This window comes from Strongylocentrotus purpuratus, unplaced genomic scaffold (assembly GCF_000002235.5).
Source record: "Strongylocentrotus purpuratus isolate Spur 01 unplaced genomic scaffold, Spur_5.0 spur5_scaffold_15, whole genome shotgun sequence".
NCBI lineage: Eukaryota > Metazoa > Echinodermata > Echinoidea > Camarodonta > Strongylocentrotidae > Strongylocentrotus > Strongylocentrotus purpuratus.
The window spans coordinates 22,436,880-22,581,058 of NW_022145600.1; the positions used below are offsets into that span (position 1 = coordinate 22,436,880).

The 144,179-nt window shown below is 38.0% G+C and overlaps 4 protein-coding genes and 1 non-coding gene across 7 annotated transcripts; 3 read left to right on the forward strand and 2 right to left on the reverse strand.

The window, feature by feature from the left end:
• The first annotated feature begins 7,842 nt into the window (after nucleotides 1-7,842).
• LOC594422 (eukaryotic translation initiation factor 3 subunit A) lies at nucleotides 7,843-32,103 on the forward strand. Its single transcript, XM_030985835.1, has 20 exons — nucleotides 7,843-8,016; nucleotides 9,148-9,338; nucleotides 9,807-9,949; nucleotides 10,337-10,500; nucleotides 11,199-11,257; nucleotides 11,787-11,927; nucleotides 12,952-13,160; nucleotides 13,502-13,673; nucleotides 14,865-15,062; nucleotides 16,152-16,268; nucleotides 17,392-17,580; nucleotides 18,369-18,506; nucleotides 19,467-19,676; nucleotides 20,687-20,791; nucleotides 21,650-21,763; nucleotides 23,862-23,984; nucleotides 25,330-25,483; nucleotides 27,720-27,807; nucleotides 28,906-28,980; nucleotides 29,813-32,103. Exons 1-20 carry the CDS (start codon nucleotides 7,968-7,970, stop codon nucleotides 31,014-31,016), a joined length of 3,843 nt encoding a protein of 1,280 aa, XP_030841695.1. The 5' UTR covers nucleotides 7,843-7,967; the 3' UTR covers nucleotides 31,017-32,103.
• A 2,215-nt stretch (nucleotides 32,104-34,318) lies between these two features.
• LOC594418 (grpE protein homolog 1, mitochondrial) lies at nucleotides 34,319-44,999 on the reverse strand. Its single transcript, XM_030985836.1, has 4 exons — nucleotides 44,889-44,999; nucleotides 38,010-38,145; nucleotides 36,786-37,025; nucleotides 34,319-36,202 (listed from the first exon to the last, which is right to left on the reverse strand). The coding sequence occupies exons 1-4, from the start codon at nucleotides 44,978-44,980 to the stop codon at nucleotides 36,005-36,007; spliced, it is 666 nt and encodes a 221-aa protein (XP_030841696.1). The 5' UTR covers nucleotides 44,981-44,999; the 3' UTR covers nucleotides 34,319-36,004.
• Nucleotides 45,000-47,659: 2,660 nt separating this feature from the next.
• LOC592945 (cilia- and flagella-associated protein 58) lies at nucleotides 47,660-68,612 on the forward strand. Its single transcript, XM_030985837.1, is given in 18 exon segments — nucleotides 47,660-47,848; nucleotides 48,824-49,006; nucleotides 49,008-49,127; nucleotides 49,844-49,992; nucleotides 50,594-50,750; nucleotides 51,558-51,752; nucleotides 52,518-52,655; nucleotides 53,524-53,683; nucleotides 54,517-54,611; nucleotides 55,022-55,201; nucleotides 55,825-55,986; nucleotides 56,559-56,677; nucleotides 57,345-57,513; nucleotides 58,549-58,772; nucleotides 59,673-59,889; nucleotides 61,482-61,601; nucleotides 66,926-67,059; nucleotides 67,774-68,612. Coding segments are annotated over 18 exon segments (2,655 nt in total). The 5' UTR covers nucleotides 47,660-47,839; the 3' UTR covers nucleotides 67,898-68,612.
• On the reverse strand, nucleotides 68,374-77,420 carry LOC100889715. 3 transcript variants are annotated; one of them, XM_030985839.1, is made up of 8 exons: nucleotides 77,229-77,420; nucleotides 76,434-76,584; nucleotides 76,143-76,276; nucleotides 73,275-73,462; nucleotides 72,571-72,639; nucleotides 71,418-71,536; nucleotides 70,592-70,809; nucleotides 68,374-69,483 (listed from the first exon to the last, which is right to left on the reverse strand). In XM_030985839.1, the coding sequence occupies exons 1-8, from the start codon at nucleotides 77,383-77,385 to the stop codon at nucleotides 69,350-69,352; spliced, it is 1,170 nt and encodes a 389-aa protein (XP_030841699.1). In that variant the 5' UTR covers nucleotides 77,386-77,420; the 3' UTR covers nucleotides 68,374-69,349. The 3 variants fall into 3 exon arrangements, with proteins under 3 accessions (XP_030841699.1, XP_030841698.1, XP_030841700.1); XM_030985838.1 differs by having other exon boundaries at nucleotides 71,418-71,542; XM_030985840.1 differs by having other exon boundaries at nucleotides 71,418-71,542; nucleotides 76,434-76,573; nucleotides 77,229-77,373.
• A 15,762-nt stretch (nucleotides 77,421-93,182) lies between these two features.
• TRNAM-CAU lies at nucleotides 93,183-93,255 on the forward strand. Its single transcript has one exon. It is a non-coding gene; the product is annotated as a tRNA-Met (tRNA).
• The last annotated feature ends 50,924 nt before the right edge of the window (nucleotides 93,256-144,179 follow it).

A 144,179-nucleotide genomic window follows, 5' to 3' on the forward strand; every position in this document is an offset into this window, starting at 1 on the left:
CTCGGGAGCAATGGTGGTCGACATTTCCTTACGCATTTAACATGTTCATTGGCATATCAAGCATTGGGTAAATTAAAGCCAGCATACATCACCTAAATCCATGAACACAAAGTATACACACCCACACGCACGCATTTACGTACACGCACAACACATGAACGCGCACACATTTTGAAGACCCAGAAAAAAGAAAGGAGAGTAACGCAACTAATAAAAGCAGGTCCACCGAGATACATTCCGCCCACGTCTATATTGAGGGGTTCGACCCCCTCCTTATCATTTACTTGACAATTGATATGCCATTATGATATGATGTTGAGAGTATTATCAAGCAACTTCTACATTCACTGCTGATAATTTGATCATACACCCGTACACGCGCATGCATGTCAGAAACAAAAATGAATGGTAGACCCAAATATTTTGCAACATCTCGACTCTATTTTCAACTCTTAATTGGAAATAAAAAGAGGAAACATGCTTCTTCTGTCTTTTTATTTGATATGAATTGCCAATAAGTCGATAATCATTTAGGATGGCTGCATTATCCAGAATTGAACACTGATATTTTGCAACAAAAAAGTTAAAATGCGGCTGATGACAGGATCATTGTACGATCATGTACGGGGCTATAGTGCTTTAGTCCACGTGGTTCAGTCTGCTTTTGATTATTCGCAGACATTTTTTTTCCAATAGTTATTTCTATTGATTCCAAACAATACAAATCAATCTTAGAAATAAAATACAGTTGTTTTTCCTTGACATGAATTCAAAACATTTTCATTACATAAATTTGTACGATTTATGAAAACAAAAATGAAATCAGTTGTAACATAAAACAAATAACCCCATCCAACCAAACACACTATACTACCCCCAGACATACATGTAATTACGATAAATACATTTACACATTCTTACATTGTGTGTTCCATAATAATTGTTTGTTTTCATAATTGTGTTCGAGTTTTTGTTGTTCATGTTTTAAAATGATCAGAGATACATAACATAAACTGGGCAGCAGATCCTGCATGGCCAGCTGTCAACAATTATCTTTCGATACATGAAGTGGCTATTGTTCACAATTGCATAATATGATTAACCAATATTTATATATATATATATATATATATATGAATACATGTCAATATATATACAAAACATATTTTTTCTCTTTGTAAAGGTTTTTTATCTATTAAATTTTGCTCCTATATAAATTATATATCTACTCATATTTAATGTGATATACTTGGTAGATAAAGAGTTATGGACAGAAATTCGAGTGAGGGGGCCTTAATAGAAACAAGGACAACTCCTCTACATTCACGCGCAAATAGGAGCAAAAGGAAAAAAAAAAAAAACTTTCGAGAAAAAAATGAGCACATTTTTTTTTTTTTTGATCCTCAAAAAAAAATTACTTTAAATTTGCACCCCCCCCCTTGAGCGCCAGGGGGGGGGGGGCCCAAACCCCCCAAAAGGTAAAAATCACGTGATTTTACATGATTTTTTTCTCTAGGGGGCCCCCTCCCCCCTGGATCCGCCACTGCCAGGTTAAACAACTTGCTGTTTCCCTTTTTTTTTGTATTCAGTGGGGGCGGGTCGATGGTTGGAAATGTTCAGCACCTTTTAATAAACAATGTGTTTCATAATTTATCGACTATGAAAACAGATTTACGTCTCTTCCATTTGTATTATTTTGTACTATTTGGTACTGTACTTAGACCCCTGAGCCCCCCCCCCCTCCGTCTCCATTTTATAATGTATTTTGTTAGTTGGGTTATAGTATTTTTCACTTTATACATGCAAGTATTTATATATGCTATTCATGCAGCAAATGGACAATCATAAGAAATATGAAAATGAAACCTATCATGTAAATATGAGAAGGAGCATGATCATGCCCCCATCAGATGGGTACAAGTTTGCAATTCATGACATTATCCGTTTTTATGGACGAGCATTTCACTTCATGAAGGTATGCCATGGTTGGGGTTTCAGTTTGTCTCGCAAATAAAAGTGCATTATCATGCACGTGATCTCCCCCTTCTCTCTCTTTGTTCTCTCTCTCTCTCTCACTTTCTCTTTCTCTAATCATGATAATCCTGTCTTCCTCTTTTTTTCCTTTCGTTCTCTCCCTCCGATTCTCTTTCTCTTTATTTTATCTATCTCCCTTCTCTCTACCTCTCTCCACTCTCTTAAACTTCCATGATTGCAAGACCCTCTTTAAAGGTCTACTGAGAAATACACACGATTCGGATATTGTTCATGAAATGTCATTTCGATCAGGTTTCACATTCCATGACACTTTTCCCATTTGCCATGCTAGGACTTCGTTTAACTGTGTGTGTGTGTGTGTGTGTGTGTGTAGAGAGAGAGAGAGAGAGAGAGAGAGAGGGGGGGGGGGGAGAGGTGGGAAAAGGAGGAGGTTAATTATTTGGAAAGTAACAGAGAAAAGAGATTGAACAAGATTGAAAGGAGAAGATTGAAAAAGATAAAAAGGTAAAAAGCAAAATACGAAGAACAAAAAGAAGAAGGTGAAGAAGAAAAATTCAGAAAGAGGAAAGAGAAGAAGAAGGAGAAATAAAGAAAAAGAAGACGAACATGAAGAAGACGAAGATGGAGAAGGAGAAGAAGGAAAAGAATAAAGAAGAAGAAGAAGGCAGAAAGGAGAAGTAGGAGGAGCGGTAGACGATAATTATAATTAAGGATAGCGAAAGAAAAGAGGAATCTAATTTTTAAAGAGAAAAAACGGGAATGAGTTATTCAGAGAAATCGACGAGTGAATTTTAAATTTAAATTAAAATTTAGAGGGGAAGAAATAAAATAGATGCCTAGGAGTAAAAAGAAAAAAAAAATTAGATAATATGAATGGAGTGGAGGTCATAGCGATGATGAAATTGTGAGTACACTTTGTTAAGATATAGAATAGGGGTGAATCCTTTTATACCAGTAATTTCACCGTATTTCGATTTGTTTTCTTATATCCCTGTTCAAATGATCAAAACAAGCCTCATCTTGTCTTCGAATTTTGATGAAAATTTCTTACCGTTGATACGTCCTATCATCAAATCAAGTACATTCATTTCCATTGAATCGAATATATCATATCAAAGCCAGAGGCATAGCTCTACGAGGGGGCACAGAGACACGTGAACCCCTCCCCCCCCCCCCCGCTGAATGGTGACAAAATAGAGAAGTAGAGGGAAGGGAAGAGAGATTGGGAAAGAGCAGGGAGAGGAGGAGGAGGAGGAGGAGGAGGAGGAAGGGAAGGGGATGTGAACAGATGATGATTGGACCACCTCTCATCCCGTAGCTTGCGTTCATATTAATTTTACTGTGCAGTGCCCCCCCCCCCCCGCCCCTTAATTGCTATACGATATTGTCATGGGCTAATAAAGAACACTGGTCACTAAGCAACTGGTGTCGTGATGTTTAATAAAGAAATAGATGGGCATGAGTGTATGTATGCAGGAAATATGAATAAAGGGAATATGTCTTTACTGTGCCAACATTAATTCAACGAATGCAATGTACCGCCATTGGTATACCTTCGCAGGTTCGCAGGTTGAGTTTCGGATTACATATTACAAATATTGACACTTATACAGAGTCAGTTACAAAATCGAGAAAGATATCATAATAATGCCAGTATGACATTTGATATATGTACAAATAAAAAAAACGTATTGTTGATATAGCGAGAGGAATCGATCATGCCTGTAATTGTGATACAATGTACTGTTTATAGAAAGGACATTCGAAGGTAAGATCTGTATATCAAAATAGCGCATAATATAAGCATGATAAAGGGAATGGTACTATTTAGTTGAAGTGTATTACCAAATTGGTTAACATGCTTATATAACTAGGGAAAGTTTTGTCCAAGAGGATTTCTACTTTTGTATTCTTAACAAATGAGGCCCATTTTTTTGAGGGGGGGGTCCAAGGATGCAAGTACAAGTTAGATTAAGAAAACAAAATGTGCATAATGGTGAGTCAGTTCTTTCCATCATTAACGAGAATGACTTCAAAGCAAAACAAATCATGGAATATCTTGAGTAAAGAAATGCCAGACGGACCTTACACAAAAACAGTTTTGTTTTAAGAAAAATGCTACGTTTATTAGAATTCATCAGTATTGAAAAAGTTGCACTGCGGTCAAGAACTCAAATAATTTGAAGACAAGCTAAATATATCATGCCCTACTTCTGTCAGACAAAACTAGATTCTCATGTTGAAATTGTATTTCGAATTCGTGAATTTTACCTTCATTGGTAAGCTCAACCGAATGCGACGAAATCCTATCCAGCTGAAACAAAAACAACCTGATAACAAAATGAATACCGCGGCTTAAAATTATGTGCATGCAGGGATGTACACGTTTTCTTTTGCCTTCTTTTGCATTCTCCTGCCGTCCTGCTACAAAATGCTCTGGGTTAATTTCCCACACTAACCGAATACATAACTGCAACCGAGGGGGTGTTTCACAAAGACTAAGATTGACTTTAAGCTGGACTTAACTAGGGCAGGCTATTCGTGCCACTGGTTGCTGTCAACAATGGTCTCTCAATTATGATCTTTAGATAATATTTTTTCCTTCATTAATTAATTATCAAAAAATGTAAATTCTGTAATAGATTTGTGACCATGATTTGTACGTCTCTTAAGAGACCAATGCCAGTAAATGATGAGAGAAAATGGTGGCATGAACGGCTGCCATAGTTAAGTCCAACTTAAAGTCGATCTTAGTCTTTGTAAAACACTCCTGCTGCCCCTGGACCAAACACTATATACCTACATATACCTGAACCTAAGCCTAAACCTAACCTAAACGTTCATTATTTTCAAACGCGAACCCTAACCCTGTACTTTTGACGAAATAAAGACTGGAGTAAATTCCCAAGTAAATTTCGGAGGAGCAAATGCGGATCACCGGTTGTTATGCCCCATGCATGACATGTATTCCATCACTCTCTTGCACATTGATCTATCTGCGAACGTGCAATCTCAAAGTAATGGTTGATTACAAGGAATTAAGCTGTCTGCCTCCTTGTAAGTACTTCCCCTGGTAAACAGAGTGGTTACAGATAGCTTGCTTTTAACGTCATACATTATTCTACTTGTCGCTTTTGTCCATCCATGTCTAAGTTCTATACAGAAGTTTGGGAGAGGGCTCTTTAGGGACTTAATTTGGTGTACGAGGCGAGCAGGCAGGGAGGGGGGGGGGGGGTGCGGCAGCCCACAGGGGAAAGTAATTTGGGCCAACTTTACCTCCTGTTTTAGCTGCTAGCTGTCCGAATAACCTAAACTTTTGCAGCGAGGTGCCCGAATGTGTAATAATTCAAATATCTGTTTATATAATTTTTGTTTTAGTGTTATTGGCCTTTTTGCGATGACGAAGGAATATGTTTATAATAAAATGTCAAAACGTTCATAATTATGAATAGACACAACGATGAAGAACTTTCAAAGATTTCTCAAGTTCATCGAATATCTTGATCAACCAAGAAACTAATATGTGCATTCTTCTTTCTCTTCGAGAACTTGACCCTGAGGCCGGTATCACACACATTAATCAACCAACCACCTTTTAAAACTGGATGGGCTGAATGTAATCTAAACGCAATTTATAAAGTAGGATTAAAGATTAATGTGATTGCCTCGTGCAGAGGATATTTTTAGGCGCGAAATTAGATTTAAATGCTCAATGAGCCTCCAAAGAGAGCAAATTTCTCTGAATTAGCTCACAATTAAACGCATTTTGGGGGTGCCAAAGCGTCAAAGAAGAGAGAGAGAGAGAGAGAAAGAGAAGAGAGAGAAGAGAGAGAGAGAGAGAGAGAGAGAGAGAGAGAGAGAGAGAGAGAGAGAGAGAGAGAGAGAGAGAGAGAGAGAGAGAGAGAGAGAGAGAGACGGATTGTGGGGGAGGGGGGGAGGGAGGGGGGGGGGGGAGGTCCAAACAAGAAATAGAGAGCGAGTGGAGAGATGATAAAAAATAACAAAGAAACTAATACACGAACACACGTTTCCACATACTACTAATACTACTACTACTACTACTACTACTACTACTACTACTACTACTACTATTACTACTACTACTACTACTACTACTATTAATGATAGCAATAATAATAATGACAATAACAAAAATAAGAAAATGATAATAATGCCCTATATAGTTTTATTTATCCAGGTTAGCCTCATCTGTTTGATCAAATTAGGTTTGAAATCCTAGCTGTTTATTTCTACGTTCCCTCTAGGGGAGAGGGGGAGGGATCTTTAACTCATATTTCACCAACCATTACCCCTCTTCCCCTCCCCGATTATACTGATTTAGCGGCAAATAAGAATGTTAAATCTTTTGAATGGTCAGATTTTATTTGCACTAAAAAATTGTCAAAAGCAGAATATTATTTTTGTCAATGGTGATTACTCGCCTAATACGGTATACGGTATCAGTGGCGGATCCAGGAGGGCACAGTAGGCACGTGCCAAAAAAAATTAGTGCGCACTCCCCCCCCCCCCCCCCACCCACCCAACTGAGTGAATTTGCGGAGAATTTTCGCAAAAAAAAAAAAAAAAAAAAAAAAAAAAAAAAGTGCTCTTACCCCCCGTGTGCTCCCCGTGTGCCCCCCTCCCCCCGGGAAGAAATTCCTGGATCCGCACCTGGGTATACGGGTATATGATGCTCTAAATGGGTTACTATTTTGCAAAAAATCCCCATACATGGGATATGATATTGTGCTGCAAAATCCATAAAAGTGCCCCCACATTTCAGATCTTGGCCTCAGACATGGGTCACTATTTTTTCAGGATAATATCTTCCCAAAAATCTCGCTAAAGTGAAAATTCCAGATGCGAAATCCTCCAAAAATTATTGACATCATTTCGCTTTTTCATCGAAAGTTCTTTAATGGGCGATCCAACTTCACAGGTTTTCGCAACCTTCATGGAAAGCCCCGCATATAACTTTTGTAAACATAGTTAAAATTTACTGTTACTTTGTATATTTTGATTTTTATATTGCGAAATAAAATTGAATTGAATTGAATTGAATTGAAAGTTATCGCCGATGGTCGGCTAGACTAATTTATAAACGGGTAATCCCGACAAAAAAAAACAAAAAAAAAACGTGGAACGTTTAAAAGAAATTGAAGGAAAAACAAACAGCTTAAACATGATCGAAAGCTGTTTAATTAGTTAAGGGGATTAAGGTATGTGAAAGTGCAAATCATTCATGCAAATGGAATACGCCAAAACCTTAAACATGGGTTGCGTTTTGAATGGAAGTCCCTAATAATGGGTACCATTTTCTGCCAAAATGGCCCTTAAAATGGGTATGGGTTGAGACGCTTCAGCCGCACACCCTCGTCCAAATCGAGTCTGAGAACCCCCCCCCCCTCCCATCGGATTAGACGTTGACTAGTGTAAAACCGTGCATTTCGAGTTTGCCGCAAAAACGCTTTTAAAATTATACCCCCCCCCCCCCAAAAAAAAAAAAAAAAAAATTATCTATCTATCTCAGTATCTCTCTTCCTCCCCTCCCTCTCTTCTACTCCCTCTCTCTTTGTCTATCTATCTAATCTATCTATTTTTCATACCGTACTTACCTTGGTTACCTATGCCTACTTATACTTACCTAGTATACCTACCTATCTATCTATCTATCTATCTATCTATCTATCTATTTATCTATCTGTCTATCTGTCTATCTGTCTAGCTATCTATCTATTTATCTCTCTATCTATTTATCTATCTATCTGTCTATATATTTATCTTTATATACCAACTTGTCATCATTTTCTCGTCTAGTCTCGATTCCAGAGCTCATCGTGACGTCATCACCCACATGGGTCGCAGAGCCGCCATATTGTAAAATTCGGGAGTGTGAATCTCGATCTGGCCATAAATATTTCCGCCTAGCCACCGGATAATTTCGATTCCGTCGAACAACGTAGGCTCACAAGATGCCTACTTATTTTCAGAGACCTGAGAATGCTCTGAAAAGAGCAAATGGTAAGTATTTGTGGTCTAAAATGAATTTAAGCGTGTGTTTCATTCATTCATTTGTGTACTAAAAATTATGATGTGGTGAATGCAGTGTATTATATGTACAGGCGGACATGCATAAGGCCATGCACAGTGTACGTGGTGTCCGCTTCGCGCGCCTGACTGTGTCTATGCATGTGAGCTTGAGCTTTGAGGTCATGCCGGTTGTGTAGTTCTGCCATATGTTGAAAATGCATCATATTTTTCCTTTGCAGGTTCCAAGTTTTTACCCTTTAACTTGCACAAACTATTTGAAAATCAATGCTAACCTGAAGTAAATTTAACTTCAATTTCTTTCCTGGCATTTAATTAAACAAAAGAAAGATTTTTGTTACTTGTTAGGAACCTCCCATTTTTTAATTTTAGTTTTATTTTAATTTCTAATTTTAGAACTCCCCTCTCCCATTTTTCTATTTTTTTCTTTCACCGAGATATCAAATAGCTAAGTTGTTGTCTGTTTAGATTATAGAGTTGTACATTGCTGCTGGAGTACAGAATCTTCATATGAAATATTTAAAGAACGAGTCAATATGATGATGATCAAATGAAATTAATGAAAAAGTTGAAAAACAAGAATGAAGAAACACCACCATGACTATTGACCAATTAATACTAAATAGGCCAGGTAAAACAAATTTCTAGTTTCTTGTCCCAGTCTACCTAGTGTCTGGCTGCCTCCTTTGTCATAACATTTGGGAAATCTGAAGAAAATGTTGGCAATAATTTATAGAAAATTCTCTTCCCGATTGTCAAAAATAAATGGGACTGAAAAATTGGTGGATTATGTCTGGCTTCGCGGAATGTCTTGGAGCTGGAGGATTGTGTCAGAAGTCAAAGAATTTTTTTTTGTTAACCTTCTTGATTTTTATAGACAAAAAATGTCTTGTCGGTGTTGCAATCTTGCACTAGGCTTGTTGTTGAACTGGTTCTTTTGTTCGTTTATAATGGAAAGAAACATTGAAACCACACAATCTGTAACAATCACTGATCGAGCTAGTGTTAGATCAAGCCCATGAAGTAATATCCAAAAATAAAAAAAGATAAGATATGATTTTCTTGCTTTATTGAAAAAGACACTTATTTTCTTGTCCATTTCAGAGTTCATCGATGTCGGCAAGAAGCAGCCGGCCTTGGACGCCCTCTACGATGTCATCAAGAGCAAGCGACATCGAACCTGGCAGAAAATCCATGAGCCCATCATGGAGAAGTACCTGGAGCTCTGCGTCGACCTCCGCAAGAGCCACATTGCCAAGGAGGGCCTCTACCAGTACAAGATCATCTGTCAACAGGTACATCCACAAGTGCACACATTTGGAAGGGCTTGACACTTTAAGGGGTGTGGCACTCAGGGACATTATGGACCCCTAAACTATTCCCCTCAAAAAAATATTTAGTGTTGAGCTTTGCATTCAGAATGGTTTTTGTAAATTTATTTCGGAGCTGAAGCCGGTTCAACAAAAATGTATGAGTTTGTTTGCATTATAGAAATAGAAATTTAAACCCCCAAAACACAGAATAGTTGTATGCATAGACAGCAAAGTACCATAGGTTATCAGTTAATAAATGAAATTATTAAAAAATTAAGTCCTCAAATGCAGAAAGCACAACTTTTTGTATTTTGTTAAGGTCTGCACACATCATGTGGAAAAATGTTTAAATGGCATCAAAGTATTATGGATCAAGTGAATGTTCTAGAGGGGATGCTGCTTATTTGAAGTTTGATATTAATGAATCATTTTATCTTGTTTTTTATCAAGGTGAATGTGAAGTCCTTGGAAGATGTGGTGAGGAAATACTTGAAGCTCGCTGGAGACCAGACAGAGGACGCTAGGAAGGCCTCCGAGGCAGTGGTTGGTCATGTCGATGTCGATGATCTCGATAATCTCACCACCCCAGAAAGGTAAAAAAAAAAAAAAAGGCAATTTTTTTTCTTCTCATTTCGCTGTTCCCTTTTGTCTATTATTTCTTTGTTTCTTTCTAACCATCTTTCAGTGTTGGCTCTTAGTCTAACTTTTGAAGTTGTGAACTTGACCAATCTAAGAAATTTTTCATGGAGCAAATGTGGCCATAGTATGCATGCATACAGTCTGTCCTTCAGAAGGTAATTCAGGGATGCCAGTTTTCAGGCAGTAGCATGAATTCAGGCCGTGGCAAGTTGTTTTCAGACCATAGTTAGGGTCTTTTCTGTACAAAATAGCTCATTCTAGGTAATTTTCAGGCCCTCTGATCAATTCTAACCGACATCCCTGGTTATTCTATTCTTAACTTTCTTCCGTTTTTCCTACAGCCTTCTCCTGAGTGCGGTCAGTGGAGAGGACGCTCAGGCCAGGAGTGACCGCGTGGTCCTGATACCATGGGTCAAGTTCCTCTGGGAGTCCTACAGACAGTGTCTGGACCTGCTCAGGAACAACAACAGACTGGAGAAGCTCTACCAGGATGTGGCCCAGGATGGTAGGTCCAGGGGGCGTTTCACAAAACTTGTCATCAGTGACAGATGACAGTTTTTGTTACAAGCTACTGAAATCCTTGCTTCTGATTGGTTATCAGCAGATTTGTAACTGATTTCTGTTTATTTGTCATTGAAAAAAGGCTTTGTGAAGTGGGTCCCAGGGATGGGGTCAGAGATGGAGTGGTGGCAATAATTAGGAGGAGGAGGAGGAAGGTTGTTATTCTAACAATCTTGGTCATTTGCAGGGAAATTGCCATAAGTCAAAGTCCAATCACATTCCTGCAAAAACATGCAAATGGCAGAGATGTTAATAAAATTCTTTATCGTTTCTTACCAAGGGCATCAGTATATTAGAGAGATAGTGGTAAGAATGACTATTATAATTACGTTGTTACACTGATGCGGGGCTTCCACTCAGTGCAGAATGTACAACCAAACTAGAAAATGATGACAGGCAGGAATCTGCAGAGTAGATGACTCGATCAAAGTGTTTGATGTTAAGTAAAGAAAACAAAAAGTAATGGTCATAGATTAAAAAAAAAATATGAAAAGAATAGAAGGGGAGAAAAATAAATAGAATTCATTCTTAACACACTAAACCATTGCACAAAGTATGACTTGAGTGTTTAGGTCAGAGATTGTTTATATATAAGATGTGGCATGCTGACCGAAGGAGCTCTTTCTCATGTTATATCCACAGCTTTCAGATTTTGCCAGAAGTACCAGAGGAAGACTGAGTTCCGGAAGTTATGTGATAATGTAAGTATGAATAGTTGAATACAAAATTCACCGAAATAGTAGTAAAGCATTTGAAAGAAGTCACAAAATTCACATGTTAATTCAGGAGCTCTAGACTGCTATTGAAAATTAAAATGAATGGTTCAAAAATTGATTTTCATACGTAGTTCATGAAAAGGAGAGACTTTGCCAATGGACATTTTGAGATTTACTTTTGCAAAGAAATGTCAACATCTATAAATTTCTTAGCAGGTTCTAAATCAGAAAATATTCATAATGCATTTTTGTTTAAAGCCCCACTGTACTACTTGTATCTACTTGCTCCTGCTATATAGAAAACAATGCCAAATCGGTGCCTGTTTGCCCCCCATGATCCTCTTTTTCTTATGTTGATTGAGATCTGAGTTGATGAGATAGCCACCTGTCAGTGACCACCCTGGGTAGTCTAATCCTTCCTAGCCAAACTAGTACAGACGACCTTTAAAAAGTAAAGTGTGAAGTTTGCGGGCCTGCCATCATACTTAACAGTGTACATCTGTCTCTTTTGCAGTTGCGTAACCATCTGAACCTGATCGAGAAGCACCAGAACCAGTCGACATCCATCAACCTGAACAATGCCGAGAGTCAGCAGCTTCATCTGGATACCCGTCTCTTCCAGCTTGATACAGCCATCAGTATGGAGCTGTGGCAGGTCAGTCCCATCTTAATACTACCGTCGATTAGGCTCGCCTCCTTTTTGACTGCGGCCTCCTTTTCATTACTAACTACTATTCAGAAGAAATAAAAAGATCCCTCCCCCAAAACAAAGCCTGTGATATACATTTTGTTTAAATAGCTTCTAAAGTTATACAAATCATTTGTTTTGTCATACATTGCATCAGTATACTCACATAGCACAATATCTGTGAATAAATAGGATTGGCCAGCTATAATTAGCATGGCAGCCGTCTTGGGAAAAAATAGCAAAACATAGTAAATGGTAATGCCCTGCCTCCTTTAAAAAAAAAGTGCGGACGAGAAACACATTTTTGTTATTTGGCCTTACTAGTATAATCTATGGTTAATTTGTTGTGGAAGGGTTAAAGTATAGCTTCATGTTGACAATTGACACCCGTCTGTTCCATCTTGATGCACCTACGGCAGGTTATTCCCGCTTCCTACCCTTGCTTGAAATATTTGATATTTGTGAAATCAGTGGTTATCTGAGACTTTTAAAGGGTAACTAATGTTGGCTATGATTACTGGTATCTGGGACTATATTCAACTGACTTCTATCAGTTTATACTTGACTGTTATAATTGTAATTTGATTCCCTTTCTAATTGACTTGGTCTACAAGGGCGAAATTTACTTCCATTTATGATTGGAAATGCCCAATCTCTCTTATTTCTATTAAAATGATTCAAAATCTAATAGGATTTGTTAAAATTCTAGCACCATTGGCACTGATTACAGATTCCAGTTCCTGATTTTAGGCCATGTAGTTTTCTGGCTTAAAAATTGTTTATAGACTTGAGACCAGGGACCCGTTTCACAAAGCCCTTTTTCAATGACAAATGACAAGTCTGCTGACAACCTATCTGAAGCTAGGATTTCAGTAGCTTATAACAACAACTGTCATTTTTCACTGATGACAAGTTTTGTGAAACGCCCCCCTTGAGCCTACTAGCCACCCACTTCCTAACCAATGCAAATCAATATGCTTATTCTCCACAGGAAGCCTACAAAGCAGTGGAGGACATCCACAACCTGATGGGACGTTCCAAGAAGTCTCCCAAGCCCCAGATGATGGCCAACTACTACCACAAGCTTGGTCTGGTCTTCTGGAAGTCTGGTAACGGTCTGTTCCATGCCTGCGCCCTGCACCGTCTGCTCCAGCTCTCCAGGGAGCACAGGAAGAACCTCACCACTGAGGAAGTCCAGAAGTAAGTAGTCCTCACACCTCCATCTCGAGGGGTCAGTGACACAAAGACGTAACTTCTTTTTGGCCATGTTTTGAGAAAAAGTGGTTTATGCACTAAGCACTTAGGCCTTAACCCTTACTGTACTGGGCTATTTTGAGCACCTCACTGACTGGGGGGGGGGGGGGGGGGGGGGGCTGTGATCTCGGCCGTCGAACGTCCGATGAACACATTGTTAAACGATGCCTTTAATGCATATTTTAGTTGTAATGCTTGTCATTCTCTTTTAAAAGAATCGGTATCCCACTCCATTTATTCAAGTGATATATTCCAATGTTTCTTTCAATTTTTTTTTCTTTCCACAGGATGGCTTCCCGCGTGCTGCTTGCCACCCTCGCCGTCCCTATCTCGCCTCCCCGCAATGACATCGGGGACATGCTGGATATGGGTAACACTGCTGCAGAGAATCAGCGCAAGCTTGCCAACCTTCTGGGCCTGCAGTCCTCCCCAAACCGTCGCCAGCTCATCAAAGAACTGGTAGGAACTTCTATTAAAGCCACACTATACTACTTGTAGCTACTTGCTCCTTCTATATAGAAAACTTCACCAATCAGTGCCTGTTTGTCCCCCATGATCCTCTTTTTCTTATGTTAATTTAGAGCTGAGTTAATGATATAGCCACCTGTCAGTGACCTCGCTGGGTGGTCTAATCCCTTCTGGCTAAACTAGTACACATGGCCTTTAAAAATTGCATATTGGATATTGCAAAAAGAAGTGAGTGTTATATATACATATCTGCAGGAAGAAATTAAGTCAATTCTAGTGCAAATGTAGGTAAGGGCAGCTTGAATCTCTTGGTTTGAGAAAATCTGTGAGTGTATATGATGTTAACCAAAGTAGTGGAACCTTCTGAGTACTTCATGAGGAAAACACTTGCCCTCTCTGACACACTCCAGATTTTTGCCTTTTCCCTGATGTTTATATTTATTTTTGCAAAACCCACTAGAGCTTGGATAAGATAAAATATCTGGTAAAATGATCCTCTCGGTGTCAAAGTGACTAAATAGCTCTGAATTGCCCTTTTTCTTATGTTAATTGAGAGCTGAGTTAATGATATAGCCACCTGTCAGTGACCTTGCTGTGTGGTCTAATCCCTTCTGGCTAAACTAGTACAGCTGGCCTTTAAAATTGTTTTCATGTAGTTTCATTTTGTACCAATTTTGGGCTTGAGCTTTGAAATCATCTTAATCTCCAAACAAAGATAACTTGTTATTTTTGTTTGTTTTAGGGGTCCATTTCAGACGTGAAGTACCTTCTATTATAGGAGATTGGTCAGAGACAACCAAACTTTAGATATTGAACATGTCGGCACTTACATGATGTTTGAATTTCTGGACAACATTTTTTACTTGCTTCTGTTTAGGAAAACCTGATATTGGATTACAAATTACAAATTTTACACCAGTAGACAGTTCAGTTGCAAAATTTGTGAATCACGATTATGGATGAATTGCGAAGATGGTTCTTATGTCTCAAAAGTGAAGTATGTAGCATAAGGATGAGGCCTCACTTCTGAATAATGATAATAATATTCAGTTATTGTATAGCACATTTCACATTAAACAACATCTCTATGCGTTTCCAAAGAGCTATTTAAATAATTACCAGTATCTGCTGTACATTAGGGTTTCCTGCTTAATTTTCTCACTCCTTCTATCCACCACACAGATCAAGTACAACGTGGTTCCCCACGTGATCCCTCAGCTCCATGACCTCTTCAAGTGGCTGGAGGTGGAGTTTCATCCCCTGCACCTGTCTGATAGGGTCTCTGGTATCCTGGACTTCCTCAGGGATAGCAAGGAGACCGAGATGGCTCAGTATGTACCTGCTCTCCAGGACAATGCCATCATGAGACTCCTCAAGCAGGTGGGTCAAAGCACACATAGCTGCATTACTATCCTGGCTGTGTATTAATACCTATTTTATTGATTCTCAACATTTTAAAGACCACTGTACAAAATTCAACTGATTTCACTGAAAATCGGTACTTTAATAACAATTGATGACGCCTAAATAGCAGTAAAATTCACCTAAAACACCTAAAATAGCTGTCAAACTTGCTTACCGTCGCATCGGCATGATTGTTTGCATTTGTGTATTATGTGTGTATTGACTATTCATGTGTCCAAATGCTGCCTGTTACATGTAGTACAGTGCTAGAAGTCTATGCCTTGCTGCAGTGGGTGAAGGAGATTGTCTTGGGCGAATAAGGGACAGTTCTGACATTGTCACTATTAATAGTATGACCATCAGAATATCAACATCAAACATTGTAGCTAACCAATATACCATCACTTCAGTATTGAATTGTTCAATGTTTTTTAATCCCCAAAAGTTGCGACTATATCTTTGCTGGTTCGTCATATGATCTAGCAAATGTTGATCCATGTGTACTATTTGTGTGTGCATTGTGGTATAGTAGTTGATTGGCTTTGAACATTGAGGTCCCAAGCCAAGGTTGAATATCCCAGACAACGAATCTTAATGGAATTGTGCCAAGGTGTATTTAAAAGTAGTGCATGGTTGTCTTCTAAGATTTAATTTCCTAAACAATTGTTGATAAGTAATAATAGCAATAATTCTAGTCCACATGTGGATAAAGGCAAATTAAATCTTTTTTTTGGAGAAAATCTGTGAGTGTATATGATGTTAACCAAAGTAGTGGAACCTTCTGAGTACTTCATGAGGAAAACACTTGCCCTCTCTGATACACTCCAGATTTTTGTCTTTTTCCTGATGATCGTATTATTTTTGCAAATCCCACTAGAGCTTCGATGTGATAAATATCAGGTAAAATGATCCTCTAGGTTTCAAAGTGACTAAGTAGCTTGGTTTTTTCCCCTGCCCTCCATAGGAAGTAATAGTAATAATTTCCAATAATCTCCAATATGTGAATCTTAAAATATAAATATCTAAAAAAAAATCCCTAAAAACATCTATCATTTTTCTCAATAGGTGTCTGAAGTGTATGAGACGATCGAGATGTCTCGCATCTATTCCCTGGTGGAGTTCTCCTCCCACTTTCACCTGGAGAGGATGGTTGTTGATGCTGCAAGGAACGGAGTTGTCCAGGTAAAGGAAAATTCTGTAAACCCATTCTGTAAATCCAGCAACAGTCCTTGGGATGTTGATTCTGTAACATTTGAAATTGTCCTTCTTGTAAGGTTCATGCAGCTAAATAATTGAACCACAACATGCAATTTTTGCAAATTGGTGATTTTTTTTATTTTGCTCAAATTTTGTGTTGCACTGGTCTCACTGTATCCAGAGATGTGCACATTGGTATTCATGGTTGATTTTACAAGTGATGGGAAGTGATGAAGTTGCATATATTAGTTGTTGCTAGGTAGGAGAAACAAAATGGCTTGCCCTACCTAACATCATGTAATATATGCAATTTGCATACTGAAAATTGAAGTACTATTGAAAGACTATTGAAATACAATTATTTGTATTTCAGTATGGATTTCGCAATATTGTGTTATATCAAAATATCTGCAAGAAGAAATTAAGTGAATTCTAGTTCAAATGTAGGTAAGGGCAGTTTGAATCTCTTGGTTTGAGAAAATCTGTGAGTGTATATGATGTTAACCAAAGTAGTGGAACCTTCTGAGTACTTCATGAGGAAAACACTTGCCCTCTCTGATACACTCAAGATTTTAGCCTTTTCCCTGATGATCGTATTATTTTGCAAATCCCACTAGAGCTTGGGTGAGATAAAATGTCGGGTAAAAGGATCCTCTAGCTGTCAAAGTGACGAAGTAGCTTGGAATTGCCCAAAGCCAATAACGGTTTTTTGCCTTTTACCTCCAGTTTAATGAAATGATTTGCATTTACACTCTTTGTTCAAATATAGATGTGGAAATGCCTCTATATGTCATTAGGTACATAGGGAACACTTTCATCAAAGGCCAGTTTTACTAATTAGCTATCAAATTGTTTATAACCCACTTATGTCAGCAAGTGAAAATGAGGACACAAAGTACACAGTGCCCTGGGTTGATATCGGTGGGCATTTTGGCTATCCATCACTTGTAAGTCTCTGTCCTGTCTCAACTCATTTACCAGCAAGTATCAAATGGCATTATATACCTTTAATAAAAAAATTTAAAAAAATCCAAACTAAAAAAATTCAAACAAAGAAATCCAAATCCATATAAATAAAAAATCAATTGTGCAATATCTCTCTGTTCAGGTTCGTGTGGACCATGCCAAGCAGTGCCTGGTCTTTGGTTCGGACCTGTCCTCGTCCCAGTACGAGCTCCAGGAGCCTGAGGGCCCTCACATCCAGGACATGCCCTCGCAGCAGATCCGTCACCAGCTCACCCAGATGTCCAGCGCCCTGGTCAAGGCCATGCGTCTCATCGACCATGAGAAGATTGAGGTAGGCCACCGAGTTCTAACTGGTTTTTATCTGGTTTTAAGTGGTTTTGACTGCTTTCCACTGTTTCTTGGGAAATTCATGTGTTGTACTGATCTGTAATTAGATTTATAAAATAATGTAAAAATTAGAATTTTGCTACTTAATTTTTATCATGCTCTTTCTGTTCTTTCGGTCTCTCTCTGTCCTATCTCTCTCTGCTTCATCATTTTTTTCTTCTCAACATTTTATTTTAAAGATGTCAATTCATATCTGCAGGAAGAAATTAAGTCAATTCTAGTGCACATGTAGGTAAGGGCAGTTTGAATCTCTTGGTTTGAGAAAATCTGTGAGTGTATATGATGTTAACCAAAGTAGTGGAACCTTCTGAGTACTTCATGAGGAAAACACTTGCCCTCTCTGATACACTCCAGATTTTTGCCTTTTCACTAATGATCATATTATTTTTGCAAATCCCGCTAAAGCTTGGAAAAGATAAAATATCTGGTGAAATGGTCCTCTAGGTGTTAAAGTGACTAAGAAACTTGGAATTGCCCAATGCCATATGTTTATCAGATCAGATAATCAGTAATGAGATTTGTAGAATAATGTAAAAATTAGAATAACAAAATTAGGTCACATATTTTGTTAAAAAATAGAAAAATGTATTTGTTCACTTATGTTTTCTTGGTAAATTTGGCATAGGACTCTCTTTTAGTATGCCTCCTGTCATTTTGAATTTTGAAAAACCACATTATGTTGGATGTTTTACCTTCTAAATGTTGCATTCTTAATGTCTCGCATGTCCACAGGAGGATCAGGTGACCCGTAAGCACCAGGTCATCCAGAACTACCAGCGTACCGCCCGCAAGGACCATGAAGCCATCCTGATCAGGAGGCAGATCATTGAGGATAGAAAGGAGAGATTAGAGAACCTTACTGTCCAGAGGGTGAGTTCTACAAGGTCTTTGTTTGTTTGTTTGTTTTATTTATTCACCTTGTAAAATAATTATTAACAGATAATAAAATTCAGTGGGTTACATTGAGATGTAATACATAGTAGGAACAGTGCATACACAAAAAATGTTTGAAGCGCAACGTCCCTAAGATAACGTGTCTGAGAATTGTGAGGTTGAGATAGAACATGGCTTAAAATAAGACATTCTGACGTTAAAAAAAATAGTAACAAAATACAAAATAAATGTTTAAATCAAAATCATGCTTTGCGAAGTCTGTGAGTGTATATGATGTTAACCAAAGTAGTGGAACCTCTGAGTACTTCATGAGGAAAACACTTGCCCTCTCTGATACACTTCAGATTTTTGCCTCTTCCCTCCACAGTTTAAAATTTTAGAGGGATTAGCACATATCCAGTGTTTTTGTCTGGGTGTTGTATTTCACAAATTGATCTGCAATGGCCTTTATATGCTCACTACTATGAACTGGCTTTTTGCTTTGATCTTGTCAAGCATGTTATTACATCCATTGGAAAATGCAAACCACTAACCAGTATCCACTCCTCTGTGATTGATTTGCAATGTTTAGTAACAAATATATTCCATATTTTTTATTATAAAAAAAGGGTCAACCTTTATATAAGGATTATGTTTCCTTTCATGTTGCAATCTATTCAGTTAATTTTATGTCCTTGTCAAATACCAAAAGGGTATGAAACAATGAAACGGATGGCTCAAGACCGAGGAACTTGGAGAGACATTTGATATAGAATTTTGATTGGGTCACTGAACCTGTCATAAACTGACAGATCACTATCGATGGTGTCAAATATGTTCTTAATGTGTATTTTATGTTATATAGCTGATTGTTATATGAAATGTTGTCTTTTTAAATGAATGAAATAAAATTGAATTGAATTGAATTGAATTGAATCGATTTGATTTGACTTACAGGAGCGTGCCGAGCAGGACATCATCGAGGAGCAGCAGCGAGCCCAGCGCAACGCCGAGCAGCAGCGTCTGGAGCGGGAGGCGACCGAGCGGGCTCGTCGTAAGCAGCAGGAGGACATGGAGGAGATGAAAAGGAAGCATGCCAAGGAACGCATCAATGCCATCAAGTCCTCCAGCATCGCATCTAGGGTCTTCTCCATGTACGAGATGGAGGTGAGTGGAAATTGGATATTTAAGATTGTGTGGTGATGGATGGATGAGGACAGTATAAAAGATAAAGACCAGTTATGGTCATGCAATTGCATTGTGAAAGAAATGTTGTGGAATCAATCAGATAATGTTGATCATCTAGCATATAAGTATTGGTTTTGACTGCAAGGTTCTGGAATCATCAAAATGATAAGAAATTTGGCCCAGTCTTGGTAAATTTACAAGCACTGTACACAGAAAGATGTATATGGGACTACGCACATGTGCGTTAGATCTATCAGGTCCAAATAGATATAATCATTTACCAAATATATCAATTAGTAGGCGGTTTCTCGGCAAAATTTATATCATCATGTATTAGTCAAAACATTCTTTCACATGATTGGTAATAAGAGCTTCCATTGCATTTTTTGAGAGGGGGCTTTTCCAAAACTGGTCTTTACCTTTAATATAATGATTATGATGATGATTATGATAAGATTGATGATGAGGACGAGGGTAATTGCAACGTATTGTGACAGTGATAAAAAGGACATTGATGATTGGTGATGATTATGATCAGGGTGATCAAGTAGTGGTGGTGATGGTGGTGGTGATCTGTGAGTGTATATGATGTTAACCAAACTAGTGGAACCTCTGAGTACTTCATGAGGAAAACACTTGCCCTCTCTGATACACTCCAGATCTTTGCCTTTTCCCTGGTGATTGTATCATATATGATGACAATGATAGGGAGGTGATGGTGTGGATGGTGATGATCTTTGGTGATGTTGTTGGTGAATATGACCATGTGGGAATAATGGTGATGGTGATGAGGGGTAATGTACTTAAAGATGATGGTGGTGGTGGTGGTGTTGTTGTTCTTGAAATTGGTGATGGTAAAAATGATGAAGATGGTGATGTCTTTTATCTTATACTGTCCCAAAGCTTGTGGCAGTGCAGTGGTATGCTGATGATCCTGTAGGTCTGGACTCTGGAGTTAATGTTTTATTTCCTCTTCTATCCCATTTTAGGAATTGGAGAAGCTTGATGCTGATCAGATCATGCAGAGGCATGTAGAGCAGCTCGAAGCTGAAAAGAAGGAACTGCAGACCAAGCTCAAGTCTCAGGAGAAGAAGGTAAATATTCCCAACCCCTACATTTCTCTCTCTTTCACTTCTCTGCCAATAGTATTTCTATCTGCCTTCCTATATCCATATACCTCCTTTTATTTTCTATCCTTTGTACATGTTCTCAGACTTATTTCTTTGCATTTGACGATTTCTCATTTTATCATGCTTTTTCTGTTGTTCTTGTGGTTTCTTTCTCTCCTTCTCTCTCTTTCTCTATCTCCTCCTCTCTCTCTGCCTCATCCCTTTTTTTCTTGTAAACTTGTTATTTTATAGATGTCAATTCGCTCTTGTTATTGGAGGATGCATCTTTCTGTCACAATCTGTCGTCACCATTTTTCCTCGTATTTCCTTGACTTATCCCAGTCCATTTTTGGCCTTTTTCAGCATTTGTATATCATATTAAGTGGATCACAACCTTATGACCTTTTGCATATATGGTCTGCAATACTGCTCAACAACTATTTTACCTTTGATACATCCCTGCAAAATGGATTTTAGTATGCATAAAGCAAAAAAGAAATGAGTGTTATATTATATATAAATATCTGAAGAAGAAATTATGTCAATTCTAGTGCTCATGTAGGTAAGGGCAGATTGAATCTCTTGGTTTGAGAAAATCTGTGAGTGTATATGATGTTAACCAAAACTAGTGGAACCTTCTGAGTACTTCATGAGGAAAACACTTGCCCTCTCTGATACACTCCAGATTTTTGCCTTTTCCTGATGTTCTTGTTATTTTTGCAAATGGCACTAGAGCTTGGATAAGATAAAATATCGGGTAAAATGATCCTCTAGGTGTCATAGTGACTAAGTAGCTTGGAATTGCCCATTTTCATATGTTCGTCTTATTACTTTTTGTCACAGGTTGATTACCTTGCCCGAGCCAAGCGTATTGAAGAGATCCCACTTCTTGAGGAGGTCGCTTCGGATCTGACCGTGAAAGATCGTGAGCTGTGGGACCAACTTGAAGAGGAAAGGGTAAGTGAGCTTGTCTACCGTGACTGGTAGTATACCTGCCAACCCTTCCAAATAATCTGGAATATTCTGTTTTTCTGGATTTTAAGGACCCCAAAATCTGAAGTAATCCGGATTTTCACAATTTCGATTTTGTGTGTGTGTGTGTGTGTGTGTGTGTTGCTTAAGCCAAATTAAGCTTGTTTTATCATATGCCGCAATGTGAGAGTTCATGTATTGCGTGCGTTGAAGGGCTGCATGATTGAGCAGCGAATTTGTATTCGCTTTTTTGCACAGATTCACTGCGTATTGCCAGTTACACTGCCGCTGCGTGTGCGAACGCCTGTTAAGAGTACAGATTTCTTATTTTCGAAGACATACCGTGCTAAAAATTCTTAATTCTTATTTTCAAATGTTGGCAGGTATGTGGTAGTGTTTATCCCTTGTCCAATAGTCCATTTTCATAACTAACCAAATTCAACGGACATGTCTCTGAGAAGTTCCTTGATGCAAATGATTTCATGCACCTGTTGCGAATAATTGTATTTCAAACTTCAGAATGCAAATTGCATACATGGAAGAAATTAAGTCAATTATAGTGCACATGTAGGTAAGGGCAGTTTCAATCTCTTGGTTTGAGAAAATCTGTGAGTAAATATGATGTTAACCAAAACTAGTGGAACCTTCTGAGTACTTCATGAGGAAAACACTTGCCCTCTCTGATACACTCCAGATTTTTGCTCTTTCCCTGATGATTGTATAATTTTTTTGCAAATCCCACTAAAGCTTAGATGAGATAAATGTTGGGTAAAATGATCCTCTAGCTGTCAAAGTGATGAAGTAGCTTGGAATTGCCCAAAGCCAATAAAGGGTTTTGCCTTTCCTCTTCAGTTAAAGGTAAAGACCAGTTATGGTCATGGGATTGCATTGTGAAAGAAACGTTGTGGAATCGATCAGAAAAGGTTGATCATCTAGCATCTAGCATCTGCAAGGTTCTGGAATCATCAAAATGATAAGAAATTTGGCCCATTCTTCGTAAAGTTACAAGCACTATACACAGAAAGATGTATATGGGACTACCCTATATCTCTCACAGACCATGAGAGAAACAAATTTACCAAATATATGAATTTGTAGGCGGTTTCCCGGCCAATTTTTTATCATCATGTATTAGTCAAGACATATTCTTTCACATGATTATAGTGAGAGCTTCCATTTCATTTTTTGAAATTGGGGCGTTTCCAATACTGGTCTTTACCTTTAAATGAAATAATTTGTATCAAGGCACTTTACAAGGACGTATGCATTAGATTTGGTTAGATTACATCACAAAAATTGCCTATATGTTCCATGACATTCTTTGTGGCTATTGCTTGTGGTCAATTTCTTTATCAAACGTATTCCAAATTTTTAAAATCATTGACCTGACAATACATCCAATGCCAATGCAACCCTAAAATCCTATTGCAGTCCTAACCCAAACCCTTTATCTTTGACAAAATGAAACTGGATCAGATGTTGCTAGGCAAAATGTTAGGTCAACTTCTCAGGCATCTGTTTCATTATATTCTCCATCTTACTCACCATAAACAAGTATTGTGAAGTAAATCCGCGATGAGACCGTTAATAAGGAGTGTTTGAACAGCGTCAGGATGCAGATTATTAACGCATTCTCCTTTGAAACAGTTTTCACAGATGCATTGTGTTAGGATTGAAGGTATAGACCAGTTCTGGTCATGCGATTGCATTGTGAAAGAAACGTGGAATCGATCAGAAAAGGTTGATTGTATCTAGCATATAAGTATTGGTGTGTACTGCAAGGTTCTGGAATCGATCAAAATGATAATAAATTTGGCCCAATCTTGGTAAAGTTAGAAGCACTGCACACAGAAAGATGTATATGGGGCTACACGATATCTATCCAGTCCGGATAGATATAATTATTTACCAAATATATCAATTAGTAGGCAGTTTCCCAGAAAATTTTGTATTGTCACATGAGGGTCTAAACATATTCTTGCACATGATTGGTAATAAGAGCTTCCATTTCATTTTTTGAGGGGGGCGTGTCCAAAACCGGTCTATACCTTTAATCCAAATCCCTCCCTATGTGTCGTGACAGGTCAAGCAGCTGCAGAAGGAGCGTGAGCAGGCCTTGGTCACCAAGCATCGTTTACTACGCGTCAATGACGAACGAGAGAGCTTCCTTGACATGCTCAGGCAGACTCGACTCAACCTTTATCAGGTAAGCCCTTTGTGACTTGGGGGGTGTTTCACAAAGATCCTAAGTTGAACTTATCTCTAAGTTGGACTTAAAATTCATGGAAAGCCATTAGCATCTATGAAAATATTTTGTAAATGTTATTTCAAAAGGCATAGAATGTTGATTCAAATCTTTCATATTTTCTATTATCATGGGAGATTTCATGTTCTTGATGTGGAATTTATGAAAAATCTAAAATACTTGAATTTTCGCTTTTGAATATATTTAATTTTAAGGCTACAAATGGCTCTCCATAATTTTTAAGTCCAACTTTGAGTTAAGTTAAACTTAGGATCTTTGTGAAACACCCCCAAAGGCATCTAGCCGTGATCAGTACCTTGACAGATATATGGACAGATGGATTATATCACCAAAGCCAATTAAGTTCCCCATATCCAAACAGGATCAGGCGGATAGGCACCGATGAGAAAGATCATTGGCTTTTGAGATAGTTTTGGTGGAGAATGCTGAGAATATTGTCGGATGGAACACGTAATAAGGCATTTGTTCAAAATCAAAAAGGAGAATAGGCTATCTTGTTTCAAAAGGGAGATCAAAACAAATTTAAGTGTTTTCACCACATTAATAGATTGGACATATTCTGAAGATTATCAGCTGGCCTCCTTATGGGTAGCAAACTATATATTCTTTACATCTGAGATATGAGTTCTGATAGTTCATGAACCCAGAAATTAAGTCAATTCTAGTGCACATGTAGGTAAAGGTGGTTTGAATCTCTTGGTTTGAGAAAATCTGTGAGTGTATATGATGTTAACCAAAGTAGTGGAACCTTCTGAGTACTTCATGAGGAAAACACTTGCCCTCTCTGATACACTCCAGATTTTTTGCCTCTCCCCTCCACAGTTTAAACTTTTCGAGGGATTTCTAAGGAACGGTTATCTTACATGCTCACTTGCGCAACTGGGTGACAAAAATACAAGGTAGTGGTGAGAAATAAAGATCTGCTCAACTCCAAAAGGGCTCTGGAAAATGGCTTTTAAGCTATGGTTTTGGAGGAGAATGCTGATAATATTGTTGGATGGAATGTAATAACACTAAGAAACTTGTTCAAAATCAAATCGTAGAATAGGCTACCCTGTTTCAAAAGGTAGATCAAAACAAATTTTGAGTGCTTTCTCCACATTTATAGATTGAACATTTTCAAAAGATTATCATCTGCAAGTAAAAAGGCTGTATTGAGCTATAATTTTCAATGGCTAAACCGGCCTTCTTGCAGGTAGTATTCTTTACATCTGTGAAATGAGTTCTGATAGTCCATGAACCCAGAGATCACGACTCTTTGTTTGTTTCTTGTGGACGCCTGCAGGAGAAGCTGGCTGCCTTCCAGGAGAAAGTGAAGGAGGAGCGAGCCAAACGCCTGCTGGAGCGCAAGGTCAAACGGAAGGAGGACCGTCGAACCAAGTGGTTGAAGGAGAAGGCCGAGGAGGAGCAGCAACGCAAGGATGAGGAAGCAAAGAGAGGTGGGTTTTTTCCCGATTTTTTTTTTTTTTCTTCCCGATTTCCCCCCTATTTTCCCTATTTTCCCCTTTTTTCCCTTTTTTCCCCTGATTTTTCCCGCTTTCTGTACTTAAAAGGGGGGAATGTTGTTAGATTTTTTTTCATTTTTGTCTCGCCTGCGTAGCAAAAAGCGAGACATAGGCGCCGCTTTTCCGGTGACGGCGGCGGCGACGGCGACGGCGACGGCGACGGCGTCAACATCAAAAACTTAACCTAAGGTTAAGTTTTTGAATTTTTGGTATAATTTTTAAAGTATAAGTTCTTAGTCAATTAAACTTTGACTATAGGGTAATCAAGTATCCCCAATCATGTGAGTAGAATTTCAGATCACAAAGTTATAATTTTGAAAGTATAAGTTCTTAGTCAATGAAACTTGGACTATAGGGTTATCAAGTCTCCCTAATCATGTGAGTAGAATTTCAGGTCACTAAGTTAAGGTCAAAGGCCATTTAAGGTCAACAAACTTAGACTTTGTTGTGGCATCAACATTAAGATTTTCAAAATGCTTCTTCTTCGTTATTTTTCAACCGATTTTGATTCTGATTGTTTCATATGATAGGGCTAGGAGGGAATTTAAAATTTCTACACAGAATCGTGAAATTCATTATCTATGCTAATTTATGCAAATTTATTCGAAATCACAAAAAAGGCTTCTTCTCCTTCATTTCTCGACCGATTTTGATTTGGTTTGCTTTATATCGTAGAGCTAACTTTGGTACACTAAACTTCTACACAGAATTTCGAAATTGTTCTCCATTAATTAATTATGGTAATTTATGCAAATTTATTCCAAAAATAACAAAAATTGCTTCTTTTCCCTCATTTCTTGACCGATTTTGCCTTATCTGGTAGAGCTAAATTTGGAACAATAAACTTCTACACAGAATTGTGAGATTTTGCTCCATTGATTATTTATGGTACTTTATGCAAATGAAATGAAATTATGTCCCTTCCAGGGCATCAAATTTCTATTTTTTGACCAGTTCAAAAGTGTACCACATAAAATTTACGATATTTGTTGTTGTGAGATGCGGATGAGCGCTACGTCATTGACGTTCTGGTTTATCATATTGAATTGCGTTATGCAGGCGAGACCGCCGAGAGCGTTTCCCTTGTTCATTTTTTACTTTCACCCCTTGGTGGGTGTCATGAGCTGGTACAGTGAAATCTGTCCCTAAACAAGATTCCAAGCTATTCTCAAAATTAGGCAAAACTTGGAAGGCGGGTTTCCTCTTTATCCAGTCTGAGAAGTCGTGGACATTTATATTTCTGTAACTTGCAGCGTATCTCTCAAATAGGCATAGGATTAGGAATCAATGTTTAGATTAGGGTTAACATGAACTTTTTGATATTTCAAATAATGTAACAAACCTCAGTGGAGGTTAAGCAAGTAGCAACGAACAACAAGAATGTGCAAGTTTTTATTGCGCAACAAGAATGTGCAACAGGCCAAAATGCTCAACATTGCCTGTAAAGTGTATTCAGTGTACAGTGCATGCACTGTTTGTATAAAGACCAATTCTGCATGTATGCCCTGCACTACTGCTCTAGACCTATTTTTCCTTTGGATATATCCCTGCAAAATGGATTTCAGTATGGATATTGCAAAAAGAAGTGAGTGTTATTTCAAAATATTTACTTGGAGAATTAAGTCAATTCTAGTACAAATGGCAGTTTGAATATCTTGGTTTTAGTAAGCAAAATCTTTGAGTGTATATGATGTTAACCAAAGTAGTGGAACCTTCTGAGTACTTCCTGAAGAAAACACTTGCCCTCTCTGATACACTCAAGATTTATTGCCTCTTCCCTCCACAGTTTAAAATTTTAGAGGGATTTCTAAGGAACGTTATCTTACTTGCCCACTTGTGCAATGCTAGTGGCCAACCAGGTGAAAAAATACATGGTAGTGGGAGAAATAAAGCTCTGTTAAGCTCTAAAAGCACTCTGAATAACTGGGGGACTAAAAGAGCTTGGCATAAAAAACAATAGTAACACATCATAATTGTCATGCGGAATTCTCACATAAACTGGCGCAAATCCAAAAAGAGGTAAATTGAACAATAAAATATTTTTACAACCAGAACAGTAATAGTATTACATCCTAAATGATTAACTTGTTGTTTACGTGGTTATAGTTCTCTCCAATTATTCATGAATTTAATTTGTTTATTTTTTTTTCCTTGTTGTTTTTGTTGACAGTTCGTGAGCTGGAACAGCAGCAGGCTGAAGCTGAATACCAGGAGCACCTTAAGAAACTCCAGGAGCAGGAGGAAATGAAAATAGCAAGGTTGGTTCTACGATCAATTTAAAATATATCTTCAAAGCCATACTGTACTAGAAGCACTACCTCAGGTCAGCTGTAGGAGTACTAAAAAGTAACTCGCTAACTGCTGGTTCTCGCATCGAGTCCTCTTGAAGTGGAAAATAGGTATCGAGTTACACATTGTAGGCAAGTTGACCATGAGATGGCGCTGTGCAATAAATGGTACGCTAGGGCAGAAAGTTCATCAGTTCAGCATCGCTTTAACATATTTCATGATAATTGTGATAATCTGACTGTTTGAAAGGGAAGGATGTGCAATCATATCTATCCTCACATTTGCCAAATGGAGCAGATGTAAATGTTGGTTATCGAATGTAAGAAACCCCTGTAGATATATACTTCCCTTAGAATTTTGTTTTTTAATGTTAGGGAAAATTTATTCACAATTTTCAAGGAAGTGTCTACCATTTAGAGTATTGAAACCTGTGAGTGTATATGATGTTAACCCAAACTAGTGGAACCTTCTGAGTACTTCATGAGGAAAACACTTGCCCTCTCTGATACACTCCAGATTTTTACTTCTTCCCTCCACAGTTTAAACTTTCAGAGGATCTTTTTTCTCCTTCTATTATCAGGCCTAATAATTACTTGATTTAAATTGGTTTCCCAATTATTTTTTCTTCTTCTTTTTCTTCCTTATTTTATCCAGATTTTGCCCTTCTTTTCCCTATTTCGCCCTATTTTCCCCTATTTCCCCCCAATTTTCTAACTCAAAGCAGGGGGGGGGGGGGGATGTTAGATGCCATTTCTTCCCCCCGAATCCTCTTCTTTCTTTTTTTTTTCACTTAAGGGGGGCGTGAGGGAAAGAAAAAAATATGTATCATGTTTTAGAGATTAGAGGTACATTAGGCAATTGGCATATGAAGTGAGAGGGGTTAGCGGGTATGTATGTGATAGACCCCTGTTAACATGGAGGAAAACTTTAGATCTATATTAACAGGACCACTTTTACAGTTGAGCCCTGAATTACATACATGTATATACAACACAGTCCATTAAGTAGCTGAATAATCAACTAGCATGAGGTATTGTTATAACTGATTATCCTCATCTTTTCCACAGATTAAGGGAAATTGAAGAGAAGCGCATGAAAGATACCAGACCTTCAGAGCCTGAAAGGACTTGGCGTGATGATAAGTAAGTGAACTGCATTGTAAGAGGGTCATGGTGAATAATTAAAGGGTTTTAGTAAGCAAAATCTGTGAGTGTATATGATGTTAACCCAAACTAGTGGAACCTTCTGAGTACTTCATGAGGAAAACACTTGCCCTCTCTGATACATTCAAGTATTTTGCCTCTTAACCCTGTAAATTCAATTTCAGCCTTTAGTTTACATGGGATTGGTGTTAATCAAATTAGTATACATGTTACATTCAAGGGCAAGTACGTTTGATTTAAAGATAAACTTGAGTTCTGGTAAAAAAAGAAAATGAATTCTCACAGAATCTAACGAAACTTACACTGAATGTTCAAGATTACAAATAAATGTCATGTGCCAAACAATTTTGGAAGAAAATGTATACTGGCTGAGTAATGAGCATAGAAAGATAAGGAAATCAGGGTAGTACTAGCCCGACACCATTTGTGTTGTCCCTTATACATCTTTCTGTGTAAGTGATTGTTACTTTAACAAGACTCTGCCAAATTTATGATGATTTTGATGACTCCAGAACCTTGCATTACACACTATTACTTACATGCTATATGATCAACTTTTCTGATCCTTTCAACACCTTTTCTTTCACAATGCAATCGCATTACCAGAACTCAAGTTTATCTTTAATCCCATTTTAAGAGTAAGCTATCCCTGGGGATGTGCCTATTTTACTCCCACATAGGTATTATAATAGCAGCTATGTTGACTCCCAACTTGACTAAGAGTATTGTCTTTATCTGCCTGTCTGTATGAAAGCCTACAATGGTTGAAGGCCATTATTGTTCTTACACCTTGTTCTTTGTCTTTGCTCAGGCCGAAAGAGATATGGCGACCGGTCACTAAGGAAGGAGGCTGGAGGGAACGCGAGAGACAGCGTGAAGAAAGTCGCAGGGAGAGATCTAATCAGGAACCACAAGAGGAAGAGAGGGAAGCTCCTCCCACCCAGGAGCAGCCTGATTCTGAAGAGCGAGTTCAACAACAAGAAGCAGCACCACCAGCACCTGCTCCAGAGAGGGAGGAGAGGAGAATTAAGAGTCGCTTCGTGAGCCGGGACATCCGCTACGAGGAAGGCGGAGAGTTTCACCCAGCGACGAAAGAGCGAGAGGAGAGGCGTGCCAGGGAGGCAGCAGAGGAAGCTACACGTGCTCAACCCTCGAGGGATGAGGGGGAGACTTCAAGGCCTGCCGCCCGAGACACCCGCGTCGATGCACCTGACATCGTCCGTGACAGTGAAAGAAGAGATGACTCCAGTAGGAGCGATAATCGCAGTGCTTGGAGAAAGTCGGAAGGACCACCCAGAGAGATTGAAGGTCGCCCACCTCGCGATTTGGGTCGCCGTGACGAGGGTCCAAGGTCGTTCGGTCGTGATGAGCGGCCACGGGGAGGTTACGGCGGCGGCAGACGGGATGATGGTCCACAACCAAGAGATCTTGGTCCAAGAGATAGCGGTCGTAGGGAGGAGCGCTATGGTGGACAAGATGGCGACGACCGGAGTTGGAGAGGTGGTGGTGGCCAACAAAGAGGTGATGACTCCCAGCAGAGTGCCAGACGCTTAGAGAGGCCTCGCAGGGATGACGATGGAGGAGGAGGAGGAGGAGGAGGATGGAGAAGTGGCCGTGGTGGCGATCGTGGTGGAGATCGTGGCGGGTACGGCGGTGACCGAGGTGGAGATCGTGGTGGAGATCGTGGAGGCTATGGTGGTGATCGTGGCGGTGACCGCTATAGCGACCGTGGGGGCGACCGGTTCGGTGGCGACCGCCGTGGCGATCGCGGTGGTGACCGCGGTGGCGGTGCATGGCGCAACGATGACCGTGGCTCAAGGCCTGAGCCCCGAGGGGAACCCAGAGGACCAAGGGAAATGCAACGTCCGGTGAGGAATGAGGGTGGATCATCAAGGGTAGAAGAGCCAACCTGGCGGGGTCAGGGTGGAGAGAAGGGTGGGGAAAGAGGCGGTAATCAACAACGAGATGAACCCAAGAGAGAAGATGATGGATGGACCACTGTCAGCAAGCGTTAGATAGTTAAATTTATGAAAACCCCAAGTTCTAACTTGTTATTTGGTAGTTATTTGGTAATAAAGGCCTGCATTTCTTGTTCACCATCATTTGGATCAAATTGATGCTTTTCTTTTCCTTGCATGCATGACAGTATTGTCATCACAATGGCAGTAGCTCTAACAAATTTGACCATTTTTCTTTTGAAAGACAAGTTGGTGTGAAGCACACGTCATTCCTCTAATACATACGTTTGCATGAGACTTGCAAATATTGGTTAAAATAAGGTTTTGTGTTTAATTCTTTTAGTTTATTAAGACTAACTATACCATTTATTTGAGAGGAGATAACTAAAAAGAGAAGATTTTATTTTAACTTACTATTGTACCACACGAATGGCCACCTAGGGTGCTTGATATGGAAAAGTGGAAATTTACTCCTACTTATTTAAACTTCTTACATGAAACTTTTAACTATATCATGTAATATTATTATAGAGTATGGTAACATTCAAATGAAATGCAACTATTGAAGCATCGTCTTGATAGAATTTCCTGTGAGAGTTCCCAAATACTTTACATTCTGTGTTTAGCATGTCTGTTTCCTTTAGAGGCATTATTGCCATTAGTATTATGTATGTTTGAATTTGGAATAGTAAACATAAGATACACTTTGTTGTACAGCAAAGTACATGTACAAATTTGTGTTGAAAAATCAATGAAGATAATGAGATGTCTCCCTCTAGGGGCGTTTTTGTTTGATCCTCCCCTTTATTTGGGTGGGGATGGGTAAGAGCTTTGATTGCATCGTTAGAAATCCTCATCTTTTTCTCATGGGAATTGAAAATCATGGGATTAAAAAGAATCGTTACTCATTTGAATGAAAATGATCAATTGTTGAAAACATAGAATAGTAGAACTGAGAAGCTGTGTCTAACACTATTATTCATATCCATATTCTATTCCCCAATTAATGTTCTTGCATTCTTATTTCAGAGAATTATTTTATCTAAAATTTGTGAATTAACATTTCTGCATACTATCCACCTTAGTTTCTTTGGAATGAAAAAAAAAAAGAAGATGAAATAAATAAAGGATTGTAATCAAATGATTATATCGAATGGAAGTTTCATTTTGTTTGTGTACATGTATATTGAATGTATTTTAAAATGAGAATCGTTCATTAGTTGTTCATGACGGCCATTTATGTAGCCTATCTGATATGCGTCGGGCTTTACAAGTATACCAATCACGTTATGGAGTCTGACATCGGCGAGGGTGCCTGCGCCGATGTCAGACTCCAAAACGTGATTAGTTTATTTGCCATAAAGCCTGACGCATATCAGATAGGCTACCGTTTATGTGGCAAGAAACCTTCCAGTTCGTAGAGAGCACGATAGCACATGTACTGTCCTCCAAATATCCACACATGTTTTAAATATGGAGAAGTCCCACTTTGTGCATTTAAGAATGATCACTGCCAAAGTGATAGAGGTGCTTCATGAATACCTATGTTTGCCCTCATATAAAGAATACTTCCAGCTGTGTATCATAGAATATATCACCTGTAGTGTACATTAATGCTTACATATCTTTCACGATCACTTATCAATTATTCTTCACAGGTTGTACAGTTTTGTACAGGTGACCTGTCATTTGCCCAGATTTGTGCAGATTTTCGAACTGGCTTATTGCAAAATTTCAACGTTTGGAATTCAATTATTTAGGGGGCATGAAGTTTTGCAAATCTCAAGTACATGTGCTTTCAAAATTTGATTTAACACGCAAAGTTTCTCATTTTAAAATTACATGAACTTCATGAAGACATATGACCTGTCTGCTCAAAACCATCATAGAGATGCTGAAATTATGTGTTTTGTCTGTAACTGGAGATCCCAAGATTTTCACTCCGAAGAAAACACTCGTTAAGTTGTACTTTACTCCATTCTAAACCCACTTCAGTATCGTGAAATGAGAGCAATCAATCTGATGGGACGTTGCAAGAAAGTTGCAATCAATTGCAAATCCCAGAATCAAGCGTAAGTCTTGTGATCGCAACTCAACTTTCTTGCAACGCTCCATGAGAGAGAGAGAGAGAGAGAGAGAGAGGGGGGGGGGGGGGGGGGATATAAGCTAGATCTGAGTTAATTTAATTGATAAAACTTTAAAGGCCCACTGCACTACTTGTAGCTACTTGCACCCTCTATATAACAAACAATGCCTGATCAGTGACCTTTGGTACCCCATGATCCTCTTTTTCTTATGTTAACTGAGAGCTGAGTTGATTTGATGAGATAACCACCTGTCCAGTGACCTTGCAGGGCGCTCTAATCCCTCCTGTAAACTATGGCAGATAAGCTTTAATCCTAACAAAATCTTAGGAAAAAGAGGAAAGACGAAGAGAGAGAAAGAGAGAGAGACAAGGGATGGGACGAAATAGTGCGCAACTGCTGATGAGGTAAGAAGGCATCACCATGATGACGTACGCAGTATACGTGAGCTTGCACCAATGTTATGTTAAACAATGTAAAGATATAGAGCGAGAGAGCGAGAGAGCGAGAGAGAGAGATAGATAGAGAGGGGGAGAGAGAGATAGAGAGGGGGGAGAGAGAGATATAAGCTAGATCTTAATTTATGATAAAACTTTAATCCTAACAAAATCTTAGGAAATTTAGGAGACTAGTGGGGCATGGCAAGAGAGTTGAGTTGCAATCAATCGCAACCTTCTTGCAATGCCCCAATAGTCTCTTTAGATTGGATAGGTACCCTTTTCCCAACCCTATGGTTTTGAGCTGTCGGGTAATATTTTCAGAATATTTTGTCACATAATCATCACAGCTAGATATATATATGAGGATTTAACAGCAAACCTCAAATTAGAAGTAAAAACAAATTAGAACACACATTTTGTCAAGTCTTTGACCAACATCAGCATTACCTTCAGAGCCTAACCATACGTTTTATTATAGGATGGATTCAAAATTAACAACACCCCCACCCACAAGCCGTGACAGACCAATTTTTCAGACCTGGTTCTCGGACCTAAATAATCATTTCTGATTGATACACGCCCCCCAAAAGCCAATTACACACACACACACACACACACACCCTCTGACAAAAAAGAAAAAAAAGTTATTGTGGAGGATTGCTCAACTCTATATCCAACCCAGGAACCCAAACATCCATCATTTTAATGACATCTTTCAAGAAATAATTTTGGAGCAAAAGTTGCCAGAGAGTACATGTATGGCAAATCACCTCTCTCATCATATACACATCATAGAACATTTGTAGCATCCACATAAGACACAAAGACAAGCAGGTGACAGGTATACATGAATAATAGTTTTTATTTTTCCATATTGATGAATTACATATTTTTGATGCCACTTGGGTCTCAATCCCACAGCCACACTGCGAAAACTGACTCTAGACCGACGAATAACTGACAATATCATACCAGTCTCTGTTAGTGTAACTAGGTAATGAGCGATAGAGTACCGAAGTGTGACATCATACTGGCCAAGCTGTCAAGGTTGCTGGTTCGAAACGATTTTGTGCTAAACAATTGCAGGGTGATCACACCAGCCCCAAACACTGTATTTGCCCTGCTCCAGGCTCGCTGCTTGAATGATTTCACGCTAAACTGCATTTGCAGGCTCTGTTGTTTGAAACCAGTAGCCCGGACGACGAGCGAATATGACGAGAGCATTTGGGTACTCTATACCACCATGTATTGTAGATTTATATTGATATAAAATCTATATGAATATACCGGTAAAGATGCATTACGATATACATGTACTTCCGGTTTTATTACGTGCATGTCCATACCAATTGGCTCAAAAAATATTGAGATAAATGAAAAGGAAGAATTCCTGCTTTTCAAACTAACCTTCCTTTTACACTTATTACCATTTCATTTGCTGAGTCACTAAATGTCTTTCATCAGTTGGATGTTAAATATAATGGGATAAGACGTAAGAGGGTCTCTTTTTGTCCAAAAAATGGCAGTAAACTGCTATTTGTACCATAATCGTGGCCCACATGGCACCTCTGTGACATTTGCTTTAAAAAGAAAGTGGGCTAAAACATATATAAGAATATATTAATTTGATAGAAATTTAATTTCGGGCTCACGATCAATTGGGCAAAAAGAATTTCCGTTTCGGTTTAATAAAATTAGGAGTGGACTATTAGGCAATTATTATTATTATTATTATTATTATTATTATTATCAATTTTCACAAGACACATAACTAGATAACTCCAGGCCTCGATGATCACTTTTGCAGTTTCATTACAAGAAGTTCAATAACTTGAAATTTTAGAATGTAGATGTCATAAATGGAAAGCACTATTATTCCTATGGAAATGCCCTGAGGCCATAAGCCTGATTTTGGGACCTGGCATAAGAAGTACACATACAAAACAGAAACAAAATTTAGTAATTAACCTGTATTTGTTTTCTACAAAAACATACAGTATAAAGATTTATGTTTAAAAGACTTCTATTTTATAAATCACGCCTGACCATATAGGTGATCTATTATGAGGCTTAGCTTCATGAAAGTTTTCCTTCTTACAGAGTTGACCACATTCATAAATTTGGACAATGAGTGTTTGTTGTATTAAAATTTAACTGTTAAGATGATTTGACCTTGGCATTTAGAAATTAAAAAGTCAACTCTACATAAATTAGACAAATCAATGTCGACTATAAGAAGAGGCAACAGTATTCTTAAATCTATATAGACATGATATCCGCATAGCCATAGAGGTGTACCAAGACCAATCTTCAGAGCTCATGGTCCAACATGATGCAAGACCGATTTAGTCCAGGGCTCCAGGCCTAAGTCCAGTTCTCCTTTTCTGCTGCCGAAGAGGTTTCCGATAGTCTAGTTTACTTTCTTGATATCTCCTCAAGTCTAGAAGCCAAGTTCATTGATCACATTGCATTGTTCCTTTCTTTCTTTCTCTCAGCATCACAACAGGTTAAAGGGCATGTATTAAATTGCTTTGGTGACCCCTACTAAGGCTGGTCTAAGAGTCCTTTCATGTAATTTATATCCTAATTTCTCTACAACGGCGACTGTCCCTGGCTCCTTGTCTGGAACAGGAAGCTCAAAGAGAGCCTCGTGAATGTGGGGGTCAAACTTCTCATTGTTAACAGGGTTTATCACTTCTAGCTTGTTCTTGGCAAATACCTAGGATGGACGGAAAAGAAGGAGAAAAAAAAAATGGTTGTTCGAATTAACACATTTTCAATTTCAATTCAGCCCCTATTCTTTCTTCTTTAAAAGCACTCAAAGTAATTTCCTGATTATCTGTTGTCATGTATGAAGTAACTGGACACAGCACAGGGGCGGTTCCAAGATTTTCCAAAAAGGGGGGGGGGGGGGGGGGGGGGGGGAAGGCATATGTACAAAATTGCGAGAAGCCTTTATGGTGTGGGGTCCGGGGTCAGCTTAAGGGCCCCGGAAACGGTTGCACCTTATTAAAGATGTACTATGGTACATTCTGAGACTTTTCTGAATGCCTAAACTGAACATTTATGTGAATATTTCTTAGCTTTTTTCCTATTTTTTCTTGAAAGGATAACAGTTCTTAACTTCAACCCTGGACCAACACTTTACCTTACCCTAACCCTAAATATATCATATTACCCAATTGCAAATAACACCCAGAGCAATTGTTGCATGAGGGAATTTGGGGTCACGGGTTTCTAAATTGAGCATGAAGGAAGGAAATGAAAAGGAAATGAAAACAGAAGTTTTACAGGTCCCATACCTTCTGTAGTTGTGTCTCTGTCATGACAAGGCCCTCATAGAGGTTCTTGAGGTGAATGTTTGCATCAGCACCACTCACAGCATCCTTTGGAACACTGGTCGTCGCCTTCCCCAGGATATCGGCCACCTCCAGGAGGTCTTTACAGAACCCTGAGATGGAATAGATCTTGGAATCGTTTAGCTGCTTGGTAAACCTCATCCGCACGTTCTCCGTCTCGGCAAGGGCTCGTTTATATTTATCCTGAAAAAGAGAGAGAGAGAGAGAGAGAGGGGGGGGGGGGGGGAAGGGTAGACATAGGGAGAAACCAAAAGTGATAGTATTTAATAAAAAATGAATGAATAAAATCTTTACCAAAAGCTTTACAATGGAACCCTAAGCAAATAAAACTCCAGTCCATGGCCCGTATTCTACTAACATCTCAACCTGAAGCTGGGTTTAAACTTTTTTCCAAATAATAATGTTAATAATTAAAAAACCGTGCTTATAAAGTTCTTACCACCGAGTTTCTAAGTTCTCCTTTGGTAACATGATCTTAGACCCTGGGTCAGTTTTAACTGAATTAGCAGAATGAGACATAACCTGTAAAATATTAACATATATTATATTAACATATTACTGGGAAAAAAAAAGTAGAATACAAATAGATCGGTCTGGTAAATTACAGTTGTTGTCATAAATAAGAGTAAAAAGGGGAGGGAATATATTTGATCTTCTCCCGAAGTCATCTATCATCAACCATAATAGACAAATAATGAGAGTGAAATCCTGTTAGTTCATACATTTTCCTGGTTATAAATGTACTCAAGTTCCTTTGATATAAATCCAAGGGTATGGATTATCTTGCTCTTGCCTCCCCCCCCGCAAAATTATCGATTTGATAAATACCGTAATCTCCATTGTAACTCTCCTAACAATTTCTGGAACAACTTTAGAATACCCCACCACTAAAATCGACAAAACGTTTGTAAGGTACCAAAAACTTCCCCAATGAAGCTAACTCTCTAGACTTAAGCTTTTTAAGTAACACTAAACCTAATCCTAACTCTAACCCTAATCCTAACTCTAACCCTAACCCTAAACCTAATTCTAACCCTAACCCTAGGTCTTTGACATTTATGTACATTTACCCTATAATTGGGGTATTCTAAAGTTAAGCCCCATTTCCCTAAACACAGATACAGTGAGAAAGAATTTACTATGACAAATTAACAACATTCTCCTTACTGTATACTCTGCTACTTGAGCTGTTAGTTTCGCCTTCTCTTCCGTTAGCTTCTGCTCGAGGTCCGTCATCTTCGTCTCCTCCTCAGATTTACTTCCATTTTCCTTGTCAGCTTCTTTGGTTTCTGCGAACAGCGTTCTATAAAAAAAAAAAAAAAAAATGATATTAGAAGGAAGGGGCTTCATCTGGTTTTTTAAAATGTCCCCTTGAAGTCCTGAGCAAATGAACAGTGCATTAATCTTCATTTCATGAAGCCTGCACTTTTTAGGAAGAAGAAGAACTGGTGCCACACATATAACTTTAGCTTACATCTAGATCTAGCGCATGCAAATTACGTTCATCTGGTCTCAGCCTCATTTTCCTAAATTGGCACCTACAGGAGCTCTTCTGACATGTCTGAGTGGCTATCACTGGCTGTTATTTGCTTAACATTATAAGATATTAGTGTGAATAGAAAGCTTGCAATTTTCTGTTTGATCTGATACCAAAATCATGATATAATGAAGGGGACTCCGGATCACGATAAAGTCCATTCTGCCACGACCAAATCCCGCTTCAGATGTAGATCTATAGTCAAGCCTTTTATTAGCCGGGTGCCGGGGAAAATGAATACCGGGCGCCGGTCATTTTTTATTTCTGGCGCCCGGTCTGGGAGAATGAACATTTTCTGTTTCATAAACTTCCACATGTCTAGCACTAAATGTTCACAAATGTGACAAAAACTTACTTGATATGAGTTAAACGTGGACTGAATGAACCCTAACAAATTATTTTATAATGAGAATCCTAATTAAAATCGCCCAGAAACAATTGCAGCACGAATACGAGCGGCGGCTATCTCCTACTCCTAGCGCCACCGCTATGGGGGCTAGCCGCGGCGTGCAGACCGCTAGTGGAGATCGAGAGTGCACGAACACTCTCACTCCGTCTAAAAGTTTGACTGTGCGAACGTGGTTAGCGGCTGGCTGTGAGAACGAGCATACATGTAAATATGCATAGTTTCGCTATTGCTTTGTGTTGGCGATTCCTGCAGCATGCACTCATGTACATTGCACACAATACAGGGGATGTACACCACTCAAAGACGAGCGCATTTCCCCAGGCCATGCATACACACACAAATGGCATATATCAGTGCACTGCACTACACACACAGTGTCACTGTCAGTACAAGAAAGTCCCGATGTAACTTCCAAAAATCCATCCCAAAACCCAAATTTTGCTGTCAAAAGTGCGGAATCGGAGCCATATTTCCAAAGCTCACAGAGGTTTAGCCCAGTTTTAAGAAACAGCTTCACCAAAAAAGCACTAAAAATCAAGAAATCAGCGATTTTGTTACCAGTGTTTTTACATATCGCATGCCCTACGAATGTGATGGTATTTTCAAAAAGCCAAATGAAAAACAAATATCGGACCTGCTGCTGATGCATATGTACAAAGTTGATTGGAACTCCAGACTTGCCTTGATTCGACCGCAATTAAGCACCAATGGGTGCTGCAACTTCGACATAGAACATCATCGTGTGTTGCACCGCAATTCAGCGCCCCTCGTACTCATTGACTAAAGTTAAGTGATGTTTTAAATAATGGATTTTTCTGATAAAATAGGTAAATATATTTAACAAATCATTTTTTAAAATTTTTTCTAGATCTAATTATTAATTTTTTTTTAAGTGACAGGTCGGCCGCTCTCAATGATTGAATGCGTTTTTATTCAAAGAAACATGAATGCAATAGCATTTATAGGGAAAATCACAAAAAAACGTGAAACAGGCAAAATCTGTTTTTTCACCTAAAATTTGCTTTTTTTAAGCTGAATTATATGTTTTTTGAAAGTGACAGGTTGGCAGCTCTGGATTGTTATTATAGATGGTTTTTCTTAAATATATTTTTTTATGAAAAAAATTTAATTCCCCCCTTCCTAATTTTTTCAATTTTTGACATTTAACGGCATGAAAATAGTATTAAACATGAACTAGACTAGACTACAACAACTACAAATGACAGATTTATCCAAGGTATGAGTGATTTAACATTAGAGTGCTCAAAATTTAAACTAGAAATTAAACTATCGTAGACTCTAGATCTACGTATGAATAAAAGGTAAAAGGTTAACAAATAATTTAAAAGAATACATATTTTCATCAATTTTGAAAACGGCTCCTGGTCCTGGAAAACGGCTCCCGGTTCTCTAAAAAATTTAAGGATCGGGAGCCGCTTTTTCAGATATTTGACTTATTTGACTTAACTCCGTTTCGTTGACAATCAGCCGTAGACGAGAGTCTTCATGCATGGCTGATTGTCAACGAAAGGTAGTTAAGTCTTTTGTCAAATCTGCTTTTTGCTCTGGCAGGCACCCAGTGAAAACAAATTCGTTTGTTAAAATTATGAAAATGTAAGGGCTACTTTAAACAAGCAGAACTTTGTTATTCCTCGCTCATTTTTCCTGATTGAGGTGTCATATGAAAGGGCAGAAACTCAACTTTCTAGTGGTCTTCCATGGGGCCCTGAATGAACATATTTACATCGTTTATAACATTTATACAGAACAGTTACAAAAATAATACTCGTTTGCAAAATAAATATAATCATCAACCTAGTAAACAGTAATGTCAATAGGAAAATATTAATTAAGTCGCAATTATGTGAATAATTCATGTAAATATTACAGAACATGCACGTAGTGTATGTACGGCTGAGCCATTCACAAATTACAACTTTGTTTAAACAATCTCTTAAATGAATTGACAGAGGAAGCCGTTCTCAATGAATTATCTAGCTTATTCCATTCAAATATGGAAGAAACAATTGGGCTACACTTATAACAATCAGTGTGAAATCTAGGCACACGTAAACATCCACTGTCTATTTGCCTTGTATGATGCTCATGTAAATCATTAGGATTGATTAAGCCTACCTGAAGGTAAGAAGGTGCTAAGTTATGAACGCATTTATATATCATCATAACGCGACTTAACTCAAACCGCTTGTCTAGTGTCATCCATTTAAGACTTGTGAACAAATCAGCCGACGGTGTGTCATATGTCTTGTTCAATATTATTCTTGCGGCCCTCTTTTGAATTTTTTGCAGCTTAGTTGTATGAGAATGAAATCGGTTCGACCATACAACAGAGCAGTAATCTAATCGTGGCAACACTAGACTGTTATAAAGTGACTTTAAGGATTTTTGAGGCAAAAAACTTTTTGCTCTCTTTATCATGCTAATGTTTTTCTGGGTAAGTTTACTTACGTTTTCGATTTGTTTAGACCATTTCAATTCTTCATCTATCAAAAGTCCTAAGCATTTGGTGAATTGAACTCTTTTGATCAAATTGCCGTTTAATGAAATGGTAAAAGATTCAATTTTCTTGAGATTAGCAGGAGAGCCTATTAACATGACACAAGTTTTTTCAGTGTTAAGAACAAGACGATTTTCCTTAATCCATGCCATGACTCTGTTTAACGCAACAGTTAATTTTTCTTCCACAACAGTTGCATCATTTGCACTGACGGTAAGTGTCGTATCGTCAGCATACATATCTATGATACCTTCAGGAGTACATTCAGGTAGACTATTAACATATATTGAAAATAAAAGGGGACCAAGAATTGAACCTTGTGGCACACCTAATTTGATGGTTGATGGATGCGACTTGGCTCCTTTGAATTGGGTCACTTGTTGTCGATCCCCTAAATATGATTTGAACCAATAAATAGTCCTATTACTACAACCTATACAAGCTAGTTTATGTAGAAGTAGCTCATGGTCAACAGTATCAAAAGCCTTAAGCCCCAGTCCCATATAAAGCCGGACCAGCACGGACGAGCACGGACCACTCCGGACCATCCCGGACCATGGTCTGGGGTGATCCGGGATGGTCCGGGATGTTTTGTTCAAAAAAAGTGTGATGCTTTTAAGCTACAGTCCCATATATGTCCCGGACCCTCCCGGACCATCCCGGACCCCATCCGGGGTGATCCGGGATTCGGTCCGTGTTGACACCGTGTTGGCACCGGGGTGGTCCTGGATGGTCCTGGATGGTCCTTGGCGGTCAATAACTCACTCCCGGACTGCCACGGATCAACACGGACCGCCCCGGCGCCACTACGGATGACCCCGGACCCAGCACGGTGGCTACACGGATCACCCCGGATCAAACTATTGTCCCGGACCGTCCCGGACCACCCCGGCAGTTTTTGACCGTCAAAAACATCCGGGGTCGACTCCCGGACCGCCCAGGACCATCCAGGACCATCCAGGACCATCCAGGACCATCCAGGACCACCCCGGTGCCAACACGGTGTCAACACGGACCGAATCCCGGATCACCCCGGATGGGGTCCGGGATGGTCCGGGACGGTCCGGGACGTATATGGGACTGCAGCTTTACGAAGATCTATGAAGGCAACTCCAGAAATTTGTTTGTTATCAATATTCAACGACCATTGATTTACAAGTTTTGCAAGGGCAGTAGCTGTTGAATGTTTAGGTCTAAATCCAGACTGATTAGGGTGTAATAATTGATTCACATCCAAGAATTCACTGAGTTGTTGGTGGACGGCCCTTTCTATAATTTTACTCACGATAGGTAATATTGAAATGGGGCGGTAATTATTCAAAGAAGAAATATCTCCAGATTTGAATATTGGTACTACCCGAGCCTTTTTCCATTCACGTGGAACAACTCCTGTAGACAGGGATTTGTTAATGATATCACAAAGAGACTCTGCGATAACATTCTTCGTCATCTTTAAAAGTTTACAGCTGATGTGATCTTCACCAGTTGCTTTATCTATACTCAGATTATCAATCTGTTTCAATACAAAATCCTCAGTAATCAAATTCAAATTAAATTGCGAATGAGTTGGACCAATATTATTGTCCTCGTCTACTCTCAGTTGAGACTTATTCCTTCGCAGGTCCTTTGTAATCTTAGTAGCATTAGAAATGAAAAAGTCATTAAAAGCTTCAGCAATATTTGCATTGTCTGACACATTAGCACCATCAACATTTATGCTATTGGGAGATTTAGGTAATGACTTAGGCACCAGGTTTCTCAAACATCTCCACATTTGCTTACTATTGTTATGATTTTGCGAGATCTGGTCTGCATTATATTCTCTTTTTCTTTTCCTCATGAGATGAATAACTGTATTCTTTAGATATTTGTAGGTGTCCCAAAGATCATCACTTTTGTTAGCTTTAGCAGCTTTGAGAACTTTATCCCGTTCCGTCATAAGCTTAACAATCTCGTCAGATATCCATGGACATGCCTTTTTTCTTATCCGCTTTTTACATACTGGTATGTGCTTGTTGATTATATTATTGAATAGAGTCAACCACATATCCCACGCAACATCAACATTATCTATATCTTTTATGACCTGCCAAGGAGTACTTCTCAATTCATTATAAAATTTCTCCTCATCAAGATTTTTAAACGAGCGAAATTCTGCGTATTCAGATTTGTTATGGATCTTTGCACTAAAATCGCGAACCGTATACACCAAATAATGATCACTTATGCTAGTTTCAAATATTCCCCATTCATTGTAAAGTTCCTTGTATGATACAAATATCAAATCAATTAAAGTAGAAGAGGTATTTGTAACTCTTGTGGCAGTATCAATTAGCTGACTTAGCCCGTACATATTTGTATAAAACATTAACTTTTCAGCATTCAGATGAAGTTGGTGTGGCATACAATCACAATTGAAATCACCTAAAATAATACAGCTCATATCTTCCGAGAGAGCAGAGTCCAAAGTTTCGTCTAATTCTTCAAAGAAATCAACGTGAGAATTTGGAGGTCTGTAAAACTCTCCAACCAGGATGGGAGACTTATTTGGATAATGCAATTCAAACCAAAGGCATTCTAAGGTAGATGAAATCAAATCATCCCTTCTTTTATAATTGAACCTCTTGGATATATATACAGCCACACCACCACCATGTCTCGTACGGTCTCTACGTAATAAAATATAATCATCTATATACAATTCAGAATCATTAATCATGGAGTAGCAAAATGTTTCATTTAAACCAATATCATCAAATGATGCATTTCTCAGAAGTAATCTAAGTTCGTCAATCTTAGCAACTAAGCTATGAATATTCAAATGGGCAAATTTTAAGCCCCTGTTTCTAAACGGAGGAACTGAACCACCTTCCAACTGTTTAATGTTACTCTTATTCAGTTCATGAGATTGATCCTGAAGATTATGATGTAGTATGCCAGTATCAGAGACAGAGTTTAACAGCATGTTGCCATGACAAGACGTAGATGCTCGTCCCACCCCTGTTGAGCTTTTGATTGGTATTACTTCGGCACATGTATGCGATAATCGGCATTGTGCGGGCATTCGGAACATGCCATCTGCGTAAGAGCCGTATTCTGTTGGTGTCAATAGGCAGCTAGCACCGTCCGCCAGCGGATACGTATTTTGAACGCCCTCTGGAATACGGGGAACATGCCCCTTTAAGTTATGATAAAACATTGATACTTCTCGGTTTCGTTTTTTCTGGGACGCACTGTATAATTATAGATCTAGTTGTCAATGAATTATGGCATGCTCCTCCCGTTATAGCCCTTATTAGTCGCCTAGCCTAGCTCTTGCATGACGCTTGCACATGTTTTCCAGCCATGTGTATTGTGTAGTGCCAGTGCAGTGCAGTGCCAGTCTAGTCAGTAGTGGTGCAGTGCCAGTGGTGGCGCGGCAAGCTTATGCAACATCGGACAGTGTTTGCGAATGCGAGTTCGGACGTAGGTAACGTATTCAAATTTAAATAGGGTCTACACCATTTCAATGTCTCTCTCGTAATTTAGTCTTCTTAAAAATATGACCGAATATCAATAACATGAACATTGCTTGAAAGTTACCTTGTGGAACTTAACTGACGCCGGCAAACGACGTTAAGCAATGAAACAGGTAGATTTAGACTGCGAGCTCGGAGTCCCATGGTGGCTGCCATTTTGTAACACGTGAGATGGAACTACTTTTTGAAAGTACTCTCTGCGCGGATTAATAACACAAAGACATTGTTATGTTATTCGTCCCTTTTGCTGAACAACGTCGTTTAAGTGAGAAATGCCAGATTACCAATTTAACAGATGATAAGGAATAAAACTAAGTTTTTTTAACGTTTGTATAAAAAGCATGGATTGAAGTAAATATTCACACGGTTGTACACCCATGTACTATTTCATTTACTGCAACCAGTATATATACAACAACTAAAAATACTTTGAGGATATGACTACCAAGAATAAGTTTTTGCTCAGCTATGATCCTCATTGAAAAGTAAAGGTTTGGTTATTGATTTAAAAAGTCTTATCTTATTTCAACTAAAGCTTGATGCACAACCAGTAAAACTTACTAGCACGTCACATTTTAAAGAAAATGGCTGCGCCCATGAAATGCTGAATGGCATTACATCGTGCCCAGAATATCTTCATTTGCTCTTGTCAGGGGCGGCGATTTCTTTTCAGGGACCGCATGCAGGTCACTTATGGGGTCCACAGGGGCGGAGCTTCCAGAAGCTCAGGGATTTTAGGCATTACGATTGGATGAGCATCAAGGGGCCGCCTTAGGGCCCTTGGTGGGGTCCAGGGGGCAGGGCACCCGGAAGGTCAGGGAAAAATCATGCCAATTCTACAACATTTGTAAATCACTGGTATCGAATAAGAAATAAACCTCGTTTGAATATCATTTGGGGGGTGGGGGGGGGGGGGGGGTCGTCCCCACCTCAAAATTTGAAAAAGTGCAAAGCGCATACTATTCTTCAAAATGTATAAGTAGATTACCGCGAAAAGTGAAGTGTGAAAAAAGTTTATTGCTTGTTTTTATACTATAGTTTTGCTAAGGAATGTATTTTTTTAATACAATCAAAACTTCAAAAACCTGTGAAAGGGTAGTCTCTTCCGTCACCTTCACCCCTCTCATTCACTATGCTCCCTCGCACTTGCGTATTGATGGGGAGGGGGGGGGGGGGAGCTTGGGGGAAGTTCCCCCTCAAAAAAATAAATTCAAACGTGGTTTATTTCTAATTCGATACCAGTGATTTACAAATGTTGCTGACATGGCATTTTCCCCTGAGCTTCCGGGGGCTCTGCCTCCTGGACAATGCATTAAGGCGGTCCCTGGATGCTCATCTAATCGTAACTAAATGCCTAAAACCCCTGAGCTTCTGGGGGCTCCGCCCCTGGACCCCACTCCAATTAGTGACCTGCATGTCAGTGCAAATCACAAATAAGGTATCTGTGTAATATGTGTGTAATTGGTTTTTTACAGACGTGTATCAATCAGATATGATTATTTACGTCTGGGGACCGACCTTTAACGTCACCATCCGAAAGACGTGACTCAGTTTCGAACCTACGTCCTCGGCTGAATCAGTATGTAACTTCCACTGTTAGCTGGATTACAGGCGCACGCCACAACGCCTATCAAAATATGCTCATCTAACCTTAATTAAACGCCTACAACCCCTGAGTTTCATGGGGCTCCAAGGGGAGGGGGGGGAATGGGGAGTTTTAGGGGGGGGGGTTTACACACAAAAGCACAGGTAAAAAGAAAGGATGGTAAATTAATTTAACCTTTTTAATTTAAACAAAAAATAAAAATGCCCCCCCCCCTGGCCCAAAAAGAAGTAAATAATGTTTTTTTGCTCAAGGGGGGGGGGGGGGGGGTGGTGAGAAAAAAGGAGTGTTTGCTCCCCCCCCCCCCCCGTTGAGCCCAGAACAAAATTGCGCTTACCCGCCGCCCCCCTCCTCTTTGCCGCCAGCTAGATCCACTCCTGGTTGCGCCCCAGCTTTTCTTTTGCTTGTAAGAATCCCAACCCCCCTCTCTTTAAAGCCCCAAACACCCTCGACCAATATAAAACCGCTATTGTAAGCATGGTTGTAGGCCTACTGGCCGACACTATTTGGATAGGCACGTAAATATAGTCCTACAGTCTCACTGATCGTCAAACCTTTGTTTGGGGCCAAACAAAAAACTACCCCAGCCAAATTCAAATTTTTGTTCTTCACAATCTATTATTATCATATTATTATCATGATTATTTTTATTATTATCATTAGTATTATTATCATTATAATTATTATCATTATTATTATCATTATTATAATATAATAATAATTATTATTATTGTTATTATCGATTTTATAATCATCAATATCAGCATCATCATCATCATCATCAATCATTACCATTATTTAGAATGAGGTAATCTTTTATCATGATTAACATAATGGAATTCATTGTAATTGTATTACAAAAATTGTTTAAAATAAATCAAATTGTTTTACAGCAAACCCCCTCGGAGTTTTTAAAGACTAATCTGTACACGTTATACCATTACAAAATTGGCAATGCTATAATTGATACTTTTTCCAGAGAATAGTCGGCAATGTCTATTTCAATAATTCTGAAATTAATCATTTTATATGGGATTCTCATTATTACTAGAAATTATTGAAATAAATTTTAAGATATTTATCTTTACGTCTTTGATAGAAATACCAATCATTTTTAATTAATGTCTTCTAAAGCTTTTATGTTGCAAGAACTATACTTTCTTTAGTGGAAGTATACTTTGCATACTGACTGCGTAATGCGACTTAGAAACGAATCAACATTTGCACAGCAACAACGTACGGGTGATCATTATAGAAAGCACGTACGGTACTCTGAGTTCGCGGCTGGTTATAACTTATGTTCTGTGTGTGACAACTGTGAAATACCGTGATGAGAACCAAAACAACAACGATATAAAATTAACAAGATTGATGAGAACACCGTGAAATTAAAAGCCTAACCATCACACAATATGACAGACGTAAGTACAATGACGAGTCTTAGCTAACGTTAGAATCTAAGCTTAGATCTAGTAGGCCCTACAGGCAAATTAAGTAAACAACATTTCTACTTGTGTCCTGTGAATGCATGTTTTTCTTTAATTTAATAATTAACCTGGTGATAATTCAGACGAGAGTTGTGTTCTTCTGACCGTCTCTGAATTCTGATTGAAATAACGATTTCGGTGAGACTGAGTGAGTGAGTGAGTCTGTTGATTTTAATTTTGTTGTTCTAGACTAGATATCTAGATTAACAACTATAAGATCCAGAGAGTGTAGGGCCAGGGGGAAGGTAATTGACAAATTATGTCAGTTTTATTTCAAGAATTCCCCATACCGGTGGGGTGCTATACACTGCTGCTAGACTGTCTGTAGGCCTAGATCTAGACAGTTATTGCGTGTTTACAAATTTCGCTGGACTGTCAACAATTAATGCAGGCTTTTATCTGCAGGGGCGCTGGTCCGAGAATATGGTTAAACGCGGACCGTTAACTTCCTGGAAATGAGGATCGTCCGCATTTTCGCTGACGATTCTGATTTCCGATCTGGAAAAACAGAATCCGCAGTGATTTTTTTTGATGCATTTCACATTGACTTTGTACACAGACTTTCACGTTACGAGCGATAAATCCTTGGGAAAACGGACAACTCTCAACATAAAAGTAGACGGTGAACTGGGGGTATATTATTACGTGGAATCTTTTTTCCCCAAAATCCGCAAAGCGCCAAAGAAAGAAAATGTCAGCGAAAATGCGGACAATTTTTTAGGACGCATTTTGTCCACGTTTACAATGATATCCTTGTTTGTGCAGACGATCCTCATTCTCGGACCAGCGCCCCTATCTCTAATCTAGATCTAGTTTAATCAGCATGTTTAGACTCTAGACCCTGTCTAACAGACTTTGTTATATATGATTTTTGTTAATCTTGTTTGATTATTTTTTTCTGTGACCTAGGAAAAGAAACGAGATGAAAGTGCGGGGAAGGATAAGGTGGCCATCGAAGACACCGCTTTTGAGGCCCTGGAGAAGGACTTCCAGGAGGTCCTCAATGAGCTCATGGGCGATAAGAGTCTGGAGAAATTTAGGTCAGAATACGAGAAGCTCCACCGAGCCCTAAAGAAATCCCACGAAAGCGAAAAAACGGCTGATGCATAAATGCAGGGAGCTCAACGCAGAGATTGTGGCCAACTCTGCCAAGGTCTCTACCGCCCTCAAACTCTCACAGGAGGACCAGACAACCATTGCACAATTAAAGAAGGTGAGTGAAACGAGTATGAAAGGAAATATAACGCCTATCTGGCAAGAACAATAGAGCTTAAACAAATTTAGACAGAAAAGACATCATTCAATGGTTTGGTCTTTATATGAAAAATTCAAGATGATATTCTGTCTTACGCTTATACCCTCTCTCTCTGGTACAGCTGTTTACATTCAAGGTTTAAAGATGGATGTACATGTATTCCTTGTTATGTTTCATATCTGTAGCTTATGAACAGAAAATTGTATTTTCAACCGTGTGAAGCCATTGATGTTGCCAATGGGTGGTTCATGAATTTAAGCCTTTGGGAAAAAGAGAAATCGATTCGCAAAGGGTTAAGAGCAGTCGACAAGTAGTCCACTTGAAAACACGTCTGGGGAGTGTTTCACAAAGACTAAGACCGACGTTAAGTAGGACTTAACTATGTCAGGCCATTCATGCCACTGGTTGCTCTCACCATTATGATCTTTAGATAATATTTTTTCCTTCAATAATGAACTATCAAAAGATGCAAATTCTGTAGATTTGTGACCATGATTTGTATGTCCGTGAGAGAAAAATTCCAGTGAATTGTGAGAGCAAACAGTGGCATGAACGGGCTGCCATATTTAAGTCCAACTTAAAGTCCTTGTGAAACACTCCCCTGTTGTGTTACGTAGTTTAGTCAGGTCTGAAAATTAAACATTCACATAATGCATTATTCTTGGGCCCTGTAGGAGATTGAGAAAGCCTGGAAGATGGTCGATGCATCCCAAGAGAAGGAACAGAGAGCCAGGGAGACCATCCAGTCTCTCAAACTAGAGATCACGAACCTCAGTCGTCTGGTGGAGCAGGGTGCAGGACTTACCATGGGTCAAGAACACAGGTCAGTTGGTCAAGCAATCAAACCCATGTCCTCATTGGTCTGGGACTTCCTTTTTTGTTGTTTTCAATTTAATTCTCATTTTTTTAGATGATGAAATTGTTGTTGATAGTGATAGTGATTAATCATGCAGTATCAAGTCTCAGTCTGCCCCAATTGATAAAGTTTTTTTGTGTGAATCTCAAGCGATCAATAACATGGATCCTTTTCATAATCAATTATTGATGATATTGTTTTTGATAATGAAGCTGATGATGTGATGATGATGATAGTGATGATGATCATGAAGAAGAAATAGATGATGATGTTGTTGTTGATAGTGATGATGATGATAATGATTAAAATAGGGTTATATAACCACTTATGAAGAGTTCAATTCCAAAATAAGCTAAATTCATTGTTATAACTTCAGAGAAAAAAAAAATTGTTAACCAGATTTTGTACAGGCGTCTATGGAAAAGTGATATTAGAAGGTGCATTTTTTTCATAATTGCTCCCTAAATTTAGGTAAATAATTTTTTTGAAAGCAGATATATTATATGCTTATAATGATAATTATTATAACGATGTAAACCTCATCCTCTCTGTATCTGTGTAACGACAGTGTAAACGAGCTCCTGAAGGTGAAGGAAGATCTGACCAAGGAGAGAGACGAACAGCTTTCTGAGATTGTCAAGCTCCGAGACAACTTGACCGAAGCCAGCAAGAAGCAGACCAAGGCTGAGGAGGACAGGAATGAAGCTGACAGCAAGATCGCTGAGGTGAGTGTCAGAAAATAAATTCGGACGTGTCATTAATAATAATAATAATTGCGATTTATATAGCGCATAATAATCATCAAAGACAATCCTCTTTACATTGTTACATTCATACAATTTATATTATCACATATAAATTACATATTAGTCCTACATTATTACATACAAATGATAGATAATTGCATTATTAATTACAAATTACAAATTAAATTACACAAATGATATTCCACTACAATAAATGTAATTACTTTGAAAATAGATAAGTTTTGACAGCAGTTGTTTTGACAACATTACAAGTGAGTTATTTTGTTCTTGTTTCTAAAGGTAGAGAATTCCAGGGTGTCATTTAGTGTTATATTCCGTTGTTTCACACAAAACAAACAGAGCCACGGTATAGTCTTTGCTACCCAACAACGGTGCATAAACTGAACAGATTTTAAGCATTATCTCGCTTAGTCGGTGACTTGACATTTGTTTCAGCGAGTGGTGCCCCCAGGCTTACTTCATCAGAGATGTGGCGTGAGCGAGGAAACATGGCATACTGACCCAATGGCCCGAATTCACAAAGGAGGTTCAGACAAAACCTTCGTCTGAAATGCGTCAAAACGCTTCATATGACGCACATAAATCTAGGTTTGTCGACGAACCTCCTTTGCGAATTTGGGCCATTAGGTTAGTATGCCATGTTTCCTCGCCTTCTGTCCCTTCCCATGCCCTCCCAGCAAAAATATCTGAGGTTAGACAATTGCAGGACCTTATACCATGTTCCCCAACATTCTATTTTGTTTGATTCCCTCCCTCCCTCCGCAGCTGAACCAAGACATCCAGGTCCGCAGCAACGAGGCCCAGAGGGAGCAGCGTCGCAAGGAGAAGGTGGACCGGGAGCTCAAACAATCCAAGATGGAGCTGGAACAGAAGACCAACGAGATAAAGGGTATGCAGACCCAGTCCGGACGCTACAAGGATGACATCTCACGTCTGGAGACGCAGCTTAAAGAACAGAAGGTACACACGCTCAAACCTGGGACCCATTTCACAAAGCCTTTTTTCAATGACAAATGACCAAAATCAGTGACAAATCTGACGATAACCAATCAGAAGCAAGGATTTCAGTAGCTTATAACAAAAACTGTCATTTGTCACTGATGACAAGTACTGTGAAAGGCCCCCCCTGATCCTCTGTAATTTGATTGCCTTCCACATTTACCTTATCATATAGCTCCATCTAGAAGACAGTTGAAATTGATTCAACTTTATTATACCTTGATATTCATTGCAAGTATGTACCGGTACTATATAAAAAAAAGATAAGTTTGTAAGTTTGCAAGTACTTGTAGAACTTGCAATCAATCTGTATCGATCACAACTTTTGATATGACTGGGCTGTAATAGTTTTGGGCCCTGGGCAATACATTTATTGAGTAATGTTGCCATGGTAATTAATATTGGTGGCAAAGTTACCATCAGTGGTAAGTTTCATGCGATGCTGGGGCCTTGGTTGACACATTAAAGAAAAAAGTTTTTGTGAAGAAAATCACTGCCAAACTGTTATATCAAAACACATGAATGGAAGCTTAAAGGATGGGAGAAATATCAGCACATCATAGCAAAGTAATGAAAATGGCATATTTTTAAGGAAGGACTGTTAGATCAATTAAATAGGATTCATCAAAATCATCCTCCAGGTCAAACTATATATTAGTATTTTACACATACGGTTAATATTCTTGACATCTAAAGAAAATAAAAACTAATTCTTTTGTTTTGCAGATCCTGTACGAGCGCACCCAGAAGGACACTGACATCCTGAACGCCCGTTTCACCAAGCTGCAGCAAGATTACGAGACCCAGCTTCTCAACTGTGATGGCCTGGCTCAAGAGAATCAACACAGGGTCAATGAACTTAAGGTGAGGTCAATAAACTTTTTCTAAGTTTTTAAAGTATTTTTCTCTAGCACTCTTAAGGATCATTGTACCCTTGTAAACAATACTGAGATTTCTTTGGAGTTCATTCAGTTGCCTAGATTTTTTATGAAAATGTCAATACAACCTACTATCAAATAAAAGAATAAACATTTTTGGATGGTTGGTGTGTATATGTAAGCATTTTTTAGGACATAAATAATGTATTCAACGCTCATATATGCATTTCATTCTTTCAGCTCTTTTTGCATTGATTTAGATCCCTGTGGAAAGAGATACTTAGTGTTCTCTGTCTATCCTCCTGAATACGTAAATACACTGGCTCTTCAGCCATGCTAAATTCATGATGGGACCCTGCACTTTCTTGATTAGACTGGTATCAAATCTTAAGACCCTCCCCATATCCTTCATGTTCCTTATCCAGGAGAAAAATGATGTATTGTCTGGAGCCAGAAGGGTGTTAGCCAGACCTGCCAACCAGTACGATTTAGTCGTATTTAGTACGATTTTTAGAAGCAAATACGACAGTACGATTTTATTAATATTTTGTGTGTGCGTCCGCCATTTTCAATGGCAAAATGTCCATTCTGTCCTGTAAAGTAAAATCCGTGTTTATTTTCAAGAATACAACTTTTGTCAGTAAAATACAACTTTGACACTAAAGAATACAGTTTTTGAACTCCAGAGGTTGGCAGGTCTGGTGTTAGCTCATAAAGGTTAACATAGAGTTAATGCCCTTTTGGCTGTAAACAGACCATATCTTTGAGATATCATTCAAGACAGCACCTTTCCTTGAGTGGACTGGTACCAATTCTCATGTCTATCCTTCTCCTCCCTTGCATTGCTCATACAGGCCAAAGAGGACGAGATAGGGAACCTGAAGGGTGACACCACTCGCCTCACCAAGATGCGGGAGACCATTCAGCGTAAGCTGCGCAACGTGGAGGAGCAGAAGGGAGAGACAGAGCAAGCGAAAGAAACCCTCAAGTCACAGATTGTTGCACTGGAGAGAGGTGGGTCGATCAAATATATGAGAATATGTCTCATTGGATGTGTAAAAAACCAAAACCTATGGAATGTGGGATGCCAATTATTTTGTTTGTATCGCCTGTGTAACTGAGCAAAACATAGCATGGTGTCACTATTTTGGGCTTCATCGTTATCACAGTAGTAGTTGAAGTTGTAGTTGAAGTTGTTGTCCTCATCAACAATCATGCTGTACTCATAATAACTTTTTGAGCTAGGATCACTGAATTCATACTAATACTAGAGTATGAGATAGTATTAACAGCATTCTTAAGCAGTGTTCTCTCATTTTCCATTAATAAAGTCTGTCCAACATTACCATTATTGCTTTCATTAGTGTAAACTTCCGTAACCAAAATTTGCATCCTGAACTGCTGAAAGCATAGTTTATATATAAATGCTGCAGTCACTCCTTTGCGTGATACAGGGGAGACAACGCTTTGCGTTTACCTGGTTTCTTCTTCTTCTTCTTCTAGTCGGGGACAATGATATTTATTAATTAGTGTTCGTATTACCTATGAAGAAAAGCAATGAACAGACAGGAGTCTAGCTAGCTCTTTTTCAGTATCTGTTTTTTTTTCCAGCAATATTGCAAATTCCATAGGGTTAATTTAGGTTTTAGGTTTAGGTTTAAGGTCATAGAATATGTAGCCTAAAACTTGACTCGGTCATTACTGAAATTTTATTTCTTAAGAAAGTTCTTTTCTTCTTAATATAACTGCTCATTACACTTAGTGTTGCTTTTGTTTAAGTTCATGTTAGATGTTTGAACTTAGAGATGACTATTTTTCATACTATCTTATTCTTTTCCCTCTTACAGAGATTGATTCTAACAAGAAACAAACGGAGATGGATCGTAAGGCCATTGACGACTTGGTCCGTGAGAGGGACATCCTCAACAAGAACTTGCTCAAGGTAGGTTCGAACAGCATGGGTCTAGGGGAAACTCAGTTATCAGAGCAAAATGTTTAATTGGTTGTTGGTGATTTTTATTATGGATATCATATGTAGGGCCCACAACTTACAGGGGGCAGATAACCCTCGATCATGAAGAAAGGCCCCACTTTTTAATGATCATTCAGGGCTTATATTCATAAAAACCTTCCTAATCTGTTTAATCTGTATTTTCGTAAGGGGTTTTATTTTTGATAATTGTTACAGGGTTGAAAATCTAATGACACAAAATTGATTTGGCAGTGCATGTGCAAATATCACTTGTAAGTGGCCAGTGTACCACAAACAACAATTCACAAAAAAATTCTGTGAATTCCTTGTAGTGATGGCATAAACCTAATATTTTTTGTGCCAACCTCTTCCCCACACAGGCTGCCAGCGCCACCCAGAAGCAGCTGAACCTGGTCAAGCTGCATGAGCAATCCAAGAAGAACCTGGAGCAGGAGATTGCCAACTACAAGGAGGAAGCCCAGAAGCAGCGTAAAATCATCTACCAGCTGGAGAAGGAGCGTGATCGCTACATCAACGAGGCCAGCGATCTCACCCAGAAGGTAAATTGGCAACGTCATTGAGTGATTTTGATACTCTGTTGGAGATTGTAAAGTCTTGTGTTTGAGCCCTGGTACAAACACTTGTTGTCGAACTGAAAACTCATTGTGCATGAACAATCAAAGTTTAGTCCTTGTTTTAGTTGAATTCATGACACCAGAGATATTCATTTACATGTATCTGATTTTTGTGTACATACATTGATTGATTGATTTGTTAAAGGTCTTTTGTAAAAGCCATGGTGTCATTTTCTTCACTAAGATTATCACAAAATTTCATTCTTGAAATGGTTTTGACCTTTCATCCTGGAATGCTTTTCATTTTTATTATGGATTTTGGAAGTTTCGTACTATCCATTCTTTGAAAAAGCTGCATTTAACAAAAAACTAAAACAAATAGGGGGGGGGGGGACCCTGTGATCATAAAAACCTCATCTGATCTGTTTGTTTGGTACAGTACATAGTTTGATTTTCAAGATCCATATTATATGCCATGTTAGTATTATTTTTCTCCAGATGTTTCTATCAGGTTCTTAGAATTCATATACAGTACCCTAAAATTGCTGAGTTTGACCACAAAAATTGGGAAAAAATTCATTAAGACCATCTCTAATCTCTTTATTCAGGTTCTGCAACACATGGAGGATGTGAAGGTGAGAGAGATGCAGATCTTTGACTACAAGAAGAAGATTGCAGAGGCAGAGACCAAGCTGAAGCAGCAGCAGAACCTCTACGAAGCCGTCAGGAGCGACCGTAACCTCTACAGCAAGAACCTCATCGAATCACAGGTAAGGTAGATCAAGCGTTTAGGCAGTATAATGAGTTAAACACCAATCACGAGTACTGTTAGAGAGTAGAGAGTGTATCCATGTAAATAGAATGGTTCTTGATGATCAAAGAGTAGAATATTGTTTTTTATTGGGATAAAAGCTACAAATATATGTAGTGTTCTAGAGATTGGGGCTCATGAAGAAGATGGATAAGGAAAAGATGAATTAGGGGAAGAAAAGAAGGGGGAGTAGAAAAAAATGATGAGAAACGAGAAGGATCAAATAGAAAAAAGATGCAACAACTGTTAGTAAAGAAGAAGATGATGAAAGGTTGAGGGATAGATGAAGATAAACTAAGCTAAGCTAAGCTGTCATTGTGTCCCTAAGGACGTGGGTTCCACAAACATATTTAAACCATTTTTTGAGCAATTCTATCTGCCTTCTGGAAGGTGCTGCCTACTGAAAGATTGGGAGTAAATAAATGTAGAAGACCTATCATGACACCTTACGGAGTCTTCTCAAATCCATACCAACGGGATGAAATCAGGCATTAATAGTTCATTTCATTTTGCCTCTCTCTCTCTACCCAGGATGAGATCACCGAGATGAAGAGGAAGCTGAAGATCATGAACCACCAGATCGACCAGCTGAAAGAGGAGATCACAGCCAAGGAGGCTGCCCTTGTCAAGGAACATCTTGATCACCAGAGGTACGAAACAAATTAAAACATTTATGACAGCTGTTTGCGACGATATAGACGTGAAATCATAGTTGTAGTGCCCGCCGGTATACAAAGACCACCTTGTGTTTCCTTTGAAATTTTCTTCATGTAAATTACCGTCAAAGGGGACTTGTATAAAATAGAGTATCTGACTGAAACACTATTTATATTACTTGTTTCTGCTGTATCCGGACCTTTAAGAATCTTTGTTCACCGGTATAAAGTAATATTTAAACTCTTGACAGGATGTCAAATACTAGCCATTAAAATAGAAGTTACGATGTACTTGTTGCTATACACTAGGATTCAGATTAGTCTTTGACTTATAAATATACCTTGAGTTGAGCAATTGGTCTCTTTAGCTATAGGTATGTGAAAGCTCACAAACTGGAAGATTTATTCTTGCTGCACCTTAAAACGCAACTTTGCTCATGACCTATGATTGATATGTCAAACAAGAGATAGAAAGAAAGAAAGAAAGATTACAGACATTCCTTTTCAGGACTCCCCAATCCTCCCCCCTCTCTCATATGGTGCAACTGTAAGCCTATCTCCATCACCATGCAAGCCAATACTTATAAGCAGTATCTAAGAGATATTACGGTTTTCTGACAGAGACTCGCTCTAATTTTAATTAATTGATTGTCTTTTCCAGGGTTGAGAAAGAGAAAGAAGCCCTGAAGGCAGAGCTACAGCGTATGAAGCAGCAGGCTTCAGAGAGCAAGGCTTACATCGAGGCTCAGGAGGCAGAGGAGAGGAAGCTCCTCAAGATCATCTCCGAGGCTGATGCTGAGAGGCTCAGGCAGAAGAAAGAATTGGACCAGGTAATGTAGTGCAAGATACAGTCAAACCTGTCTTCAGCGACCACCAAAGAGAAACACAAAAAGCGGTCTTTGTAGACAGGTTCCTTTAGTACATGCTTCAATGAGAAACCATTTTTAAGGGAAACAACAAATGTGGTCCTTGTAGACAGGTGGTCTTTGTAGACAGGTGGTCACTAAAGCAGTTTTGACTGTTATTACATCACTACCTGTGTTAGCGACCACCTATCCACAAAGGCAGCCTGTCTATAGTGGTCACTTATTTGTTTTCCTTGGGTTGCCTTTATGGAAAAGTTTCACTGTTCATCCAATAGTTAGGGAATAAGTGAATCAAAATACTAGTCACCGCACTTTTAATTGGTCATTAAAGCACAGTGTTGGTCCAGATAATTTAAATCAACATGCAAGATAGATGTGGTTTATTTCTTGGTATCAGGGGCATCAAAATAATTTATGAATAAGTATACGTTGTTCTGTACCTTGTCCGTTGAAATCACCCTTGTGAACCTATAGCTAGAGTAGGTCGAGTCATGAAACTTAATTGTGTTCGACAGACCTAGTCTAACGTTAGGTCTAGTCTTGGTCTATGCATCAAACTTGCATTCATAGGTCTTGTCTCAGGAAAGAACCATCTTATTCACGCTGCACTGTCTATACCCACACGGTTGCAATGCACTGTTTCTAAATACTGTCTTGATGTCGTAATAATGATCATTACTCATTATTAGCAATTTGTTTGTACAAAGAATATCAAGCAGTAAATCATCTAAACAGGAAGATCCTTATTTAGTCAACTGATTGTCCCATCATCGAGCTCTCGAAGCCCAGAAGCACCGCGAGGGGATTTGTAGATAGGACGAGCTTCGATGATGTGATTCATATAGTTAGGATCTTTCCACCAGCACAGTTTGTCGATGAATCAGGCAATATTTTTAGCAATAGAGGGGAAAAACACTCTGTGTTTCTTACTGTATTACTCCAAGATCACAAAGTGATCCAGTCTTGTGACAATATCTTCAAACCGCTTTTCCCCACCAGGTCATCAGCGAGCGTGACATCCTGGGCACCCAGCTGGTGCGTCGCAACGACGAGCTGGCCCTGCTCTACGAGAAGATCAAGATCCAGCACTCCACCCTGGGCAAGGGAGAGCTCCAGTACCGCCAGCGTCTGGAGGACATCAGGCTCCTTAAGCTTGAGATCAAGAAGCTCCGCAGGGAGAAGAACATCCTCAACAAGAATGTGGCCAATGTCGACGACCTCAGGTACGACGTCCGCAGAGGATGACAAACTTTTAATGATTTCCCTTTTATTCTTATTTCATACTAATTCATTTAATGTACGTTGTATTTTACCTTGACATTCTTTATGTATATTGAAATCTTTTGCATGTTTTTTAAAATAAAGAGCGAATAAAGAATGAACTTGAATCAGCAGAGTGCTCACCAGGGTACACATGCACCCCATACTTATTAATTCTCGGAGGAGATTAGATAGTAGACGGTAAACACTTGGACAATTATAAGTTACTGTCAAGAGGCGTCTCCTGCTTTTTCAATCACTAGTTCTTGTACCGACCCCTCTATAGCACAAGAACTGATCGCAATTGAAGAGGATACAGATTGAGATTGAAAATCAGTGTAACATATTATGTTGATATGGCAGATTAAACTGCAAAGAGAAGTGTTGGGTGATATCTTTTATAGTTGCCTAATCCATTGATTTTGATATGAAATGCTCTGTAGAGTCTGATCAGAAAGGCAGAGTTGTTCTTCAAATCTAGTGATGCCAGGAGCAAATGCTGCATCACTCTTAATAGGATGTTGCAGACGCTATGCCAAATACATACATATTACAGATAACCCACTCTCTGATTTATGCTATAAATCAGAAGATATTTAAAAGCCCGCTATACTACTTGTAGCTTCTTGCTCCCTCTATATAAAAATCAATGCCTGATCGGTGACCATTGGTCCCCCATGATCCTCTTTTTCATCTGTTAATTGAGACCTGATCTGATGAGATAACCACCTGTCCAGTGACCTTGTAGTGTGGTCTAATACCTCTTGTACCATAGTACAGATGGGCTTTAAGGAATGGAAGATTCAGCTGCAAACAGATACTAATTATTTCAAAAACTTTTTTTGTGTGGTTTCTCCATGCAGGCGTGAAGTGTACCACCTGCAGCGTGAGCTCCTGCGTGAGCGCACCCGCTGCAAGGCCCTGGAGGAAGAGCTGGAGAACCCCATGAACATCCACCGCTGGAGGAAGCTGGAGGGCTCCGACCCAAGCACCTACGAGATGATCCAGAAGATACAGACCCTGCAGAAGAGGCTCATCCAAAAGACGGAGGAGGTGGTTGAGAAGGAGCTCCTCATTCAGGTAAGCAATTACAGACGCGCTCTCTCTCTCAAGTGATCTACAAAACAGAAATAAGACTTTTCCGTTACGTTGAGCGTGTTAGCCATTCCTCTGATCGGTCGTTGTACGTGTGGTGCGAGTAATTTTTTTTTTTTTTATGGTCAGTTTTTATTCTTTTCTCTCTTGAAACAAATTATAATCATAGTACAAATTACAATCATCATATGTAACTCTCACTGCAAATGTGATGACATTATAAATCAGTATAAATTTTTGTCTTACAAACGGCTTCAAAAGAAACTTACATAGTTAGTTCCTATACATCATATTTGAAACAAAAATTCATATTTTCAAAGAAAACATATGCAGTTGTATAATCCCAAATTTTTTGTTTTAACAATGTAGCAACTTATACTTCTCTTTATACTGTTGTCCTGAGAGAAAAGTTTTCTCTTTTTGTTAACCCTACCCTACCCGACCTCTCCCTTATCCCCCTCCCCCCCCCCTCTTAACCGGTGGACGACTGGCTCTGGGTTCCATTAATAATGCCGTACCAGATCGATCGCATGTACCGATGAAATTCAACTAAATAAAGTCTGTTTAATATAATAAAGTCTGTTTAATATGTATGAACAAGCACAAGACAAAATTGCCGAGACTCAGAGTCTGCTATATTGGAAATATAACATGAAAATTGCAACACGGCTGTCTCATTTGGGAAATATAACATGACAATGGCAACACGGCTGTCTCATATTGGGAAATATAGACCTAACATGAAAATGGCAACACGGCTGTCTCATATACTGGTATATGGGAAATATAACATGAAAATGGCAACACGCGGCTGTCTCATAATATGGGAAATATAACATGAAAATGGCAACACGCGGCTGTCTCATAATATGGGAAATATAACATGAAAATGGCAACACGGCTGTCTCATACTGTTATATTAGAAATGGCAACACGGCTGTCTCATACTGTTATATTGGAAATGGCAACACGGCTGTCGCACCACACGTACAACGACCTTCCTTAACGGACCAATCAGAGGAATGGCTAACACGCTCAACGTAACGGGAAGTGAAATAAGGGCCACCATTGCCTTCGAGGCAGGAAATAGGGGGGGGGGGACTATCTTTACTATTACTATAAAATACATGGTTGCTGATTAAAGAGTGATGCGGGGGGGGGGGGGGGGATGCCTGTCCCTGGAAATATTTGAATTGCCCCCCCCCCCCCCCCCCATCAACATCCTTGAATTTGATATTCCCCAGGTCATGTTTAGAAATTGCCACCCCCTGCTTCATGCTAGATCCTCACTGAAATACAGGCTGTTTTTTAAATTTATTCTAGTGATATTCAAAATCAATTCAGCCCACAAAAAAATATGTAATATCATGTAATACACTGATATGAATACTTAGGTTATTTTTCATTTCATTATAAGGCTCTGCCTGGCATATACTTGAAATTTATAATGATTTGCACAGCATTTGAAGGAGATTGAAAGTGATGAGTCCTATTGATAAGAGTTGCTGACATGAAATTGAATGGTCTGGGATTATTCATGATAAAATAAACTCTGACCTGGCTGATTTGTATAACAGGAGAAGGAGAAGTTATACGTGGAGCTGAAGCACATCCTAGCCCGCCAGCCAGGACCAGAGGTGGCTGAACAGCTTCAGATCTACCAACAGACACTCAAAGACAAGACCAAACAGCTCAAGGTAAAATAATGGACATATTTTTCAACCCTTACAGAAAAAAGATGGTACTACCACGGTACTTCCATGTTGCAGACAGTACTACCATGGCTCAATATACCTGTATGTAGAGTGGACGGTGGACGGACCTCAAGTCATGCTTTAGAGACAGGACAGTTGATATAGTTTATTATAGTTTTTTACTCATCTTGGACTTATATGACCATCATCTTTTCATCGCATAGAACAATCTGGAGATAATGCACAGTTTTCAGTAGAAACAGAAAACGGTATTTTGAGCAGAAACCAGTTCCTGAAATCTGACATCGAGTGCAAAACTGTAAGTTCAGCCCCACATACTTTATTTCGTGTATATCCACAGCGATAAGAGAACCTCATTATGCCACCCAAGCTCCGCCCAGCTAGCAATAAAAAAGCCAAAGCCACAGGCAAAATCCAGTCTGCCAGCCAAGGACAAATGCCAACACCTAAACGTCCTTTTAACGCTCATGAGGGGGTAAACCAAGAGGTAATAAGGCAGCAAGGTATGACAGCCACCACAAGCAGAGATGAATCATCGAAGGACAAGGGGGTCTTCATAAATTTTGATGATCTCTCTGACCAGCTAGGGGACATGAATTACGGAGGTGATGGTAATATGGCACAGGTTATAACCAGTGCAGTGGAGGCAGCAATTAAAACTGCAATACCAGCCATTGTTCAAGCAGTGAGAGATGCTTTTATGGTCAATGTAAAAGAATCTGTCAATCCTGTGATCCTGCGGTCACAATTTCGCATGGATGAGATGGAGCAGGAAACAAAAAGAGAAAATCTGCGCATTAGCGGCTTAGCAGAAAATGGTGAAGAAGAAGAAGGCGAAGAGTCTGAAGATGACCTAATAAGAAAGGTCATTGGATTGGCAAAAGCAGTGGATGTTGAAATTCAACCATCTGACATCTCGTCCTGTTATCGTATAGGGAAGTGGTCACCAGATAAGGAGAAGATTCGTCAGTCTGTTGTGCGCTTCACAACAAGGAGGAGGAGGGATGCCCTGTACCAGGCACGTTTTGGTCTGAAAGACAAGGACAACTTCACGAGGGTGTATGTGAATGAGGACCTAACCAGGCTGAGGTACTCGGTGATGATGGCGGCCAAAAAGATAGATGGAGTCAAGAGTGTGGCGACAAGGTCAGGAACAATTGTCTGCAAGATGGATGATGGCGATTTTAAAACAATTCGCAACCCTGATGACCTTTTTGATCTTGGACTTGATGATATGGATTACGCTCGCTTCAAGCTATTTGTCATTGCTTGATTTTCTTTTTATCTGAGTAATTTTAAGTCATTAATAGAAAAATGACTTTAAAATGGAGGACAATGAACTCAATCTGTGTCTTAGTTCACACAAATTAACTCCTGTTAATTTTGATGATGTTCTGCAAACCAAAACTGAAAATGCATTTTCTCTTACACATGTCAATATCAGATCTTTGAATAGAAATATAGAAAACCTAAAACTGTTATACGAATGTAGTATCAAATCAAAATTTGATATAATATGTTTATCTGAAGTGTGGAGCGTACCAGACACATCCATCTTGGGCATACAAGGCTATACTTTAGAGGTGAAATGCCGCAATCATACTTTAAGAGGTGGAGGTGTTGGTGCATACATTCACTCTTCCCTTAAATACAGGCTTTTGGGAAATTTTGAAGTAGCACATGCTGAATCACTTTGGTTGGAAGTAGTAATTAATGAAAAGAAGATCATTATTGGTGTCATCTATCGCAAGCCAAATACAGATATTCATGAGTTTCAGGATAGTCTGTTAAGTATTGTACATGATCTGAAATTAGACAAAAGTCAATGTGTGCTAACTGGAGACTTCAATATCAATCTTCTAGGCGATGAAATGGCAGCTGATAACTTTCTCACCTCCATGCAATGTATCGGCATGCATCAATTGATTAATTTTCCTACTAGAGTAACGCAACATGGCTTCTCTTTGATTGATCATATATATACCAATATGAATGTTCCCAGTATTCATGCAGGAATAATTGAATCTGACGTTACAGACCACTTTCCGATCTTTACCATTTTTAAGTCTAATATACAATTTAAGAAAAAGTCTTGCCGAGGAAAATTAATGTCTCGTTCTTACAAGAACTATGATGTTACAAAATTCCATGCTGAGCTTGCCAATATAACATGGGAATCAGTTTATGCAGCGGATGATGCTGATCTCGCATACTCCCGTTTTTGTGAAATCATGACAAAAGTGTGTGATGAGCATGCACCAGTTGTAGCTCAACACGGTAAAAGGAGAAAGAACGAACCTAAGAAACCTTGGATTACAAAAGCTATAATGAATTCCATAAAAAAGAAACATACAATGTATTCACAGGTTCTTGCCACCAACCACAATCCTGTCTATTTAACAACATACAAGAAGTACAGGAATATGTTAACTACAATAATCAGAAACTCAAAGAGAAATTACTATAGTAGGATATTCCTTGAAAATAAGGGTGATACTAGCAAAACATGGAAGACTGTAAACGAGATTTTAAGTGGTGGAAACAATTCGTTTAAGCCAACAGTGGTGGATAAATTGTGTGTGAATGATACTGGTACTAATGAAACCCTGTGTAATGAACAAGATATTGCAAATGCATTTAATGACTTCTTTGTTAATGTTGGTCCAAATTTGGCGAATGCCATACCAAACACAAATCGTAATACAGAGAAAGTTTTAGACGATGGTGTAGACAAATCTTTCTTCTGGAAACCAGTTACTGAGACTGAGGTTAACAACCATTTAATAGCCTTGAATGTAAAGAAAGCTAGTGGGTATGATAATATGCCAATCAAGCTGATAAAAGATGCTGTGCACTATGTAACTTCTCCCCTTACATTTATTTTCAATCTGTCTTTCACCTCTGGTAAATTCCCAGATGCCTTTAAAATAGCAAAAGTGACACCTGTTTATAAGAAAGGACCTAAAGATGAAGCAGGAAATTATAGACCTATTTCAGTATTACCTGTTCTTGGGAAGGTTTTTGAAAAAATTGTAAATAATAGGCTTCTTGACTTTCTTGAAAAAAATCATGTATTATATGAGCACCAGTATGGCTTCCGTAAAAAATACAGTACAAAATTGTCAATGATAAATTTAGTTAACACTTTGAGGAATTCAATGGATGAGGGAAGAATCACACTTGGGATATTTGTAGACTTTAAGAAAGCATTTGATACAATTAATCATGATATTTTATACAGCAAACTTTCACACTATGGAATACGAGGAATAGCATTACAGTGGTTTAAGGACTATTTTTATAGAAGATTTCAATTTGTACAGTACGGAAATGTAACATCTCCCATGCTGCCTTTAACATGTGGTGTACCGCAAGGCTCTGTCCTAGGCCCAACGCTTTTCCTACTTTATATTAATGATATGCCATTTGCTACACGTTACTTTAACTTTCGACTCTTTGCGGATGACTCAAACTTATTCCATACATTTCCTGAAGGGCAAAAAGAAATTGATATGACTGAAGTGAACACAAATCTTCAAATTGTTTCAGACTGGTGTAATGCTAATAAACTGACAATTAATTTACAAAAGACGAGTTATATGCTAATAAGAAACCAGAGACGGCAGATTAATGTTCAAGGGCAACTGGCTATATCAGAAGCTGAAATAATAGAAGTTGATTCTTCGCTCTTTGTTGGGATAAAGATTGATAAACACTTGACTTGGAAACCCCACATACAAATGGTTAATAAATGCATCAGACAAAAAGTAGGAATCCTCTTCCGCTTACGGCATTTTGTGCCTAGAAATATCCTAGTGTTGTTGTATAAAACCTTTATTCAACCTCATATATCATACGGAATTGAAGTGTGGGGGAGCACTTACAAGTCTCACTTAAATTGCATACTGTATACACAGAAGATGGCCATACGGACAATCACATTTAGCCATTTTATGAGTCGTTCAGCACCATTGTTTTACGAATTGAAAATCTTAGATATTAACAAGTTCTATGAGTTGTCTCTATGTACATTTATGTATGACCTAGTACATAATAATTTACCTCACTGTTTGACGGATTATTGTGATAAAATTGAGCATAGATACAATACAAGAAAAAGAGAAAAGGGCCATCTACGTATACCACTGTATAAAACAACACAAGGCAAATTTTCAGTAACTTAAGGAACCCGATTATGGAATGAACTTCCCGATGAAATCAAAAACAAAGGGTCTAGAAACACTTTTCGTAAACATCTCAACGATTACTTGATGAATAAGTGATTGAATTATGCAAGTACACATGTATATATTGTAAATAATCTCCATATTACATTTTTGTTGTTTTTTTTTGTCAAAAAAATGCAATTTTTTGTATAAATAATCTGTAGATACATGTATCTATGACTTTTTAACCTGGTATATCCTCTTCATAATTATATTTGGAGTGTAGAAATTGTGCTACGGTATTACTCAACATATACTTCTACTGTCAAGTTTTATTTTTTGATAATGATATATTTATTTTTGCCAAGTGTGTGCTAAGAACAGGGGCCAGACTCGACTAGCACATGTGCTATTATTTGGCTCCTTTTCATCACCTTCTATATATGTCTAGCATATCAATACTTTGTTAGGTTTTTCTTTAATATGATCTATAATATTCATTTATGAACATGTACCATTCACGATGTATTCAAATGTTTAATCACTGATGTTATTGATGATGAATAAATAAAATCAAATCAAATCAAATCAAATGTAGTGTACCGTAATAATTACCAAAATACTGTGTACCATGGTAATTTTCTTTAAGGGAAGCCATACTGTACTAGAAGCACTACCGTAAAATCCTTTGATTGGGCAAAGGCATTGTTTAACAATGTTAAATCCGAGATGCATGGCCCTACATGTTATCAGTGTCTGTGATATGGCGTAATATTGAAGCCCTAAAAAATTGTGCTTCAAAATGATCATGAAATGCCTCAAAAATTTTAAAAACTTTGAGTGACCGGTTTTACCATACTCACTTTTCCCAATAGACTGTAGTGTTATAAAAACCATTAGGAAAATGAACTATGACATTTCTAATTCCAATCATAGATATCTTGATAATCAGACAGGTGATTGGCTTGTAAAAGTCATGGGATTCCTGACTGATCTAAAGGTTTATAACTATGATTGCAGCATGAGCTTAAATCCAGGATTTAAAAAAAAAATCTGAGGCAAAGTTACCCAATCCCTTTAAAAAGCAGTATTTGTACTTTCATTACTCATATTTTTTTCCAATGTTTGCATGCACTACAGGGAATGGCATCGGAGCTGAACATGTATGAATCCCAGGTCCAAGAGTACAAGTACGAGATAGAGAGACTCGCGAAGGAGCTGCAGGATGCCAAGAAGAAGTACTACGCCCAGAAACGAAAGGAACAGCAAGCAAGGTAGGACACACTACACTGCAATACTCAAAACAAGAGTCATCTTGACAGCAATATGCTTTTAGATAATGCCTCACTCACACCTTTGCGTATTTATGGCAAGCCGTTTTAACATTCTGTTGTAAAGCAATGGTAATTCTTGATAGCAAGAATTTGATATCTTGATTTCAAGAATTAAATTCTTGATAGGAATAAATGTTAAAAAGGCTTGCCATGAATATGCAGCAATATGCAAGCCAAATACGCAAAGATGTGACTGAGGCACAAGGCAGAAAAAGAATGAACTGTTGGAAGTCAAGATAGTCGGATATCAAGGGTGCAAATTGATCAACATACGCTACTTCTACTACTTTCCATATTCAGTTTAAAGTTCACCTTTTCAAGATTGAAAAAAAAAGAAGAAATATTTGTTGCTTTAAGAAAAAAAAAATTCTACACAACTCATTGATAAGTTGTCTTTCTTTTCTCAATATAGAGATTTTCATATTTTGGAGAAAATGTCAGGAAATAGAGAGGGCTCAATCGATTGAATTTACCTCTAATGTTGTTGTTCAATGTTGTTGTCACATTCCTATATTCCCTTTTTAATATAACTATTATTATTTTCTTTAGGTTGGATATCTAAGAATATCTACTGTACCATGTTGACATATTCTTTATCTATGAATATCTACTGTACCATGTTCACATATTCTTTCTTGTGTGTGTTCATTGCAGAGAGCGAGACAGAGCCTTAGCGCAAGCTGGAGCGCCACCTATCCAGCCGCAACGAACAGACGGTCCTAGGTTCACAGGAGGGGGCTTCAACTTGAAACAGACCGGGAAAGTAGGCGCTAGCTGAAGACCCCGCCCATCCCCAATTTAACCCAGCCATATTATTATATCTATCAAGAATATTGTATTGACCGAATCTATTTTGTGGAAAGTTATCACTTGTTACTGCCTTATATTACTAATATTTGGTATTAGCACTTTGCTATCAATCATTATGTCTGTTCCTGAAGTAATTAATTATAGACATTGTTTTAGAGGGAAGTGAAGAAATGGGTGGGAACTCCAATTGATTTTGAAATGAAACGGTGGTTGATAAAATTCCCAGCAATGGCAGCTGGTAAACTGAATTTACAGATTCAATTCGACAAGTACACTCTATGATACCATATCTCATGGTGATGTTGTTGTAGTTATCATTCTCTCATAGTCTCGGCAATAACACACCCCAACTGAAAATAGGCAATACAAAATGCTAATCCAGTATACAACCAAAAATGTGCTTTTTGAAGTGTAATTTTTATCATTCTGCATTATACATGTACATTTTTCTTTTTCCTTATCTGAAAGAAATAAGCTCTCTTCAGTTCAGAGGATACTACATATATCATACATGCAATTTCTAAATGGTTTAATATAGTTATATACATGCTTGTTTTACCCATATATTGTATCACATATATTATGAATAACCCATTCACTTCAAGCCGTCCATATCTTTATTATATGCAAATTGAAGACCTTGCTGTTTATATCTTGAAATAAAATGAAACTTTCACTGAAAACACTAATTGACCGTTTTCCTCTTTGTTCATTCATTACAGAACATGTAGTAGATTTTTTACCACATCATCTCCAAATAATTATTACATAGAAAAAAAGCTCAATCATAATATAGATATAATATAGGCCTACAGGTTTTTAACCTCCCATGATACATACATGTACATATGACAGTCACTTCATATTCGTATACATGTATTTTTTAACAAGTATTTTTTTAACAAGTATGTGTATGAAATACTAGTTTGGTAAATCAATATAGAAACGCAACACAAAAAACCCCTAAAACCTATGTTTTTCACTTTCTTTCAATCCTGTTGACAACTTACCATTTGTGTAAAGTTGTTAAAATTCATTATTTCATTTTTCAAAAAAGTTTACTCACAGATATCTTATTCCAAGAACTCAAAGTTTACTTCCTTTATCTAGGTCCTACTAAATTACTTCTAACTACCGGTATGCTCCCTACACTCGTAGCTTTGTAATTATAATTTGCCTTGGAAGTATTATTAGCCAGTTTCTTCAGTCGTGTTTCAATAAGGATTAACTCTTTGCCTGCTTTTGGTCAACCAATGTATCAAACACTGGACTGATACGGTCTACATTTTGTCACACATGTATCACACATAAACCATGTACTCCTAGTAATGTTGCAGTCTTGGGTTTCGATCCATAGCGTATAAAGAGTTACAAAGTTATTCTATTGCTGTCATACTGGACAGTTTCAATAGTGTAAGATTTACTTCTGTGGGGACTTTCTTCTACCAAAACAACTAAAGCAGGCAAAGGGACAGCATCCCGGAGAGATCGTTGAACTCTCGTCGTCGTCAGATGTCAAAGCCTCGTAGCTGGTGATGCTGAGGTAGCCTCCGCCTGTGTGCAGGGGGGGGGGGGGGTGACGGAGATAAAGAGAGAGATGGGGACAGGGGGACAGGGGGACAGAGACACATAGAGAGAGAGATGGGGGAGAGGGAGAAAGGGGGGGGGGGGGAGAGGGAGGAAGAGGGAGGAAGGAGAGGGGGGGGGGGGAGGCAAGGGAGAATAGAGAGGAGAAGGGGAGAAGGACGATGAGGAGAGAGATGAATATAAAGAGTGGAGAAGGAAGAAAGAATAGAGAGAGGAACGAGAGAGTGTGTGAAAGTGAAGAGAGTGATAGGGAGAAGAAAAGATATTGACAGAAATATGGAAAGATTGTTATTTGTAAGTTGTATCCGATTTACAAAAAATGTGATTAAAACAAAAATAGAATAAATGGGGATGAATATAGAGAGAATGTCTTATTCACTAATCAAATGGGTTATTAAGATACCAAAGACATTTTTCATTTTATACTGATTACCTTTCTGTATTCCATGTTTTTGTCAATGATAAAACAGACAAGATTTATATAAAACAGACACAAACAAACACTTCTTACACTCTCCGTTTTAAAGATAACAGATCAGCTAAACAACGAAAAAGTAAATTGATGGATATTTCCCCCTTTTATACAATTAAGGATTAGAATCCAGTATGAGTGACCACCTGCTAATTTGCGTCCTCGAATCCCGGCCCCCCCACTCAGTGTTATTTAGGGTATATACGCATATGCTCGTACCCTCTTTTTGAAAGCACCCCCTATCTGAGCACTGCCAATATTTCCGAACCCCCCTTTCGCGGGCTTTTCGCGGGCTTTTCCTGCCTTGGAGACCCCCCTAAATCAGGAAAAATGCTCAATGTACCCCCCTAAATTCGGAATAATTTCTCAGGAGTTCAAAGAGATGAGAGAAAAAAAGAAAAAAACCCCCTTTTTAAAGAAATCTCCGGTTGAAAAGTCAAATACACCCCTTTTTTTACAATTCTCGGGCCGGACTTTGTCGCACGAAAAGTACCCCTTTACCGGACATTTTGGCAACACGCATGCGGTCATTCCGACCTCTGAGTGGGGGGGGGGGGGGGGGGGGGGCCGGGCCTCGAATGATAAATAAAAACATGACTTTACCATTTTTGAGAGACTTGGGTAGCTCCAGTTTTCTTCGAATAAGACCACCTCCCGAGGAGGAGACGGTGGATGCTCGACCCAGGGTCCTGGGAGTAGAGATGTTCGAACCAGGCGTACAGAAGTAAACCTCGGCGCCGCGTGTTCCCTCCATGAAACCGTCCGATCGGTTCGCTTGTGTGGAATAACGTCTGTCAGGGGATGAATTACTGTAGGTCGTCCTAATCAAGACAGAAAGAAAAAGCAGTAATGTATGATCAGGGAGGTGAGACTTTAGCCCTGGTATGATTCGTGTTGCATGGGTACAGCCCACGAAACCGATGACGGGCAACCTTTAAAGAGACCGGCATTATCGGTCGGGTATATCGGTCGGGTATATATAGGCCTTCTGATATTTATCTGATGGCTGAAAATTAAGGGGACAGAGCCAATTAAAAGATGAACAACAAAAAAATGTGTAAATGAAATTGTAGTCAAACATGCATTCAGCATATTGTCACACACACGCAATATGCTTTCTCAATTCAAATTAAACTTAACATTTATACTTACATCAATGTTCTTTCTACCTAATTTCAGACAATCACAAGATATTGTGTCTATCAGACGTTATAGAGAGAGAGAGAGAGAGAGAGAGGAAGAGAGGGAGAGAGGGAGAGAGAGAGAGAGAGAGAGCTAGAGAGAGAAGGGGGAGAATGTGATGGGGGAGTGGATAGCTAGTGTGTGTGTGTGGGGGGGGGGGGGATGGAGTGGGGGTGAGAAGGGGGAGACGGAGAATCAAAGCCTCTGTAGCATGCATACTATTAACTAATAGTTCATGTAAGCTTACAAGTAATCGGTGTCCTCATCATCTGATGCAAGTTCGTTGAACCCTTGGCCGAGGTAGAAATGATCACCACGAGCATGAGAGCAGAGCATTGTCTGCACCTCGGCGTCGTTGTGATCTACCTGCGACTAATAAATACGTGAAAATTCCGATGAATAATAGTAATCATAACAATTAGATAATACTGATGAATAATGATGATAATTAATGATGATAATTATATTCTTATACTGAAAAAGCTACATTTAAAATGCGCAATTTGCCTATTCATGGATTCACCCCTCCGGCAGATACCGCTTGTCTTGGGCACTTAAAAAAGTGCTCCATGTTTGGTTTCATATTAATAAATGAAAACAATATAGAATGTTTTGATACTTTCGGATTTAATTTAATTTAACTGTGCTAATATAAGTTGGAAACCATGAAGTGATGGAATACGAGCCTAAGCAACTTTAATGTACTTTTTTGTTATAAAATTATTAAGAGAAAAACAAAGTATATATTGAATAATTCCAAAGAAGCCGAAGTTTGGTAACTAGATTTCAATTTAATTATTCCATAGATAAATTTCAGAAGAATCAGTACTTGAAATGTCCATTCAGTATTCTAGTAGAAAGGGTTCCGTGATCATTCTTAGATATTTCCTTTTCAAATTGAAGCATACAGCACAAGCTCTGAGGTTTAAGGTCCAGAGTAAGAAGATGCCAAACCATTGGCTTTCCTCATCTTTATTCTTATGTTTTCCTTTTTTTTTAATTTTTTTTAAAACTCTCTCCTTTTCGCTGTTTCTATCCTTCATACTATTCTATGACTATGACATATATATATTGTCGAACTCTCTCCCTTTCTCCGTTACTCTCCTTCTTGCCTATTTGTCATGCGCTTTACAAAAACGTTTAATTAATTATTTATTATTATTATTAAATTATTGTATGACTATGATATACATGTATAGATTTGTAAGACATTCTGCTTTTGTGAGTTAAATTTCTAAGCTCCATGTAATTCAGACCTTGGGCTAATATATGGATTTAAAAACAAACCTATTTTAATTTCAATTTCAATTTTAATATAGCCTAGCACATGCATGCACAGTTACGCAATAGAATTGACGCCTTTGGTGCAAAGGACACGCTTTCATCATAATTTTACCCACCTCATTCATTGAGAGTTCTTTATTCAGTGTGGCAACTTCGGTCTTGGCTTCATGCAGTTCTTTTCTCAGCTTCGTTGAACAAATTTTGTGCCAGAAAAGGTAATTTGGAAAAAAAATATAAAAGATAACAAATAAAAATAGACTTGGAAAACTCATGTGAGCGCATGCAGTTACTATTCGCATCTGAACTGTCTAAATTTATTTGTCTTTTGCACTATTTACATCATGTGTAATTAGTGAAAATATTGTAAACTGTGGACAAATGTAAAATAAAAACATTAATTCCACTGTCCTCATGAATATGTAAGCAATTGTTTCAGTTTTCAGGCTCAGTTAATTGTTCCAAATTATTTTACATTTTTTTCACAGTTTACATTTTTTTTCACTAAGTAGGCCTTGATAGCGCAAAACACATTAATTCCACTGTTAAAGACATAACAGAAGGTGAGTACCTCATATCAATCTGTTTGCATGCAGTTTTTATTGTAAAGATTAAACTAAAAGATTAAACTAAAAGAAAAGAGAAATAATGGTAGCTATGCTTATTGTGTATATGCCCGAAAATGACCTATTGTGTGGTTGTTGTCATTAAATCGAAGAAGAAAAAAATATCTTATGTTCGGAATTCGACTTTTATTCTATATTTATCAACACTGTTGAACACATATAGATATAAAAACCAAAGTTTAAGGTCAGTTTAATACCTTCGCATTTTCCAGAACGAGTATACTGCTGGCTTGTGCCTGTTCGATGACGAACTCATTAAAGCTATGGTCCCATCCCTCAACTCTGATCTCAGTACCGCCACCCCCATCGCCTCCAATGGCATCTTCCATGATGACGTCACCCCGCTTCTCGCATGCGATAAGTCGCTGAGGCGTTACCTTGGCGACTGAATGAAATTGATGCGGAACATTCAACAGGTGTATGAACTATTACAGTAAAATTGTCATTAATTGAGGGTGATCATAACATGTAATTTAGGCTTCTCACAACCTTAAAATAGTAGACAAGATTAAAGATTTCATCAATTTATGGGGACCGTCTCAAGCCAAGTGAATCTTGACATGGTTTTCTGTTGTTTGCTGCCTCGAGATCCAGCGAAATTACTGGAGCAAAAATAGGTGACAGTGAATAGCCAGAGTCCATAATAAGTGAAGGAGGTTCTTCAAAAATCTATTACACAGGATGTAAGGACTAATTTGAAGAGAATCTGAAATGGAGAGTATACTCGCATAGCTATACTATAAAACAAACCTGTTTATTGCTATACATTGTGCAATACAGAAAGACAAAATTTATTTCGTCAAATTGAAATTGAAATTGAATTTGACAATCGGAAATGTGAAATCTTGTTTTTCTTGCTAAACGAACATTATAAATACACCATGAGTACAGGAGTAGATATCCACTCTGTCAGGAATCATTTTAGGGATCTCTTTATTTTTAGTGGAAATCCATGCTCAGAACAATAAAAGAATCGACACTCGAAAGAGTAAACCAAACCACTTTTTGGAGTGGATTTCATTATCATTTTGGAGGGGATTCAACTATCAACCTAAATGATCCCTAATAATTATGACTCATAAACGAGCCTGGATAACCATTCCACTATTATCCGCACATGGCCATTGATATCATCAAAGTCATTCAATACAGATAACAGGCTCCTTCGAAAAAAATATATATCTTGAGAAATGTAATTTCACAGTTATTTGTAATAAAAAATGTCCCCATTTTTTGACTTACTCTTAAACCTTGGAAGATAGATTGGTTTCAACCGGCTGGTTGGAACAATTTCTTGAATAATTTATTTTTTTGAAATTTTGCCAAACAAATAAACAATAAAAAAAGCTTGTCATTAGCTTGCTCGATATAACCATGGACCTACTAACGAAATCGTGCAATGGATTGCTTGAAAACAATTATTTTTTTTCGAGCAAAAGAGAAAAACAACCCTGTCAAATTCAAGGTGATCAGACAATTAAAGTATTTGTTAATTCAAAGGCAATTTGGAAAATGTATTTTTTTTGGTCGGGCAACGCTTCAGTTGATTTGATCAGTGGGGTATTTCATCAACATTTGTCCGCCGACAACTGTCAGCGCTGACTAAATTTGACCAATCAGAGGCCTGGAAAATAGTCGGTGAAAATAAAATTGTATGTAAAAATGATATTAGTCTGTGAAAACCACCGACTAATTGTTTCATTAAAACGCCCCCTGGCTTTGTGAGCTCTTTTAAGTCTCTCCTTATCCCTCGTATCGAAATATCAATTATACATGATTGATAATACATATAGCTGATTACACTCATCAATACATGTGTGATAATGAAGAGAAGTTTGGATATTATACATGGTGTTTGCCAGAATTAGCACAGAAAAAGTATGACAAGAGCTGTGTACTATAATGTGTGTACTAGATACTGCTGCAATGCTCATATCATTTTACTATTTTAAGGGGAAAATAAAGACCTTTTTGTGTCACGAAAGACTCAATATTTGTAGTTTTAGGTCATAATTAAACTTGATTACGTAGCGTGGATGTTCCTGGAATTTCTCGTCTCATGTCAAAAAAGTCATTACGAAATCAAGAACTGCCAAATAGGGATATTGCCATGTTGTAGTGAAAAGCTCCCTGGTCATATCTTTATCATGTAAACGAAGGCCTACATTTTTACACCATACACACTTTAATAGAAAAGTAGTTCGAATGATGCTCTTTTACACCATACACACTATATTAGAAAAGTAGTTCCAAGGATGCCTTTTTACATCATAAACAATAAAATAGAAAAGAAGTTCTAATGATGCTCTTTTAAACCATACACACATTAACAGAGAAGTAGTTCCAAGGACGCTTTTTTACATCATACACACTTTAATAGAAACTTATTCAAAGGATGCTCTTTTACAGCATACACACTGTAATAGAAAGGTAATTCCAAGGATAGTTTTCTACATGACATGATTTCTGCTGCGCAGTGCGCTGTCGGTCTACGCAAATTAGATCAGACTAGACAAAAAGTTGGACACATTTGATATCAATATAATGTTCAGAACGTAGGACTTTTGTCGCGGCGCGCAGTTGCAGTACGTTTACACCTTGAAAATAAAACCGCTTCACGTGTGAACGAGCCATTAGAATACCAAAAAAAAAAAAAACCACATAAAAACACACATAGGAGCATCACTGTCCTGGCTGTGTAGTAAAAGCTGTGCTTTTGATTCTCAACATTTCAAACACCACTGTACAAAACTCAATTGATTTCACTCAAAATCGGTACTTTAGTGACAATATTGATGACACCTAAATAGCAGTAAAATACATTTTTTTCAACTTACAGATGTTAAAAAGAATAATTTTAAAATTCAAATTGTAAGTCTACTGTCAAACTTTGCTTACAGCCGCATCGGCATGATTGTATGCAGTCTATGCAATATTGTGTGGTGTGTGTATTTGTGTATGGGTCTAATAATACCTGCCTCACAGCAAGCATGCAGTGCTAAAGGTCAATACGCATTAGCATTGACTCTCTATGCTTTGCTGGAGTGCATAAAAACAGTAATTACCTTGTGAAGGGATCCGTGGGATGACTGCTCGACTGAATCTACGATCCCGCCCATTCCTCCCATTTCTCATCTGTGAATGGATGTCAGTCTCATCCTTCTCTCCATCATCCGTTGCTATAGTAGCCGATGCTGCTCTGAAACATACACCAAATTATTCCATACCGTTATCAATTAATTAATACGTTTACGTGCGTGCTCTGTACTAAGTGTGAAATCTTAAAATGAGTAAAAATTACAAACATACAAATAGGGTAATGAGGACAAATTCCAAACGCAATTTACTCCATGTACCTGTGAATATTTGAAGGTGCTGTATTCTGGGAATGAGGTTTGGTGTCATCTTTGATTCTCAACGTTGAAGCCCCCCTCATAGGACCTTTACCCTCTGGAATCTGTGTTTTCCAGACTTCTGAAGTGCTTTTGGACGCAGTCTGTGGCAAGTCTTCCGTTTAAATACATGGGGAGAGAGAGAGCGAGAGAGAGAAAGAAAGAGAGAAAGAAAGCAGGGGAGGGGGAGGGGGGGGGGGGGAGAAAGGGACAAAGAAGAAATGAGAAGAGTAAAAAGGGTATGAGCCACAGACATTCAGAAGAGAGAGAGAGAGAGAGAAAGAGAGAAGTAAACGCGAGGGAAGAAGAAGAAATTAGAAAGAGATGGTGCGAGTGCGAGAAAGTCGGAAGAGAGAGAGAGAGAGAGAGAGAGAGAGAGAAAGAGGGACAGATAGAGAGAGAGAGAGAGAGAAAAGATAGAGAGGGAAAGAAAAAGAGAAAGGGAGTGAGATAGAAAGAGGGACAGATAGAGAGAGAGAGATAGAAAGTTGATTGGAAAAAAAAAAAAACTTATTTAGATCATTTTCCTAATGAATTCACGGACATTTTTCTTCTGCACATAATCTACAACTGCTAATATGTGTTTTTCCCTATTATCTCGTTAATCATAAGGATGATATAAACCAATGACTATTTTGTTTTATGACAATTATTTTCGCAATATGTGCCCCTGCCCCCCCCCCTCGGATACGCCCCTCACCAGAAAGACAACTGACTATAGTACAGTGTATATGTTGTGACAAAGAGAGCGGAACATACCGGTGACATCACGATGTTGTTCGGTGAGATTGCCATGGCAACCGTTCTCCTCTTCAGTCCCGAGTACGGTGGTGAGAAGGTCCACTGCGGAATGAGCGGCGTCAAGCAGGTTTACCGCCGTCCGGGCCGCGTCCAAGAGCTTCTGACGCTCGCTCATAATTGATTTCTGGAAGCTGGAGGCTAGGGCAGGCCTGTCGCTAGAACGTCGCTTTATTACATTAAGAGTTATCTAACTTTGAACGTCGGTTTAAAGAAGTGGGAAAATGTATGAGGCACGGAATATTGTATTGGAAATGAAAGCGAAGAGAAAAGGGCCCTCACCATACCACCACCTGCCACCACCACCTGCCACCACCACAATTTATACCACTTCTACCACCACAGCCATCATCACCGTCACCACCACAGCCATCATCACCGTTACCACCAGTATTACAACCATTACAACAACCACCTCCATCACTATCACCACCATGACCACCACCAACACCACCACCACAACCATTATCACTTCAATCACTATCTCCATAACCATCACCACCACCTTCACCACAATCCATCATCAATACCTCCATCACTACCACTTACCACCACCACCGTCACTATGACCACCATTACCATGTCCATCAGAAACCAACATCATCATCACCAACACCACCCATACCAATACCAACATCATCATCACTCCCATCATCATCATAGCCATCATCTCTAGCATGCACCACTTTGCGCGTACAGGCGTGATCTTACCAGTGCTCCAGCCGGTTTGTCATGAGATGGTCCAGCAGAAATTAAAGGAGCCACGAAAAGCTTGCTTGATCTCTATCATCAACCAGTACACATACTATAGTCATTCAAATCTGTTTTAAATATATGTACCTGTATTCATTGGGTGTCTGTCGAACATGGATAACTCTAAGGGATTCCTAGAGCTATAAAAGGCTACGTAGGACAATCCCATTACAGTTTTCCGAAAAAAAGTTGTCATGGTGCTTTATTGTCAGACCACTTAACATGGTTCTTATTCATTTTGCATTCCTACCTCTTCCACAAAAAAGGACAACAAAATAGAGCCTCATAGAAATGATGTGTGTAACCCTTGGTTCAATGACTTTGTAATTACAATTCAATTAAATTGATAGCGCTTGTCATTGGTGACTTGACATATTTAGTTCACCTGTTCCAAAACAATACACCGAATTGGTCAAACAAATCTTTGGCTTTCGTGATTTTCAGGATTCTTTTTTTTTTAAATGTGTGTGTGTGGTTGTCAGGTTGTGGGTATGTTCACATAGCAAGTACTATCCGAAGTGGACATTTACGTCACTATTAACAAATTATTATCTATTCTCGCCACATTGTAGATTACATTATGATGATTATGTAATTGGTAAGTTTTGACAATCGACAAGTATGATCGGGATATTATTGTTGAAAATGTATTTATTGAAAAGAAAATGTATCGTAGCTCAAGAGCTGAATTACATGGAATATACAGACATCGCACATATAAATACAGTCAATATCCCATTTGACATACATGCACATTTATATTTTCAAAGATTCACACAAATAATCAAAGAGAGGATGGGAGAATTTTACGGCTTATACACCGGTGTTAATTTATCGGAATGGAACCAACTTTAGGCATACGTCTTTGACCAAATTATGTCATTTACCTGTTACGAATAATTGTATTTCAATAGTCAGAATGCGAATTGCATTTATTAGACGTTGTTAGGTAGGGCAAGCGATTTTGTTTGCCCTACCTAGCAACAACTAATGTAGGCAGTTGACATTCTGACTATTGTAATACAATTACTCGTAAAAGATGAATGACATTGTTCGTTTCAAGGTAGTTCACTTAAACGTATGCATTACATTTGGTTACATGACGAAAATGGCCTATTGGCTACTCTTTTTCCTTATGAATTATTTATCTGGATAAAGTTATTCACTGAATTCCCCGGCCCCCCACTCCGAGAACGGACGGACCGCATGCGTGTTACCAAAATGTCCTTTTGTAACAAAAGAAAAAGGTCGACCCGTATTGACTTTACACACCAGACTTTTGCTGAAAATTGGGGGGGGGGGGGGGGGTGCTGAAAAAGGCTCGTATAACAAAATAAAAAGGTCGACCCATATTGACTTTACACACCGGACTTTTGCTGAAAGGGGGGGGGGGCGATTGGAACACGCATATGCGTACCCTAAATAACACTGAGTTGGGGGGGGGGCGGGCTGAATTCACTCTATTAATCCTATGGCACCATCACATCTTTGCTCTTGGCTCGAAATATACAATATATACTGTAAGGCACGGGCGTAAATCCGGGTCGGGTGGGAGGGGGGTGGGGGGGGGGGGGGGGTAAATTCATCCCCTTTTGAAGGAGGGGATGTCTTGTTTAAATATCAGTCAACTTTTAAAGGAAACACTATCGTTAAAGTCAATCAGTCAATCAATTTTGACAAAGGTAAAATAAGTGACTACTATAGTTGTGAAAAGTTCTCTGTACAATGCTATTGAAATGTTTAAAATAGGTTTAGAACCGTATCCGGACAACTACCCCCTAGGGCAACCACCCTCTAGGACGGCTACTCCCCTGGATAACCCCAACTACCCCCTAGGACAACTACCCCCGGACAACTACCCCCAGACAACTACTAGGATAGTTGTCTGGGGGTATTTGTCCGGGGGCTAGTTGTCGTAGGGGGTAGTTGTCGTAGTGGGTTGTTGTCCAGGGGGGGGGGGGGGGAATAGTCGTCCTAGAGGGTGGTTGCCCTAGGGGGTAGTTAACTGGGGGTGGTTATCCGAGGGGATGGATGTCAAGGGGGTAGGTGTCCTAGAACCGTTTAGAACATCTTGAAATGAGTAAATTTTTTCTCCTTTAAAACAAATTCTCACATGTATACCTTTTTCAGAGAAAGCATTGAGTTCTGACCATGGAGGTACATTTCGAAAGAAACCTTATTTAAGCAATTAGGAAAAGTTGATTATATGTAGCACGTATGACTCGATGTGTGTCAATTATGGAATTATCCAAATCGGATCAATCTTGCCAAAATTTACAAATATTATTTGATTTTTTATTTTGATTAATTTACAAACAGCAATACAGTACTACTTTCATACAATGTGTTTACATATACAAGAAGAGAAACTATTAGTTGGTAAAAGGGGCCATATAATAGCACATGTGCTAGACGAGACTAACCCCTTAAACAGCTAAACAAAGTATTTTGGTACAAATCAGGTAAGAAAACGTTACAAAACGAAAATAATGAATTTACAATTACAATCGAAACTTTAACAAATAACAGTACTTAACAATATCTTACAAAGTACAAACTTGATATTTCAAATATCGCACATCAAACATGGATGTATGAACTATTTACAATAATCGTTTTGACCAAACTTTTCAGCTATTTCCTATCATATTTCGAATAGGAGGACCAAAAAGAACAATCATTCTCAGGATACATTCTACTATGCGGGCTACTATGCTGTTCTACCAAACGGACACACCAAGAATGAGAAAGCTCTCATTAAAACAGAAAAAACTTTACCAGAACTCAAACTTTCTTTAAACCAGTTGTCTATAGTGACTTATATATTTGCACGGTGACAAAGTGGACTGCTACGTTGACGTCCTTATAAGGCACTGCCAGTGCCTTAAAAATACGTCACACTTAGCAGTATACTATGTCGATGTGCAAATCTAAAAGTCCCTATTATCAACACCGGTCACTTATTAAATTTCCCATTTCTGGTTATGAAGGAAATCTACGGTTCATAATAGGAACACCCTTCCTCCTCTTGGAAGGCACTATAGTGCTCATGGTCTCGGGTACTGTAGTTGAGATCACAGACGCCATCTTTGAAATTGAATGAGACGCAGTAGTCCTCCTTCAAGCACTCAGCAGCACAGCGGGTCTTGGACTTCTTGTGGACCGTCTTCTGTGTGAACCCTCGGAGACAGCGGTTAGAGAGCGATGACGCGGTGTATGTACTGGATCGTGTGACGGCGGCTGGAGCTATAGTATACAAACGTGGACGATTCACAATTGAGTAAACATTCTGATAACTGAAAATCATTTATACAAAAAACATCAAACAAATAAATACGCAACGGCTCCCCTAAAAAAAAAACCCATTTGTAGCCATGATAATATTCATACCGTTTGAATTCCACACGCTTTTTGAATTTAATCAAACTGGTCTACCATGCACAAGTAAGTACATAATATGATATTTTTGCAATGCCTCTTTTATACTTTTTAAAGAATCTTAATGATTTTTATATTAAACAAAAAAAGATTTTGGTATTCAATATGTAGCTCAACTAAATGAAAATGATATAGTTCCACTAATATCCATACAAAGAGCAAGCAATGCATGCAACATTTATTTTAATTTGTTTACCCTCTTTCTGTCACCCTTTTCTTCATTCTAAAATGAAGGACCGACTGGCCACAAACTTTCTATCATGAGAACACAGCAAATAGGACTGGGAAGAAAATGACTGGAGAGAATGTAGAAAAAATATAAATATTCCGTAATGATTTATTTTGTAGTAATGTTGTCGTTATCGTTGTTAATGTTTAATATTAATTTTGTTTATATTTTTTTTTACATTACATGGATTCATAAAAGAGCAAAATCAATTCCGAATGGACAAAACTGTTTGTTATATATACAAAGTAAATAAAAGGTAAATAAATAAGTATTACATGGTCCCTAAACACTGAAATGTTTGATTGATTGAAAATGTGAAACTTGGGGGCTCAAGGTGTATGGAAAGTATCTTCAAAGTTCACATTACCTTCACAGAGTACTCGAGTTTTCCATGTTGCGCATTCCTGTGCTCGAAGTCCGCCTTCATATTTATCATAATACACACAATCTTCATCAGGATAGTGTTGATATCCACTTCCCCACCATCCTATCAGAGTACAGCATTCGAGAACACGACATCCACATGAAAGAGATAACATTACATTGGGAGATCAGTTTTGTTGTGGGAAAAAACTCATTAATGGCATAGCCTATTTGTTGAGGAGTTATTTCTGGATACACGAGCGATACTGGGATAGTTCTGGACGGCCCCTGGCAATGAAATATAAACAGTTATAGAATATATAACATTGAAAGTAACAATCTTAGTGCGACGATGTATTTATTTTCTTGCGTAATTGCTGCATATCAAAATAAGTTGCAATATAATTGCATGACAGTTCCTCAAATTTATCTGTAAGACCCTTTCACGATTTTGAGACGGTCGGGTGGCTAACGCATCCCCCTCTTCCCCCACTGATTTTTTCTCACAGCAGATAATTTTTAATTAGCGCATTGGTAACCGTCACTAAAGGAACCTTTACAGAAATCATCAACATTAGAAACTGGACATTCTATGACGATAAATAATAATAATAATAATAATAAATAAATAATATGGTTATTTATATAGCGCCGGTATCCGCCAGGTTTTGACGCTCATGGCGCTTTACACATATTACCCTGGTCGTAGCCGAGCTGCCAAAGTAACTAGCGCTCAAGCATATAAGGTACCCGTTTACACCTGCTCCCAGCATCATCTTGATCATGCTATGATTATTAAGCTAACAAGATGATTAATTTGCCGAGGTTTCCAAAATTCGAATGTGTTATACTGTAATTGATACTCTTGGTGAAGATGACTCCAATCGATTGCCATCATCAAGAACCAAAACCTTTCCGACGGAGTTGCACGCACCGAGTGACTCTTAAAGGGATCCGGTAACTTTATCTCAGATTCTGAAACAAAATCCTGGATTTAGCTCATGCTGTAATGATAATTATAAACCTTTAGGTCAGTCAGGAACTCCATGACTTTTACAAGCCGATCGCCTGTCTGATTATCAAGATATTTATGATTGGAAATCGAATTTTCGTAACACTACAGTCTTTTGGGAAAAACGAGTTTTGTAAAACCGGTCACTCAAAGATTTTTTTACTTTTTTGGGGCACTTCTTGATCATTTTGAAGCGCGATTTTTGTAGGGCTTCAATATTACACCATAACACAGACACTGGTATCACGTAGGGCCGTGTATCTCAGATTTAACATTGTTAAACGATGCCTTTAAATGTCTCCGCAAAAAAGCCTTCCAAATGCCATCACAGCTGCGTTTGTTGGCGAGCTCGCGCGTGAGTGTGTTGCAAAATTTTTCCGTATTGGAAGGGGAGGGGGTGTTTTAGAGATTGTTTTATGTATGAAATGGGTGTATAGTAATCATTCCTAGAATCATAAATAATGCTACCCTATACCTTATATTTTTTTTATACATACCACCAGTGCTGTCAAACACTGTTCCATCTATACAGGTGGGTGTTCCCGCCTCACACCCTACCCACGCATCGGTGATAGGTGCAGCAATCGGATTAAGAGGCGTGCTGACAGAGCCAAGGTTGTTAATGTATGCTGACACAGCGTCGTACTCCTCTTGCGACGAAGGGACGAAGAGTTGAGACTTTGCATCGGTACATAATTTTATCGCATACGTTTTAGCAAACAAGGAATTTCCCAGGATTCGGTAACATCTGTCTCCAAATTTCCACCAGCCTTCGTCGCATCTGTATGTCGTCACTTCTGCAATTTAATATAGGATTTCTCGGTCACTTTCGTAAGCTTTTCATTCGTTTTGATACAAAGTTCATTCAAATTCGCGAAATAAAGCTGCCGGCGTGTTAATTACATTCAAAATAACACTTTTTTCATTTGATTTACTTATTCGGTCAATGGATTTAGCACTTTTTTCGTTCAATTTAACAACCGCTTACAAATGCGCAGTTTGCATTCATTTTCGTCAACAATGGCAAATCGGACATCCGTACCATTCAATTTCACTTTGGGTCATTCTAAATAACAACGTTTTCATTCATATTCGCCTATATTTAGAAACCTATGGTATACATGGTATATGCACATGTTTCTCATCTAAATTAAACAAATGAGTTATATAACATGCCTAGATTTTTTGCCCGTCAACATGTAGAGGGTTAAACAACTCTAGATATAAGATTGGACATCATCTTACTGATGTTCTCATCACGGACTTTATCGTACTCGGTCATCTTTTGGAAGTGATATTACGTAGACGAACATGGTAATGTAATGCATGATGTAACTATGATCATTAACATTATAACCAAATCAAGATTTCATATTGTATACGCAGGCGCGGATCCAGGGGGGGGGGCCGAGCGGGCCTTGGCCCCCCCCCCCCGCAAAAAAAAAAAAAAAAAAAAAAAAGAGAAAAAAGGAAAAGAAGCGAAAGGGAAAGAGGAGAGAAAGGGAAAGAAAGAAGAGGAAGAAGAAAAGAAAAGGGGGAAGAAGGAGATCGGGGGGCCGAAAGGGCTTTGCCTCCCAGGCTGTTGACCCCCCCCCCCCCCATATAACAAATAAGAGAGAAGGAAGGAAAGGGAAAGGAAAAGAGGAGATACTGGCGTACTGATAGGGGGGGGGGGGGGGCTAAGTGGAAATCAAATTCAAACGTGGTTTATTTCTAATTCCATAACGGTGGATTACAAATAATGCTGAAATGACATCATTTCCGAGATTTTTCCTCACTTTTTAGTAAATTATACGTTTGTATGTGTTTATTGGAAAATGACAAATTCCTAAATTTGCAGCCAGGCAAGAAATATGATTCTTGAGATTCCTACATGTCAGGGCCCGAGGTACGGCGGGGATCAGGAGCCCCGAGCTCTCCCCCCCCCACTTTTTTTGAAAAAGTATATTAAAGAGAAATAAAATAGAATGAGAGCAAGAAAGAAAGAATAGTTAACTGCCAGTGTTAACAAATAATGAGGCATCAAAATATGCTCATCTCACCGTGATTAAATGCCTAAAACCCCTAAGCTTCCGTGGGCTCTGCCCCCTGGATCCCACCAAAGGCCCTACGGCGGGCCCTTAGATGCTCATCTGACGGTAATTTAATGCCTAAAACCCCTGATTTTGGGGGGCTCCGCCCCTTGGACCCAACGCCAAATAGTTACCTGCCAGTGTCACGAAATAATAAGGTATACAATAAAAAATATGCTCATATGACCTTAATTAAACGCCTAAAACCTCTGAGCTTACGGGGCCGGCTTCGCCGCCGCCCCAGACAAGGATTAACAATCGAGAACGGTACAGCGAATCGTCTTCTTTCTCTCATAATCTTATGAAACGTGAAGCTTCCGCGCATTGCGCGGGAGGGGGAACCTGAATTCAGACAAAGATTCAGAGGCGAGAACGGTAATACCAATCTTTTATGATTTAATAAAACGTAACAGCTTCCGCACTTCGCGCGGGATGGAGGGGGGGGGGGGGAAACTTAATTCCGACAAGGATTATTTTCGAGAGCGGTACAACGAATCGTCTTCTTTCTCTAATGATTTAAGGAAACTTAAAGCTTCCGCGCTTCGCGCGGTAGGGGGGGGGGGAACCTGAATTCAGACGAGAATTTAGAGTCGAGAACTCTACAACGAATCGTCTTCTTTCTCTAATAATTTAATAAATCCTAAAACTTTCCGCGCTTCGCGCGAGAGGGGAAAAACTAAATTCAGACGAGAATCATTTTCGAGAACTGTACAACGACTCGTTTTGTTTCTCTAATGATTTAATGAAACGTAAAAGCTTCCGCGCTTCGCACGGGAGGGGGGGGGGGAGAATCTAAATTCAGACGAGGATTATTTTCGAAAACGGTACAACGAATCGTCTTTTTTCTCTAATGATTTAAGGAAACTTAAAAGCTTCCGCGCTTCGCGCGGTAGGGGGGGGGGGGGAAACTAAATTCAAACGAGATTTATTTTCGAGAACGGTACAACGAACCGTCTTCTTTTTCTAATAATTAAATGAAACGTCAAAGCTTCCGCGTTTCGCGGAGGAGGGAGGGGGAAATTCGCCCCTCCCTGCACCGACCCCCCCCCCGCATCACGTCACTGTTGGTCACCATTACGTACCAATATTTGGCTCGCATAATTTCAAATTTGGGCCCCCCCCCCCCCCCTAAGAAATCCTGGATCCGCGCCTGTGTATACGTGTATTCTTTAGTTTATGTCCACATGACATGAGTTATTGAAATGTGCGCGCAGTGAGCATACAATGTATCAAACTCATTAATGATTGTGTAGCGTGATCGTGATTGTAATTGAGATGGTGATTACGATTGTGACTGAGATGGTAATTGTGACTGTGATCACGATCGTGATTGTGATTCAGTGTGATGGTGATTCAGATTTTGATGTGATTATGATTGTGATTGAACTGATACTCATAGATTGTTCTTAACATGTTCAATACAGACTAAATATAATAACACAAATATAAATGGCTTCAAAGAGATTACGAACATCGAATAAATTATCAAAAACAAAACAAAACAAAACATTACAAATAAATCAATGTATAGAGTATTGATACCTGCCCCCCCCCCCCCACCATTATGGTACGCCACTCCAATAAATACAACCGTAGTCTGTAAACACACACTTTGCATGCACTTATATCATTGCATATTCATAAAAAGACACTCTTGCTTAGTTCCATGCTTATTCTATATTGATGTGGATAGGTTTTGATCTACTTAACACATGATCGTTCAGTTGCTAAATGGTGATGATTTAGAGGGTATACATAATTATACACCCATAGTGAGGACAAATAAGATGTTTGTGGCTCACCAACCCATACAATTTGAAATGGATTTAGCATGGAACTAAGCTTGCGGGGTTTTATATTATCATACTGGGTAAGATTTACATGTTTAATTTGTCTGCAAAACGTGTGAAACTGTATGCAAAGAAACGAATTTGAATTCACGGAAGACGCTATTACGTAATCGCAAATCGTTTCGCTTTAAATTGAATGAAAATTGTACGAAAAAGAAACACGTTTTAATTCGAATGAAAATGAAATGTTTTTGAATGATCGTTTTAGGGATTTAAATGCTAAAAAACGAATTTGAACGAAAAATAACAGCTGCGGTGACAGAATCGGCGAAATTGAATGAACATAAAATGAATTTGTGTGGCCAACTTACGAAAGTGACCGAGAAATCCTATAATAAAGTGAGCTTGTAACTTTGCTCTATTTTTGTTTTGTTTTGTTTTATTTCTACAACATTGTGATATCAATTAAACCTATTCACACAGGTACAGGGTAAGATCTCGTTCAGATATGAAGCGTAAATCGTGGCGTTGTCGTCTTTCAAAAAAGGTATTAATGAATGGCAACTATGACAAAGGTCCCACTCGTATTCACTGATACAGAAATGTGGAGCTCATTGCACTTACATCTGCAGAGAAATAAATTATTAAAAAAAAAAAAAAAAAAAAAAAACGAAAAACGGCGCGGTTTATCGCTGCATATCAGGACGAAGCTTAAAGGTATGGACCGGTAGTAGTAAAATTGCGATTCAAGGATATCGGGTACGAAATATCCACTCAATTTTGTTTTAATATAAATTTTGGTTTCAGAGGTTTAGATGCCCTATATATATATATATATGCCCTATTGTTCAATGTTGAAGTGAATTCGCGATATATCCAGGCCATATCGATATGATAATTTACCAAATTTATCAATTATTTATTTATTTATTTATTTATTTATTTAATTAATTTATTCGGTTTAAAAACATCAACACGTAAAGTTCAGGAACTCATAATGGTTGATTTACAATGAAATTGAATAGTTTAAACAAAATTGAACCCAAAAATATACACTTAAGAAAAACATATTGTTTCACACACATGAAAATATGGTTACAATACAATATACAACGGCTGGCTACATGTAGCTGGCCAAGGTGAGATATGACGAGGAAATCGAAAGGCAGAGAAATGACGAAAGAGAGAGAGAGAGAGAGGGAAAAGAGAGAGAGAGAGAGAGAGAGAGAGAGAGAGAGAGAGGGAAAGAGAGAGAGAGAGAGAGAGAGAGAGAGAGAGAGAGGGGAGAGATCTTTGAAAGGCAAAATAAGAAACAAGGTAGAAAAACGTAGCATTAAAACATTACTACATTTCGTATACACATCTACACAGGAGAAGGCGCACCGAAGCGTTCGGAAAAGACAACAATGGATTGGCCTGCAACGCATCGTCGCGTCCGCTCCGAAGGCCACGGTGCGCCTGCACATGATGGTCAACATTTCAGCATTTTCAAGAAATTCAGAGTAGCTAGTTGATGTATAGGCAATTTGGCAGTAAATAGCAAAATATAATCAATACCCTTCCCTCACAACATGTAAAGCTAATTGTTAAAGAGTTGACACTTCTATTAATTAATGGAAAAACCCGCATTTCTTCAATATTCTAAATCAGAAAAATACAGCTATAATAAAGTATTGCACCTTGTAGTGGTCGAGTCACAACATGTGAAGCTAATTGCTAAGTTGACACCTCTATTAATGAAAAACCCGCATATCTTCAATTTTGCGAATCAGAAAATACGGCTATAATCAAGTATTGCACCTTGTACATGTATCAGGTCTAAAGATTCACAACATGTGAAGTTAATTGTTAAGAAGTTGACACCTCAATTTAATGGAAAAACTCACATTTTCCCAATATTATGAATCAGAAAATATAGCTATTCAAAAGAATTGCACCTTGTATCCGGTCTAAGGAGTCACAACATGTGAAGCTAATTGTTCAGGAAAAGTTGACACCTCTATTAAAGGGAAAACCCGCATATCTTCAATATTATGAATCATGTATTAGAAAATACAGCTTTAATGAAGTATTGCACGTTGTTTCAGATCTAAAGAGTACATAAAATACAATTCAATTTGTGGAATTCACATTAGGTTATTGAGAGTCTTAAGGGGTTGGGGTAGAGGAGACTTTTCATAGCGTTGGGTACGACACATCGGTTCTAGAAACCCATCCTTAGATATTAGGGGGGCGATAATTAGGTAGGGTGCTTCAGAGAGGTGGGAGCATTGAACTGTGCCTAGAGCTGGTGATGGACTTAGCAAACTTCTCAAATATATTGTTTTCGACGGTGCTCAAGTGATATGATGTTGAGAACCTCGAGAGCATTTGCGTAGTCTATGTTATTGTGGTAGCCAATGATAACTCTACACGCACGTTTTTGTATGCGCTCAATTTGGTTAGATTGCTGAACTGTGAGAGCTGGAGACCATACCGGGGAGGCATACTTCAGTATTGGTTGGGTCTGATATACATCAGGTAGACCGATAGCATGTCGCCGACAGGGGCTTTGTACTTGTTGAGTATACATAGCATATAGTCGTTTAGCAGCAAGGCTAATCATGTGAGAAGTTTGCTTGTCCCATTTCATGTTAGATTGTACAATAACACCCAACAGTTTGAGAGTATCTACACATTCAAGAGTTCTTGGACCAAGGTGAAAGTTCGAAAATACAGTAGGTCTTTTCAGGAATGAAACGTGCATTATCTTACATTTCTCAGGTTTAGGGGTCATACTATTATCAGTAGACCAAGTAGAGAGGTTGTTGATTACTGATTGGATGTTAGAAGGTTGGGAATGTTTCCTAACTTCTGCAATTGTGAGATCATCTACATATTTCCATCTTAGTTGTGTATCAGAGGCAGCATCATTAATCATGATTATATACCTCACTTAAGAAATCCAGTCATCTGATTGCTCGAAATTGCATTCATAAACTTTAACTATTTCTGTAAAATTCCCAGTTACCATGGTTAAAACAGTTCTAAAATCCCAGTAACCATGGTTACCGGGAAAATAGTTCAGTCCCCATGGTTACCCCATAGGTTTACATGTTAAAAAATGGTTTGAGCGATCGAAGATACCGTACGTGTGCGAAGAATTGGTCGGTATTTTCATACAAGACAAGACAATTCCAAACAAGACAAAAATGGCTAAAGAAACTGTCCCAAGATTTCAACTTATCAAATACAAGACTCGCTGACAGCAAGAACAACAAAAAAGGTACGTGAAATTATCCATAAACATGTTCGTTTAGTTGCTGAAAATGGAGTACCAGCATAGATGTAGACGAAAATAGATCTAGTTGTCAAGGTGTCTGATCGCGCACCCGATGTTGTGTGCTATATTCTTCCCAGAGATTACACGCAATGCAGTCTCTATGCAGTCTACGTGAATTGCGCGACCATGCAAAAAAGTCAAGTTTTTTTTTTCAATTCGAGATTCAAACCTTTATCTGTTGTGATCCTGAAGGTGATACTCAATAAGTGAGGTGTCATATGAAAGCGCAGGTTCTTTTCTCTATTCCCCACAGGGCCGACCCACCCCCCCCCCAATTTGTAAAAATATCTTGCTTAGACTAGAATCTAGATCTAGTCTACTCTCAAAGATACACTCATAAAAAACAACCGTGGAGATAAACTAGAGAAAGGCCAAGGTAGTGTCATTACTTGACTCTTTTGTTTTCGGCATATAAAAGTATTAATGACTGCTTTAATATTCGAGAAATAGTTGTTTTTATACGCTCTCGGGAAGGTTACAATTGGGCTATTGCCCTCGGCACGCCTCGGGGTAATAGCACAATTTTAACCTTCCCTTGAGCGTATAAAAATAACTATTTCTCTCAAAGCAGTCATTAATACTATACTAATTATCGACTGTTTCCCGGCAAAGTTTGTATCAACACGTATTAGTCAACACAGGCGCGTACACAGGGGGGGGGGGGGGGTTAAAACCCCCCGCTTATTCAGCGGCTGGCTGAGTCGTTGCGAAATTTTTGGCCCGATTTATAAATGTTAAAACCCCACCCCCCCCCCCCCCCCCCCCCCCCTTGAAAAAATCCTGCGTACGCGCCTGAGTCAACACATATTCTTTCACATGATTGGTAATAAGAGCTTCCATTTCATTTTTTTGGGAGGGGGCGTTTCCAAAACTGGACTATACCTTTAAGAGTCTCACAAAACAAACTACAATTTCGCCGACGTCCATTGGAACTACAGGTGTAGTATGACTTGATGTGAGTTTCAAGGGGGTGTCGACGAACTTGTTCAGTAGACCATTTACACGAGACTTTGGTCCGGTTGCCCCTGTCTCTGAATTTCTTCTGGGTAACTGGAGTCGACTTTTATACATTAGTAATCGAATTGAAATTGCTTCAATTACGTATTTGAAGGAAGGGCACAGTGGGCAATTTGCCCCTTACAGTGGTTAAAAAAACAACAAATTAGAAAATGAGATATGGTTTAGCAGGGGGGGGGGGGTGGGGAGAGTAACTTCCCCCTTTGCTTCCGCCCTTTGCTGAACTATACGCATTATCGTAAACACTTGTGTTTTGCACCTCCTAAGTCCAAGGCCTTAGTATGCCACAGATGTACTTGACATATTCAGGTCAAGATGTGTTAGGCTACTAGACAGTTTATCTTATCTAAGCCTCTATATCGGAAACTTAGTTCATCAAACGCTGGCCGGAATGTACATTTAGATAGATTAAACGAATAATTTCTGATGTTTTAATCGGGCTTTAAATGAGATAAATGTGAATTTTTGAGAGACGACAACAAATTTGGAAATCTGCGACAAAAAATCCGGTTGTTTTTGCATGATTTGACTCACTTCTACAATAAAGTGTTCATTGTATTCATGTTTTCTTTTAATGGTCAAGGTGGGATATATAATACTGGCATGCAATCTATCATGTCACAAGGCATGATAGGATATTATGATGTTTCCCAAATTGATAGAAAAAAAATAGTAAAAATAACGAATCGAATTTTCCGGTATCAGTATGAAATTATGAGGAATTAGCAATAGGTGTGTCATTTAATAATTGATAAAGTCGAAGTTAACACAAATTCTTATGCTTTTTACACTCTCTTATCCGAAAATGTCACTAATACATTTTCCATTATTCTTCTTTTTTCTTTCTTTTTCACTTAGGCCTTGACCAAGAAACAATAAACCAAATTTGAAAAGTAAAATTGACTTACCTTTTGCAGCCGACATATCCGATAGACAAAAAATGTAGAAGAAGACGAACTTCACAAGTCTCAATGTCATCTTTTTGTATGTCTTTGCTCCTGATGTATGTGCTATTATTTGGTATATAAGAATATATTTGAGACAAAATACTCCGAAATTGTAAAATAAAGAAAGTTCAACGACCTGAAAAGTGATTCTAAATCGGCAGTTTGAATTATTTTAAAGACGTGACGGTGGCCTGTATCCACGATCAAGCGTCTAACCCCGATGCCTCGAGAAAGAAGAATGAGGTATTTTATCGATATCAAATATGTTCATCGAATATTTTTTTTTTATCTTTTCACGGCGGCTGATCAGAATGAAAACCGTAACCATTGATGCGACAAAGGTTTTGTTCTACAAGGCTTGCTACAAAATAATAAAAGTGTCAAAAACATAATTGGATACGCATCCGGAATGGCATTGGAATTTCAATTTGTTGATGAGATGTTTGAATACTTGATGAGTAGTAATCATCACAGCTAAAATAATGATTATTGGATCCAAAGTTTATCTTTTAATTGAAGTAATTGATATTCTAAACGAACATGCAGCGACGAGGGTTTACCATAGTATCATTCAAATCAATGTAAAAATATCATTGTGTTTGACCCGAATAAGTTTGACTGAAAGTAAATTCTCATTATGCTAAAATGGGCTTTTTTGTCTCCATGACTTTCGATAGTAAATGAAATGGTAAAAATAGAGTCTAGGTATGCACTCTAAAAGTGCATGGATAAAAGTAGCCCCGATAATCAAGATTATGGTCGTTTTTTCACCCAGCTTACTTCAAGGAGGGTCAAGAGAAACAGCTCATTAAAAAAAAACATAAAAACACCTGAAAAACCATACTGACTTGGGCTAATAGTGAAACCGAAAGGAGTGGTTTAAATGACTTCTGTTATTGTAGGTACATTTTTTTCTTCTTTTATCAATATATTTTTTCTTCCTTTAATACAGTTGTTTATATTGACATAACGGGCATGGTGGCTCAGTGGTTAGAGCGCCCGCCTCATGAACGGGAGGTCGTGGGTTCGAACCCCGGCCGAGTCATATCAAAGACTTATAGCAATGGGACCTTCTGCATTCTAGCTAGGCGCTCAGCATATTAGATTGGAGAAGGGTAGTAATAACATTATGTTATGCAGGGCCCGCTGGAAGAGCAGTTTCATAACTGAAGTGGCTACCCTGGGTTAATAAAGCGTTATTATTATTATTATTATGATTCAAAACAATTTTATTACATAGATTGTACGATTGATGAACACAAATTAAACCACTTTTAACATAAAACAAATAACCCCATCCAACCAATCACACCACTACCCCCTCACCATGCGACACACACATACGACACACACACATACACCACCCGATCACACCTCCACACATATACCACACACTGTTCCTAGCCCCCTCAGAATACCCAAAATGACTTTCAGAATGTGTCGTCATACGCGCCACACACACACACCCACACATGACCACATCCTCCCGCGCATAAAACTGACAACCCTATCTCTTAACATAATCATGATAACGTTAAGAGATAAAAGTATGTTTTCATCATCACAACATGGTGTTTTTACACTGACAAAGACAAACTAGAAAGTTGGTTGTATTTATTCCACGTCAAAATGTTTAATATATCAATTGATAATGTGAAAGACCTCGCTACGTACGTTTATAAAATTGGTAAATGATAACAACACAAAATGTTTTCCCATGGTTTGTACACATGCCGGATTATATTATTGAAAGATACACAATGTTACTTTGGAAAAATAAATATCAAATTTGATTCGCATTGGGAGTTTCACGAAAAGCTGTAATAGAAAGGTAAATGATTCATTTTTTAATATTTAATTATAGAGTATAGATGGGGATCATAGGACACTTGGTACAGAAAAATCACATTGAGAACATGGGATAAACAGGAAAGATCGAGGGGGAAGAGGAGTAGAAGAAGAGGGGCACCATTGATCGATATATAGAACATAAAAAGGAGTGAAAGATGGGGGCTCAGCTGATGACGAATGCGAGAAACAGCGAATTCTGGAACCACGTGATCTTAAAAAAAGGGGTGGATGTGGAACGTTCAGAGGAGAAACGAAGGCATAGCACTGGAGGGCTAACGTCATGTTTTCGGTCATCGTCAAATGGACTGGTTTTAAACAACAGAGTCCGCGTGTGAGGTTCACCGCGAAAGGATTCAAGCGTCGAGCTGGAGCAGGGTGATTTCAGTGATTGGCACTTGTGTGATCACATTCGCCATTGTTTAGCACAAAATTGTTTAGAACCAGCAACCTTGACAACTTGGCAAGTATGACGTCACATATCTAATCTATTGAGAGAGAAATAAAGTGGGAGCGCAACAGAGCAGTGTTTTTGTATGTATGTGTGAGAGAGAGAGAAAGAGAGAGAGAGAGAGAGAGAGAGAGAGAGAAGAGAGAGAGAGAGAGAGAGAGAGAGAGAGAGAAAGAGAGAGAAAGAGAGAAGTGAAAATGAGTCTACAGTAAATACTGTGTAAAACTAACATTTCCTGAAGCGTGTTGGTTTTAAGCCCATTTCGTCTTCCGCCGTTCTCATCATGTATATCTGTTGGTTACATCACTGTATAACAAGTTTTATGAATATAAATGATTTTACAAGTCATAGCAAAGATAATCACTCTTATAAAATTGCATTATTGTCTATAACATAATTCTCTGCCTGATTATAATCATGTAGTCTAGAAATGACTTGATAAATTGTTCACTATATACACGGACGGACAATAAATACATGTAAAGTTATTTATTTCTATCAACCATGTTCTTACCTTTTTATCATTAACTATGCTAAATCAGATATTATAGGCAATTGCTAAAAGAGTTTACAAATATAATCTTTACCGTTTTGCTTACGAACTATGCGAACTATGCGAACTATGCGAACTCTCTAACTAAAGTCGGCTAAAAGTTCTGCTTTGGCTCAGCGATTATGAAATTTTGTACCTGATATGAGCTTTTTACAAATATGGACTAAACTGGATGATTGTGATCTTCGGGAAATAGACGAAATAAGGACTAACTTTTGCATGAGTGACAGCTAGAGAACCTGTGAATGTTGCTGTCATATCCACCTAGTCCCACGTATGGTTAGTTGATGTCAACGGGAACTGCACCTGGACTCATATACTGTAAGCATCATTGTTCCGAATATACCGGTATATATATACTCCGCTCTGTTTTCTGAATGCGAGTGTCTACACCTACGTCTCGGTTATGCTTATACTACATACGAACTAACTTTTGTCTTATTTCGGATATGTCTTGAATTTATTTGAAATACTATGAATATAGTCTATCAATGATCCTAAATGACTTATTAAACTAATACTGCGTTAAAATAGCAGTTTTAACTTTGAGTATACTCGTCTACAAATCGGACTTTGTTGGAACTCTATTCCCAACTTATAGATTCACATACTGAGCGAAGTGTTAATGAATCCAACATTTTCTCTTTTTTACAATCATTGAGAACATACATATATTTTCTGATAGTCAATTGGAATTTGCTTTTCAACATGGCGGCACAAAATGACCAAGTAGATGACGTCACCAAAAAGCTCATCAACGACATGTTCTCACGCTTCCAAAATGAAAACAAAGAGCTACTTAAATCCATCAATGTGATCATACATGAGGCAGTGAAAGAAGAATTTGGAAAACTTCTTGATCGCATGAATGATCAGGAGAAGAGATTAATGGATACTGAAGTAGAACATAGAGAACAAGCCAAAGAGATTACTCGCCTCTCTACAATTGTAGAGGATCAACAAGCAGCAATTAATAATCTGCGTCTATCAAATGAGGATTTAGAGCAGTATTCGCGTAGAAACTGTTTACAATTCTTCGGTGTGCAGGAGCAGGACAATGAAGTCACAGATGACGTAATATGTAAGATCGCTCGCGACCAACTGGGATTGGAGATCTTCACCCAGGACATTGACCGCTCGCATCGGTTGGGTAACCCCAACAAGACGCCAGCGGAGAAAAATGGGAAACCGGGACAAAAGCGACCACGCCCGATCGTTGTAAAATTTGTCTCCTATAGAACTCGCTACGCAGTCATTTCTCGTCGTCGTCGTTTGAAAGGGACTCGGGTAGTAATCCAGGAACAACTGACAAAATATAATCTACATCTACTCAACAGCGCAAAGAAGACTACGAATGTCCAAACAGCATGGTCCAGCGATGGCCGGGTTATAGCAAGAATAACGGCCACTAATGGAAAAACGATAAATAGAATAATCCGGAGTGAGAATGACCTCCGTTCCTTGTGAACAGTTCAGTGAACTTATAGTATAAACTAGCTGACCAATTAGCGGAACTTTTAAGCCGTAATTTTCAGCTTCTACATTGCTATTCTTGTATTGATTTGATTTTGAATAGAAAAAGCTTCCTTTTGATGAATCGCATTGAATCGAAATTTATCAGCTGTAAAGCCTGTAATGTTAATACACTTGACATTTTCTCCAATTAGCTTTTTAGCACCTTTTGCAGCGAATTGTTGTAAACACTTTTAGATTTTAATGGTATGATATTTTTCTTTTCTTAATTAATGTTGATTTTCATGTTTTGATATGGGCATTAAGTATCCATGTGTTTGTTGCAGTAAGCCAGTAAAACGGAACCAAAAAGCTCTTGCATGTACAAAATGTGGGGAATGGGTTCACATTAAGTGTGACCGAATCCCATTATGTAAATATAACGATCCACTCGAGGATTTTGTAGATTGGCAATGCCGTAAATGTTTGTTACAGGAACTACCATTTTGGGATAATGCTAGTAATGAAAATAATGAGTCATCTACAGCTGCAGCAAATACTAATTGTGATAAAGATGATCAAAATATAGGTACAGGAGACACAAGGAATGGTGAATTTCCATATGGAAAAGGGATGAAAATTGCCCATGTTAATATCAGAAGCTTACGAAATAAGGTGATCGATGTTCAGTATTTTTTGACAAGTAATCAATATGATTTGTTCAGTTTGTCCGAAACATGGTTAGACGATGACATATGTATGAATGAAATCAGTTGTGTGCCTGGATATAAATTTGTGGGTAAACATAGAGGGTCACTTGGAGGAGGAGTGGGTTGCTACATAAAGGAAAATATATCTTACTTAAGAAGAGAAGATTTGGAAAGTGACGAGATTGAATTGATGTGGTTAGAAATAAAAAGGCACCAGAGCAGTTCTTATTTTGTGGGAGTATTATATAGAAAACCATCCAGTGATGCAGCTCTTTTCTTTAATATACTTGAACAAAATATGGATAATGTATCTTCTATCACAAATAACATTATAATTTTGGGTGACTTTAATTGTAATATGATGACAAACAACCGTTTATCGGATAGAGTAAATGAATTGCGTATTAATTTCAATATGCGTCAAATGATCAATGACTATACCCGTATTTCTCCCAATAGTAAAACACTAATAGATTTAATACTTGTTTCTGATGCAATAACTTGTTTCAAATCAGGAGTTCAAACAATTGGAATCAGTGATCACTCTTTGGTTTACTTGGTAATAAATGGAAATATTTCATTACTAAAACCTCAAATAAGCAGGTTCCGATCATTTAGAACTTTTGACGAACATAATTTTAAGGAAGACTTAAATAAAATAGTCTGGTCAGAATCTGGATCTGACAACGATGTGGAACATCTTTGGCAGAACTTTAAAGCCGCATTTCAGGAAGTTAGTGATAAACACGCCCCGTATGTCACGGTTCGTCAGAAACAAACGGGGGTACCGTGGATTAATGACGAATACATTCGGTTAGCCAGACAGCGGGATTATTTTCATAAAAAATCTTATAAAACAAATGAGTCTCAATATTGGGAAAAATTCAAGCATTTTCGTAACAAGGCAAATAGTCTGAACAGAAGACTAAAGAAACAGTTTTATCAGAAGGAATTGGAAAAAAGCGGGAACGATGTTGGTCAAAACTGGCGCATACTGAAAAACTTATTGCCAAGTAAAAAGAATATTAGTGAAATGAAAATAATTCAAAATGATGAATTCATCACGGACAAAAATACTATTGCTGAAATCTTAAATAAAGCTTTCAATGAATTTGCACAGAATCTAGCACAGGGTGCTCAAATTTTGGTAAATAATGTAAATAACATGAATACTTTGGTTTTGACAGATAAGAGTTTTGTTTTCGAAGAAATAAAAGAAGAGTTTGTACTTAAGGAGTTGCAGCATCTTGATGTTAAGAAAGCATGTGGCGTTGATGGACTGCATCTGAAAATTTTGAAGAAGTCTGCTTCTTATATAGCTAAGCCTCTTACAAAATTATTTAATAAATCACTTGAAACAGGTCAAATTCCAAAAGAGTTTAAAAAAGCAAAAATAACCCCAATTCATAAAGGTGGTACTTTTGAACCACAAAATTTTAGACCTATTTCGCTTTTACCAACAGTCTCTAAAATATTAGAAAAGGCAGTACACCAACAGCTTTATGCTTATTTAAATAACAATGATCTATTATGTGATCGCCAGTCTGGTTTTAGACCTCTTCATTCGACGTCAACCTGTTTGACAGAAATTGTCGACTTTCTTTTAGATAATATGAACTCTGGTAAGATCACTGGGGGTCTGTTTTTAGACCTACAAAAAGCGTTTGATGTCATTCCAATTGATTCAATCCTCGATAAAATGTATTATTATGGTATAAAAGACTCTGAGTTACAATGGTTTAAAATGTATTTGAAAGAAAGGCAACAATGTGTCTCAATTGCAGGAGCAACAAGTTCGTTTTTAAATGTCAAGACGGGAGTCCCTCAGGGTTCCATACTTGGGCCCCTGATTTTCTGTCTTTATGTCAATGATATAGGTAATTTACCTTTACATAATAAAACAAAGATATGTTTATATGCAGATGACACTGCTCTTTTTAACTGCGATAATGATATGATTGGTATCCAGGCAAATTTACAGTCCGATTTGGATTTAATTACAGAATGGCTCCGACTTAATCGTATGTATTTACATCCACAAAAGACTAAGATTATGACTTTTGGTAATAAACGTAAATTACAAAATAAAAAAATGACAATTCAATTTGAAGGTGCATCCTTAGAGCATGTCGACAATATTAAATACCTTGGAGTAATTCTCGACTCTCAATTAAATTGGACATTACATATTCAGTATATCTCTAGTAAAATCTCACGTTCTATCGCTTGTATTAGAAGAATCAAACATTTGACCCGAAACAAACAACTGAAACAGTTATATTATGCATTGATATTATCATATATAGATTATTGTTGTACGGTATGGGGAAATTGCTCGAAAACTAAAATAACTCGGTTACAGAAATTGCAGAATAGATATGCTCGTTTGGTTTTGAATACAGATTATTCAACTACACAATGTTCTTTATTAACTACCCTCAATTGGCAATCTGTTGAACAAAGAATTAAATATCAAAAATGTATTTTAGTCTATAAGATATGGAATGATTTTGCACCAAAATACCTGAAACCATTGTCTGTTTTGCGACCCATTGTTTATAATACTCGCCATACCACCCAAAACCGTCTACAAATACCATACCCTAAAACAGAATACAAAAAACGTTCCTTTTCATTCACCGGAAATTCTTTATTTAATAAGTTGCCATTGTCCGTCCAAAATTGCAAGTCACTAAACAATTTCAAGAAACAATGTAAACAGTTCTCTAACATGCTTTAACAACAAACAAAAAACACACGAGAATCTGGCCTACTGGGGGGGGGGGGGGGGTCTCGCCGTGCATCCCACGTGCGCCTCATGTAGTATTCAAATGTATAAATGTTTTTATATATTGAGTTATATTGATGTTTCAATTTATGTTATGTTCTTATGTTTTATGTTATTGTTTGTATCATGTGGAGGGCTCCGTTGGAAAGCAGTTTCTTTTAACTGAATCGGACTACCCTCCACTGTTTTACCAATTGTAATAAATAAAACATGAATAAATAAATAAATAAATAATAAATATATTTTCTCACCACATTGGTGTTAATGTCTTATCATGCTCATGGTCCAACCGAAGTGTAAAGAGATAAGTATGAATCATTTCATTTTCATTTTCGAACTAATTTGAAAATTATCTGATCAACACATAAGCAACAATCAATTGACATCCCTCATTTTTCGTCTCTCCGTCTTGCAAAATAAAATTTTGGCCATAATCTGTAATCCTTTTCTAAGGCAAAATCGAACGAATTAATTACCTACCACTTTTGTGTCTTGTGATAATCTGATGTAAACACCTAAGTAAGGCATGGGAAAAAGTTCCTCAAAAATGCTCGATTTTATATAAAGAAAGTTGATTAATTGTGCTACATCTGTGGCCGTGAATTATGTGAGAGCTATATCATGAACAAACCTTATAGAAATGATACAAACGCGGGTTTGATACGAAACGCAGCTTTGATACATTCATAAACATATGAAACCAACATGTGTCTGTTCTTGTAATGCTCTGCCGCCACCTATCTATGAAGTTGTACATGCATCAGATCATTCATTATGACGTGTATATGCCCCCTCATGAATATAATCAGCTATACTCAACATTGAACATAATCTAATGATCATGTTGTATTCCCCGGGAAGCCCCGTCAGCGTCTGAGCTGTTATTCATGAGGGCCCTGCCTGCAATTATTAGTACCCCGGCATTTGCCAGGTACTCTTTTGCAACTGGGCTGGGATTTGAACACTAAACCCATGATTTGAGAGTCAATTGAATAAACCGCACTACCAATATATTAATGATTATACTACTATGATAAAAGAGGCAACTACCAGCAAAAAAACTCAATAGTTTGAGTACAAAGAACTAGATATAGTCATGCCCCGAATCATGCGTTCCTCAACGAGACACTTTTGTTTCGTTATTTTTACCATATAAATTATGTTCTTTCAAAGATTTCGCAGGAAGTTGCTAAATGACCTCCTTGATTTTTCACACATCATGATATCAAAATAATTCTCCTTGTTTTTATTTTGTAAAGGGTAAGGCCATTATCGGCAAGAAGATATATAATTGTCTGGCCCGGTCAGATTAGTTAAATCTCTTTGTAATTAAAGTAGAATGTCCTCTCTTTAAAATGACCCAATTATTTTGATGTTGGTCGATACTTTCCAATTTGAATTGAACATAATACTTATGCAATCATTAGTTATAAACCTGTCATACCTAGAGCAGTTAATGGAATGAAAAATGGTATTACTCGCGACTCCATCCCAAAGTAAAAACTAACAACATCAATACGCACTCACAAGCACAGACACCCACACCCACACGCATGCACGCACACACACCCATATCAAAACATACAACGTTTTAAATGAAGTCCATATCTAGACTTATACCAGGACAGGCTTTCCCTTTAAATTTAACAAAGCTAGTTCGTAGAGTGTGCAGATGAGCAGAAAAATGTAAAACCCATTGAAGTGAGTAATGTAATGGATAGGTGCTCATGAAAGTTAAATAATTCACTGAGGGTGCATTCCACGATACACAGGTGGAAGTAGGCCTATTCTTTCCAACTGGGTAAAGGATTTTATGAAACATCTCCATCTTTTGGGGACTTTTGGAAGTTCACAAAGTAGAATGTCTCCATGTTAAAAAGATCTGAAGATATTTGGGGTCTTTTAAAAACATATACTATTAATCTAGGAACTGGTCTATTATACTCACTCTCGATTAAACACTAGCTCTTTTTCGTCGTTTTTATTCATAATAATAATCTCTATGCCCATTTATCTTTCCAAAGCAGAAAATTGATTTTACGCAATCTGTTTTTCGTACTATCAAAGTATTTTCTTGAAATTGTGTTTAGGTAATAAAGGAGCCATAATATTGTCGAAATGAACTTGCGACATTGCAAAATTAGGGGTCATTTTCAACTCCGCTAACGATCATGCGCAACTGCACATTTCAATATAAAGTGACTTAATATTCACTACATGAACAAGTCGTGCAATTGTTCAATGCATTAATTCAATATATAATAAAACAAAAATTGCATGACACCTTAATGTATGACGATAAAGAAAGAAACAAAAATCGACTATCAAATTCCAAAACCCAAGGGAAAGTCTATTTGAGCGAACTCGTAACTGACAGCTGAGCAGTATTTTATGTCTTAAATGCTGGAACGAGGTTGAGGTCCTCCTCTTCGAAGGCACAATTCTATTTAAACCTTTAACGGAGCTCAAATTTCTCTGTAAACTGTTTGACTAATTCACTACCGGTAACTCCTTAAATTTCTTATTTCTGGTTATTAAGGAAATCTATGGTTCATAATACGAACACCCTTCCTCCTCCTGGAAGGCACTATAATGCTCATGGTCTCGGGTACTGTAGTTGAGATCACAGACGCCATCTTTGAAATTGAATGAGACGCAGAAGTCCTCCTTCAAGCACTCAGCAGCACAGCGGGTCTTGGACTTCTTGTGGACCGTCTTCTGCGTGAACCCTCGGAGACAGCGGTTAGAGAGCGATGATGCGGTGTATGTGTTGGAACGTGTGACGGCGGCAGGAGCTATATGTGTACAAAATGAATACCATTGACAATTGAGTAAGCATTCTAATAACTGATTTTTTTCTTTAAAAAAAAGAAAGACAAAAGTAACAGAACCCCCCCCCCCAAAAAAAAAGGTAACAGGACCCCCCCCAAAAAAAAAAACCACATAGGAATAATCGTTTGTGGCCATGATATTATTTAAATCGTGTGAATTCCACGCGCTTCTTGAAGTTAATGTCTTATCTTCCGTGCATAAGTAAGTTTTAATACATAATATAATATTGATGCAATGCCCCTGTTAAACTTTAAAAAAAAAATGAATAATTTTATATTAAAAGAAATATTTAGATATTCAATATGTGGCTCAATTAAATGAAAATGTTACAATTTCATTAATGATAATAATAATAATAATAATAATAATAATAATAATAATAATAATAATAATAATAATAATAATAATAATAATAAAAATCTTTTAGTCCACTCCAAATTGTATTAAACCGAAACGGAAATTCTTTTTGCCCAATTGATCGTGAGCCCAGCAGCCACTGAGCAGCGCCAGATCTACCTTGCTCTATCCATTATTGTTGAACGCCAAACAAGGTAGCAGCAACTCCCATCTTTTAACGTCTTTTGGTATGACGCGGCCGGGGTTCGAACCCTCGACCTCCCGGTTGTGAGGCGTGCAAGTAAAGCGTGCAATATTTATTTTAATTTGTTGACCCCTTTTTCAGTCATCCTTTCTTCATTCTAAAATGAAGCACCAACTGGCCATAAACGTTATATTATGAGAATACATCAAATGGGACTGGGAACAAAATGAATCTAGAGAATGTAAACAGAATATCATAAATATTCTATAATGACTTATTTTGTTTATATATTTTTACATTACAGGGATTCATTGAAGACCCTTTTTAATGCTGAATGAACTACCCTGTTTTTTGTTATACGAAGTAAATAAAAGATATATAAACAAGTATTATATAGCCACTAAAACACTGAAATGTTTGACCGCTTGAAACTAGAGGTTTAAGTATGTGCAAAGTAATTTGCAACCTATCTTCAAAGTTCACATTACCTTCACAGAGTACTTGAAATCGCCCCGTCGGGCATTCCTGTGGTTGAAGTCCGTCATCTGTAGAATAATACACACAATCTTCACCATCATAGTGAGCATATCCACTTCCCCACCATCCTATCAGAGTACAGCATTTGAGAACACGACATCCACATGAAAGAGATAACATTACATAGGGAGATCAGTTTTGTTGTGGAAAAAGATTTCATAGATGGCATATTTGTCGAGGAGTTATTTCTGGATTCTCTATCGATAATATAAGAGTTGTGGAAGGTAAGATACCGGCACTGAAACATTAAAACTTATAGAATATAAAACATATTGTACGTCACACTCTCAGTTGAGACGATGTATTTATTTTCATATGTAATGTCTGCCTATCAAAATACGTCGTCATACAATTGCATGATGGGTCCTCAATTTACTTACTTTCAATTGAAGCAGAAAAATCATACAAACTAATCAAAACAAGTTTGAGCAAAATCGGATTACTAATGAGAAAGTTATGAAGTTTTAATGACATGACAAACTTTGAAAATCACAAGACAAATTGACAACTCACTTAGAGTCTGGGATGTCATTGCCTCACTATCCAATAATTGTTTTCATTTTATTGATAATATAAAATTCAAATTTCCCCCGAAAAATCTGATTTCCTCACACCATCATCCATGTGATATTGATAGTAATATGTTTTTGTGTGGAGGCACTAATATATAGTATTCTCTTCATGTTACATCATGAAAAATGTGAATTTTGATTTACTATTTATATAAAAATCAATGATTATGAATATACAATATTCAAAAATAGCATCACTTCTTCAAAATTCATAAAATATTTTGTGAAATGTCATGCACATAATGTGATTAAAATCATATAACCTGGGCAAAGGCATTGGAAAATCAGGTTTTGGGGGATATAAAGGGAAAATAATGGGATAAAAATATATAAAGTAATTGATAAATATTAAGGCAATGACGTCACAAACTGATAACCAAATAAGCAAATTGTGAAGTGATTTTCTCAGTTCCATAGTTTTCCATACTTAAACAAAGAAATCATAACCTTCTTTATTAGTTATCTGATTTCACTTATTTTTTCCCCTCTCTGTCTCTCTTATTTTTCTACATTTATTAAAAGCAATTTTTTTTGGAGCGGACTTGGCCTTTGTGGCCCTTTTCACGATGTTGAGATGGTCGGGTGGCGAACCCCCCCCCCCCCAGTTCAACGGGGACCACAGCAGATAATGTTAATTGGCGCATTGGTAAACGTCACTAAAGGTACCTTCACGAAATAAATCATCAACATTAGAAACTTGACAAATTTAACTACTCCACTATACAGAGTGAGTCATAAGAAATGTCCCACTTTTTAAAAGTTGTATTGTTTGAAGTACGAACATTAATCATGGGTTTCATGATATGTCTTGATAAAGTTGTACAGTACATTCAGGTACCATTTTCATTTGAATCTTTGCATACATGACTGAAGATCAGACTGCCAGATCTCACTTGCGCCAAGTTGCTGGGTGAGGAATAAAATAGTGTTTTGAACAAAGACAGCCACACAGACAAACACACAGACACACACACACACACGCACACGCGCGCGTCCGCTCGCAAAACACACACACACATGCACACGCACACGCACAGGCACACGAACATAAACACACGCACATTCACACACACACACGCACACACACATCACTCGACCACACTTCCACCACGCACTGTTCCCAGCCTCCTCAGAATACCCAAAATGGCTTTCAAAAGATGACGTCACACGCGCTCACACAAACCCACTTTTACTTACATGACCACAACCGTATCCTCCCGCGCATAAAACTGATAACACTAACTCTTAACATAATCATGATAACGGTCATCATCACAACATGGTGTTTTGACACTGAAAAAGACACATTAGAAAGTTGGCTGTATTTATTCCACGTCAAAACGTTTAATATATCAAGTGATAATGTGAAAGACCTTCATACGTACGTTTATCAAATTGGTAAATAGAAACAATAAAAAGGAACTTCTCATGGCTTGCACACATGCCAGATTATACCATTCTGAACAACAGAGCCTGCACATGAGGTTCACCGCGAAATCATTCAAGCGTCGGGCCGGCTGGAGCAGTACATTGAGCGTTTTGGGGCTGGTGTGAGGGGTGTAAGGGATGTGATTACCACTTAAGCGCAAAATTGTTTGGTACTTCTTGACAACTTAGCGATTATGACGTCACACTTCAGTAATCAATCGAGAGGGGAGAGAGCAACAGAGAGAGACAGAAAGAGAGAAAGAGAGAGAGAGAGAGAGAAATGGAGAGGGGAGTGCTAGGGAGGAGAGAGGGTTGAAGTTGAGATGGAATAAAAGGGAAATAGAGAGAGAGAGAGAGAGAGAGAGAAAGGAAACTGAAGATTAGTCAACATTAGATAATATAACACTTTCATTTCCTGGTTAGACGTTTAGGCCTTTCTCGTATTTCTTCCTTCTCCTCATGTGTATCTGCTCGTTACATAATTGCATTACTAATTTATAAAGATGAAATGACTAGAGGGAGGGGGAGCAACATAGAGAGAGAGAGAGAGAGAGAGAGAGAGAGAGAGAGAGAGAGAGAGAGAATAGAGGGAGAGAGAGAGAGAGAGAGAGAAAGAGGGAGAGAGTGACAAAGGGAAAGAGTGAGACGAAGGAGAGCAGGACAGTGATTTAGAGTGACTATAGGGAATGATAGAGAGAGGAGTAAAACTTGATGAATCTTAAAGGAAACCTAAACCCAAAGAATAAGTGTAGGTATTCTGAAAAATGAGATGTATTCCTGCCCTTTGATGTACAATATTCCTTACGAAAATATACAAGATATATATAAATAAAGATATTCTTCGCATTATGTGATGCCTTTCAGCATAACATGGGCGCAGCCATTTTCTTGAAAATGTGACGTACCTGTTGAAGTTGTACATGTATCATGCACCAAGCTTTAGTTGGAAAGAATTTTTAAATCAATAACGAAACCTTTACTTTTCAATGAAAAAAATAATAATTGAGATGATATAAATTATATAAGGTGAATAATAAATAACAGGGGCACAATTGTAACAAAATTAATTTATAAATACTACACTATAGCAGTTGACAAATCCATTTCATTTATGAGAAATCTTCACCCCAGGAGAGCACTGACTTACTTATGCAATTTGCCTTCTGGCAATTATAGTACAAAGGATAATAGCAGCTGAATGAAATGCTTCATCACCACACACGTCTGGGAAAGAAGCATCCATAAATTTGAATACATTTACTTGATAATCGACTTCGCATAGTACGTCACATTATCAAGAAAATGGCGATGCCCATGTCGTGCTGAGTAACTGTAATTTATTTTTGCTTTATACCTCTCTCATACACTTTGGTGGGGAATCTTGTAGATTTATGGGCAATAATATAATATATCTCTCAGAATAGGTAAATTTATTACTTGGGGTTCGGTTTCCTTTAAGTAAATAGTATGACACTAACATTTCCCGAAGCGAGTTGGTTTTAAACCTATTCGTCTTTCGTCGTACTCCACATGTTTATATTTTGGTTACATCACTGCATAACAAGTTTTATGAATATAAAATGATTTGATCAGTCATAACAAAGATAATCACAATAAAATTGCAATATCGTCTATAACATGATTCTCTGCTTGATTATAATCATGTAGTCTAGAAATGACTCGATGAATTGTTCACTATATACACGGACGGAAAATTATTACATGTAAAGGTATTTATTTCTATAGACCATGTTTTTCCCTTTTCATCATTCAATATGCTAAATCAGATATTATAGGCGTTTGCTAAAAGCGTTAAAAATATAATCTTTACCGTATATTTCTCACCATATTGGTGTTAATGTATTATCATACTCATTGATCCAACCGAAGTGACTCATTTCATTTTCATTTTCGAACTAATTTGAAAATTATCTGATCAACATATAGTTCCTTAATCTAGACAAGACAATTAACCCTAAAAAGGCCGGGCTATTTGAGGTCTTAGTATGGCCGGGGGGGGGGGGGCATTATGGCCCCCCCTAAGATCTCGGCCGCGAAGCGGCCGATCGCCGCGAAAATTTGCACGCATGTCAAGTGAAGTGTATAGAATAATATGATCATTTCAATTTTTAGAAAAATTCACTCATTTGCATATTTATGGTAATTTATGCAAATAAAGTCATAAAAATCACATTTTTACCCATAAATCATATATTATTCATATTTAAGCATTCTTTTTCACTACATATACTTATTAGACAATTCTGAATAATAATACGACAAAAAAAATTGGAAGAGCCAGCTTATTCCTTATGTTATCCCTTGTTTTGATAATTACTTATGTATTTCATTGTTTTTTTTAACTTATGTATTTCATTGTTTTATTTCATTTCTTACTACAATTCAACTATTTTGACTCCAAAAACAACCACCTAAACTTCAAACAAGACCCAATAACCCATGTTTGATCTGTTTTTAGGAAAAATGACTTTTCCATATGTTTTGTACACAAATCACGAAAATAAGCGATTTTCGGGCTGACATGCAAAGACAAAAGGTCACGTGACCTTGTAACCGTAGGTCCGATTTTCAAAAAAATTCTTTTAAAAGTTGCGCAAGACTCGAAAGAAAAAAGTCAGCGAGCGGCGGGGCGCCATCCATATGCGTTCTCGAGCAATCGGAAAAATCGTGGAGGGGGGGGGGGGCATAATGGCCCCCCGGCCTTATTAGGGTTAATATCATAGTTTGCCCTTTTAAAGACATTTTAATGCCTAAATAACCCTCCTTTTCACCGGAGAGGCTCCTGCAGTGACGTCATATTCCTTTTGAGCAATACAGCTCCGAAACTGGGTTTTTTTCTGAGCGTTCTGAGTCGTCATTTTTAAAGCTAGATTCCAGGATTGTTTGATTATTTCTTAGAAAAATCATTGCCATGTTCGGAATCTCCGTCAAAAAATTATTCGACATGTCTTTTTTCATTTTTTAGCCCGTTTTGGTTAGAGTGGCCCTTTAAGCACAAACATGTTTGATACTAGCAAATTTGACAACTTAGCGATTATGACGTCACACTTCCGAGAGGTGGGAGAAGGAGGAGAGAGGGATGAAAATGAGATGGAATTAGAGGGAAATAAAGAGAGGGAGAGAGAAGTGAAGATTAGTCAGCAGTAGATAATGTACCACCAGCATTTCCTGGGGAGTGTTAGATTTTTAGGCCCTTTCCGTCTTTCTTCCCTCTCCTCATGTGTATTTGCTCGTTACATAACTCATTTTATAAAGATAAAATGACTAGAGGGAGAGAGCAACATATAGAGAGAGAAGAAGAGAGAGAGAGAGAGAGAGAGAGAGAAAGGGAGAGAGTGAGAGGAAGGCGAGCGGGATAGGGATGAGGGGGACTAGGGAAAGATAAATATATATATATATATATATATATATATAACCCTACATGGTACATTAAGCGGACATCATAAAAATCCTAACCCTAACCCTAACCCTAACCCTAACCCTAACTCTAACCCTAACCCTAACCCTAACCCTAATCCTTACACTAACCCTAACCCTAATGTCTACTTAATGACTCATTTTTCACTCAAAATGTCACTCCAATGACACCTTTAGTGGAATTACATATTTATAGAGAGATATATAAACAAATTGGGCCTTCTATGAGAAATAAAACGTAAAAAACGTTAAGAGGACACCATATTGTCCTTCTAATGACAATGTCTACTTAATGACTCATTTTTTCACTCCAAATGTCCCTCTAATGACGCCTTTAGTAAAATATATGTATATATATATATATATATATATATAGAGAGAGAGAGAGAGAGAGAGAGAGAGGAATACAAATGAGTCTACAATAAATAGTGTGACACTAACATTTCCCGAAGCGAGTTGGTTGTAGGACTATTTCGTCTTTCGTCGTTCTCCTCATTATGTTGGTTACATCACTGCATAACAAGTTTTGATAGATATGAAATTATTTGATCACTCATATACAATTGCAATATTGTCTATAACATGATTCCCTGCTTGATTATAATCATGTAGTCTAGAAATGACTTGATAAGTTGTTTACTATATACACGGACGGACAATAGTTATATGTAAAGTTATTTATTTATACAGTGCGTCCCAGAAAAACAAAACAGAATCATCGATGTTTTATCATGACTTAATTACAATTATATTTAATAACTGACACATATTTGTGAAGCTTGGATCCTCTTTCATTTGATGTAACTCGTATAATGCATATTTCACGCATGAGTGATTAATATCAATTTGAAGAGAGGGAACCAAAAAGTCATCTGAATTTCAAATAGAAAATCACATTTCTAGAGAGTTCAGGTTCTGCCCTTTCATATGACACATAAATCAGTTTTTTCTGGGTCGCACTGTATAGACCATTTTCTTACTTTTTCATAATTCACTATGCTAAATTAGACATTATAGGCGATTGCTAAAAGAGTTACAAATATAATCTGGAGACCAGCCCTTGACAGGTCAATGTCCTCTGCTGGGCTCCACCACAGTCTCAAGTATTAGTTCTAGGCAGGCGCGTACACAGGGGGGGGTTTAGGGGGTTAAACCCCCCCTGTGGTAATTTTGTGTGTGTAAACCCCCCCCTAAATTTGTCTAAACCCCCCCCCCCCTTTTGGATTTATTTATTTATTTTATTTTTTTTTTATCAAAAAAAAAAAAAAAAAAAAAAAATTCCATGGTTGACCTAAAAAAGCTGACCTTACCCCCCCCCCAACGGAGCAAAATGTCAAATTTTCAAATTTCGAGACCAAAAAAAAAGAAAAATGTGTCCTCTTACCCCCCCCCCCCCCCCCCCCCCCCCCGCTTATTCAGCGGTCGGCTGAGTCGTTGCGAAATTCTCGGCCCGATTTATAAATGTTAAACCCCCCCCCCCCCCCCTCTTGAAAAAATCCTGCGTACGCGCCTGGTTCTAGGTGCTTAAAATTCTTTTAATATTGTTATGCTATTTTCTTTTTTGTTTTGTTATGTTAATCAGATATTGTATGTAAATTGTTATATGTTTTTTATGAGAAGTGGAAATAAATGAAATGAAATGAAATGAATCTTTACCGTATATTTTCTCACCATATGGGTGTTCATGTCTTATCATGCTCATTGGTCCAACCCAAGTGTAAAGAGATAAATATGACTCATTTCATTTTCATTTTCGAACTATGATTAAAAATGTATCTGATCAACATATAGTTCCTTAATCTAGACAAGACAATTACATTAAAAGTAGGCTTTAAATCGCCAAATACATCAGCAAAATAATACTCAATTGACATCCTTCATTTTTGTCTCTCCGTCATGCAAAATAACATTTTGGCCATAATCTTTAATCCTTCTCTAAGGTAAAATCGTACGAATTAATTACCTACCACTCTTTTGTATAGTGATAATCTGTTGTAAACACCTAAGTAAGGCATGGGAAAAAGTTCCTGAAAAAAAAAATGCTCGATTTTATATAAAGAAAATTGATTTATTGTGCTACATCTGTGGCCGTGAATTATGTGAGAGCTATATCATGTATTACATCATAGAAATAACACAAACGCAACTTTGATACGAATGCGTAGATCCTACATTCATGAACATATGAAAACAACATGTGTCTTCTCTTGTAATGCTCTGCCGTCACCTATCTATGCAGTTGTACATGCATCAGATCATTCATTATTACGTTTATATGCCCCCTCATGAATATAAGAGGCTATACTCAACATTGAACATAATCTAATACAAATTTTGTTTACCCCGGGAAGCCCCGTCAGCGTCAGAGCTGTTATTCATGAGGGCCCTGCCTGCAATGATTAGTACCCCGGCATTTGCCAGGTACTCTTTTGCAACTGGGCTGGGGTTTGAACACTAAACCCATGATTTGAGAGTCAATTGAATAAACCGCAATACCCAAATATTAATGATTATACTGCTATGATAAAAGAGGCAACTGCCAGCGAAAAAACTCAATAATTTGTGTCCAAAGAACTAGATATGATCTTGCGTACCTCAATGAGGCACTTTTGTTTCATTATTATTAACATGTAAATTACGTTCTTCCAAAGATTTCGCAGGTAATTGCTAAATGACCTGCTTGATTTAGTACACATCATGATATCCAAATTATTCTCTTGTTTCTATTTTGTCAAAGATAAGGCCATTATCGGCAAGAAGATATATAATTGTCTGGCCAGCCGGTCAGATTAGTTGAAACTCTTTGTGATTAAAGTAGAATGTCCTCTCTTTAAATGACCCGATTGTTTTGACGTTGGTCGATAATTTCCAACTTGAATAGAACATAATACTTATGCAATCGTTAGTTCTAAACCTGCCATGCCTATATCAGTTAACGGAATGAAAATTGTATCATGTATGACCCGCGACTCCATCCCAAAGTAAAACTAACAACATTAATACGTACACACTCACACGCACAGGCATGCACACAACCATTTTAAGGAGAAAAAAACAGTGGTACCTTTTTTGATTATGTATTTAATAATCAAAAATAGGGTCATATCTAAAGCCCATTTTGTATTAATTGTGTTAGGCAATAAAGGAGTCATAATTGTCGAAATGAATTTCCAACATTGCAAAATTGTGGGTCATATTCAACTCCACTAACGATCATGCGCAGCAACTGCACATTTTAATATGAAGTGACTTCATATTCACCACATGAACAAGTCGTGCAACTGTTCAATGCATTTAATTCAATAAAAAAACAAGAAATGGCGTGACACCTGAATGTATGACGATAAAGAAAAAAAAGAAAATCGACTATCAAATTCCGAAACACCAGGGAAAGTCTATTTGAGCGAAGTCGTAACTGACAGCTGTGCAGTATTTTATGTCTTAAATGCTGGAACGAGGTTGAGGTCCTCCTCTTCTAAGGCACAACTCTATTTAAACCTTTACCGGAGCTCAAATTTCTCTTTATACTTAAACTGTTTGACTAATTCACTTCCGGTAACTCCTACAATAAGCCAGTTCACGGTTGCAGTCTGAGCATGAGCAGATAAAGGTCATTGCAGAACAAATTTTGAAATACACGGAGACGAAATACTGGATACGTGCTCATGAAAGTTATGTAACATTATACATTCATGCACATTCAGTGCACTCCATGATACACAGGTGGAAGTATTCTTTGAAAAGGGGAAACAAAGGCTATCTATATAGCACCTCCATGGCTGTAGTAGTGATTATTTCAAATGTACAAAGTGGGACCTCTTCATGTTTTGAAGATCTGTGGATATATTCGGGGTCATTGCAGTAATGTGCTAACCGTGAACTGGTCTATTTCTTAATGGTTATCAAGGAAATCTACGGTTCGTAATAGGAACACCCTTCCTCCTCTTGGAAGGCACTATAGTGCTCCTGGTTTCGGGTACTGTAGTTGAGATCACAGACGCCATCTTTGAAATTGAATGAAACGCAGAAGTCCTCCTTCAAGCACTCAGCAGCACAGCGGGTCTTGGACTTCTTGGAGACCGTCTTCTGCTCGAACCCTCGGAGACAGCGGTTAGAGAGCGATGATGCGGTGTATGTGCTGGATCGTGTGACGGCGGCAGGAGCTATATGTGTACATAAAAAATATACCATTCATAATTGAGTAAGTATTCTGATAAAAGAAAATTATTTACAAAAAACAACAAAATAACAACAGAACCCCCCCAAAAAAAACAACTACATGGAAACAATCGTTTGTGTCAATGAAATTCTTTATATCTTGTGAACTCCACGCGCTTGAAGTTAATGTCTTGTCTACCATGCATAGCGTAGGTGTGGGGGGGGGGAATTGGAGACCCTGAAGCACATTTGCATAAACATGGAAGACGTTACACATTCAGAAAGTTTTGTATTCCCTTCAGTAACTTCTTCTCTTTATTTGGTAACAAAAGTGTGGTCATGATGTAACTGACTAATAAGATAACAATGATTAATGATGTCATTACCTACATGTGTAGGTAATAAGGACAGTTACAAATCAAGACATTTTAAATACAATTTGAATGAAAATGGAATCGTTTAGTTAGTTCAAACACTTTTTGAAAGAGATACATGCAACCAATGAACTTACCATAATTTTGAAGCGATTTTAAAACAAGGTGGCCCACAATATTTCTGTACATGTTATTTTACAATGCCATTGATTTCATAACTTTGCTTTCTCTTCTTCTTCTTCTTCTGCCTCTTCTTCTTCCACTTTTTTCCGTCTTCCTCTTCTTCTTCTTTCTTCCCTTATTCACCTTCTCCTACTTATCATTATTATATTATTTTCTTTACTCTTTATTCTATTTTTCTTTTCTTCTCAAATTCACTCTCCTTGTACGTCTCTAGAATCTCATACTATACTACTCCGTTTTCGCCTCCTATAATACCTTTTAAATTCAGACCTACTATTGTGTTACTCAATTCGGGAGCCTATTCACATACAAGCTATGCTTTTTATTTAGGCTACCCACATTTTACATTGTTTTTTTGTACCTTGTCTGTCTTATCTATATATTTCGAAATTTCGTACTTATTTTCCGTACATTATACTTGAATTGAAATCTTTTATTTGTTTATATTTTTTCTTGTGTGAAGTCTACTTTTATACGCCTGTATAAAATAAAAAAATGAATTTAAACTGTTTTTATGTAAAATGTGGAATAAATAAACTTCAATTAACCAACCAGCATCGGGTCATTGACTGTCCTCGGCATACTCGACATTCACAACCGATGACCCCATCTTGGACCTGATGTCCCCCATTGCCTACACACATTGATGATCTGACACCATTCATAATGTGCATTGCAACACCCATTCACAACACACAATGGCCATAAGTTTTCTGTGATGGTTGGCACACTTCATAAACTTCCTTTTAAAATTACTTTTTAAGAGCCACCCCTAAATATCTGCATACACCATAATATTCAGTGAAAATTTTGTTTTTATATCAGAGCCAAATTTTACGATCAAAATTGGTTATCTTGGTCAATTTTGCAAATTTTCTCGGAGAAAGAACGCATTGTAGTCTTCGACATGATTTGGATATATGCAGTAGTGTTGTTAAAGGCCACAAATGGCGCTATAGCAATATTGGAGCCAACACGGACAGACAGTGATGGGTTCAAGCTTGGAGGTCTCCAATTCCCTACGGTCTCCAATTCCCTACACCTACCCTAAGTAAGTTTTTAATACATACTATGATATTAATGCAAGCCTCTGTTAAACTTTCAAGAAAATCCCAATGATTTTTATATAAAAATAGAATATTTAGATATATTCAATATGTAGCTCAATTAAATGAAAATGATACAGTTCCACAAATATTCTTACCAACAGCAGGGCAATGCGTACAATATTCATTTAAATTGTTGACCCTTTTTCAGTCCGGCTTTTCTTCATTCTAAAATGAAGCACCAACTGGCCACAAACTTTATATTATGAGAATACATCAAATGGGACTGGGAACAAAATGACTGGAGAGAATGTCAAAAAAAAAATATCATGAATATTCCGTAATGATTAAGTTTGTGGTAATGTTGGCGTTGTCGTTGATGTGTAATGTTACTTTTGTTTATTTCTGTTTTACATAACAGAGATTCATGGAAGAACAATTCTTTTTTGAATGGACTACCCTGTTTTTGTGTATATACGAAGTAAATAAAGGATAAATAAACAAGTATTTTACAGCCCCTACAACACTGAAATGTTTGACTGCTTGAAACTTGGGGGTTAAATGTGTATGGAAAGTAATCTGGACCCTATCTTAAAAGTTCACATTACCTTCACAGAGTACTTTAGTTTTCCATGTCGCGCAATCCGTCGCTTGAAGTCCGTCATATTTAGAATAATACACACAATCTTCACCATCATAGTGAGCATATCCACTTCCCCACCATCCTATCAGAGTACAGCATTCGAGAACACGACATCCACATGAAAGAGATAACATTACATAGGGAGATCAGTTTTGTTGTGGAAAAAGATTTCATTAATGGCATATTTGTCGAGGAGTTATTTCTGGATACTCTATAGACAATATAAAAGCTATGGAAGGTAAGATACCGGTAATGAAACATTAAAACTTATAGAATATAAAACATATTGTACGTTATACTCTCAGTTGAGACGATGTATTAATTTTCTTATGTACTGTCTGCCTTTCAAAATAAGTTGTCATACAATTGCATGATGGGTCCTCAAATTTATCTTTAAACAGCATGTCCACTCCAACAATTGCTTACTTTTAATAGAAGCAGAAAAATCAAACAGACTAATAACAAAAAATTGGAGCAAAATAGGAAAACTAATAAGAAGGTTATGAAGTTTGAATTACATGACAAACTTTGAAAATCACAAGACAAATTGACAACTCACTTAAAGTCTGGAATGTCATTGCCTCACTATCCACTAATTGTTTTCTTCATATTGATAATATCAATTTCCAATTCGCCCCCTAAAAATCCGATTTCCTTACACCAGCATCCACGTTATATTGATAGTAATATGTTTTTGTGTGGATGCACTTATATATAGTAAGCAAATATTAATCGACTACGAGGGTAATGGTGCAAATTATCATCGCCGAGGTGATCTCGGGGCTACTATCTTCCCGAGCCGCAAGGCGAGGGAAGATGGTAGCACTGAGATCACCGAGGCGATGATAGTTTGTATCCATTGCCCGAGTAAAGGAGGTTAATATTTGTTTTATATCCCACATCGGCAATAAGGTCTATCAAGAGTGAATTTTACATACTAATAAGAACGGATTCTGCAGACAGTTTAGCTTCAGCTAGATTTTACAAAGCGCAACATGCATACATGTAAGTCGATGCGCGCTCATTTGACATTGACATTGACTTTGACATTTCGCGTAACCTACTTTGCTATGCGTATTCAATGGGCAAGGGTGGGCAAGTGGGGTAGCAGCAAAAAATTACTTTACAATAAGTACTTTCTCGATCTCTTAGGTAGATAGTACCTGTCTATACCTTTTTCGTGCTCTGTACTATCGCAATGCAAACTACTATACATGAGGGATATAATTATTTTTTTCTGTTACAACATGAAAAATGTGAATTTTGATAAACTATTAATATGAAAATCAATAATTATGAATATACAATATTCAGAAAATAGTACCAATTCTTCAGAGTTCATAAAAGATGTTGTGAAATGTCATGCACACAATATAATACAATTCATATAACCTGGGTAAAGGCATTGAAAAATCAGGTTTTGGGGGATAATAGGGAAATTAATGGGATAAAAATATATAAAGCAATTGATAAATGGTAAGGCAATGACGGCACAAACTGATAATCAAATTGGCAAGTTGTGAAGTGATTTTCTAAGTTCCATATTTTCCATAAAAAAAAATCATAACTTCCTTATAAGTTATCCGATTATACTCAATTTTGTTTTGCTCTGTTTCTCTTGTTTTCTGCATCTATTTAAAGCAACTAATTTTTGGAGCCTTTAAGGCCCTTTTCACGATATTGAGATGGTCGGAAGGCGAACCCCCCCCCCCGAGCCCTCTCCCCCACTGATTTTTTTCTCAGAGTTCAACGGGACCACAGCAGATAATGTTACTTGGCGCCAGAGGCGGCGGAGCGACTTCCAAAATGGTGGGGGGGGGGGCACCAACAAAAAAAGAGAAAAGGGCACTTTCTGGAGAAAAAAAGGCATCTTCACAGACAAATCTCAAAGCGAAAATATACAATTTTTTAGACATTGGACATATTGTGATTAAATTATCAGGGATGTTTTCAATATTTGTTTCTTTGTATACATCATATAACATATTGCTTTAGCATCATACTTTGCATCAGGGTGTGATGGTCAAAAAATTTATTTGAGAGCGAGCAAAATTTTCAAGATTTGTGAGGTCGCAGTGCGAAAAATTATATAACAAAATCTTACAAAGAGGAAAAACTCAATCCTGATAATAATAATAATAATAATAATAATTTGTTTAAGTCCGCTCTAAATTTTATTAAGTTAAACCGAAAATGGAAATTCTTTTTTTTCCCAATTGATGGGGTTATAAGCACATTCTCTTGACGGAAGACTGAAAAGACCTTTGATAAGTTACATAATTAGAACATCTATAACTACGAGTAAGCGAGCTTTGGGGGAAATTGCTCTTAGTCGCTTAAAACTAGGGGCCCGTTTAATGATGAGAGGAAAAGGGGATACTTACCGAAAGGGGTAAGACAATTATTTTAAAAAAGGAGCACGTGTCAAAGTACAGAGGCTAATAATCATGGGGCGCTTCTTACACCTAACAAAAAACAAACACGCATCAGGGATGAAAAGGGATGTCATGAGAATGGGAAATGGGCATTTGTCGACGGAAAAGAGCCACCCATCAGATTTTGATAGGGGCATTTATAAGGAGCGAATAGGGGCATTCATGAAAACGGGATAGGTTCCTTATTAGAAATGAAAATGGGGCAATTATCATTGTTCAAAGGGTAATTATCAGATGTGAAAAGGGGCAATTATCGCATCTGAAAAGGGGCACTGACCATACATGAAAAGAGGCACTTATGAGAATGAAAAAGGGGCACTAATGATAAAGGGCAATGTGCATTTGTTGAAAGAAAAGGGGCAACAATCAGATTGCAATAGGGCATTATGAGAAGGGGGGAAGTGGCTCTTATTAAAAAGAAAATGAGGCACATGTTAAAATAAATGGGGCACTAATTATTCAGATAATAATTTAGATAGTAATTATGAGAAGGGAAATGGGGCACTTATAAGAAGGAAAAGAGCATTTATTAGGAAGAAAAAGGGGGACGTGTCAGAATAAAAGGGGCATTTATAATAGATAAGAGATGAAAAGAGCACTTATCAGGAGGGGGAGGGAGACTTATCAAAGTAAAGGGGCACTTATGAGAATGAAAAGGAACTAGTTTCATAGATGAAAAGGGGCATTTATGAGAAGGGAAAGGGGCTCTTTTTTAATGGGGGCACGTTAAAAAGGAAAGGGGACACATGTGAAAATATGAGGTGCGCTTATTCGGGTAAAAAGGGGGTAGTTATTAAAAGGGGAAGGGACACTTTTTACAAAGGAAAAGGGGAACTTGTCAAAGCAAAGGGAAACCTCTCAGATTTGAATAGGGCAATTATCAGAGGTGAAGGGGGCGCTTATCAAAAGTGAAAAGGGGCGCTTCTCGTACCTGAAAAGGGGAACTTACCAGAGATTAAAGAAGGCACTTGTCCAAGGAAAAGGGGTAGTGTCGAAATAAAAGGGGTACTTATCAGAGGTGGAAAGGGGAAGGGAAAATTTTAAAAATGAATAGGGCACTTTTCAAAGTAAAAGGGGCACTTTCCTATGTAAAAAGGGACACTTTGGGGGAACTTGAAAAAGTGGGAGGGCACTGTGCCCCCCTGCCCCCTGTGAGCACTGCCTCTGCTTGGCCCATCGGTAACCGTCACTATAGGTACATTCACGAAATAAATCATCAACATTAGAAACTTGACAAATTTACCTATTCCACTGTAAAGCTCCTAACATCATCTTTATCATGTTATAATTATTGAGATAAAAAGATGAATAATTTGCCAACGTTTTCTAAATTCATACGTGATAAACTGTAATTGATACTCTTGGTGAAGATGAATCCAATCGATTGCCCTCACCAAGAACCAAAACCTTTCCGACGGTGTTGCACGCGCCGAGTGACTCTTAAAGGGATCCGGTAACTTTGTCTCAGATTCTGATATAAAATCCTGGATTTAGCTCGTGCTGCAATGATACTTATAAACCAGTGGCGTACTGAGCAAAAACTTTTTTTTTTTTTTTTTTTTTTTTTTTGGGGGGGGGGCTGACAAAAAAAAAATCCACATCACCCCACTCTCACATGCAGGCCCCGCTGAACAGTTCTCAAAGTACGGTCTAATGGGTATGGGCATCAGTGGCGGATCCAGGAATTTCTTACCGGGGGGGGGGGGGGGAGGCACAAAATGGCATGGGTTGAAGTATATGTGAAACGATGAAGCGACAGAACGGCTTTAGTGCCGAGGGAGCGGAGTGACCAAGCGACCAAGCGGGGGTGGTCTAGGAGGGCGCCAGAACCCCCTCTTATAGGGTAAGAAGCATTTGCAATTTTAGAACCAAATTAGACGCATTTTCAGGCCATCAATTACCGACAAATATTATATTAATGCCCAATGTCCAAATGTCTACAAATTTAACCCTATAAACCCGGGGCCAGGAACTAAGTTATTATTCAGCCCCCCCCTCCCGCGCGAAGCGCGGTAGCTTTGACACTTCATTAAATTATTATAGAAAGAAGACGATCCCTTGTACCGTTCTCGACCCTCAATCCTTGTCTGAATTCAGTTTCGCCCATCCCGCGCAAAGAGCGGAAGCTTTGACGTTTCATTAAATTATTACTCATAAATCTTTTCGGATTTCATTTTCGCACATTCCGTGCGAAGCGCGGAAGCTTTCACGTTTCATTAAATGATTAGAGAAAGAAGACGATTCGCTGTATCGTTCTCGAATCTTAATTCTTGTTTCGCCCCTTCCGCGCGAAGCGCTGAAGCTATGACGTTTCATTTAATTACTAGAGAAAGAAGACGATTCAATGTACCGGTCCCGACTCTTAATCCTTCTCTGAAATCAGTTTCCCCCCTCCCGCGCAAAGTTTTTCCCCTTCCGCGCTTCATTAAATTATTAGAAAAAGAAGACGATCCCTTGTACCGTTCTCGACTCTTAATTCTTGTTTCGCCCCTTCCGCGCGAAGCGCTGAAGCTATGACGTTTCATTTAATTATTAGAGAAAGAAGACGATTCAATGTACCGGTCCCGACTCTTAATCCTTGTCTAAATTCATTGTCGCCAAGCCCGCGCAAAACGCGGACGCTTTCAAGCTTCATTAAATTATTAGAGAAAGAAGACGATTCGATCGTGTACTTGTCTGAATTCAGTTCCCCCCTCCCACGCGAAGTGCGGAAGCTTTGTCGTTTTTTTTTAATTATTACTCTTAATCCTTGTCAGAAATCATTTTCGCATTTCATTAAATTATTAGAGAAAGAAGATGATTCGTTGTACCTTTCTCGACTCTTAATCCTTGTCTGAATTCAGTTGCCCCCTCCCGCGCGAAGGGCGGAAGCTTTGCCGTTTCATGAAATTATTTGAGAAAGAAGACGATTCGTGGTACCGTTCTGTACTGAATTCAATTTCCCGTTAAGGGGCCCCTTAACGGGACATGTGCAGTACGTGTTACATGATGTAAGTATGGAACGTTCGTTCGCAAATTTGTGCATGCTCAGCCCGAGTGGTGGGTAGCATGTTATCTCCCGGCAGTGCTTGGCACAGTAGCTTCTGGAAAGGAATTTTTTTTACTACTGTTAGTGGTCACTATAAAACTATAAAAAACATATGCTCCTTCTGGCTTTTTGGGAATGTGTCAGTTTGCAACAGAAATGGAGAAACGCGCATTTTGTTGAAAATAATGATATATCACGAACATTTATACATCACTTGTATATGGAATTGAAAATAAGTCATAGTTCATTTGTTTTGAGGGGGTGGGGGGGGGGGGGGGGTGCTGGCGCCCCCCATGCCCCCCCCCCCACCAGTACGCCAGTGTTATAAACATTTAGGTCAGTCAGGAAATCCATGACTTTTACAAGCCGATCGCATGTCTGATTATCAAGACATTTTTGATTGGAAATCGAAACCAAGTTTTGCGTTTGCCAAACGGTTTTAATAACACTACAGTCTATAGGGGGAAACGAGTATTGTAAACCAGTCACTCAAAGATTTTTACTTTTTTGAGGCACTTCTTTATCATTTTGAAGCGCGATTTTTTTAGGGCTTCAATATTACACCATATCACAGACACTGGTAGCACGTAGGGTCGTGCATCTTAGATTTAACATTGTTAAACGATACCTTAAACTGTCTCCACAAGAAAGCCTTCCAAAGGCCATCACAGCTGCGCTTTTTGGCGTGTTGCAAGTTGCTAGTTTTTTTCCCTTAATGGAAGAGGAGGGGGTGTTTCAGAAATTGTTTCATGTATGAAATGGGTGTATAGTAATCATTCCTAGAATCATAAATATTTCTACCCTATACCTTATATTTTCTGTACGTACCACCAGTGCTGTCAAACACTGTTCCATCTATACAGGTGGGTGTTCCCGCCTCACACCCTACCCACAATTCGCCGATAGGTACAGCATTCGGATTATCAGGCGCGCTGACAAAGCCAAGGTTGTTGATGTATGCTGTCACAGCGTCGTACTCCTCTTGCGAAGAAGGGACGAAAAGTTGAGCCTTCGCATTGGTACATACGTTTATGGCATTCGGCGTTTTCGGCATATTGACATTACCCAGGATTCGGTAACACCTGTCTCCGAATTTCCACCAGTCTTCATCGCATCTGTAGGTTACTTCTGCAAATTTAATAATGAGCTGTTTGTTATTAGATACAGAAATGTGGAGCTCATTGACTTACATCTTCATAGAAATAAATTATTTAAAAAAAAACTAAAAAGGGCGCGGTTTATCGCTGCATATCAGGACGAAGCTTAAAGGTATAGACCGGTAGTGGTAAACTTGCGGTTCAAGGATATCGGGTGCAAAATATCCATTCAATATTGTTTTAATATAAATATTGGTTCAGAGGCTCAGATGGCAATACTTCAACCTTTATACACAAAAAGCAGAAATATATGCCCTATTGTTCAATGTTGAAGTGAATTCGCGATATATCCAGGCCGGATCGATATAATAATTTACCAAATTTATTAATAAGCGACTGTTTCCCGGCAAAATTTGTATCATCACGTATTAGTCAAAACATATTCTTTCACATGATAGGTAATAAGAGCTTCCATTTCATTTTTTGAGAGAGGGCGTTTCCAAAACTGGACTATACCTCCCGCCCGCGAATTTTTTTTCCGTACTCGAGAGAGCAAAAATCCCATGTGCGCATGCGCGTGGACTTATGATTTCTCTGCTACTTCCCATACGAAATGTACATGTATTCGCATGTACTGTGCACGATTCGCGTTCTACGAGTAAACGATGGCATAGTAGTCTTCAAACACAGACTCTGATTTGCCAGTTTGACAAATCAATATGCGTATGTGTCGCGATGTGCTTATTCAAGTCTGTGTAGTTGTATGATTCAGACCCAGTAGTGCATATGGAAATACATTGCAACTTGTATAGAATGGTATAGTAGTCTGCAAGCACAGACGCTAATCTGACAGTTTGACAACATACTAGTAGTGTGCTGAGAAGTACTTTATTCAAGTCGCCAACTTGTATAGAATGGTATAGTAGTCTGCAAGCACAGACGCTAATCTGACAGTTTGACAACATACTAGTAGTGTGCTGAGAAGTACTTTATTCAAGTCTGCGTAGATGTATGATTCAGACCCTACTGGTGCGTGCGTTAGAAATGCATCTCAATGTGTAGAGTGTAGTATAGTAGTCTGCAAGGACATAATAATATATTGTGTATTGATGAGTAGTGACCATGATTATAAATAAAAGTAATACAGAGAGTGCGAGCATACTGGAGGGAGAGCTAGAGAGAGAGAAAGAGAGAGAGATAGAGAGAGAGAGAGAGAGAGTGAGAGAGCAGTGGCACAACACAGAAAACTACGAAAACTTGAATAAAAGCACTACTCAATACACAATAGGCCTATATTATTCTGTCAAACTGTCAAAGGAGAGTCTGTGCTTGCATACTACTATGCCACTCTATAAGTTGAGGTGCATTTCCAATACACGCACCAGTAGGGTCTGAATCATAAAACTACTCAGACTTGAATAACACTATTTTGTCAAACTGTCAGATTAGCGTCTGTGCTTGCAGACTACTATGCCACTCTGCAAGTTGAGATGCCTTTCCAATACACGCACCAGTAGGGTCTGAATCATAAAACTACACATATTTGAATATAAAGCACTACTCAAGACACTATGTTGTCAAACTGTCCGATTAGCGTCTGTGCTTGCAGACTACTATACCATGCTATTCAATTTGGGATGCATTTCTGTAAGCACTAAAATGTCTGAATCATACAACTACTCAGACTTGAATACTAGTACTATTGCTACGCACGATATATGCGTAATTGTTTTGTCAAACTGGCAAATCAGAGTCTGTGTTTGAAGACTACTATGCCATCGTTTACTCGTAGAACGCGAATCGTGCACAGTACATGCGAATACATGTACATTTCGTATGGGAAGTAGCAGAGAAATCACAAGTCCACGCGCATGCGCACATGGGGTATTTGCCCTCTCGAGTACGGAAAAAAAATTCGCCTCCCGCCCCCCCCCACTCAGTGTTATTTAGGGTACGCATATGCTTGTTCCCTCTTTTTGAAAGCACCCCCTATCTGAGGACTGCCAACGTTTCCGAACCCCCCTTTCGCGGGCTTTTCGCGGGCTTTTCCTGCCTTGGAGACCCCCCTTAATCATAAAAAATGCTCAATGTACCCCCCTAAATTCGAAATAATTTCTCAGGAGTCCAAAGAGATGAGAGAAAAAAGAAAAAACACCCCCTTTTTAAAGAAATCTCCGGGTGAAAAGTTAATACACCCCTTTTTTTTTTTACAATTCTCGGGCCGGACTTTGTTGCAAGAAAAGTACCCCTTTACCCTTTATTGGAACTACAGGTGTAGTTTGAGTTGAAGTGAGTTTCAAGGGGGTGTCGACAAACTTGTTCAGTAGACTATTTACACGAGACTTTGGTCCGGTTGCCCCTGTCTCTGAATTTCTTCTGGGTAACTGGAGTCGACTTTTATACATTAGTAATCGAATTAAAATTGCTTCAATTACGTATTTGAAGGAAGGGCACAGTGGACAATTTGCCCCTTACAGTGGTTAAAAAAACAACCAATATTAGAAAATGAGATATGGTTTAGGAGGAGGGGGGGGGGGGGGGAGGGGGAGGGTGGGGAAAGTAACTTCCCCCTTTGCTTCCGCCCTTTGCTGAACTATATGCATTATCGTAAACTCTTGTGTTTAGCCACCCTAAGTCCAAGGCCTTAGTATGCCACAGATGTACTTGACATATTCAGGTCAAGATGTGTTGGGCTACTAGTTTATCTTTTCCTAGCCTCTATATAGGAAACTAAGTTCATCAAACGCTGGCCTGATTGTAGGTAGATTAAACGAATAGTTATATTTATGATGGTTTGAGAATAATCGGGCTTTAAATGAAATAAATGTGAAGTGTTGAGAGACGACATCAAATTTGGAAATCTGCAACATAAAATCCGGTTGGATTTGCATGATTTGACTCACTTCTACAATAAAGTGTTAATTGTATTCATGTTTTCTTTTAATGGTCAAGGTGGGATATATAATACTGGCATGCAATCTATTATGTCACTAGGCATGACAGGGTATATGGTGTTTCCAAAATTAATAGAAAAGAATGGTACAAATATTAAATCGAATTTCCTGGTATCAGTATGAAATTATATGGAATTGGCAATAGGTGTGTCATTTAAAGTCCCTCTGCCATACTTCATATGCTATGATATGAGCAATACTGTCCTCTATCTAGAGATAATTTGTAATCGGTGATCAACTATCCCCCATAATGCATTATTCCGGAGCTTGGTTCTTTGGCAGTATGACGTCATAAGCCGGCTGGCGGCTGGCCAATGGCGAGCGATATCGAGCGACTCTTTGCACACCGCACTAGTATTTGTTATGAATGAAGCACGTTGCATGCTAACTCCAGGGAGCTCCGCCGCCGAAGCTTTCGGCGGGCAAGCTACCTGGCCTGGATCATGACTTGAGTTAGTTGAATGCATGCTACTCCGAATTCGATCGCTCGCGAAAAATACCATAGTCCGTACCATTATTAATAATTATTTATTCTACAGCCCAAACTTTCCGATTCCGTCATTTATAAAGTCTAAGTTAACAAAAAATTCTCTCTCATCTGAAACTGTCACTAATACGTTTTCCATTATTCATTTGTTTCTTTTCATTTTCACATAGGCCTAATTAGGCCTAGACCAAGAAACAATAAACCAAATTTGAATATTCAAATGTACTTACCTTTAGCAGCTGACATATCCGATAGACAACAAATGTAGAAGAAAACGAGCTTCATAAGTCTCGATGCCATCTTTTTCTCTGTCTTTACTCCTGATTTGTATGTTATTATTTGGTATATATAAGATTACAAATTCTCCGAAATGGGCAGTTTAAATTATTTCAAAGACGTCAAGGTAGCTTGTATCCACGATCAAGCGTCTAACCCCGATGCCTCGAGAAAGAAGAATGAGGTATTTTAGCTATATCAAATATGTTCATCGTATAATTATTACAAAAAAAAAATAATTTCACGGTGGTTGATCAGCATGAAAACCGCATCCATAGATGCGACAGAGGTTTTGTGTTATAAGGCATGCTACAATATAATGAGAGTGTCATATACATAATTGGATATGCATCTGGAACGGCAATTGATTTTCAATTTGTTGATGAGATTTTTCAAAATATTTTATAAGCAGTAATCATGACAGTTAGAAGAATGAATATTTGATCCAATTTTTTTAAATTTTTGATTGAAGTAATTGATATTCTAAATGCGACGAGTGTTTACCATCATATCATTTAAATCAATGTAAAAAATATACTTGTGTTTGACCCGAATAAGTTTGACTGAAAGTTAACTCTCACCATGCTAAAATGGGATTTTTTGTCTCCATGACTTTCGATAGTAAATGAAATTGTAAAAATAGAGTCTAGGTATACACTCTAAAAGTGCATGGATAAAAGTAGCCCCGATAATCAAGATTATGGTTGTTTTTCACCCAGCTTACTGCATGGAGGGTCAAGAGAAACAGCTCATAACAAAATATAATAACACCTAAAAAACCATACTGACTTGGGCTAATCGTGAAACCGAAAGGAGTGGTTTAAATGACTACTGTTGTTGTAGGTGCATAATTTTTCTTTTTTTCTTCAATAGTTTAAAACAATTTTTATCCCATACTATACCAATCAATTTTAGAAATATAATACAGTTGTTTTCATCTTGACATGATTAAAAACATTTTCATTACGTAGATTGTACGATTGATGAACACAAATTAAACCACTTTTAACATAAAACAAATAACCCCATCCAACCAAACACACCACTACCACCCACCATGCGACACACACAAACGACACACACACACACCACCTGACCACACGTCCACACATATACCACGCACTGCTCCTAGCCTCCTCAGAATACCCCAAATGACTTTCAGAATGTGTAGTCACACCGGCACACACCCACCTTACACACATGACCACATCCTCCCCCTCATAAAACTGACAATCATAACTCTTAACATAATCATGAAAACGTTCATCATCACAGCATGATGTTTTCACACTGACAACAAAACACTAGATAGACTAGAAAGTTGGTTGTATATATTCCACGTCAAAATGTTTAATATAATCAAGTGATAATGTGAAATACCTCGCTACGTACGTTTATTGAATTGGCAAATAGAAACGATAAAAAGAAACTTCCTATGGCTTGGACACATGCCAGATTATACCATTCTTAACAACAGAGCCTGCACATGAGGTTCACCGCTAAATCATTCAGGCGTCAGGCTGGAGCAGGGCAAATCGAGTGCTTTGGGGCTGGTGTGAGGGTGTGATCACCACGCCATTGTTAAGCACAAAATTATTTGGTACTAGCAACCTTGACAACCTAGCGATTATGACGTCACACCTCAGTAATTTAGAGGGAGAGAGCAACGTAGAGAGAGAGAGAGAGAGAAGGGGGAAATAGAGAGAGAGGGGTGAAGAGGAGATGGAATTAGAGAAAACTAGAGAGAAAGAGAGAGAGAGAGAGAGAGAGAGAGAGAAAAGGGAAGATTAGTCAACAGTAGATATATAATGTGACACTAGCATTTCCAGGCGCGAGTTAGACTTTTAGGCCCTTTTCGTCTTTCTTCCTTCTCTTCAAGTTTATCTGCTCGTTACATAATTTAATTACTAATTTCATAAAGATGAAATGACTAGAGGGGGAGAGCAACAGAGAGAGAGGGAGAAAGAGAGAGAGAGAGAGAGAGAGAAAGAGAGAAAGAGGGAGAGAATGAGAAAGGGAGAGAGTGAGAGGAAGGAGAGCATGGATAGAGATTTAAGCAGGGCTCCCAAAACATATATCTTGATGTCAAGAATTCAATTCTTGATATCACGAAATCGAATTCTTGATATCAAAAATTACCATTGCTTTACAACGTAACATTATTTCTTGATATCAAGAATTGATTTCGTGATATCAATTAATAATAAAACGGCTTGCCAAGATCGCGATAGCTCGCCACAACTCGAGGTTCCAACTCGGCTAAGTGGGAGCCCTGCTTTAGAGGGACTATGGGGAAAAATAGAGAGGAGTCTACAGTAAATAGTGTGACACTAAATTTTTTTGAAGCGAGTTGGTTTTAAACCTATTCGTCTTTCGTCGTTCTCCTCATGTTGGTTACATTACTGCATAACAAGTTTTATGAATATAAAATGATTTTATAAGTCATAACAAAGATAATCACTCTTATAAAATTGCATTATTGTCTATAACATGATTCTCTGCTTGATTATAATCATGTAGTCTAGAAATGACTTGATAAATTGTTCACTATATACACGGACGGACAATAAATACATGTAAAGTTATTTATTTCTATAAACCATGTTCTTACCTTTTCATCATTAACTATGCTAAATCAGATATTATAGGCAATTGCTAAAAGAGTTACAAATGTAATCTTTACCGTATATTTCTCACCATATTGGTGTTAATGTCTTATCATGCTCATTGGTCCAACCGAAGTGTAAAGAGATAAATATGACTCATTTTATTTTCATTTCGAACTAATTTGAAAATTATCTGATCAACACATAGTACCATAATCTAGACAAGGCAATTATATTAAAAGTTGGCCAAATACATAAGCAAACACTCAATTGACATCCTTCATTTTTGTCTCTCCGTCATGCAAAATAACATTTTGGCCATAATCTTTAATCCTTCTCTAAAGGCCCGGTCACACAGAGGGGACGCATGCGGGACGCACGGCCGGCGCATGGAAAATTTCCAATTTTGGCCAGTGCGTTGTCGTTCGCTAGGCGTGCGTCATCACTCGTTACTCGTTCGTCGAGCGCGCTGGACCAACGCTGGACCAGCGCTATGCATTCGTCGTCATTCGCTGTGTGCGTCGGGATTTTTTGAGCATGCTCAAAAGTTTGCGCGGAGCTCGACGCATGAATGTACACGCCAAAGGCACGCCAGACGTGCGTTGAGCGCGCTAGACCAGCGCCAGACATACGCGGGGCACACGCCCTGTATACGCACAGCGCGCTAGCTACACGCTGTGCATTTTGTGTCAGCTCGCTAGCTTTTCCAAAATCATGACAAAAGTTAGGCACACGGCCTTTTCCGATTTCCAATGCGCTGGCCGTGCGTCGTAGAACGCGGTGCATGCGTGGACCATTCGTCCAGCGCGCTAGCAACACGCTGTGCATTCGTGGAAGTTATTATCATGTGCGCTCTGGGTACGGTCTGTATGCGTACTGTATGCGCCTGTATGCGCTCAGCGCGCTAGCAACACGCTTTGCATTTGGTGTCAAAAGTTGGGCGCACGACAACGCACTGGACAAAATTGCAAATTTCCCATGCGCTGGCCGTGCGTTCCCCATGCGTCCTCCCTGTGTGACCGGGCCTTAAGGTAAAATCGTACGAATTAATTACCTACCACTTTTGTGTATAGTGATAATCTGTTGTAAATACCTAAGTAAGGCAAGGGAAAAAGTTCCTGAAAAAAAATGCTCGATTTTATATAAAGAAAATTGATTTATTGTGCTACATCTGTGGCTGTGAATTATGTGAGAGCTATATCATGTATAACATCATAGAAATAATACAAACGCAGCTTTGATACGAATGCGTAGATCCTACATTTATGAACATATGAAAACAACATGTCTCTGCTCTTGTAATGCTCTGCTGCCACCTATCTATGAATACATGCATCAGATAATTCATTATGACGTTTATATGCCCCTCATGAATATAATCGGCTATACTCAACATTGAACATAACCTAATAATAATTAGCATTTGCCAGGCATTTGCCAGGTACTTTTTTGCAGCTGGGCTGGGGTTTGAACACTAAACCCATGATTTTAGAGTCAAGTGAATACACCGCACTACCAATATATTAATGATTATACTACTATGATTACAGAGGCAATTGCCAGCAAAAAAAACTCAATAGTTTGAGTACAAAGAACTAGATATAGTCATGCCCCGAATCATGCGTTCCTCAACGAGACACTTTTGTTTCGTTATTTTTACCATGTAAATTATGTTCTTCCAAAGATTTCGCAGGAAATTGCTAAATGACCTCCTTGATTTTTCACATATTATGATATCAAAATAATTCTCTTGTTATTATTTTGTAAAGGGTAAGGCCATTATCGGCAAGAAGATATATAATTGTCTAGCCCGGTCGGATTAGTTAATGTGATTAAAGTAGAATGTCCTCTCTTTAAAATGACCCAGTTATTTTGACGTTGGTCGATACTTTCCAATTTGATTCGAACATAATACTTATGCATTCATTAGTTCTAAACCTGTCATGCCTATATCAGTTAATGGAATGAGAAATGGTATTACTCGCGACTCCATCCCAAAGTAAAACTAACAACATCAATACGCACTCACAAGTACAGACACCCACACCACACGCATGCACGCACACACACCTATATCAAAACATACAACGTTTTAAATGAAGTCGAAGTCCATATCTAGACTTATACCAGGACAGGCTTTCCCTTTAAATTTAACAAAATAAAGCTAGTTCGTAGAGAGATTGTGCAGATGAGCAGAACAATGTAAAACCCATTGAAGTGAGTAATGTAATGGATAGGTGCTCATGAAAGTTAAATAATTCACTGAGGGTGCATTCCACGATGCACAGGTGAGAGTATTCTTTCCAACTAGGTAAAGGATTTTATGAAGCATCTCCATCTTTTGGGGACTTTGGGAAGTTCACAAAGTGGAATGTCTCCATGTTAAAAAGATCTGAAGATATTTTTGGTCTTTTAAAAACATATACTAACTAGGAACTGGTCTATTATACTCACTCTCGATTAAACACTAGCTCTTTTTCGTCGTTTTAATTCATAATAAAAATCTCTATGCCCTTTTATCTTTCCAAAGCAGAAAATCGATTTTACGCATCTGTTTTTCGTACTATCAAAGTATTTTTCTGGAAATTGTGTTTATGTAATAAAGGAGCCATAATTGTCGAAATGAACTTGCAACATTGCAAAATCGGGGGTCATTTTCAACTCCGCTTACGATCATGCGCAACTGCACATTTTAATATGAAGTGACTTCATATTTACCACATGAACAAGTCTTGCAATTGTGCAATGCATTGATTAAAATAATTTAAAAAAATGGCATGACACCTGAATGTATGATAATTTTTGAAGAAAAATAAATTGATTATCAAATGCAAATCACCAGGAAAAGTCTATTTGAGCGAACTCGTAACTGATAGCTGTGCAGTATTTTATGTCTTAAATGCTGGAACGAGGTTGAGGTCCTCCTCTTCTAAGACACAATTCTATTTTAACCTTTACCGGAGCTCAAATTTCTCTTTATACTTAAACTGTTTGAATAATTTACTACCGGTAACTCTTACAATTTCTTATTGATGGTTATCAAGGAAATCTATGGTTCATAATAAGAACACCCTTCCTCCTCTTGGAAGGCACTGTAGTGCTCATGGTCTCGGGTACTGTAGTTGAGATCACAGACGCCATCTTTGAAATTGAATGAGACGCAGAAGTCCTCCTTCAAGCATTCAGCAGCACAGCGGGTCTTGGACTTCGTGGGGACCGTCGTCTGCGTGAACCCTCGGAGACAGCGGTTAGAGAGCGATGATGCGGTGTATGTGCTGGATCGTGTGACGGCGGCTGGAGCTATAAGTATATATAAAAGCCATTCACAATGAATTGAGTAAGCATTCTGATAACTAAAAATAATTTATCAAAAAAAAAAGACCAACAAAAAGAACCCCCCTCACACAAAAAACACACAAAACAACCAAACAGAGAAATAATCGTTTGTGCCAATGAAATTCTCTATATCGTGTGAATTCCACGCGCTTCTTGAAGTTGATGTCTTGTCTACCATACATAATATGAAATTTTTGCAATGCCTCTGATAAACTTAACAAAAATCTGAATGGCTTTTATATTTAAACTAAACTAAACTAAACTCAACTAAATGCAAAAGGTACAGTTCCACTAATATTCACACAAACAGCAAGTAATGCATGCACTATTTATTTTAATTTGTTGACACTTTTTTCTGTCATTCTTTTCTTCATTTTAAAATGAAGTACCCACTTGTCACAAACTTTCTATCGTGAGAACACAGCAAATGGGACTGGGAACAAACTGACTGGAGAGAATGATGACCCAATATCATAAATATTCCGTAATGATTTATTTTGTATTAATGTTGTCGTTATCGTTGTTAATATTTAATATTAAATTGTTCGTTACATTACAGGGATTCACAGAACACCTAATTTAATGCTGAATGGACTACCCTGTTTTTTGCGATACGAAGTAAATAAATAAAAAGTATTATACACCCCTAAAACACTGAAATGTTTGACTGCTTGAACCTAGAGGTGTGTGCAAAGTAATTTGCAACCTATCTTAAAAGTTCACATTACCTTCACAGAGTACTGGAGATTTCCATGTCGCGCATGTCGTCGCTCGAAGTCCGCCGTCAGATTTATCATAATACACACAATTTTCATCATCATAGTGAACATATCCACTTCCCCACCATCCTATCAGAGTACAGCATTCGAGAACACGACATCCACATGAAAGAGATAACATTACATCGGGAGATCAGTTTTGTTGTGGAAAAAGATTTCATTAATGGCATATTTGTCGAGGAGTTATTTCTGGATACTCTATAGATAATATAAAAGTTGTGGAAGGTAAGATACCGGTAATGAAACATTAAAACTTATAGAATATAAAACATATTGTACGTTATACTCTCAGTTGAGACGATGTATTAATTTTCTTATGTACTGTCTGCCTTTCAAAATAAGTTGTCATACAATTGCATGATGGTCCTCAAATTTATCTGTAAACAGCATGTCCACTCCAACAATTACTTACTTTTAATAGAAACAGAAAAATCAAACAGACTAATAACAAAAAATTTGAGCAAAATAGGAAAACTAATAAGAAGGTTATGAAGTTTGAATTACATGACAAACTTTGATAATCACCAGACAAATTGACCACTCACTTAGAGTCTGGAATGTCATTGCCTCACTATCCACTTATTGTTTTCTTCATATTGATAATATCAATTTCCAATCCCCCCCTAAAAATCTGATATCCTCACACCAGCATCCACGTTATATTGATAGTAATATGTTTTTGTGTGGATTCACTAATATATAGTAATTTTTTCTGTTACATCATGAAAAATGTGAATATTGATAAACTATTAATATGAAAATCAATAATTATGAATATACAATATTCAGAAAATAGTATCAATTCTTCAAAGTTCATAAATTTTTTTATGAAATGTCATGCACACAATATAATACAATTCATATAACCTGGGCAAAGGCATTGGAAATTCAGGTTTTGGGGATAGGGAAATTAATGGGATAAAAAAAATATATAAAGCAATTGATAGTAAGGCAATGACGGCACAAACTGATAATCAAATTGGCAATTTGTGAAGTGATTTTCTAAGTTCCATTTTTTCCATACTTAAAAAAAAATCATAACTTCCTTATTAGTTATCCGATTTTACTCAATTTTGTTTTGCTCTGTTTTATATTTATAAAAAAAATCTTATAAAGAGGAAAAACCTAATCCTGATAATAATAATAATAATAATAATAATTTGTTAAAGTCCACTCTAAATTTTATTAAGTTAAACCGAAAATGGAAATTCTTTTTTTCCCAATTGATGGGGTTATAAGCACCTTCTCTTAACGGAAGACTGAAAAGACCTTTGATAAGTTACATAATTAGAACATCTATAACTACGAGTGAGCGAGCTTTGGGAGAAATTGCTCTTAGTCGCTTAAAACTAGGGGCCCGTTTAATGATGATAGGAAAAGGGGACACCTACCGAAAGGGGTAAGACAATTTTTTTTTTTTTTAAGGAGCACGTGTCAAAGTACAAAGGCTAATAATCATGGGGCACTTCTTACACCTAAAAAAAAGACACACATAAGGGATGAAAAGGGATTTCATGAGAATGGGAAATGGGCATTTGTCGACGGAAAAGAGCCACCCATCAGATTGTGATAGGGGCATTTATAAGGAGTGAATAGGGGCATTTATGAAAACGGGATAGGTTCCTTATTAGAAATGAAAATGGGGCAATTATCATTGTTAAAAGGATAATTATCAGATTTGAAAAGGGGCAATTATCGCATCTGAAAAGGGGCACTGACCATACATGAAAAGAGGCACTTATGAGAATGAAAAAGGGGCACTAATGATAAAGGGCAATGTGCATTTGTTAAAAGAAAAGGGGCACCAATCAGATTTTAATAGGGGCATTATGAGAAGGGGGAAGTGGCTCTTATTGAAAAGAAAAGGAGGCACATGTTAAAATAAACGGGCACTAATCAACGATAAAAAGGGGTAATTATGAGAAGGGAAAGGGGGCACTTATAAAAAGGAAAAGAGCATTTATTAGGAAGGAAAAGGGGGACGTATCAGAATAAAAGGGGCATTTATAAGAGATAAGAGATGAAAAGAGCACTTATCAGGAGGGGAAGGGAGACTTATCAAAGTAAAGGGGCACTTATGAGAATAAAAAGGAACTAGTTTCATAGATGAAAAGGGGCATTTATGAGAAGGGAAAGGGGCTCCTTTTTAATGGGGGCACTTTAAAAAGGAAAGGGGGTACATGTGAAAATATGAGGTGCGCTTATTCGAGTTAAAAAGGGGGTAGTTATTAAAAGGGGAAGGGGCACTTTTTACAAAGGAAAAGGGGAACTTGTCAAAGCAAGGGAAACCTCTCAGATTTGAATAGGGCAATTATCAGAGGTGAAGGGGGCGCTTATCAAAAGTGAAAAGGGGCGCTTCTCGTACCTGAAAAGGGGAACTTACTAGAGATTAAAGAAGGCACTTATGAAAATGGAAAATGGACACTTAATGCAAAGGAAAATGTCTTGTCCTAGGAAAAGGGGTAGTGTCAAAATAAAGGGGGCACTTATCAGAGGTGGAAAGGGGAAGGGGAAATTTTAAAAATGAATAGAGGCACTTGTCAAAGTGAAAGGGGCACTTTCCTATGTAAAAAGGGGCACTTCTTACAAAGTTGATGGGGCACTTTCCTATGCAAAAAGGGGCATATTGGGGGTACTCGAAAAAGTGGGAGGGCACTGTGCCCCCCTGCCCCCTGGCAGCGCTGCCTCTGCTTGGCGCATTGGTTACCGTCACTAAAGGTACATTCACGAAATAAATCATCAAGATTAGAAACTTGACAAATTTACCTATTCCACTATATAGCTTCTACCATCATCTTGATCATGTTATAATTATTGAGATAAAAAGATGATTAATTTGCAGAGGTTTTCTAAAGTCATACGTGAGAAACTGTAATTGATACTCTTAGTGAAGATGAATCCAATCGATTGCCATCACCTAAAGCCAGAGCGTACGCAGGGGGGGGGGGAGGTTGGGGTTAAACCCCCCCTTGAGTTTTTTTTATGTGTATGTTCTGTGTATGCTTTTTGTGAACCCCCCCTTCCTTTTTTTTTATTAAAAAAAAAAAAAAAAAAAAATTATGCCAATGGCTGACCTAAAAAAGATGACCTTACCCCCCCCACCCCCCAACGGAACAAAATGTCAAATTTTCAAATTTCGAGACCCCAAAAAAAAAAAAAGTGTCCTCTTACCCTCCCCCCCCCCCCCCCCACCCCCCACTGAGCGACTTTTCGGCTTGCTAAGTCGTTGCGATTTTTTTTTGGACTACCAAAAAAAAAAAAAAGTGTCCGCTTAACCCCCCCCCCCCTCACTGAGCGACTCTTTAGGCCGTCGCGATTTTCAAATTTTCGGGAGCAAATTTTGGGCCCGATTTTAAAACCCCTCCCTTGAAAAAATTCTGCGTACGCCACTGCCAAGAACCAAATCCTTTCCGACGGTGTTGCACGCGCCGAGTGACTCTTAAAGGGATCTGGAAACTTTGTCTCAGATTCTGAAACAAAATCCTGGATTCAGCTCATGCTGCAATGATAATTATAAACATTTAGGTCAGTCAGGAACTCTATGACTCTTACAAGCCGATCGCCTGTCTGATTATCAAGATATTTATGATTGGAAATCGAATTTTCGTAACACTACAGTCTTTTGGGAAAAACGAGTTTTGTAAAACCGGTCACTCAAAGATTTTTACTTTTTTGAGGCACTTCTTGATCATTTTGAAGCGCGATTTTTTGTAGGGCTTCAATATTACATCATATCACAGACACTGGTAGCACGCAGGGCCGTGCATCTCAGATTTAACATTGTTAAACGATGCCTTTAACTGTCTTCTCAAGAAAGCCTTCCAAAGGCCATCACAGCTGCGCTTTTTGGCGTGTTGCAAGTTGCAAGTTTTTTTTCCTTAATGGAAGAGGAGGGGGTGTTTCAGAAATTGTTTCATGTATGAAATGGGTGTATAGTAATCATTCCTAGAATCATAAATATTTCTACCCTATACCTTTTATTTTCTATACATACCATCAATGCTGTTAAACACTGTTCCATCTATACAGGTGGGTGTTCCCGCCTCACACCCTATCCACACATCGGTGATGGGTGCAGGAATCGGATTATTAGGCGCGGTGACCAAGCCAAGGTTGTTGATGTATGCTGACACAGCGTCGTACTCCTCTTGCGACGAAGGGACGAAGAGTTGAGACTTTGCATCGGTACATAATTTTATCGCATACGATTTAGCATATAAGGAATTTCCCAGGATTCGGTAACACCTGTCTCCAAATTTCCACCAGTCTTCATCGCATCTGTAGGTAACCTCTGTAAATGAATGCGATATTGAGTTAACTAATTTTATGTTTAATGAACATAATCTGATCAACTGATTTAATGTTGATGGCTTGAAGTTAGTTCTACAGTAAAGCAGGGCTCCCACCCCGCCCCCCCCCCCCCACTCAGGGTTCGAAATGACCGCATGCGTGTTGCCAAAATGTCCGGTAAAGGGGTACTTTTCGTGCGACAAAGTCCGGCCCGAGAATTGTAAAAAAAGGGGTGTATTTGACTTTTCACCCGGAGATTTCTTTAAAAAGGGGGTGTTTTTTTCTTTTTCTCTCTCATCTATTTGCACTCCTAAAAAATTATTCCGAATTAAGGGGGGTACATTGACCATTTTTCATGATTTAGGGGGGTCTCCAAGGCAGGAAAAGCCCGCAAAAAGCCCGCGAAAGGGGGGTTCGGAAATGTTGGCAGTCCTCAGATAGGGGGTGCTTTCAAAAAGAGGAAACGAGCATATGCGTACCCTAAATAACACTGAGTGGGGGGGGGGGGGGGGGGGGCCGGGGCTCCCACTTAGCCGAGTTGGAACCTCGAGTTGTGGCGAGCTGGCGCGATCTTATGACAAGCTGTTTTATAATTAATTGCTACCAATAAATCAATTCTTGATATCAAGAAATAATTTTACGTTGTAAAGCAATGGTAACTCTTGATATCAAGAATTCGATTTCGTGATATCAGGAATTCGATTTCGTGATATCAAGAATTGAATTCTTGATATCAAGAAATATGTGTTAATGATAAAAATGCTTGCCATAAGATCACGCCAGCCCGCCACAACTCGAGGTTCCAACTCGGCTAAGTGGGAGCCCTACTTAAGAGTGTTCTAAAGCAGGGCTGCCACTTAGCCGAGTTGGAGCCTCGAGTTGTTGCGAGCTTATGGCAATTAAGCCGTTTAATCATTAAAACATATTTCTTGATATCGAGAAATAATTTTACGTTGTAAAGCAATGGTAATTCTTGATATCAAGAATTGAATTCTTGATATCAAGAAATATGTTTTAATGATAAAACGGCTTGCCATAAGCTCGCGCCAGCTTGCCACACTTCGAGGCTCCAACTCGGCTAAGTGGGAGCCCTGCTTACAGAAAACCTTTTGGGCTGCATATTAAATAATATTTAAAGTTTATGGTACCGGTCACAGAAGGTATTCTGCATTTGGTGGGGCGATAGAATTTTAAATCAGTGCAGAGATTGATGAAAGTGCACTATATATACACACACACACACGCACACACACAAATATGCACACACATTTATATATGTACATTATAAATACCATTGCTAAAATGGCTTCAATTTTGTAGTGTTGACATTCATAAAATTCACGTGATTAAAGCTGGAACAATGAGTGCATGGGCAAAATGAAAATATGAAACAAAGAGATAACAAATTCGATTGAATGATTCTCATGGTGATGTAAATGTGTAGTCATAGTCCTACGCTGTTAAAAAATATACATACACAAAGGGATTATACAAAACAAGCCTAGTGACGAAGTTGAATTAACTTTGACTTAATTTGATGCGCAATGATAACATTGATTTGACAAAGTTAGAAAAAATGGAATATGTAAGAAATGGAATGGATAAAGTATTAAAATCAGCAGGAAAATAAAAAAATAAATCTGGAACGCATTAAGAAACATCGAGCGAGATGAATCAAAGCTCATGTACATTTTTGGTACCAAAAAGAATATTGATATATGAAACGTGTTGAATTTAGTCTCACTTTGTTCTCCCGATTTAAAGGACTCGTTTGCGAGATTATTTAATATGCTATCTCAATATGATTTACAGTGAATTTCAGTGTAAGTAAGTAGGCTCTTAATTTTTTTCTTACAAGCAAACAAAAGAGTAATATGCCCTCTTCTCCCTATTCCAATTTTTCGGGGGGAGGGGACGGGCGCAGAGAGAGCGGAGAGGCTCCCGTTGCCCTCCCGGATCCACCACTGAACGAAATCATGCTATGGTATTGGCACCAAAATAGTGTGTATCATAGTTAAAGCACAGATTATATTGAAACAACCCTTTACCCTAATCCTGTCCGATGTGAGCGCTATAAAAAAACCCTCATCACAATCATTTTTATATAGAATTTACCGTCCATTTCAAAACTTAATAAAGAATCAATTTCATACTATTTTTCATTCAGTTCGTTCCGAAACTTATAATCTTGCCCATTTTATAGTCATCGTCTTTGGTCATTCGTTCATTTTCGCACTTTGCCCGATCAATTTCATCATTCACATCCTATTTCATCAAAAGCAAAGCAAGTTCGTCATCCTCGGCTGCCACCGTAAAATAGTTTTAATCAATTTCGTCATTTAAAAAAAGTGTTTGGTGGACCGGAAAATTCTATATAACACACCACAACTAACATTCTAATTTCTATTGGAAATCTAGAACAATTGTCGATAAAAATCAACGTAAAATTCAAAATGAGACATTATGCAATGTAGGCCGACCAGAAATACCTGTGATGAATAACATATAATTTACAGTCCATTTAAAAACGTTTTTTTTTCCATTCAAATGCATCTTCGTGCATTTCAATTCTTCTTTGGAATTCGGGATCTTGTTAATGTCAAAGTTAATCAAGTAATTTGTAATTCAAGTATAACTTTATCAATAGTAAATCTATTTCAACACTCGTCCATTCATTTTCGCCAGATTTCATTCAAATTCGTCTCACCTGGCGGTCCGCCGCAGAATGTAATGATCAAATTCGTTTTCGTGCAAATTTGGTAGATTCCCATTTAAATGTAATAACCTTTGTGAATTTGAATTATATTTCATTTTAAAGAGTACCGATCTGTCTAATGATACCTTATTCATAACTCTGCTGCCCCGGATGAATGAGAAACAGGCTTTAAAAAAGTTTTTGTCAAATTCTCTTGTACCAAGTTTGGGCTAATGTATTTAATATGGGTCAAAAGCTCTTACGAATTGATATTTCAATCTAAAAAAAAAGTTGACTAAGTCATATTGATTTTGGGCGATTGAATACAAAATGTAACAATGTCAACACAGCCTTATAAAAATGCTTATTTGAAAGCACAATTTAGGATATTCTCTTTGTTATGATGGCACCATCTTGGCTTCTCTCGCATCTCTTGTTTAAGGTAAGCCTTGACATTGAGTCATTCAAAATGGACAAGGATTCTGAATGATACCTTTGTAATGACAGTATACTGTAAATATCATTCGTAGTTATCAAATTTATCATCATGACTTTTATTCTTGCTTTTACTGAATCTTCTAGGTAAGTAAATCTCTGAGTTTTTATGCACTGTTCGAAATAAATAGGTTGTGCACTTAACGCAACTTAAGCAGCATGTGAAATGGTGCAATGGACAAGTGAGCAGAGAGATCTTAAATGTCATGAAACAAGAGGTTATCCGGTGGATTAAAACGAGGCATTGTGAAAACTTAAATATATCGGACCACTAAATCGGAAAAACTAAATGAAGTATGCATGAAGCAAACTAAATTACACGTGCATATGACCTGACCCACATTCGGTGCATCAGCTCAAACTTGATACGAGGATAATTCGACGGCACTTTTTTCAAACATTCTGGTGCTCAGTCATCAGTAGCAGAAAAGAAACTATGAATAGGGTATCATTAGGCAGAAAACAAGTTATTCTTTATAATATAATATTTTTTTAAGGTCACAATGACGATAAGTTTTCAATTATAAGCTACAATTTTTTTTCTTCAATATATTTATACGCACTGTGTATACATTGCAGGAAAACGCAATTTTAAACATTTTCTAAACCATCTCGCATGACCACAGCTGCATTCTTTTTTAATTATTCATCTCTCAAACTCTCCATTTAGCGAGATTAGTTTCAAATATGACACAAAATTTATCAACACAATTATTGTCGAATTGTTACCGCAAAATGCGATTTTTTTTAAAAGCTGAAATAAGTATGCCTCAACACATTTTATTCTATCTGGATGAAATTCCAAGTAACTAGCAGAATCTATGAAATTTTATTTACCGAACCCATTGTGAAATCTTGTTTATAAGTATTTACTATCAAAACTGTCCTCGAAGGAGCAAAATCAAAATCAAACGAAGACGGATTTGCACGACAAAGAGAACAGCAGAGTTATTCGTTTTCTTCAAAATCGTATCTATGATACGAAACAAAAAACGTTGGGAAAATTTACTTACCTTTTGTTTGTACATTTGCTGTAAATCCTGTCAAAATTGCAAGCAAGATTAGACCGATCATGCTGGAGGAATTTATCAGGTTCCAGGGAGTTTCTACCAAAAAAATACTGACCACACTCTCATGAAGTTAGCAAACTGAAATGTGTTCTCGATCAGATTCTCCCTCCTTTTATTGTGTGCTGGAAAGGTTGAAATTAATTTCGACTGGGGTTTATAGTTAAATCCTCTCTTACGGAAGGGGATTTGGTGACAACAGGTACATTCATTAATACCACAGCTAACTCAACCGTAGCTAACCAATTAATTAAGCCAATTTGTATAGCGTGAGAGTTGGAGAGAGGGTAGAGAGAGAGAGAGAGAGAGAAGAGGGGGGGGGGGGGGTGATGGCACATCAGAGAGTTAAGCGAAGAGGAAAGAGAATGAAAGAGCTCAAATGATGTATATGTTTATAATGATACTACACGACATGAAAAGATAAAATGATAAATAGATAAAAAGAGGGAGAGAAAGGGAGAGAGAGAGAGAGAGAGAGAGAAAAGGAAGAGGGAGAGGGATTTGGAGTTTTGGACATAATTCTTCTATAGATGCACGGAAAGTGCAAGAGAAAAAAGTGTGTATATGTAAGATCGTGTGCTTTAGGGTGTGTGTGTTGGACAAATAGAGAAAGAGAGTAAGGGTCATTTCTGCTAAAGAAAAACAACATGTATCTGTAGATGCGCGTGGATCTATCCCAGTATAAGAGTGAAAGTGGAAACAAATATATAGAAGATAAGAAGAGAAGCAGGCAGTGTGGAATGAGAGATAAGTACACATTTTTATTTCGAGCATTCGACACGCGTGAGTTTCCTCTGCAAACAGGCAAGGAAATTAAGCGTAATTAAATTGCTGATTTATAAAGGATTATACTCTATACAAATGTTATTTATCTTCCGACCTCAGGTGGAATTAATCTTCAACGTCACCAACAAATCGTGAGATCATCTAGCGAAGTCTAATAAAATGGCGATAAATACAATTATTTTGAAAATGAGTCAGTTACTGCCTCCCTTCCCATTCTCTTTCTCTCTCTCTCCCTCTCTCTCCCCCTCCTTCCATCTCACGTGTCTTTCTCGCTCCTCCTGACTCTTTAACGTATCACTGATTTGACCAATCTATAATTACCTTCAAGTTTTGATCACAAATTATGAGATTCAGAATCTGAAAAAAAGTAAAATTCTACAAAGCTATCTTTTTTCGGATAACATATTTTACATATATGTTGTTAATTATGTTATGTTATAAAACCAAAACAGAGACCTACATCTGATCTAATAGTTTTTAAATGAGGGTATCTCAACATAAACAATTTCTTCTTTTCATCTTCTATGGTCACGTAGTGGAAAGTACGAAAAGTTAGTAATATAAAAGCTAGGCCTTTTCCATATTTTTCAAAAGCTACATTTTTAAACTCATTTTGAAGCTCTTCAGCCCATTCAAACCAAGATTCTGGGTTAATTATTCATGAAGTTATTTGATCAATGCAGAAATAGATCGAGCAGATTTAATTTAATTTTGTGATTAAATCCCTTTGAACTGAATGGAAGATTGTTCGCTTGTACTTTTACGATTGATTGCTTGCCTCCTAGCTTCAAAATGTCTGTTTGAAGAAAAAAAGAAACGTTGAGAAGCGGTATGTCGAGAAATCCCATTATTATTTGTACATGGAATGGAGGGTACCTCAACATAAAAATGTTCTTATTTTCACCTTCTATGGTAGTGGAAAGTACGAAAAGTAAGTTATATAAAAGCTTGGCCTTTTCCATATTTTCAAAAGCTATATCTGACTGATTTTGAAGCTCTTCAGCCCATTCAAACTAAGATTCTGGGCTAATTATTCATCAAGTTATTTGATCAATGCAGAAATAGATGGAGCAGATTTAATTTAATATCATGATTAAATCCCTTTGAACTGAATGGAAGATTTCAGGCTTGCACTTTTATGATTGATCGCTAGCTTCATAGCTTCCATGTCTGTTTGAAGAAAAAAAGAAACATTGAGAAGCGGTTTGTCGAGAAATCCCATTATTATTAATAAATGTATAACTATACCAACAAGAACACGTCATACTGTATTCTCTCTGCCCTCTATAATTAACAATGTATAGTCTCTTAACAAAAAGCTGAATCAGATCAAATCTAATAATCCATACAGGATACAGTACATATAAGTTCATGTAAGGGATTTATTATGATTTGTAATGCTCCAAATCAAATCAAGGGATTTTACTTCTAATACTATACTTTTAATTTTCAAATCTTTCATAAGAAAGCAAACGCGTAATATTATTGACACATTCATGCTACCATTATTAAAACACACACACACACACACACACACATATATATATATATATATATATATATATATATAATATATTAATGTTTAATACACACACACATGTCTCCTTCAGCACACTCACTTTATGAATTAAGCATATTTCCTCGTTTCCCATGTTTTGCTCTTTATCCTTTCATTCACAAATAAGAGACGGTTTTAGTCTAAATTTTATGATTTTATGTAATTGTAATGTTGCCATTATTAATGTATTTTTGAAAGTGCTTGAAAGTGCTTGACACGCAAAAACCAATGCCCACACTTACCTACACAAGCAAACAAACAATCAAACGCTTACTGAAAGTATTACAACACAATAAACACAAAATAACAAAAACGTATTGAGCCTGTAACAGAAATAAACGCGTAGTCCACAAAATCCATGTATCAATCCTTTCTTCCGTATTTGTTTGTTTCTACTTTCATTTACACTCCATAGAAATTAAGGACCTAAAAACATAAAATACATTTTTGGCTTTATGATACATCCTTCTTTCAAGGACAGTAATTGAAAACATATAAGTAATTTTAATAGATTGGTATTTGCACT

Excerpts from the sequence above, each read along its gene's own strand:
- LOC594422 (XM_030985835.1), top strand. The coding sequence starts at position 7,968 with ATGCCTACTTATTTTCAGAGACCTGAGAATGCTCTGAAAAGAGCAAAT. Across the intron at positions 10,501-11,198 it reads CCAGGATGTGGCCCAGGATG|CTTTCAGATTTTGCCAGAAG; the intron begins GTAGGTCCAGGG and ends TTATATCCACAG. Across the intron at positions 15,063-16,151 it reads TCATGAGACTCCTCAAGCAG|GTGTCTGAAGTGTATGAGAC; the intron begins GTGGGTCAAAGC and ends TTTTCTCAATAG.
- LOC594418 (XM_030985836.1), bottom strand. The coding sequence starts at position 44,980 with ATGGCAGCCACCATGGGACTCCGAGCTCGCAGTCTAAATCTACCTGTT. Across the intron at positions 37,026-38,009 it reads CTCAAGTAGCAGAGTATACA|GATAAATATAAACGAGCCCT; the intron begins GTAAGGAGAATG and ends TCTCTTTTTCAG. Across the intron at positions 36,203-36,785 it reads CAGAGACACAACTACAGAAG|GTATTTGCCAAGAACAAGCT; the intron begins GTATGGGACCTG and ends CGTCCATCCTAG.
- LOC100889715 (XM_030985838.1), bottom strand. The coding sequence starts at position 77,385 with ATGAGCGAGCGTCAGAAGCTCTTGGACGCGGCCCGGACGGCGGTAAAC. Across the intron at positions 73,463-76,142 it reads CCCACGGATCCCTTCACAAG|TCGCCAAGGTAACGCCTCAG; the intron begins GTAATTACTGTT and ends AATTTCATTCAG. Across the intron at positions 69,484-70,591 it reads ACCCAAGTCTCTCAAAAATG|GCGGAGGCTACCTCAGCATC; the intron begins GTAAAGTCATGT and ends CCCTGCACACAG.